The 144,179-nt window shown below is 42.3% G+C and overlaps 1 protein-coding gene across 7 annotated transcripts; it reads left to right on the top strand.

Moving 5' to 3' along the window:
- The first annotated feature begins 33,948 nt into the window (after positions 1-33,948).
- Positions 33,949-138,411, top strand: CXXC5 (CXXC finger protein 5). Of its 7 annotated transcripts, XM_020790531.3 has the most exons (6): positions 33,949-35,037; positions 90,523-90,618; positions 111,749-111,867; positions 118,004-118,973; positions 119,757-119,792; positions 137,444-138,411. In XM_020790531.3, exons 4-5 carry the CDS (start codon positions 118,194-118,196, stop codon positions 119,766-119,768), a joined length of 792 nt encoding a protein of 263 aa, XP_020646190.1. In that variant the 5' UTR covers positions 33,949-35,037; positions 90,523-90,618; positions 111,749-111,867; positions 118,004-118,193; the 3' UTR covers positions 119,769-119,792; positions 137,444-138,411. The 7 variants fall into 7 exon arrangements, with proteins under 7 accessions (XP_020646190.1, XP_020646185.1, XP_020646183.1 ...); XM_020790526.3 differs by lacking the exon at positions 119,757-119,792 and having other exon boundaries at positions 33,953-34,534; XM_020790524.3 differs by lacking the exon at positions 119,757-119,792 and having other exon boundaries at positions 33,953-35,037.
- The last annotated feature ends 5,768 nt before the right edge of the window (positions 138,412-144,179 follow it).

Genomic DNA, 144,179 nt, shown 5'->3' with positions numbered 1-144,179 from the left:
TGAGAACAGGACAAAAACTGTGGCCAGGAGAGAGAGGATTAAAAAAAACCATCACAAAGGTCAAAGGCACTCTGACCCATAACAGCAAAGCAGAAGGAACATGCCCTTTCCAGCTCCTGTTACGTTTGCAGTCTGAGTGCTAGGAAACTGAAATCTAAAGGCAACCAAAGCATCAGACGTACCTGCTGGCTTCCTGGAAAAGTGCACCAGTCATACAATGGGGGTTTATGTTGAGATTGGTGAGTTTCTCCAGAAGTCTTGGGAATTAAAACATAACACCTAAATCCAAGTATCTGCCCTGGAGTGGGATGTGGTCTGGGCCTGTTTTTTGTCTACTGCAGGAGGCAAAACCACAGTGCTGCACAGCCTTTTTCCCCCTTCCCCCACAATAAAAAAAACAAGCTGCAGTTCTGACGTGTATCTGTGTGTGTGTGTGTGTGTTTCACCTTTCCCCTGCTGACAGGTTTTTTTTTTTTTGGTTTTTTAAATCCTCCTCCTTCTCATTCCACCCCCCCCCCCAGCTTTTTCCTTGCTGGAAGAGTAAATATGCACCTGTAACCTTGTGAAAGGAAATGAACTGGGGAGAATGTGCAGAATGCTGAGCAAAAACACTGCCGGTTGGGAAAAGATTGAGCCCCCCCCCTTCTCTACCCCTCTAAATCACGGCCTCCCAAAGCCATTTTTCATTGTGAATAAATAAATCCTGATTTGCCACCTGCCCTTTGGAGGACAGAACAAACGGTAGCTTTTGTACCTGTTCGCCCCCAGTTGGAGCAGCTTGCCAGAGGCAGAAGTGAGTTGTTTGTTTGTTTTTACTAAAAGGAGTTAATCCAGATAACTTTAGACCTGCTTATTTTCGCTCTACCCTTTTCTTTTTAAAGGTAGATTAATGATATGCGGAGAAGATGCTGAATGGTGGTTTCGGCATCTGGAGAAATGCTTTGGCAAAGGTTGGATTTCACCGCCTGCGCTTTGAAAATGATTTTTGCATCTGCTTGTCGCCAGCCTTGTGACACTTGGCCAAACCAATACGAGGGTCCTTTTTTTTTTATCTCCCTTTTATCCTTTGCAATCAGTAAGTGAAAACAACTCGGGCAGCCCAGCCCTGGCGGCAAAGCATCCTGCAAGCAACCGTTGAATTAAGGAGCAATCAGGCACGGATTATAACAGAGCCCCACTAATAAAGAAAGCGGAGGGCTTCCGGTCCTGACACAACAGCCAACGCGCAAGTGTCAATCAACAGGCCTCGCCGGCGCCCGACAGCGCGTCCCTAGCGAGACTGCAGCAGCCGCGCCTCGAAATTTAATGCGCCGCTCCTTCGGCGCCCCCCCCCCGTCCAACCTCGCCTCTTCTGCGACGCCGACGCCCCGCAGACGCAACCCGCCCTGGGTGCCAAGACGTGGACCCGGAGGAGGAGCGTGTGCGAATCGTGTTTCCTTTGAAGGACGGGGCAAGCGCTGGCGTGCAGGCAGACATGAAAACGCTCCCCTCCCCCCCCAATCCCCACGCCTCACGACTGTCCCAAGACACGCATCACGAAGGAGGCCGCGCAGGCTATTACTTTCTCTCTCTCTCCCGCACACAGAACCACAAACCTTGCCCGAGTCCTTGCGCGAAACCAAGCAGAGGGGTAGCGAAGACTCGCATGGGGCCACTCAGACGTGAAAACAGGCGATCTTGCAGGACTCGTCCGTCACCCGACTCCCTCCCTCCCCCCCTCGCTCGAGGTGAAACCTGATATTTAGCGACACAGTTCAAGCTGACCTTTCCTGTCCGCAGGCTCTTAACTACAAATCTTGACCTGCCACATCCAGCCGGGACAGTTTCTGGAGTTTTTCCATTCATAGCTCGCCCTGCCTCCGCTCTGCGATGAAGAGCCCCGCAGGGCTCGAAAGCTCACCTCTTATTTTATTTTAAAGCGCCTATAAAACATGGCTCTTCCCCCACTTTACTCAGCTGTAAACTCCGCTGAGTTTCAACTGGACCTGCTCCCTACTCAGCATATTTCGGAATATAGTATAAATTGTGGGTCCTGAAGAGAGGCGACAACGCCGTGGTCCTACTACTGCACATGGGTTTACTCCGAATCGGAAGTTCAGCTTCCTCTCAGAGTCGTGGGTACAGCCCGGCAGACCCACTGCTTCGTGACTCCCGAGTCCCCATATCCGGGCCCTCCTACGGAATCCTGGCTCCCCCCCCCCCGGCCGCGCTGGCGCCTTCGGTGAAAAGAAGCGGGGCGAACATGCCTCCGGGGAAAGAGTCGCCCAGTCCCTCCCCCTCTCGCCGCCTTGCAGGCCGTCCATGTGGTGCAAAGAGAGCCGCTTTTCTCTCTCCCCCTCACCCCCCCACTTCCCAAGAAAGTCCTTTTCGAAGCCCTCACACTTCCTCTCGAGGAGACCCCCTTGGGCTCCGGCTCTGAGGGAGCGGCGCTGGCCCTGGGACCACCGCGGCCACCTGCCCCCCCCCTCGCTTGTGGCGCGTCCGCCTGGCCGCTTTAATGAGCGAGCCGGAGCCTCCCAGCCGTCTTCCTGCTTTCCTTGCCGGTGACCTCGTTCTGCAACGGAGGGAGTTCCGCGCCGCTGACCCCCCCCCCCTCGCCCCAGGCTTCGCCAGAACTGGGAGCGACCGCAGCCAGCCAGCCAGTCTAACTCCCCCCCCCCCCCTCACACCTTCTGGCGGGCTGCAAGTTCTTTGCACACAGTTTTGTTTTCGCTGCTATGTATAGCCAGACGGTTTCGCCCGTTCACAAGCGGGTTCCCAGAACCGGTCTTGTGAGAACCGTCTGACCCGCAACTCTCGAGCTACCTGTGAACGCACTAATTCCGAGAAACACATACATGCAAACCGAACGGAGAAATTCCATCCCCGTCAGCTAGGATGGAATTTTTTTCTTTCTCTTTTTTGGGTATGTGTGTGTGTGTGTGCAGGGAGAACAAGCACCGTGCACGTGTGAACAGTGTCACGGGATTGCGAAATCCACTTTGATGTCCGAGTATTTGTCGCCTTTCGAGTCTCCGTCGGAAGAAACGCAAACTAAGAAAACGGGGCTCCTCCACGGCCCCTTCTTCTCTCCCCAAAACTTTACGTCGTTACCAGCAGCGTTGGAGGGAAGGTGAAATGCTATTTCCAAGAAGCCAAAGAGCAGAAGAGGGAAGGATATGGGAAAAGACTGAAATAGTAGATTAGATTAAAATCTTTGTGTGTGCGTGAGCGTGTGTGTGTGTGTGTGTGACTGCGTGCTGGTGTTGCTGTGTTATTTTCCCAGCCCTGAGCCTCGTCTGAGCAGCTCGATCGATTCTCATTGATTGTCCCTGACGAGCTGCTCCACTTTCCAGCCAATGTCAGCCTGTCTGCATTCGGGAAAGAGAGAAATTAAGGAAAATCTCTGCCGCCCTGGCGGTGTCATTTCCACACACTTCAGCTGGCAGGCTGCCAGGTGCTAAGCTGCCGCCAAGAGCTGGGCCGAACTCTCTGGAGTCCGGGATCAGGATTCATGCGGCGGCGGGGGGGGGGAGAAAACGGAGGGAGGGAGGACAATAAAAAACCTCCGAGAAAAAGCAGAACAGCTACCAGGGCGTGAAGCAAGACAGGGCACCCGCTGTTGATGGCAGAGACTCACATCCCACTTATGGTGCTGCGGGGGGGGGGGGGAAGGGTGCTATTCCTTTGGTTTCATAATGCCTGAAAACCTGTTTGATGGAGGGACGAATGTGGGACGGAAGAAATGTGTGTGAAAGGAAGTGAAAGGAAACACCTCAAACTACTCCCAACTCTCCCTTTTAAAAAAGGCCTTGCTTTCAGACAACCGTACAGAATTTGAGTACGGGTGAAAATGATTTCTGAAAATGTTTTGTTCTGGCTGAAAAACACATATCCTTGAGCACATTCAGACCATTTCATGTTTCTTTCATGAGCAAAGTGGTCGAGAGGGTGGTGGCTGATCAGCTCCAGGCTTACTTGGATGAAACAGATGCCCTGGATCCGTTCCAGTTGGGCTTCAGGCCACGCCACGGTACAGAGACGGCGTTGGTCGCCCTGTACGATGACCTGTTGAGGGAGGCCAATGGGGAAAATGTCTCTGTTGGTCCTCCTCGACATCTCAGCAGCCTTCCATACCGTCGACCACAGTATCCTCCTGGGGAGGCTCTCCGAGTTGGGAATTGGTGGCTCGGTTCTTGCCTGGCTCCGTTCCTTCTTGGGGGACCGTCCCCAGAGAGTGCAGCTTGGGGAGAGTGTCTCGGCCCGTGGAGTCTCAATTGTGGGGTTCCACAGGGGTCAATCATCTCCTCAATGCTGTTCAACATCTATATGAGGCCGCTGGGAGGGGTCATTCAAGGATGTGGGGCTTCGTGTCATCAATATGCCGATGACACCCAGCTCTACATCTCCTTTTCACCTACTGCAGGTGATGCCATCCTGTCCTTTCAGCGCTGCCTGGGGACCGTACTGGGATGGATGCAGGAGAATGGGCTGAGGCTGAACCAGGACAAGACAGAGGTTCTGAGGGTGGGTGCCCCCGTGGTAGGTGGCTTGGGTGGCTCTCTCACATTTGGGGGGACCACCTTGGCCGTGAAGAGTGGGGTCCGCAGCTTGGGCATACATCTGGACTCGACGCTCACCATGGAAACGCAGGTGGCGTCGGTAGTCCGTACTGTCTCTTTCCATCTCTGGCGGATAGCCCGGCTGCGACCGTACCTTGACTCGGGGGCGCTCACCACCTTGGTGCATGTGCTCGTAATCTCAAGATTAGACCACTGTAACGCGCTTTACGTGGGGCTGCCTTTGAAGCTGATGTGGAAACTTCAGGTGGTGCAGAATGCTGCGGCCAGACTCCTTACCAGAGTGAGAAAATACCAACACATTTCTCCAATGCTGGCCGCATTGCCTTGGCTGCCCATTCGTTTCCGTGTCGACTTCAAAGTTTTAATGCTTACTTATAAGGCCCTAAACCGTTTAGGACCTCAATACTTGGCGGAATGCCTGCTCCCACCTAGGTCTACCCGGATCATCCGCGCGAGTCAGGAGGTGAGGCTGAGGAGCCTAATGCCGAGAGAGGCCCAGAAGGAGAAGACACGAAACCGGGCCTTCTCGGCGGTGGCTCCTTGCCTCTGGAACAACCTCCCTCCGGAGATTTGTGCCGCCCCTACGCAGGGTGTCTTTAAAACCCAATTAAAAACATGCCTATACATCCAGGCCTTCCCTCCAGCCAATTCTTGAATTCTTTTTCTAATTTTCCTTATATTATTTTTCTTTATTTTATTGTGATTGTGATTGTTATTCGATGATTATGCACATTTTTGTATTTTTATTGTATTTTATTGCTTTATTTTGTATTGGAAGCTGCCTGGAGTGGTCTGGTAGTCCAGATAGGCGGGGTACAAATCAAATCAATCAATCAATCAATCAATCAATCAATCAATCAATCATTTATTATTATTATTATTATTATTATTATTATTATTATTATTATTATTATTATTATTATTATTATTATTATTATTATTATTATTATTATTATTATTATTATTATTATTAATAATAATAATAATAATAATAATAATAATAATAATAATAATAATAATAATAATAATAATAATAATAATAATAATAATAATAATAATAATAATAATAATAATAGAGCCCCATTTGTGTTTCTTGAATAGATATGGAAAGGAGATAAGAGAGCCATTATGGTGCAATGGATAAAGTGTTGGACTCAGACTTGGGAGAATTGTGTTCGAATTCCTGATCATCTATGGAAACGGGGGTGGTGGAGCAAGTGCACTGTTAACACTGGTCCTTAAATATTTCTCTTACTTTGAAAGCCCCCTTAGGATCACCTTGCCAGAAGGAACCTGAGTGCATATAAGACACTGCATGATGGTCCCAGTTAGACCAGTGGTGAGAGAGTCAGGGTAGAGAAAAAGAAGGACATCTTCAAGTGACTGCCATGAGATGTAGTGATGGACCTCAAGTGGGATGGCTTTAAAAGGTCATTGGACAGATTCAAGGAACATGGGGCTATCAAAGTTATGAAGGTTATATCCACCCTCACACACCCCCACCTCATGATTACATTATTTTCCAATTCCTTGGGAATGCCTGTAGTTTCCCACAGGTATCTGTCAGTGTCCCTTCTCTGAAGGCCTGCGCTCTGATCCTTACAATGGTTCCCACAATGATAGTGGATTCTCTGGTTAATGGAGCCTGTGAGAATGACCTCTTCACAAATGAGAGTCTTTATCATCTTTCTTTCCTTCCTCCTCCTCTTGCCTCTCCTCCCTCCATACCATGGGAGATTGGAGGTCATGGCAATTCCGTGGCGCAACACCAAACCTCATTCTCTCAAGATTTTTCAGCCTAGAAGTTCTCCTTCCTGTACTTATTTCCTCATTTATTTTACTTTGAATGATAAACTGTGACAATCTGTATTGTTTGTTTCTCATTATGTCACAGACTAGCTCTCTACATTTTATGTGTTTTATAATTCTTCACTTTCGAGGATTGGTCTGATCTGGAAAGGTCTGATCTAGTGATACAGGCCTTCATTACATCTTGGCTGGAATGCTGTAACACACTCTATGTGCGGCTGCCTCTGGAAAGTGTCTGGAAGTGTCAGGGAGTTCAAAATGCCTAAAGCCAGACTGGTAACTGAAGCAGGTCGCAGGGACAGATAACCCCTCTCTTGGAGCAACTCCTTCAAAGTGCTGGATTTAGCCTATAAAGCCCTAAACAGCTTGGGTCTAAGCTATCTCAAGGACCACTTCTCCCTGTATGAGCCTACTAGGGCAGTGGTCCCCAACCTTGGGCCTCCAGATGTTCTTGGACTTCAACTCCCAGAAATCTTGGCCAGCAGAGGTAGTGGTGAAGGCTTCTGGGAATTGTAGTCCAAGAACACCTGGAGGCCCAAGGTTGGTGACCACTGTACTGGGGTATTAAGATCATCAGGAGAGGCCTTTCCTTTCTTCACAACACTTTCACAGGTGTGTTTGGTGGGGATATGGAGAGGCCTTTCTCTGGAACTCCCTCCCACTGGAGGCCCCATCTCTACTGTCTTTCCACACGCTTGCTTGCCTTTGTCTTCAGGTAAGCACTCCCTTGAATGTGTATTTGGTGTTCGTGGCGCTCACCCATGTGGCCCCTGTTTTATTTTGTCCTCACAAAGGCTCACGCTCCTTCCTCCTCCTCACGCTGCCACCAGATGTTATTTCTTTAACATCAAATAAGTACTGGACACTTATGCTGCCAAACACAATCAGTTTATTGAACAGGGTGGGGTAAATATTCAATTGGGAATTGCAGTATAAATTACGGGAAGTGAATCACATATATTAAACAAGGTTTGGTTCATTCAAATCACTCTTTTAACTCTCCCTATCTATCTCTGACCCTCCTGGTCCAATTTCCAAGCCTCCAGCTCTCTAACCCTTTTCCAGCACTCCTCTATCCTTCTTCCCTACCCCTCAAACTCTTCTGGCCCCGCCTTCCGATCTCTCTATTGGCTCTCCCATCAAGGTTCCACAGTGACGGACAGGTGACGTCTGGGCTATGTGCTGCAGTGTTGTTTTGGGTTACTGTCTTTTAGTGTAGTATCTTTTGAATCTTTATAGTATTTGTATACTTACTGTTTTTAGCTTCTAATATTGTATTTGAATAATATATGCTGCCTTTGGTCCTTTTTAAGGAGAAAAGTGGGGTAAACATATTTTAAATAAATAATTACAAATATTTATTAATTGAAATATATACTTGTGGGCCAGCCTTTCAGTCCAAGAAAATTGTAGCATTGTAGAGACACACATGCCCAATCAAGGTTTCTTGCCAGTATTTGTGCCTTTTTTGTTGTTTGCTCTCGGGGAAAATTCCATTTCCATCCACAGAGAAATGAAAATGGCAAGGCCAGGTCATAGGTTTAATGGTACAGGCAGATCAGAAGGGGTTCTAGCAAGGCAGCAGCTGTCCAAGAACTTTTATTTTTATTTTCTCCTTTCTTCATTTTGCCAGGAGAATGTTTTCATCAGCTTCTTCTTAAGGTGGCCACATAGAAGTGAGTGTATATGGACCTTAAATGAGCAATAGATCCGATTCTCTTTCACTCCATCTTGAAATGGCAATGCAGGTGGATGGCTCTTTTCTATATGTTCTGTCCCCCACCCCCACCCCTTTGCCCTTTCTCATTTCACTGGCAGCAGGCTGCGTGAGTTATCTGGAAAAAAAATATACTTTTTCAGCAAAAGCCCATGTGAGTGCTTAGATCTGCACAATTGTTTCAGAGCCAAAACAATCCTAGGGAAAAATGGATCAGTAACAATGGTCAGAGAGGTTGCACTGGTCCCCACCCAAAAATTTTATTTTGATCCAAAGAGTGAATTTTAATAATAAGTAGTTATTTGGGTGGAGTGTGATTCCCCACCCCCCTGCGTCTCATAGAAACCTTGAGTTAAATTATGGAGTGGGTCGTATTAAAAACAACCACATCTAGAATGGTAATTGCACAAGTGGTTTTCTTCTTTCGATAGTACATCCTTTGTGTGACCTATTTCTTAAGCCATGTGTGACTGGTTGCAGGACAGACACCCCACCAAAATGAGGAAAACACATCTCCAATTACCATTTTGCACAGGATTTTTTCCCAGCCTTTCCACCTACATTTCGCTAATAGTTTTATTGTATACCAGCTGAAGAAATGGGAAAGAGATGGCAGTTTTGACTAGATTTGACCCCCTCCAAAGGATCCAGGCTTATGGTAATAATTCATTGGTTATTATTATGATACTGTACATTGTTCTAGAATGGATGAATTATGATCAAGATCAGTATTGGCAGAATAAGAAAACAAGCAGCTGACTTTTTGCACATTTGGTGATTCTTGCAATTAAGCAGTATTCTGCTTAGTTATTGTCTTTAAAAAAATCACAGTCTTGTCTGGGTTCTTTTTATGACAGGAAAAACATCTAGTTGCTCATAAATAGTACATGCTAGAAACAGAAACATTCTAGACTAAAGAGCAATGGTTGTAGAAAACTTGGTGACTGCAGTAATCAAGTTTGCGGAATCAAAACGGGATTCTTACGGTTTAACAGAAGGTAGAAAATATAAACAATGTTTAAAAACATCATGGATAGCCTGTATTATATTGTGAACTAATGGCCACAATTTAGTTATAAACACGAACACTATTAGGTTTATTTGTAATCCCAAAGAATATAAAAAGAGTTCTGTTGAATCAGACTAGAAATATGAAGTTTTTGAGTAAATGTAGGGAAATTAGGATAATATTGCTTTTCAGAAGACATTTTTTCCTCCAGTTTTGTGGAACACTGGAAAAAGCTGCCTATGAAATATATTCTTTTTGGAACAGGCCAAACACTTTTTAACATACAAGTTTTATTCATTCAAAATGTGCAATATCGAGATTTACCATATTTTTCCATGTATAAGACTATACTTTTGTCTAAAATCTTTAGACTAAAAATTGATGGTCGTCTTATACACGGAAGTAAGCTCAGGAGAGAACAAAAACAAGTGGAGGGGAAAGCAGGGATCAAAGTGATCCTGCAGTGCTTTGATCCCTTTCCCCCTGCACTTGCTAGGCCCCATTTAGATTTCTTAATTTTGAATTATAAAAGGGGGCGTCTTATACATGGGGGCATCTTATACACGGAAAAATACGGTATATGTAGAACTGGTTGTAATAACTTCAGAAATGGAGACCTTCTATGCATACTATAGACTAGCTACCGTGTTCCCCAAAAATAAGACAGGGTCATATATTAATTTTTGCTCCAAAAATGCAGTAGGGGGATTTTTTTTATGTACAACAATCTACATTTATTCAAATACAGCCATGTCATCTTCTTCTGGTTGCTGCACAATGGTGGAGGGCGGAGTTTCACTTAACTAGGGCTTATTTTTGGGGTAGGGCTTATATTACGAGCATCCTGAAAAATCATACTAGGGCTTATTTTCAGGTTAGGTCTTATTTTTGGGAAACAGGGTAACTTCTTGGATTTCTGATCTGTTTGACTAAAACCCATATCATTCCTAGCCATCATGACCAACTGTGCTGAATGATGTACTTGCTCAAGTAAGAATGGACTTGATGAAAAAGTAAGCATTGCATATATTGTGTGTGTGTTTTGTGTCCTCAAGTTGGAAATCATTTATAGAGAACCTAGTAGGGCTTTCAAGGTAAGTAAGATATTTTAAGGAGTGGTTTTACCAGTTCTTCTCCAACTAATCAATTTCCATGGCTGAGTGGGGATTTGAACCCTGTTCTCCAGAGTCCTAATTCATCACTCTGCCCACTACATGACACTGGGAATCACAGTTCCCACTAGCCCCTACCATTGACTTTGCTAGCAGGGGTTGATGGGTGCTGCAGTCCAACAACATCTGGAGGGCTCAAAAGACCAAGAAAGACCACAGAGATAGAGGGCCAAAGAGACAACTGTGTGTGTTCTGTGATGTCAAGTCAGAACTGACTTATAGCAACCCTAATAGGGCTTTCAAGGTAAGTGAGACATTTAAGGAGTGGTATTACCAGTTCCACTCTCCAGTCAGTTCCCATGGTCAAGTGGGGATTCGAACCTAGAGTCCTAGTCTGTCACTCTATTTGCTACGGCACACTGGAAATCCCCCAATAATATGTGAAAAACTGGAGTGCACCTGGTCCAGATGAGCTGCAGGGATTTTGGTTAAAGAATTTAACAAGTGTCTATCAACGTATAGCACTGCAATTTAATCGCTTCCTTCAAAATTTTACCATAGGTAACAGCTACAACAAAGAAAATGTTAAGATATGATGAATGCTTGAAACTATATAGAGAAAGCACATAATTTCAAAATAGCAATTACAGTATTTTTCTCTTAATCCCTAGGAGAAAATGCAGAGCTAAAGAAATAAGGCTCATGTAAAGGTGATGCACTAAAATTTTGGAAAGAAATTTGAGAAAGCCCAACTGGACATAACAAAAATGCTTCATGGATTAAAGACATTTCTAAAGAAACTTAAGGAAAACATATGGATGATTTTGTAATAACAACTGAAATGATTAAGAGGCAAGTAAAGGCTGTGAAAAACTGGAATGCACCTGGTCTAGATGTGCTGCACGGATTTTGGTTAAAGCATTTAACAATCTCCACCAACATATAGCAGTGCATTTTAATCACTTACTCCAAAATTCTACAACTGAAGATTGGGTGACAATAGATCTCACATTTCTGAAAGTAAAAATCATGAAAAAAATCATAAATGAACCCCGTAATTATCGTCCAATTACATGCCTTCCAACAATATTCAAGCTCCTCACAGGAGTACTTGCAAGATTAATATATAGTTATTTAATTGAAAACTCTCTATACCAAACTGAACAGAAAAGGAACTTTAGAAAGTCAAGAAGCACAAAAGAGCAGCTACTTGTTCATAAAATGATAATAAAGAATGCAAAAATGACAAAACACAAATCTTAGCATGACCTGAATAGTCTATAAAAAAGCACTTGTCTCATTGCCACACAGCTGGATTAAAACATGGCCAAATTTTTTTTGGATTAGTAAAAATATTTATAAGTTTCTCAGGAAAAACATGGAAAAACGGAAAACTGTTTTACTGGCCTAAGGTGAAGTAAGTGAGGAAGTTAATGTCCAAAGAGGAAAATTTCACGGTGACTCTTTGTCACCACTGCTGTTTAACATCTCACTAATTCCCATGCCAGTAATCTTAAATAAAACTGGCGTGGGCTACCATCTTTCAGAACAAGCAGGAAAAATCAATCATCTGTTATACATGGATGAGCTAAAAATATATGCAAAAAGTTCCACTGAAATAGAATAACTGCTGAACACAATGCAAATATTTAGTGAAGATATTGAAATGAAATTTGGAATTGTCAAATGTGCAGCTCTGTCTATACAGTGTGGGAAGATCCAAAATCTAGATGGAATAGAGTTAAAAATGGCAATATTATAAAATCATAATCAAGTGATGAAAATTATAAATACCTTGGAATACTAGAAGCAGATCACATCTTGCACACAAAAGTTAAAGAACTGACAGGAAGGGAATACATCAAAAGACTGCAGAAAATCTTAAAATCAAAATTGAATGGTGGAAATAGAGTCCAAGTCATAAACACATAGGCTGTTCCAGTAATTAGATACCCAGCCGGAATAATAGATTGGACTCAAAATGAACTAGAAGAATTGGATCGAACAACATGGAAGCTAATGAACATGTATCACACACTATATCCAAAAAGCTATGTGGACAGATTACATTTACCATGAAAAATCAGAGGCCATGGATTACTGCAAATACAGCAGATAGTAGAGGAGGGAAAAAGAAGTATAAATGCTTATATCAGTACAAGCAGAGAAAAATTACTGAAAGCAGTGAAAATGGAGAATCTTTTGAAAACAACAGAAACAAAGGCTCAATGTAAGAATCAACAATTTGAAAATAAATTAGCTGGAAAAATAAACGACTACATGGACAACCCCTGAGAAATATTGATGGGAAGCATGATCATAATTCAATATGGGCATGGCTAAAACTGGGGACAATTAAGAAAGATAATGTTGGCTTGATTTTTGCCGCACAAGAACAAGCACCTCAAACCAATGTGATGAAAGGTAAGATCCAAGGAGTCAGTGCTAACAGCAAATGTCAACTCTGCCAAGAAAACATGAAACTCTGTCACACCTCATCTTCAGATGTCCAAAGATTGTACAAACAGATTACAAAGTTAGGCATGATAGAGTGGCAAAGTGAGTGCACTTGTCACTATGCAAAAAATATAACTTGCCAGCTTCCAAAAACCCATGGAAACATCAGGTAGAGTCAGAAAATGAGGAAGCCAAGATCTTGTGGGATTTCTGGATCCAAACAGATAGACACCTTGAATGTAACACACCAGACCTAGTAGTAATAGAATGAAGTCTGGATCATTGACATTGCAATTCCAGGGGATGCCAGAATTGAAAATAAAGAATTTATAAAACTAACAAAGTACAGAGACCTGCCAATTGAGACATCTTGCCTCTAGAAGAAACACAATTCAGTGGTCCCCATAGTCACTGGGACTTTGGGAACAGTATCAGGAAACTTCACACAGTACTATAAGCAGTTGCAGATCTCAGAAATCACACCATCAGAGCTACAAAAAACGGCAAGATTAGGAACAGCATACATACTGTGCCGATATTTAGCAGATATTTAGGTTTTTTGTTAAAACGTGTATCTGCTATATAACACCAGTCACTGATTTTATAATTTTGACTGTGCCTGGTGTTTTTTAATGATGATGATGATGATGATGATGATGATGATGATGATGATGATGATGATAATAATAATAATAATAATAATAATAATAATAATAATAATAATAATAATAATAATAATAATAATAATAATAATAATAATAATAATGATGTTTTCCCTCATGTGTATTCGGCATTTCCTGAAATGTTACATTTCATGATCACAAGAAGGTTCAGCCAGAGTTCTGCCCAACATGTATAGTCACACACTTAGTTATGCGTTTTCCTCTGTTTTAAATCTCCTGCCAATACATTTCATTGAATGAGCTGTAATGAAGGGAGAGAGTCTTATCTATCCACCTTCTACACATAATACATAATAATATGCATGTCTGTCATGCCATTTCCCCTTCCAAATTAAAATAACCATAAATGCATTAGCCTTTTCTTATAGGAAATGTGTGTACTTTGCAGCTTTAGAATACTATTTGAGACAGGATCAGCAAACAGAGCACAGCTTTTCAAATGCAGCTGTGTTATAGATTTATATAAAGGCATCATAATTCTGGCAATTTTGTTTTCAACCTGTTCTTTAAGAATCCCAAACACAGAATTTGCCTTCTTCTTCTTCTTCTTCTTCTTCTTCTTCTTCTTCTTCTTCTTCTTCTTCTTCTTCTTCTTCTTCTTCTTCTTCTTCTTCTTCTTCTTCTTCTTCTTCTTCTTCTTCTTTTCTACTGCTGCCACACATTGAAATGTTACTTTCATTGAGTTATTCACCATGTCCTTGAGATTTCTTTCTGGGTTAGTCACTACTTTTCCAGATTCCATCAGTTTATATGTGAAAATGGATTATTTCCCCCAGTGTGCATAGTCTTGCAGTCACTTGTTCGCCTTTTTGTTCCTTGTTTGTTTAGTTCAGTGAGATTGTTTTGAAACTTCTTCCAATGCCCCCTTTTTTTTTTTTTTGCTGCCCATTTGGGATTTTGCAGTAATTTATCTTAAACAGATTATTTTCTACACATTCTGTTTCCCCATGATATAAAGTAATAAATATAGAGTGAACTCATGCATGCATACAAGAGTTTTTATTACACCAGGCAAACCATACACAAGTTAGACACATGGGCTGAGTGAGGCTGGTTTAGGCTGCAGCCACAAAACTGGATTTAAGAGCTTGCATCTGCTGCTGGTCTGTTTGGGCTTCTGCAGATGAAAGTTGTTGGGCAGAAGATGGACATCTGAATTGCAGATGGTATCAGGTCATAATAGGCAGAATTGTTACTACCAACACATTTCTGAATAGTTAGCTCAGTTGTTTAGGTATCTGGCTGCAGGGTCAGAGGTTGGGAGTTCAATTTTCCACTGTGCCTTCTTTGAGGAGAACCAGTCTTTGTGGCTCTGAGCAAGCTGCCCAGTCCCAAGGCGCCCCCAGAAGAAGGGAATGGTAAATCACTTCTGAGTACTCTCTACCTAGAACCCTGAAAAAGTGTTGCCGTAAGTCAGAATTGACTTGATGGAACACAATGATGATGTTCTTGTATCTCAAGTGCATTTTCCATTCTAGGTGGTTCCTGCTTTCTGAATCTGTAGGGTGTTCTGGCATCCTGCTGCCCCCAGACTGTGCAGCAAAGGCAGCAGGCAGCAGATAGCTTCATGGTGTTGCTCCCCTTTTGCTACGGGTGCGTGTGTTATAGAACCATCATCAGCCTGACATTTTGCTTTGACCAACTTCTCTCACATAAGATGGCCTTAAGAGCTTGGACTGGCAGACATGATTGCATCTCTTGTAAACATATGTATTGGTGTTGTGGGTGAGAGACTGAGTCCACTGTGCTGGTTTTTACAACATGCACATTTATTCTGCAGAGGTAGGCTATGTCACTACTCCAACCCGGAGCCTTTTCATTTAAGAAAAGGCTGACCTTCCATTTGGGCTCCTGTTATGAGAGTGCATTTTTCAGCTGTACAGGAAGCCTCCATAGGGACTATGTGTGAGACCTGACAAATCTGAGCTATAGTGAGCATGCTCCTTATTGCAGGGATTTCGCACCTTTACAAAGTTGGTATTAGGAATCCTGCCTCACTGTTACACATTAGAAAGGGCTGGTAGGGAAGGACTCTTGGTTACTAATTCTTATGATATTAATAGTGTTGGTTACTGTGACAATTTGAATGGCTTTGCCTGAAGTCAGCTCACAATTTGCTCTTGATGGTTTTAAAAACCAGTTTTGACTTCTTTTTGCTGTGGAAATGCAGTGAACAAACACCACACTCCCCGGCAGGACAGGTGCCTTGCCTGCAGAAGTTCCTAGCAAGCAGGTTCAATTCCTGGCATCCTCAGTTAAAAGGACTGTGAAAGATTGATGCTCAAGGTCCCAGAGAGCCACTGCCAGTCAGTTCGGACTGAAGTTAGCTTGGTGGGCAAATACTTGATATTTCTCTGTGCTTCTGATCCTGGAATAGTGGGCAGGATCCTGAGTAATGTGGCCACCACTTGAGCACCCTTTCTTTGCTTGTTTGTAGCCCATGAAAGGGACTGGTTTAGCTTTGCTAATCTGGCTCATTGCACTTGACCAGATGCAAGGCCACAGGTAAAATTGTATCTAGCTCTGGCAGGCCTTTTCAGAAAAGAGGATCTCGGCCAAAAGGCCATCCAGGCGGAGAGATCATGACTCAAAGGGAAAAGCTGACAAGCACCCAAACAAGAGATGGAGCAGATGTCCAGTGTCTGCTTTACTGTAATGATTAGGAAAAGCTAAGCTGAGCTAAGCTGATTGTATAGTGCCTGGATCAGCAAGACTGTTCCCTCTGCAGGGGGATCACCCACTAAAATGAAGGGAGTCTCCACACACTTTATGATGTCATGCTTCTGTCATTCTTTGCTATTGTTTTTGCTCCTCAGTGGGGAATATTCTCATTTCTCCTCCCAGGTTTGCAAGCAGTATAATAATAGCCTCAAGCTATTATTATACTATAGTGGTGAGTGAGTGAGTGAGAGAGAGAGAGAGAGAGAGAGACTTGGCTGTAACTATGAATTGCCTCACATCAATTGTTCCCTAGGCTCTTCCCCCTTTTTTCGATTTTGGACCCCAAGCAGGAGAAAAGCAGTTGAGAAGTATGGACAAGCAAGTAGATCAGCATCTCCTTCTGTTCTTCCCTTCTCCACATGGAATGTTTGTGGCCCCTCCTTTATGAGTTCAGGGTCTCCTCAGCTCTAAAGTGCAACCAGAGTCCATCACACTTTTTAGAGTACCTTTTGAAGTGAAAAGAGATTATTGTGTGTCTATCAGTATGAGCCTGCCCATCATTCAAGATTTCCAGTTGAAGGCCCTGTTACATGCCCCTCCCAGCGAGAGAGGCCAGGCTTGTGGGTGCATGAGACAAGGACATTTATGTGGCAGTACTATAACTGGATTATGTTGTGCTTTGTTTTGAGGGTCCTGATGGGCAGAAAAGTAGTATTGGAAGAAACAGCACTGAGCCCACGGCTTCTCTGCATCAATAGCAGCCGAGGATCTGGTCATTTCAGGTCTAGTATATTTCAAGCCCATCCTCTCTGATCAGCTCTTTTTCTATTTACCTGTACTTCCATCTTCTTTCATCAGATCCTCTTCCATTTAATTCCAATCAACTCATCTTCCCCCACTTTTGTTTGGTTTCTTAATTTTTAAAATTGCAAATCTGCAATGACAAGCTCTCTTTTATTTTGTCTCTTATGGAATGTCCAGTTTTCTGAACTGCTGTGAGTGAGATGAACAAGAGCAACCAAATTATTATTGCTTTAGCAGTCCCTTGAACGTGGAGGTAGGGGAATTCTCCTGGACCAAGATATTTTTCCATTCCATCAGTTTCAAAGAAGTAGATGTGTCTCAGCATGTTGGCAAATTTAAAAAAAAAAAAAGGGGGGGGAAGGGAGAACGAAAAAAGAGGAGGAACAGGAAAAACAAGGACACCATATTGTGGCATTTTGAAGACTAACAGGTTTACGCGAAGGCTTTCACGGCTGGGATCTAATGGTTGATTGGAAGAACAACCTTCAGAACACGGCCAAATAACCCGAAAAACCCACAACAACCACTAACAAGTTTGTTTCAGTGTGAGCTTTTATGGGTCAAAATCCACAGAAGCAGATTAATCCACAAAAACTCATACTGAAACACATTTACTAGTCTTTAAATTACTACAGCATTTCCCCCCTTGTTTTTTCTCATGCCCCCTCTCTCCTCTTTTTTCCATCCTAGAACTACCTAGAGTGGCAGGAGTTCTCTCTCTCTCTCTCTCTCTCTCTCTCTCTCTCTCTCTCTCTCTCTCTCTCTCTCTCTCTCACACACACACACACACACACACACACACACACACACACACACACACACACACACACACACACACACACACACACACACACACACACACACACACAGAGCAGTTGTATTTTAATTGGTGTGTGTGTGTTAGTAAGTGGCTGGATAGAGAAGAGATCTTGTAGGCCAAACAATTTTGAGTCACACAGAAGTAAAAATGAGACCTTCCTACAACTTAGTTTAAGAAACCACATGGTTAATATATGTTCCCGCCCCTTTGAATGCTTCTTTGCAGCAGGGCATAAAGTATTCTGTGACTTTGCTCCTGAATTCAAGGCATCCGTCCACAGTGCTACAAATTCATTTTATTTCTTTGTTTCTAACTACCCTCTGAGTAACAAGAGTAGTTTTGGATATATTTGAAGATCACAAACCTCTCTACTTCAGGCCACAGAAACAAAATTGACTTGTGTGATGGATGGCTCTCAGATAATGGGGGGCAGACAGTTTTCTGTGCTGGCAAGATTAGATCTATCAGGCATTCCAATAACATTGATCACAAGCACAGCTGATTCAGCTTCTTGCGATTTGGATGTGTGTGATAGTTACTGTTGGGCCCAACCAGGCGCACTGTTTCACAGGAGATGTGTTGTTGGAAGCTAGTTAAGTGTCACTATCTTTGAAATGCAGGAAGCTTATAGACTGAGACCTTTATCTGGGATTTTGTGGTCAATGACCATGAGCAAACTCCCTGTCCTCTAGAGTCTAAACAAAATGTACCCTATATGTGTCCAACACTCCACCACAATCTAAACTCTATTTAGTTCTTCGTCATTGTAGTGTTCTCCTTTTATTAGATCTATGGTTCTTGTTGTATTATGTAGTGGTTTATGAATATTCATATTGCTGAGAGGCGGAGTCAAGAGATATGCTATAAGAGAGTCAGAGGGAGATTAAGTGAGGTTGAGTTAGTTAGGAAAATGTAAGAGTCAGGCAGGAGAGAAAAGCCAGACAGAGTAATAGAGTGTGTAGTTTGGGAAATTTAGGTGTGATTAGCTACTGAAGATATTAATGAATCTCTGTAATCAATAAACCAAAGTTTTATTTAAAAGAACCTGAAGTATGGACCTGCATCTTTCTGAAGTAAATGGTGATTTAGAGATCACCTGGTGGCAGCAAGTGTAAAAGAAGAGAGTGTTTGCCTTCGTGTGCCCTGAGGCCTGAGGCTTGATGGTCAAAGAAGGGGCACGAGGACGGACGCCACAGTCATTTTCTCCATATAAGTGGTGATGAATCTGAAATTCTTGCTTCCATGTAGGCTCTGCATTTGACCAGATTATCTAGAGCTTTTGCCTGTAGGGCCTGCACATAAACAGGAATCTCTCCTCTTCAGATTCATTGCTGAATCCATCCACTTCTAAAAGTTCCCCAGTCCTGTGCTTGAGTGAGAAACTATGGTCCTGTTCATTCATTACAGGATGTCAGTGTTGCCAACACAGTTGCAGAGGGGTGTCTAACTCCACTCTCTTCACTGCTGCTTTCTTTTCACTGCTGCGAAGGGATGGAGGCTTTAAATGGTTGCACTGATTTTTAAATTTTCAATCCATATTATGACTAGTAATTTAAGAGAGGTGTTTTTAAAGGTATTTTAAAAAAATATTACATTGTAGCCAGTCAGGCTGTGTGCACGAGAAATTAAACCAATCCTTTAAAATCTAAGGTATTTTTATTACTTGAATATGTTGTCCGATCTATGTTTTAGATGCTGGACTCTCCCTATGAATCCGACCGAAATTCCTCAGATCTCCAGGGGAAAAAAAAATCAGAAGCCTGTGTTGGTCACAGCTGGCACTAATCCCAGAATGAAACCAAGTAACCACAGAAAATCATATCAAAATTCATCTGACTGTGAAAGTGTAAGTCTTTTCACTTTTGCAATAATTCCAGACAACTTGAGCTTGTCTGTTTCTCTCAGTTTTATTTCTCTACATTGCTTGTATGTTCTGTATGCACACAATTATTCTAATATTGTTGCAAAATCCAAAAACCTTACAGCTGTGAAGGAAACTATAGGCACACATCTTTAAAATAAATCCTTGCAACTTATGAAAAGAATGCAAGTGTGAAAATGTAAGTTAGAGACCAATACTTAAATCATACTTAAGTCATACTTGTATATAAAATACAGGAGACTCCCTAAAGACTTTTTAAAGATTTAAAAAAAAGCAATGAGAATGGTTTAAATACATTATAAAAATGTGTGAACTTTTAGCCTGAGAATATAGAATACATATCTTAAAATATTATTTTTCTTAAAATTAAAAATCTATGAAAGTAAAACACATTATTTAGCTTTTTAGCATACTTAGATACACACTGAAAAAAATATTAAATGACGTTCTCACCTAGCCAAGCCAGTTAAAAATTTATGAAGGAACTTCCATAGAGATTGTTATTCTTTGCACAAAACAGTGTGGATCTGCAATGATATGCTGAATGCTAGGATGTTGTGTTATTAGTATGTGTCTTGTTTCCAAATATTTATACTCTTACCAATTGTTTTCCTTTCCTTCTGTCCTCTCTTTACTAATTTAGGATTTTCATATTCAAGAATTTCTGCAAGAACAATGGTAATTTAAAATCTTGTAAACTTCTTTTTGTTTTCCTGTATTAGAAATTAAACTCTAACGTCAGAAATCCTAAAACAATTATTGCTTACCTAGATTTTTCCAAACAAAACCTATACTTAATCTAATTACTTTTTCCAAAAGATGGCACTATTGGATTACAAATGTCATTTCAACCCTGCATTACATCATTCACCTCTCTGTTTATGACTATCTCATATCTATTTTTACAAATTTTAACCCCAACATTGAGAAGCAAAACAGTCATTCAGTTGTCATGACTGTTTATGAATACAGTGACCTTGCTGTACAGGAGCTGGGTGATTAACTTTTTCCAAGCCTCAAGTTTAAAAATATTTTAATTTCAGGACAATTTTTCTGCAACACTCATATCTATTTTATTATTATTCTAAATCGCTTTAACATACAAGATTTCAAACATTGGCAATGTCAAGGATTTAAAATACTTTTAAAAATACATTTTACTATGTTTTAGTGGTATTGTTTCTTAACTACATTGTAAGCTGCTTTGGGCTCCAGTCCTTGGAAAAAAGTAGCATATTAAATCAATAAGTCAATCAACCAATTTATCTAGTGTAGCCTATAGTCATGAAATATATATTTTTTCTTTCTATCGTGTAATATTGCTCCTTGATCTAGGATGTAACATTTTTCTGATCTTTATATCTTTTTTTTAGTTTTGCTGTCAAATTGAATGTGTAGCTTAGTTAAACTTTACACCATATATATTTGGCATCCCTATCAATGTTGTTCAAGTTATGTCTGGACTCTTTGGCTTGCTGGTGGACCTTCTGGGACTGTTAACTACCAGGCCTATAACTACATCTATGGAGTTTTGAGCTCTCTGAAGGGGTGGCTGCCTTGGCAAATAATATGGAAATAGCTTGTGTAAGAAAATGTCCTTGGAGAACAGGAACACTGAGGGCAGTAGGTGCGAATTCTCTACTTAGGCTGATTGCAGTTGTGAAAACTTCATATATTCCAACAGCACCATCAAGCGAACTCCTGACTCTGCATCCCTGCCATGTTTTTCCTCTGTGGACCAATATCCTTGAGTTTAGAGTCTGCAGCTTCTACCAATTTAATCTTATTTTTATAATTGTTGATTGGACTGAATTGACTAACTCTTTAGTTGTGGAAGGGAAATTTCATGAAGAGGCTAGAAATACAGGTTGAAGGAGAATCCAATAACAGGGAAACACATGTCCACAAATTCTGTCACAGGAATGTTTTAATATGGTATCACTTCTATTAAAATGAGGGTCAAACTTTGAGATGTGAGGGAGCTTAGAAACGTGAATGAATCCTGCTCCTTCCCTGGCCCTGCCCACTCTGATCCTCTCTGCTAGAAGAGATGCACAGTGGGGTTATTGTGGTGCACTCTGGGTAATTTGATCCCAGAGTCTCTAAACACTGGTATATCTCCAAGATCTGCCAGCTGAGTTGCAGATCTTTGAGATTTCCAGTCCAGCCTTCGGCATGTTGAGTCAGAAGCCCTACTCTTATTCAGTGACATTTGCCCACCGGTAGGTATACATCGAATGGTAATCTGTGCTTCTCCTGGAGCTGCAGCAAGCCACTTCACTGGTTCATCAGGCGGAGAGGTAGTTTAAATCTTGCTTGACTGTTTCTTATCCTGCATTTTTCTCCATGCATTATCTCTCATGCACATGCAGAGCTTTTAAAGAAAGGTTTCATGGATCTTAAGTCACTTGCAGCAAAAACAGTATCTGATGAAATGGCATGCAGTCCATGATGCCAAGCAAAACTTGTTAGTACAGTATTTAAGCTGCTGCAAGAAGTGCTCTTTCCCTCCCTCCGTCTCCCTCTTTTTTAACCTGGAAAGGCTACAGTTTCACAGATCAGCTGCTTGTGGAAGGTAGAAGGCAATTAGATCTGGCCACCCCACAAACAGCCAAACAAACTTTTTCATTAGGACTTAACTGCTTTATTCTAAATTAGCAAATAAAACATTATATAATTTTGGAGGAGGATGGGAGGTAGGGTTTTAAAACAGACACCTTTTTTTTTTACTGTTGATTTTCTTATAAATAACTGGCGGAGACATAAAAGTAAGGCATTGGTTCATATCATTCATGCCATTTGTTTATCCTGAGAAGAGTGGCTAGGATGAATTGGCACACAGTGAAGGCAAACTCAGCATGGGGCTGAATGTGCTCGTGTGGGAGTTCTGTGACTTTTTCATGCACTTGAATAGGTCTTCAGGGGATTTCCAAGCTGCAACAGCAGTTAGGATGGAATGTGACCTCCTGCTTGCAGAATTTAAACTGACTGGGAACAGCTGATAAGTGGAATTAGGGGAGGGCGGTGCATAGTTTAGTGTTTTGCATTCAGAGGGTGTCAGATCAGTTCTTAGGCATTTCTATCTAAAAGGATATCGAGTAGCTAATGTGGGGGGGGGGGAATCACCTTTTTCCTCCCTTAGACCTTGGGCAGCCTCTTTGCTAGTTAGAGTAGACAATGCTGAGTGCATTGCACCCAGATTCTGCTATACAGTGATTATACTTTAGTAAAGTAGGTAGAAACGCACATTTCAGCTACTGGACATTGACTAATTGGGATTTTATTTTATGCTTTCTCAGTTTGATGGAAGGATATACAAATCTGAGCCTATTCCAGGAAACATAATTTGGACTGTGTTTGCACCAGTTTCCAGATGTAGAGGTGATGCAGAATTGCTTTATTCATAATTCATGCCTCCATTTTGAGGCTGAAATGTAGACAAGCCTCATGCACAAACATTACTACTTACTTGGGTGTATTATGTATATGCTATCTATCTACCCCCATCCATCCATCCATCCATCCATTTTCAGAAATTAAATATGTCATTCATTGTGTACATGTTTTGACAGAGAGAAGTGGCATGTTCAGATTCTTCTAGAAACTAGATTCTCTAGTATCAGATCTATAGATTGTGTGCAAGTACACAGTTTAAATATCTCAGTGAATGTGTGAGCATCTAACACCCAAACATCTTTATATATACTATTTGTTCTTTCATTTGGAGAATTCTGGACATTTGTTACCGTCTGCTTCTATGCATGTGCATTCAGGAATCCCGCTTCCCTCCTTAAGGAGACGTTTGTCTAAGATTGCAACTTTATCTTTAGGGCTGTGGCCTTCCACAGTATCCCTCTATCCATGTAACCAGAGAGAGCCAAAGAGAAATCTTTGCCTTGTCTCTAAGATGGGCTACTGTGGCAACTGTAAAGGTGCTGGAATGCAGCACCCCTCAGCCCTGGCCAGCATACATGCTTGGGAGCTGCTAGGCACATACAGTAGTGCTGTACACAAGGTGTGTCCCCTGCTTGGCCACAGAGTTTTTGTTCTGCAGCTGGAATGTATTCAAAACCCCCTTGAGTTGCAAGCCAGTATGTTTTATTCTTTATATTAACCAGTATTAGCATGAATTATCATTCGAGAAATAGATACATTTCAGATGGGAAAGGGTTTGAAATCAGTGAATTAATTTCTCTCTCTTTTTCTTTATATAAATCATTAATCAATTTAATCATGAATTAAATTGCCTTTATTTACATCAGTTTACCTTTTCCCCAACTATTGAAAATGTTTATAGCAGTATTACCAATATTAACAGAAAAAAGCTTGGAGATGGAGCAACCAGTGATGATAAGGGTAGACTATGAAGAAGAAGAACCCTTCATGGATTGCTACCTTGTCATGGCGAGGGGGCTTGAGTAACTCAGAAAAGCTATGGGCTATGCTGTGCAGGGCCACCCAAGACGGACAGGTCATAGTGGAGAGTTCTGACTAAACACAATCCACCTGGGGTAGGAACCGGCAATTCCACTCCAGTATCTTTGCCAAGAATGCCCCATGATCAGAAACAAAAGGCTAAAAGATATGATGCTGGAAGATGGAACCCTCAGGTCAAAAGGCGTCCAACATGCTACTGAGGAAGAGCGGAGGACAAGTACAAGTAGCTCCAGAGCTGATGAAGTGGATGGGCCAAAGCTGAAAGGATGCTCAGCTGTGGACGTGCCTGGAAGTGAAAGGAAAGTCCGATGCTGGAAAGAAAAATACTGCATAGGAACCTGGAATGTAAGATCTATGAACCTTGGGAAGCTGGAGGTGGTCAAACAGGAGATGGCAAGAATAAACATCGACATTCTGGGCATCAGTGAACTAAAATGGATGGGAATGGGTGATTTCAACTCAGATGATTATCATGTCTACTATTGTGGGCAAGAATCCCGTAGAAGGAATGGAGTAGCCCTCATAGTCAACAAAAGAGTGGGAAAAGCCGTAATGGGATATAATCTCAAAAATGATAGAATGATGTCAATACGTATCCAAGGCAGACCTTTCTACATCACAATAATCCAAGTTTATGCACCAACCTCCATTGCTGAGGAGACTGAAATTGAACAATTTTATGAAGATTTACAACACCTTCTAGAACTGACACCGAAGAAGGATGTTCTTCTCATTCTGGGGGACTGGAATGCTAAGGTAGGGAGTCAAGAGATAAAAGGAACAACAGGGAAGTTTGGCCTTGGAGTTCAAAACGAAGCAGGGCAAAGGCTAATAGAGTTTTGTCAAGAGAACAAGCTGGTCATCACAAACACCCTTTTCCAACAACACAAGAGGCGACTCTACACATGGAAATCACCAGATGGGCAATATCGAAATCAGATTGACTATATTCTCTGCAGCCAAAGATGGAGAAGCTCTATACAGTCAGCAAAAACAAGAGATGGAGCTGATTGTGGCTCTGATCATCAGCTTCTCATAGCAAAATTCAAGCTTAAACTGAAGAGAGTAGGAAAAACCACTGGGCCACTCAGGTATAATCCAAACCAAATCCCTTACGAATACACAGTAGAAGTGAAGAACAGATTTAAGGAACTAGATTTGGTGGACAGAGTTCCTGAAGAACTTTGGATAGAGGCTCGTAACATTGTACAGGAGGCAGCAACAAAAACCATCCCAAAGAAAAGGAAATGCAAGAAAGCAAAGTGGCTGTCCAGCGAGGCCTTACAAATAGAAGAGAAGAGAAGGGAAACAAAATGCAAGGGAGATAGGGAAAGTTACAGAAAATTGAATGCAGACTTCCAAAGAATAGCAAGGAGAGACAAGAGGGCCTTCTTAAATGAACAATGCAAAGAAATAGAGGAAAATAACAGAAAAGGAAAAAACCAGAGATCTGTTCAGGAAAATTGGAGATATTAGAGGAAAATTTTGTGCAAAGATGGACATGATAAAAGACAAAAATGAAAGGGACCTCACAGAAGCAGAAGACATCAAGAAGAAGTGGCAAGAATACACAGAGGAATTATATCAGAAAGTTTTGGATATCCCGGACAACCCAGACAATATAGTTGCTGACCTAGAGCCAGACATCCTGGAGAGTGAGGTCAAGTGGGCCTTAGAAAGCCTGGCTAACAACAAGGCCAGTGGAGGTGATGGCATTCCAGTTGAACTATTTAAAATCTTAAAGGATGATGCTGTTAAGGTGCTACATTCAATATGCCAACAAGTTTGGAAAACTCAACAGTGGCCAGAGGACTGGAAAAGATCAGTCTACATCCCAATACCAAAGAAGGGCAGTGCCAAAGAATGCTCCAACTACCGGACAATTGCACTCATCTCACACGCCAGCAAGGTTATGCTCAAAATCCTCCAAGGTAGGCTTCAGCAGTATGTGGACCGAGAACTCCCAGAAGTACAAGCGGGATTCCGAAGGGTCAGAGGAACTCAAGACCAAATTGCCAACATGCGCTGGATTATGGAGAAAGCCAGAGAGTTCCAGAAAAACATCTACTTCTGCTTCATTGACTATGCAAAAGCCTTTGACTGTGTGGACCACAGCAAACTATGGCATGTCCTAAAAGAAATGGGCATGCCTGACCACCTTATCCATCTCCTGAGAAACCTATATGTGGGACAGGAAGCAACAGTTAGAACTGGATATGGAACAACGGATTGGTTCAAAATTGGGAAAAGAGTACGAGAAGGTTGTATACTGTCACCCTGCTTATTTAACTTATATGCAGAATACATCATGCGGAAGGCTGGACTGGAGGAATCCCAAACTGGAATTAAGATTGCAGGAAGAAATATCAACAACCTCCGATATGCAGATGATACCACTCTGATGGCGGAAAGTGAGGAGGAACTAAAGAACCTTGTAATGAGGGTGAAAGAAGAGAGTGCAAAATATGGTCTGAAACTCAACATCAAAAAAACTAAGATCATGGCCACTGGTCCCATCACCTCCTGGGAAATAGAAGGGGAAGATATGGAGGCAGTCACAGATTTTACTTTCTTGGGCTCCATGATCACTGCAGATGGAGACAGCAGCCCCGAAATTAAAAGACGCCTGCTTCTTCGGAGGAAAGCAATGACAAACCTTGACAGCATCTTAAAAAGCAGAGACATCACCTTGCCAACAAAAGTCCGAATAGTCAAAGCTATGGTTTTTCCTGTAGTGTTGTAGGGAAGTGAGAGCTGGACCATAAAGAAAGCTGACTGCCGAAGAATTGATGCCTTTGAATTGTGGTGCTGGAGGAGACTCTTGAGAGTTCCCTGGACTGCAAAGAGAACAAACCTATCAATTCTAAAGGAAATCAACCCCGAGTGCTCATTGGAAGGACAGATCCTGAATCTGAGGCTCCAGTACTTTGGCCATCTCATGAGAAGAGAAGACTCCTTGGAAAAGACTTTGATGTTGGGAAAGTGTGAAGGCAAGAGGAGAAGGGGACGACCGAGGATGAGATGGTTGGACAGTGTCATCGAAGCAACCAACATGAATTTGACACAACTCCGGGAGGCGGTGGAGGATAGGAGGGCCTGGCGTGCTCTGGTCCATGGGGTCACGAAGAGTCGGACACGACTAAATGACTGAACAAACAAAAAATGAAGAAGAAAGAAGTTTAAGGAAACTGTAGCAACAGTTCATTACTGTATAAATTAACAAAGTAGCGGAAGTCTAATATTACTGCAGAACTCCATCGATCTGCAAAGTATATAACAGAATCTCTGTGGCTTTTGTAGACCCATTCAGCAGAAATGCAGCAACAGAAGAAGTATTTAGCTCTTTCCCTCTCACTTTGTCTCTGCTCCAAATTATTTCCCAGTTATTTGCCTCTGCAGTGTTTGAAATGCATATTTATCTGTTATTTTTGGAACTGTAGAAGAAAGAAAGGTGATTTTGTAGGGCGACTCTGAGAAGAGAAGCAGCAGAAAGGGAAAATATTAGGCACCTGCTCCTCTTACTCCTTCTACTTCTCTACTCCAGGTTTTCCTGATGCACAGGTGCATGTGATATGTAGTTTCCCCCACTTTCTAACCATTAATGACTAGGGAGGTAAGGTGTGGTACAATGAAGACTGTTATGTTCATAATATTTTATTGATGGTTTGGACCTTGGAAAGTGTGGATACAGAAGGCAGATACTTTCAAAATATCACTTTTTAATAATTTGCTTTCACGTAAAGAACAGGAAAAGAACATTAATAGAAAATATGTTTATCTGATGAGTTAAACAATTTAACTATGAATGTATATGCAATAGAAGCAGTTTTTTAAAAATGCTGAGAAGTAGATGAACAAAGCCACTACAGAAAAAATACTATACAGTTGAAAACCACAATCAGGATGAGGCACAAGACCACAAATGTACTCTCAGTTTACTCCATTGTAACAGTACTGTAATTAGAATCTGGTTCCAATTAGCATAGTTCATTTCCTTCTACCAGTATTACACTTTTGCATGGGACAAATTACACTGAAGTGTCATAAAAAAAACCAATTGCAATAACACTAAGAATAGAATTCTGAAGTAGTATTTTTACTCACTACACAGTTAACAACAAAATTATTTATCCCTGAACACACATAACCATCGGCACAACTTCACTCTCTAAGAAATGGCCATAAGTAGTAGTTAATTTTTAACCCTAGCTGTCTGTCTCCAGTGGGGTGAACTCAAGCTTCAGCAGTACATTCTGGCTAGACTGATTGGGTACACACAAAGGTCAGGCAGCAGCTTCCCCTGAAACCAGCTCTCCTTTCCTGTAAATTGTTGAAAGGGTGGAGGAATACAGGTGTGATCTGGGGCTCCAATAAATTCATCCTTCTTGTAAAACTAGACCACATTTATATGTCGAAGATACTGTGGGTCGAATTTTCAATCATGCACCCATGACAGACAGCCATGTCCGTTCTTCTGCTTGACAACAATGGTACAGACAGCACAGGAAACATCCAGTTTTCATTATTTGACTTACATTTTTGCTGCCCTTTTGACCCAGAAGGACTTTCCATTGCTAGCATACAAACAGGAATATGACTCTGGACTGGTCCCGTTCACTCTGATAACATTGCATTGTTCTAGGGCAGCCAGCCACCCCTTTCCAGGTAGAGCTACTATGCCTGTTTCTGGCCCTTAACTGTCCAAGGGCAACAAGGGAGGAGCCAGATGCTAAGACTGTGAGATACTGAGCATTGGATACTGGAAGGTCAGTCACAAGCATTTGACTCTCTTCCTGTACAAGAGTCTAGCACTGCCTGCTGATAGGTGTCTGAACTAGGGACAATGTGAAATCTCTTGTGTCTCTTCTCCCAAAGTAACTTAGACACTTCATCCACTTAATTGCAAGATATAGCCAGAATAATTCTTCCTCCAAAAGAAAGGAGAATTAAGGTCAACATTCTAAGCTGAATATGCTTTTCACTCCTTGTTGTTTGACAGCAAGCAAAAAAGCAACGTTAACAGTAAAGAGTCCTACCTCCTTTTGCCTCTGCAAAGGGGGAATAGACTCTCTCGCACAACAGCTCCTATCCTTTCCTGTAGCAAAAAGCACACACACACACACACATACACACACACACACACACACGGGTTTCCCCCCCAATTTCACACACACACACACACACACACACACACACACACACACACACACACACACACACACACACACACACACACACACACACACACACACACACACACGGGTTTTCCCCCCCAATTTCATTAAATAAATTAATGAACCTGGATGGAACCATGACCAAAGTACTAAAACACATAGATGAAAATACATACTAAGATGATTCCCCCCCCCCTTACCAAGCCAAAAAGGCACAGGAACTGGGTAGGCTTTTGAGAGAATACTCTCTTTGTCAGGCAAATGTTGGAAAGAAGTAGGATGAGAGAAAGGGAAGGGGAAGGGGGCAAAGGCTGGCACTTAAATCCTTGCAGCCCACATGCCCTTACAGAAAGTAACATCAGAGGGTTGCTGCAGAAAAGAGAGATGGGTTTCATCAGGTGACAAAGGTGTTAGATGTCTTAGTCCAAGTTAGAAACTTTTGGCTCTCCATCTTAGAAGATAAAAGATCTCGCTGTGCACTCCCAGCTCAAAGTCTATGGGATGTGCTAAGTGGTACCTAACACTATTATTACCTGCCCTCTCGTCTGCAGCAATCCTCTGGTCTTGCCCCCTGTAATCAAATGCGGACAACAAGTATTCAAGATTCCATCTCCCTCCCCCCCCCAACACCTTTTCTCCTTTCCTGTCTGTCATCCTTTTACATTTTCCTGATGAAGATAATTTTTCTCTCAAAACTTTGCACAGTTGTTTCCACTTAAGTACACTCTCTGCGCCCATCTGATCAACCTAATAAAGATATCATTTAACTACATCTTTTGGAACTTTCTTTGTGCCGACACAGCTATCTCTGCTTTTATCAATATACCTTAGCGTTTTTGCAGTGAAACAGCGCATTTCAGAGCCATCACAGTGGAAGCTAGAGCAGTAGAAGGTTTCCCCCCCCAAAACTTTATTAAAATCAGTTATCATCAGCCTTAGCCAGAAAAGTAAATGGTGAGAGAAATCAGACTTGTAGTCTAACAACATTTAGGCTGCAAGGTAAAATCCAGCAACCATTTTGCATGACTAGCACTTCAGTGGAATATACAGAAATGGACAGCCTCAGGGTGTGACTATACATTGACAAAAATATGCATTGGTCTGCTGTGAATTTGCACCACATTTCCCAGCTAAATTTGCTTTAGCCAACCAGACAGGAGTCAGCAGAAAAATAGGAGAAAATGAGCAATCACGCATTGTTTGCAGCTTGTTAAAGCGGCTTCTGTTGTATCTGTCCAGATTTGCAGGAGGTACAACTACAGCAGAGGTACTTTAACAAGGTGTGAACAAGTGCTGACCGCCAATTTCAATTCCTCCCTGTTTTTAGCGTCCTATGTGCTCTAGCACAACTTTGCTGTAACATTGGCACTAGGCCAGGAAGGAAGGAAGGAAAAAAGGAAGGAGGGAAATTAAGCAAAGATCTGACGTTTCCCTGACTAGATCATCAGAATACCTTGTAATCTGACACTTTGCAAGTGCCCCTTTGCTTCCTCCCCCCCCACACAACCACCAGTACCCTTGCACAAACTTTTCTACATTGGCACAAACAGTCACACAAAATGAACTGATGGGAAAACAGGCACTTTCAAAAAACCTAGAGGCACCAGTCACACACTGGGGGGGAAACCACAGGCCAATTCTTTCTGACTTGTACAATACGTAGTTAGTGGGAAAGAATACAAATCTGACCCTCCCAATCCCAAAGCATGTCCTGTATTATTTTGTCAGTGGAATTGCTCCCTTAGCTGATTAAAATTTTGTTTAGGCAGAATCCTAGATTTCAGAGCAGTGGTCCTTGCAGAAAATGTGGTCCCTTGTAGAGCATTCTGGTCACATGGTCTGCATCGTTCGATAGAATAGAAGGAAAAGGAGGGCACTCTTCATATTAATAGGTATGATTTGAGCCTAAAGGAAGCCAGCCTCCTTGGGGTGGTTTTGACTAATAGGGAACAACACTCCATCTTTGATGTACATTGTCAAGCTAGACCATCGGAAATGTCTTTTAACATGTATTTCCACCCTATTATTGAGTTCTCCTTTTCACAATAAGAGTTAATCAGTTCAGTCCAATCACTCATTATAAAAATAAGATTAAATTGGTAGAAGCCACAGAATCTAAACCCAGGGATATTGGTCCACAGAGGAATATATCAATTTTTCACAGACCAGTACAAAATACACACCTACTGTCCTCAATGCTCTTTCCTTTACTGTTCCTTTTATCCCAGGATGGCTACATATTCTTAGACATTTTTGGTATTATTTTTGCTGTCTCTCAATCTAATGTTGACTTTCCATGGGTCAACTGAGTCTTGCCACTGTTACCTATTTGCTACGTGTATCATTTGTAGGGACTATGAAAGGCTTCATCTCCAACAATGGGTCCCCTTTATTATCCAATACAGAAGACATTCTATTTCATCCATAAGAGACAATGGTGTGACAGAGAGAGGCTCATATAAGCTGGGAAGAATTTAACCATTTGCTTTTTTACTGAAGTCAATAACTTCTGGCACCAGCAATTATTGACTAGTCACAAGTTTGCTTAAAGGATACCACATGACCTTTTGACCTAAAATGTCTGAAATGTAGCATTGCAAACATTAAAAAAAATGTAGTGGAAGATAGTAGAACTCTATTTGGCTGACAAAAGAAAGAACATCGCATTTCCTTTAAATGGTAAGTATATACATGAATAGGCCTATCAATATAGTTGGCTTGGGACTGGGAGATATCTCCCTGAAATTCTAGGTGGGGAGATTCTCCTCTGCTCCATCCATGAACTGGCTCTCATATCAGTGGTCATTAGGGGTTTCTTAGTACTGCTAAATGGAGATTCCATGTCTAGGAGCAGTATACCTTGTATATCAAATATTACGGAAAAACAGCAAGGGCTGCTACTTTTCATGCAGGAAGTGAGACACACCTTCACTCATAGGAACATGAGCCTTTTTGATCCACCTGTAAGAGAAAAGAGTTCTCATCATGTTCAGAACTTGGGATGAAACCCTTTATAGATCATTACCATTTAAGACAGCTAAACGGGTCTTTGTGGCAGGGACATCCAGGAGAATCCAATTAGGCAAACACGTTTGTAATAAATAATGATGTATCATCAAGCCAATTCAGACTTATGGAGACCTTTGTCAGGGTTTTCTTAGTACTGTAGTATATTTTAAAATACAGTATATTGCATCATGGGGCTTGTGTGTGTGTGTGTGTGTGTGTGTGTGTGTGTGTGTGTGTGTGTGTGTGTGTGTGTGTGTGTGTGTGTGTTTTACCTTGGCCATTTTAAATATTGAGAAAAACATTTAAAATAATTAGAGACAGATTTATCTTTTTAAAAAGACTATTTGAGAAAAAGAGTACCCAAATGTGACATAACAAAAGTTAGAGCGAAACCAACAAAGATAGAGGCATTTCATGATAAAGTTATCCATCATACACTGTGATAAACAAATAAAGTAGAATGATCATTGTCCTATACAGTACTGGATAGTACAGTACCGAACTATATGTAAGCCCACTCACTCAGCACAGCCTTTCTGTTGAACAGCATATTTTAATGACACATAACAAATATTTATATTGTATCAGAAGCTGGCATTTGAAACCCGTGATAGAACCTGCACCTTCATGTGCATTACTATACCACTGAATGGGATCTAGTCAAAATCATCCTTCTGGTAGTGCAAGAGATGAAAATATAAAAAGCTTCACTTCTGTTGGTGAGTCTCATAGGACCATATAGTAATTTGTGCCTGACACCGAGAGGTTCAGCAGTGTCCTCTCAGCATTGGTGTGCCTCCCCCCCCATCCAAACATCCCCACAGGCGGTCTTGCCAAACCCATGCACCAAATCTCTCATTCAACAGATGTGGGTGTGCGTGCGTGTGTGCCTCAGTAGGGCTCTGCTTTCTCTCCTCCCTGTTTCTCTTTCTTGGGTGGGAGAGGGGATTTCACAGCCCACCCGCACTGTGGTGCTCGGCCTGTCCCAGGTTTGTGGGAGGAGCCCTGCTGTTTACAGCTTCCCCTCTACCCAGACATGAGAGGAAAGAGGGTGCGGCTGTTTTGAAGTGTTGGGAAGGAGAAAAGGGAGGTTTCTTTCCAGGAGCATAAATGAGTTCAGGCCTTGGAGGGGGGAGGTTAGCCTAGATACAGGGGGCGGCTGGCCAAGCAGACTTCAGTAGAAGATGCCGTGTGAACATAGCAGTAGTAGAGCCAGGGGAATAGTTTGATGTTTCTACTGCCTTGGGCTGCTGGATAGGCTCAGGCCTCTTAGGTTTTGTCCTCTCACTCTTTCAGCTACATTTAGCAGCCAGCATCGTTCTGAAAATCTTGAACGTCCAAATTAATGTGATTATTAAAAATAATAAAAATAAAAATGATAATGATATTATTATTATTATTATTATTATTATTATTATTATTATTATTATTATTATTATTATTATTATTATTATTATTATTATTATTATTATAACACTACCCAGCGCCCATCGGTTAAATGCCATGTTAAAGGGACACCATTTGTATTCAAGAGTTGATTTCTTTGTAACATTGATCAGAAACTTGATGTCCACAATTCTGAAGTTCCATTATGATGAAGGCTCCTTTACATCTCAAGATAGCAACAGCCTTTCAAACTCCCCCCCCCCCGCCCCCGCCTATCTCTATGTCTTGGCTTTCATGTTTGAAGCGAAGCCCCCCCCCCCCCTTCCACGAAGGCGGTACAGTATTGGCAACTGTTACTGAAGTACAGAGAAACTCTGGGATGTTTTGGGTTGCAGTGTCTCCTGCAACTAACGGCATTTCAAAGTTTGGCATCCTCGTGTGTATGTGTGTTTAAAGGGGAAGGACTATGACTGACAACGTTGCCACGGAATTTTCTGTGCCGCGCAAGCCGGGGAGGGGTCGGAGACAACCCCCCCCCGCCGCCCGAAAGAGTCAACGAGTAAATGGCAGAAAGGAAAGCTAGTAAGAAGGTGCAAAGAGCGAATGGCACAATACGAGCGCCTGTTCGCGTTAATCAGAGTCGTGACGGGGGAGAGAAAAAGCTCTCCGCTCTCCTTTGAAGACTAGCGGGCCAGTCAAAGCAGCTCCTGCGAAATTCGTCTCGGTTGCTGGCTTTGGGGGAAGCAAGGCGGAAGCTCGCGATGGGAGCGCCGGAGACAAGGGCAAAAAGAGCGCGAGCAGCGGCGAGCGAGGAGCAGCAGCAGCAGCAGGAGGAGGAGGAGGAGAAAGTGGGCAGCTCAAAGGGTGCCGGCGCCAAAAGTCCGGTCCAGGTTTTGCCTGCAGCCCCGGGCATCAGCAATAGCGGCGGCGGCGGCGGCGGCGGCAGGAGCCAGAGGCAGCCCTTTGCAATGTGGTCCGCCTGTCTCGGTCCTTGCAGCGCGAGGATGTAGAGGTGGGTTTGCCGAGAAGAAATCGCTGGCGTGGGAGAGGGAGAGAGAGAGCGAGCAAAGGAAGAGAAAAAGAGGAAGCGCTGCTTCCGCCCGCTGCCGCTAGCTTGACCAACTTGTCTCCAACCCCAACCCCCCCCCCCCCGACTTGGCTATCGCGATCTCTCCCTTCTCTGCCCGCGACCCCTTTGGTTCGGGGTTTGAGGCGGCCACCCCGGATGCGCTCGGCGGGGAGGCGGCTGCCCCCGGGATCCCTTTCTTCACAGGGATACCTTTGGGGCAGGTGTTAAGACCAACAACAGCAGGCGGCGGCAGCAGCAGCGGCATCACCATTACGGTGTGCGCTCCGGATTTGGATCTTTAATCCGGCTGGCGACAGCGCGCGCGTAACACGCACACACGGACTGCCCGGAGTGGCGGCGGCGGCGGCGGCGGCAGCAGCAGCTCCCATTTCTCTCCCTTGTTCGCTGCGGCTGCTCCTCTCTGGCTGGGGATCGGTCTGCCTCCGGTAGGTGCGAACGTCTGGGAAAAAAAAAAGGCCTCCTCGGTTGCCTACATATGCAGATACGGGTCGAGTGGGGGGGGGGGAGCTAAAGGAAAGTCTTGCGGAAAAGTTTGCGGCGGTGAAATAATTTCCTTTTCCTTCGGGGGGCTGTCGAGAGAGTGGCGCAGGTCCGCTGGCTCCCCTCCACCTTCTCCCTCGCCTTCCCTTCGTCCGCCCGTCCCTCCCTGCCTTCCTTCCGGGGAGGTGGTGCTGCTGCAGCGGCCGCCGCCGCCGCCACGCCGGTCTCAGATCAGTGGCTCTAGACAAAAAGCGAGGGGGGATATTCGGCGTGTGTGTGTGTGTGTGTGTGTGTGTGCCGCGTGCGGCTCTCGGCAGCGCCGGCGGCAAAAGAGCAGCTTCGCGGCGAGGTCCCCGGAAGAAGGTGGGCTCTGCCGCCCGCCCGCCCCCCCCTCGCACGAAGTCCCCTCAAAAACCAACCCCGGGGCAGAGACCTGCGCGCTTTGGACGACGAGGCAGGAAGAGGAGCGGCCGGAGGTGGGCGCCGAGCCCCGGGGGAAGGTTTGGGCCGTTGGGGGCTTCCTGGCTATTTGTGGCGTGGGGAGGGGGCGCGTGGGGAAGGGGGTTCGCGCTTGCTTGGCGGCTGCCGAGCAAAGTTTTGTTGGGAAGGTTCGTCCCCCCCCTCCCCTCCTCGCTTAGGACGCCAGACGCGAGTTTCCAGGGCGCAAGATTTATTGAGGGGGGTCTCCTCCTGTCCCTCCTCCCTCGCCGGCCACTGCATTGAAGGTTCAGAGCCCCCCCTCTCGCCTCCCCCGCCCCCTGGGCCGGCTAATCGGTGGTTCGTTTCCCAGGTTACAGCCGCGGTGTCTGCAGCCAGCCAGCCAGCCAGGCGTTGGAGGAGGCTGCTGGGTCTAGCTGACCCTCCACGTCGTGCCTGCGCTGCTTGTGTTGGGCAGGCGGCGGATTAGAGCGGCGCCCGGCCCGAGGGAAGCACCACTGCAGGGGCTGTCAGCTGCCGCCTCGGCCTTTCCCTGCGAGGGGCCGCCGGACAGTGGGCGAGCCCGGCTGGCGTTTCCTTGCTTGCCTGCCTGCCTGCCTCCTGCGGCGCCTGAAGCAGGGTGGGGGAGGCGGCGGCGGCGGCAGGGATTGCTTGCCGCCTCTCCTGCTGATGACCTTACCTAAAAATATGCAGGCGGAGGGAGGGAGGGAGAGAGGGAGGGAGGGAAGAAACTTGTTAGAATCCGTTTGCCTCCCCCTTTCCTATTTGGAGAGGTTTCCTTTTCAAGCATAGGTCGAAAAACTACTTCAGGAATTGGAATATTAATATTCATCATAATAAAAGTTGGCTGCCCTCGTTTCTCACTTTGTGCTTTCAGACTGCTTTGCAAACAGACAGCACGCGTTACTTCAGTTTTATGAGAGGCTGGGTGCTTGTTTCCAGCTAGTGGCGGCGGTGGCGGTACTTTTTTCTTTCTGGCCTTTGGTACCTAGACTTTTGGGGACTCGGTGGAGGCCATTCCTCTGCATGCTTGCACTTTGTGCCTGGGAGGGAGCCATGCGGGATTCGCCTTTCTGGGAAAGTTGTGGTCTTGTCCCCCTCCCCCAACCCTCTACCCCCCTTTCAGCTGCCAGAGGAAGAGAAGCTAAGTTGCTGGTCCCTTCCGTGCTCAGTCCCCCTCATGCACCAGTCCTCCCCCACCCCTTGGGCACTGTGCCCCTCTGTCAGAGGGCTCCCAAAATGGCACTGGGTGTGTCCATGGGACAAGAGAGTTCACCCACTTCATACCCGAGGACCTCTTGGTGCTGAAAAAATGGGAAACCAGTGAGGTTAGATACCCCAATGGCGTATTTGTTGACCTTTGCTGCCCTTCAGTTGAGCTGCGGCTTCCCTTCAGGGCCTTCTGCCAGTTTCACCATCAGGATGCCTTGTCCTCTTTCCCATTTTGTCTTCCGTTCAACATGAGGTGTTTTGATCTTGGCTGCTGTTCTGCTGCCTGTTTTGGCCAATGAGAAATTACAAGTTGGTACAGTACTGAAGATACGTTAGGCAGGAAGGCCTGGAATTCGAACACAGTTGTGTCCGCCTGCTCTTTTCTTCTTCCTTCATGCCTTTTGATGGTCTCTGTGTTGGAGATCCTGAGCTATGGGAGCATGTCAAGCAAAGTCAGAAGCCATCAAGAAAAATGTGTTTTGCAAATGGCAAGTGTTTGTAATATTTGGGCAAGTGCTTTTGGGTAGCTTTCAATTGGCTTCGTGAGAGGGGAAGATGGGATGGGCGAGGGATGACTTGAATGCTTGAGTGGAAGAGGGTAGCGTGCAGAGCATCTCCACATACCATGTACACAGCCACAGATACAAACCCTGTGGCGATCCCTGTTAGTGTGGACTAAACCGACTGGTGTCAGAGACGGACAGGGTTTGTATTTCACCACAGATATCCTCATGTACAACATTTTACTGTATTATGTCCTGTAATTGGCTTTGTTCATTCATGTATGGGAAAGGAAAAATGACAGTATTGGAGGGGTCCTGAATATTTACTTCCTCTTTGGTGATTTCAGCCTCTAAGAATATGGCCTTCTCACTTCATTTGCAAAGCCATTCATTCACTCAGGAGTGGGCAGCAGAAGCCAGCCAGATGTCCTTGAATACAATTCCCATCTATTCTTACTCAAGGTAGCCGGTGATGAGATCTGCTGAGAGTCACCCACAAACAACTGGAGGGATACAGTTGCCCACCCATGCTCTTGAGGTCTGGTAAAAAATGTGCCAACAGAATTCTGTGGCAGTTCCCAAAATTTTGTCATACTTGCTATCTATGACCTCAAGGAATAATTCTCTCTTCAATAGTTTTTTTTTTGGGGGGGGGTAGATGGGAGTCATAATTGGTTTCAGAAAGTGTGATTGCAATGTTGGAAGTGAGGGGCCAAGAAGGGCAGCCATGGGCCAAAAGTAAAAGCTTCAGGGACTGACTGTCCTATAGGTTGATAGTTCTACACTCATGTGATATGTAGATATGGATGTATCTTTGACCCTAATTAGTATAATGGTTTATTTAGCTCTCAAGGCTGGAAGTTGAGATTCCTCTTCTGCATTTTTTTTGTTTATTTTGTTTTTAATGCACTTTTTATTTGCTCAGGTAATCAGTTCTTTAAAGTGTGGTTCTCACTTGGGATCATAATGACAACCAAAGCTGTACGCACCTTCTCTGTTCAATGTTCTGCTTGCTTACACCACTCCTCAGGTCTGCTTGGCAATCATGGTAGAATTTTTGGGAATCAGATACAATTGTGGGAGAAACAAATGATGAGATCCAGAATACTTGGGAATGAAGGTACAGTACATTGGAACAAGTTACAGCAGTTTCTCTGTTGTTGGCCAGACTCAGCTTTGCAAAAAAACTTTGTCCAGTAGTACAGGATCTGAATTGATCTGTGCACCTTTTGTGATCAGATTTCTTTAAGATATTGCTGTTTACTCCTGTAGTTGGGAGTATGTTTGGAGTTATCAGCTAAAGCAGATTCATTGGCATAGGATGAGTTCTCCGTTTTATTTACAGTAAAACTCAAGGCCTTCACCTTTAAATGAAGAACAGTAGCAGAATCATTTGTCAGCCTGGAAATACCTAAGTTTGCCAGCTGAAAATGCCCAAGAGAAAGGAAACTTTGGAGATGTGATGGCTTCTGCAGTAGCTTACTGTATTCAGCAGTTCTGAAATGAAACTTCCAGTGCTTCAATACAAAAATAGATTTGCATTGCCTGCAGAACTGTTTTTGTATTGCAGGTAGGTAAGGGAGTATGTTTGGGTCTTTGAGATACTGATTTCTTACATTCCTAAAGTTCACAGATTGATAGTTTTGTGGGAAACACAGTGTGCATGCCAATTCACCCTGATGTAGATGCTGCTGGTCCGATTTCTTATAGCCATGCTGGGCACTATGAAGTGGCCCCACAGACTTATGTCCCACAGTAAATAGGTACTTCAGTTTTTGGATGAACTTTTGCTTAAAAGGAACAGTGCTTAAGTGGTAATTCAAGAAGCTGCCAACTGTGTAGTGCAGCAAAAAGTGCCCCAGTTTTATACTGTTTTAAAAGTACAAAATATATACACGTGACTTCAGGTATGGAAGATAACACTGTGAATTGATTAAGATTTTCCCCTTAACATAGTTATGCCATGAGGTAGTGTGTGCACATACATGTAAGTGTGTAAGAGAACACCTTTTCAACTTAAACAGAATTGCAGTCCTTGTTGCACTGCAAATATGTGAGGATAGCAAATAATTGCATCCATCTGTTTATTTCTGTTTGAACACCTTTTTCATCCAAAGATGGAAATGCAGTTCCTAGATGGCTTGGTAGCAAAAACATGGCTATGAAAGGGCCAAACTTAAAGCCTCCCACGGCAGGAAAATTGGAACTGAAAGTGCAGTTCCTGCTGTTATTTTATTTAGTGCTCCGAGGAATTTCCATGTGTAGTGAGTGACACTTGGGTATTGAATATCTGCTTTGAAAAGTCAAGATCTGTGAAATAAGGAAGTCAGTTGTAAGAGGTCCTTCTGCTTCCATTTGAGTGTGGAATAAATAACCTTCCTTCAGAGTCACAGGAAGCCTCCCATTAACCTTGTTCTTTGTCTCTCAGAGGCAGCATTTGGATGATCAAAGCTCAGCTGAAAAAAGGCAAGATATGAACAAGCCGCCTGCACCTGCATGCAGGCACTTTGCTCCTCCCTTTGTCCAGAAAGGAAAACAGGCTAGGAAGTTAGACGTCAGATGTGTCTTTCTTCCATGTCCGCACTAGGCAATAGTGATTAAGGGCCTCCAAAGAAGTCAGGATCACAGTTTGGTCATGTTAGCTGAGGGATTTGGGGAGTTATGAGTCCAATGTAGTAATTTTTTAAAATGCCGGTCCGCATACTAGGCAAACTTTGGACAATGCTTTCTTACGCTAGGTTCCTTAGAAGGTGTTACTTTCTTGGTTCGGACATGATGAGAATTGATTGTCTGAAAGTAGCCAGCCAGTGAGCATTTCTCTTAGAGGAAACAGTTCTACATAAAAACAAAAATACTATTTTCTGTAAGAACAGTATACACACCGTGTATGTTGTACGTAAACCAGTGGCCCAGGTGCTGTCTTCCATATGTCTGGAGATGTGCATTGTAATCCATGAAGGCTGTCACTGAAATAAATTATTTGGTGTTCATATTGTGACAATACTTTTGTTTTTGCTGAAGCACACTAACAGGGCGACTCTCTTGAGAGTTGCAACAAAAATATGAGAATTTTGCAATCTCTCTTAAGCTGTACTTTGGTGAGTGCATAGAGGTCATTATTGAACAAGAAGTACATATTTTTAGAAGGCAGCAGGTGTTCTCTCTGGCAATGGAAGAATGTGGGCAAAATCTGATGGGAAATTGAATAAGATTTCAAGGCAAACCGAAAGCTTCTTTGTTACGTCCATTGGCCACAGTTGTCTTGAAGTGTAGGATTTGTGATAGTTATGGTCATAGTAGAAACGTGTTGTATCTTTCTCTACCCAAGTGTTTAAACACCAAGTGAGTTAGCCATAATATTTTCTTTACCATATGCCAGTGGTGCCCAGCCTTGGGTCCCCAGAAGCCTTCATCACTAGCTGTGTTGGCCAGGATTTCTGGGAATTGTAGTCCAGTAACATCTGGGGACCCAAGGTTAGAAACCACTACCACATGCAGTGGAACATTGGAGCAGCTGTAGCCGAAATCCTGTTGCTTAGTATAAGCCAAATTTTAACATTTGGTCTGTTCCTCCCCAGTAAACGCACTGTCTCTGGCATGATTCTTAGGACTGCACACACACACTGACTTGGTGCATGCTTATGTGTGTCCCAAGAATTGTGGCAGGACCATTTTATTTAGCAGGAAGGAATAGACTGAAAGTTGTGATTTGACTCATGCTAGGCAACTGGATTTTGGCCTAGATGTCCTGTGAGAGAATTGTACTGTTTAATTGTGGGATCCAAGAAGATAATCTTCTGAGCCTTTAGGCAACTGGATAGATTTGACTCAAGAATCTATGATATAGGAAGCAAATTGGCAGGAAAGCTTGCCTTAAATCTTTTTGTCAGGAAAGACTAATGTTGAACTGCACTCTATTTGTATTTCGGTTTCTAGGCAATATGTTTCTTCTCTGTGTTTAAGCTGGCACAGAACATTATGAGAAAATGACAGTTCAAAGTACTGTATGAATGAAATCAATGTAGTAAATGGGAAGCATGATTTAAATGTTAGCTACTAGTTCTGTGAATGAAAACAGCGCTTTGAATGAATGAACTTCTCTGCAAGTGTTGTTGATGTGCTGTATAAGGCAAAATTCAAGCATTTTAGTGTGGACTGGTCAAATGGTAATTTTTTGTTTGTATGGAGGTAATTGGTGTGTTATATTGCAGACAGTGTGGAACAAATATATGTACAGGTGCTCTTTCCATTGAAAGGTGTTTTTTTAAAAAGATTTGCATTGTTTGAGTGCAGTTCAGTGTTATGTCTAAATCCTAAACTCTAGTCCATCTTAGGTGTGGCTTTTTCGAACAAATCAGCTGTCTGAGATTAACTATACTTTGAGTTCAGAAGACATTACAAGCTGTGATTAATAAGAGCAGAGGCAAAATCTTCTAATCCCCTTTTGTGGCTGTGCTGCTGAATGGAGAGTGATGGATGAGAACCCAAGATTTACTGCCAACCGTTCTTGTGATGACAATCATAGCTTCTGATTGTCCCCTTGTCTTGTAAAATGTTCCATAGGTACATTGGAAGCTGCCTCAAACCGGGTCCATCTCGCTTACTGATGTCTAGTTTGTGTGGACAACATATGGCCTTCCAAATACTGTGGAACTTTCCCAGGCCTGCTCCCCTTTTCATTGGAGATGTTGTGCTTTGACCATGTTGTGGTGTATTGATTGCCATTCAGCTACAGCTTATCCTTTTCATATGAACCAGCATTGCTAGGGCAGAGGCAGTACCTTATTCAGAGCTCTGCCTTTGGTTAGAAGCTATTGTGTATTATCTCCTCCCAAGATGGCTAGACAAATATTCTGGAGTGTTCTTCACCAGGGGTTTTGGTTTCACCAGGATCACCATGTTTATACAGATTTTTTTTATTTATTTAAGTGCATCTGATTATATACGGATCTCCTGCAGCTGAAATCTAATTCTTTTTTTCACCCTCTGCTCCTCCAGCTCTGCATAGCTCTGGCTGTGGCACCAGCTGCGTTTCTGACCTTGGGCTTCCCTGCCAGTCCCCGCTCCCCTTTTGTATGCACACATCAGTAGTCATTGGTGTATGTTTGTGAGTATGGGTGCACAGCTGTCTGTCTGCATATGCTGTGTTATATATTTTTTTAAAAAAAGATCAGGCCTCAGTTCAGAGAGGAATACACGCATGCATGCAGGCACATACACAGAGCAGCAAAAGAAAAATAGGGACAAATCCAGATAAAACAGAATCTGAAGAACTGCGACAGAGGAGGAGGAGCAATGCTGTGGTGCTGGATGTGGACTTACTATTTCTGAGGCCATGGTGATAAAGTAGTCACTGAGCAGGATGAGGTTTGTTGATCCAGGTGCAGTTGGGGCCCGCATATGGTCACATAGAATTTGGCCAGAAGAAACTGCAGTCTCCTGATGAAGACTAAAGCCCCAGGACTGATTCAGCTGCAGTGCCAACTTGGCAGCCAGTCCTATGAAATTTAGAGGCTGAGGAGGCATTGGGAGATGCTGCTTTCCAAAAATCTGCTTGTGCAGTCTTGGCAACAGATATGGCCGCTCTGGGTATGACGAGGGGCAACAGCAGAAAATGCTAAAGGCCTGTGTGGTGTGTGGGGTTTTTTTTTTGGTCGCACATTCTGAATTGGAATAAATTCTCTGGAATATGCTTTGAGAGGACTGAAAGAGTTTGTTTTGTTCCCGACAGAATGATACTTCTATGGATTCTACAGGTTGGCAGCAGTCTACAGTATATGGTAGATTTTTCTCTGGCACAGAAGAAGATTATGTGTGGGCATCATTTAGCATTGGTTGTTTGTGTTTTTTGACATAAATATTTATTTTAAAGAAAATAATCTTAACATTCCAAATAAATACAAATTTCCAACAGATTTAGTAGGACTCAGTGAAACCCTAGAAACATCAATCTGAAATTCTGTTTGGCTCCAGATGTTAGAGAAAATCCAATGAAAACCTTAAAAGGCCAATTAAAAAGCCACAGTTAAGATTTAATTTGCTTCTTTCTACAGATAATTTTCCAGTGATACAGTTAAGTAAAGTAACACCACAGTGTGTTGTAATCTGAAAAGTCAGTCTCCTAAACCAGAGTCCCCCAACCTTTTTACTAGTGCAGACCGGCGGAGTCTCTGAGGGAGGTGGGGTGGCCCTTTGCGCTTGCCCTCTCTGATGCATGTGCATGGTGGTTGGCCTATGGCACGTGCACATTCCCTCACCACTTTGCGCATGCGCAGGAGCGCCTGCCCACTCATGGCAGCGGTGGAAGCCTGGGAGTCTTTTTAATTTTTATTTTACCTGTCTCTTGCCCACCCCCTAGCCCTGTCGCTGCTGTTGGGAGGAGAGCTGCCAGAGCACCCGGCCCTTGCTCTCCCTCCCGGCTCTTCTCCACCACCCCCAGCAGCTGTTGCTGCCGGGAGGAGAGCAGCCAGACCAGCCGGCTCTTGCCCTGCCTCCCGGCTCTCCCCCACCTCTGCCGCTGCTGCCGGCGGGCAGCAAAGGCAGACCTCCCGCCCCCCACGCACTCCCCTCCCCACAGCTGCTTTGCGCACGTGAGGGCTTGCATGAAGGGGTGAGGGAGCGCTCACACTGATGCTGACACACGTGCGCACAAAAGCAGCTGTGGGGAGGGGAGTGTGTGCGGGAGGGAGGTCTGTCTTCGCGGCCCAGTCGGGCTCAAGCCACGGACCGGCAATGGGCCACGGACCAGGGATTGATGACCTCTGTCCTAAACAGTCTCCTAAACAGTGATATGACTCTTTGTTATGTTTGCAGAGTGACAATTGGTCAGAGGGGGACCAGCATCTTTTCAGAGCCTGGGAAGGGTTGAATTGGTGTAGGAAATGGTACAGGATAGCCGAAGATTTGTTAAGTCTCTGGATTTGTTCTTGTAGAAATATTTGTAGTGCAGGTTGCAATATTTCAGTAATTATTCAGTTATTGTTAGAATAATGAGTCCCACGTTTGTATGGCAGTATGTTCAAGTGTATAACCATCTTGCAGTGTTTGCATGGAGACAGTTAAGGAGTCAGACCCAAGAAGCATGCCTGTTTCTGAGGTTATAAAGGCCAGTTGTCATGTAAGCTGCTACGTTAGAGAAAGCAGTTCTAGAGTTAAAATCACTTGCTGAAGAAGATGGAGGGAAAAGTAGTTTAGCTTCTCTTGTGTGCTTCAAGTCAACTGTCCTGCCTATTTCTTTTATTTTCTGCTCTGCAAGATGTTTTTCTTGTTTTGGATCTATAGAGTAGTCGTTATTAGACTTGAATTCAGATGAGTTCAGTACTGTTTATAGCATACAGGTGGATACTATATTAACCAACACTTTGTTGTTTAATTATTTCTTTAGTCCATAGAAAGTTTGGACAAAAAATCTAGCTGATTTACTGTTTCAGTTCATAGGAAATCTGAAGGTTTAAAATGTGCAGAACATTACTTTGAAGCTCTCCCCCTAATTAAAGTAGAATGAGATAGATGTGCAGACAGCGTCATCTTTAGGAATGTAAATATGAATGTAAGTTTTATTTTTAAAAATGGTATGACAGACTTTGGCCTTGGGCAGACAGCACAGTCCCAGGTTGCCCCCAGAAGAAGGCGATGGTAAATGATTTCAGACTACTCTCTACCTAGAAAACTCTGAAAAGGGTCACCATCAGTCAGAATTGACTTGATGGCACACTATTATTATTATGGGTTTAAACAAAAATCCATTGTAATCCTGTGCAGAAAAGTTAATTCATATGATGTGGACATTCTCAGTGATTTCTAAGTGCTAAAGTTAGATCTGAACAAGACTTAATATGACTACAAGTACTTCACATAATACAAGGGATATATTGCATTTGGTGAATGTATTTGCGTATCCGAGTTGACAGTCAGATTAATTCCACAAATGATTGCCATCACTTACATTAACTGAGTGTTGGCTCTCTCTTTTGTGTACATCCTGAAAGTAGGGAAGCTGACTGTATTTGAATAAAATCCACATGGGATTGTCAGCATTCACATCTGGATATGAAGTGTAGACATCCACTTTAACATTTAGCGTTGGGAACAGTTTTCTGAAACATTGCAGGACGGTGAAAGCTTTGATTCCAACGTCTTCCTGTTTACTGCTCAACTGAGATTGTAGAAAGACATATGCAACTAAACTGGAAATTCACAAAACCTCAAAAGAGAGAGAGAAAGAGAGAGAGAGCAGAGGCTGCTTTGGAATTAGCAGCAATCAGCTGCAAAATGGGATGAGGGGAAGTTTCTGTCAATATAATCAGCATATGTTCAGACAATTAGGCATGTCCCTTGTTACTTTGCTTCAGAACACCTCTAGGAGGCCAAAAAAAGCAAACAACCTATGATATGATAGGAGTTTCTTTGGGTTGGTTCCTCCTCTCCGCCCCCACCCCCATTTGCTATTAGGTTTCAGACAATGCCAGTAAAGCATGAAGCAGTGTGAGATCCCAGGCTTATATAAAACATAAGACATAGACAGCATCCATTAATTAAGAAATCTGTCCTCCTCCCATTCTTGCTCATGTAATGGGAGATTCTGGAGTCCATAGCTCAGGGGTCCTTTATGATTTGAGCAGTGGTTCTAGCCAGAAGTGCCACAAAAACTGTGACTCCCTTCAGATTATGTACATATATTTGCTTAGAATCAAAGGTCATCACAAAAATGTGAGCTATGGCTTACCCTTTGTTTCTGACACCAAGGCAGGAGCTGAGTACACAGCACAGTTCTCTAGAGCAGTGGTTTCAACGCGAGGGTCACCAGATGCTCTTGGACTAAAACTCCCAGAAGCCTTTACTACTAACTGTGCTGGCCTGGATTTCTGGGAGTTGTAGTCCAAGAACGTCTGGGGACCATGGTTGGGAACCAATGTTCTAGAGCATCACAGGTGATTTCGAGGGTACCTTTCCAGCTCTTGGACTCCAGATCTAGCTGCCCTTTGTGTATAAGTTGGCCAGCTGGCTAGGACTGCCTAGGGATGGCAGATCTGCATGACATTTAGCATTTTAATTAACTGTCAAGTTTTCATATTAGTCTCTTTCATTGCCAGATGTGCCACATCTGTAAGGCAAACTTGTTAAGAACCCAAGCCTTCTTCTCAATGCCAGAGCTTTAGAGATTGGCAGGGGTCACCCCAAAATTCACCTGCTAATCTTGAACTCCAGACTTCAGACTTGGGAGTATGTCTGGGTGTGATGGGCTGGTGTGCTTCTGTGGTTCTCTGAGCCCCTGGACTACTAGTAAACTTATGCTGCCTGTTTGATCTCCAAATTTCTCCTTGGTAGGATGTGGAGATACAGCAAAAGCTCATTAGCTAGGTTCTTGGTACCCCAAATATTTGGTTTGTTATATGCTGTAAAGTCAGAACCGACTTACAGTGACCCTAACAGGGCTTTTAAGCCAAGTAAAACATTTAAATAGTGTTTTTGCCAGTTCTAGTCCCCCCAGTGAGCTTTCATGGTTGAGTGGGGATTGTAACACTGACTTCCTGTGTCTTAGTCCATCTACTACAACCCAGTGGCTATCAAAATGTTAGCTTGACTAACAAAAATTATAGCTGAAGGTCGTAGGGTAGACCTAGGTGCTTGGCATAAAATTGGGGATTCCCAGATCCTCATGTGCACTCTACGTGTGTGTGTGTGTGCATGCATGCATGGGGTGTGTGTGCCATGCAGAAATAACTCTTCTTAACATCCCCCTATTACTTTATCCTATGAAAAGCTCTTCTGCTGGCTGTATTTTCAGTAGCCTACTCTTGAGATCCAGTGTCCCAGTCAAGTGAGGAAAGACAGTTTTGGTGGGTGTGGGGTGGGGTGCTGAGAAAAAATAGTGGCAGGAAGAAAATTAAGCACTCATTTCCTTCTGGGTGTCTTCTTTGCAAATGTTGTCTCAGGGAATTGTTTGTCCTTCGCATCAAATCTAGTTCAGATCTGATTTTGAAAATACATTTTATGGGAAAATATTTATTTGCCTTTTTTGTTGTTGTTATGCATGCTTCCCAAAGTGAAACTGCACATTTTTTACAGAATTGTTTAAAAATGCTCGTGCTCCTTGAAGCAACACATTAAAGCTCCTTTTTATACTGTATTGGAAAAAACCCCGAACTTTCCCAACCGGTTTTTAAAATTTGAGTCTGCAGAGAAAATCCTCAAACCTTATAATGTCTGCTTGCATGATCTCTTGCCCATGTGCTGTTGAATCCTTATCATTTTTATCATTATTTGAAAAAAATATATCAATTGTTATCCCTTACCCAGGACAATGCAAAACAAAACAAACCTGCAGAGTTGCTGGAAAGTGAATTCCTGCAAGAATACCATTGTTGGATAACTTTGCAGCACAGCATTCAAATTTTGGTTAAAGTCTTTACAGTACTTTCCTGTTGTCTAGTGCACAGCTTTGGTGTTATCTTAAATACAGGGCAATCCCTGTGCCAAGCAGGGCTGTCAGGAGAGCCGTAGGTCCTTTCAAGAGGACCCATCGCTTTCTTGACAGGCCTCCGTGGCACAAGGATTGCCCTGTATTTTTGCTTTGCTGCCTTTAGCCTTTAGCATGGATTCCCTCCAGCATTTCTCCTATGATTTCTGTTCAAATGCCTTCTGTACTGAGCAGAGTCTGAATTTCCTGTCAGCAGTAGGTTTCCACGCTTTGTCTGGCTGCCACTTCATCACATGCTTTAATCGCCACATCCAGGCTTACAGGGAGTAAGCTGGAGCCAGCCTCCTCCTACCTCCCAATCCCCAGAGTAAACGCCAACTACCTCCTCTGGTATGGTCAGTTGATCTGCTGCTTTGTTCTTTCACAGCTGTGCTGACCAGCACCAGTCTTCTCCTCCTCTTTGTCCTTTGAAATTTGCCAGCTTGTTTTTGCAAACCTTGGATCCACAGGCAGCTCCAGGATTGCAGGTGCATAAACATGTACAAAGGCAGCAATTCCTCCCTGGAAGTGCACTCATCACTTTATGGTCGGTGCCCTATTTCTCTCCAGAACGGATTTCAGGGGGAAATGAGTTGGCAGTAGAACTTGGCTGTGCCCTCTGCTGATTGGCTGAGAGCTCTGATGCTACAATCACCCACTACTCTGGAGCAGACTTAATTAAAAATTTTTAAATAAATATATTTTTATATAAAAATAAGACCCCGGAGGGAAAAAAACAGTTTAATTGTATAAATTGTTTAAAAAGAATAAAATCAGTCTGGCTGAAGCATGGAGGAGAGGAGAGACTAAGGACAGTCAATAGTGGAAGTTTTGTTTTGTTTGCACCATTCTGAAAGGTTAAAAGAAAAAAAAAATGTGGTGAATGTTGTTCTGATGTACATTTTTACACACCTTAAGTACATTAATAGTTAAACTTTCAGCTCATAGCTTAAACTCACCAGACCAGGAAAAGCCTCCATTAGTTACTCATGCTCCGTTGCTCAACTAGAATATAATGCTGAAGGTTTTTCCCCCCTGCCTCTGCTTCAACTTCAGAGGTGTTTCGGGGGACTTAATTCTTGAAAAGTGGTTCAGAAAGCTGGGTGCTCCTGGCAATCCTGTCTTTAAATCTTTCTGTACATTTTTCTCTCCCTTTAAAATACACTCCTCCTTTTCACAGGCAGGTAATAAACATTTTCCTCAGCTGAATTAGATTTTTTTTTCCTCACAGCTTTTAGGCATCTTGGCAATGTATTGCGTGTGTCTATACATAAATGCTGTTTTAGCATAGTGTTGCAACACTTGTGTACTTACAGCAATTTTACACTCGTGTGCAGAGGAGGACATTCACAAATACAGATGATAGGAAAGGAGTGTGGGAAGGTTGTTTGTGCATAGAGCATTAAGACCATGCTGGCTGGGTTGATGGGAAAGCATCAAACTAGGGAGGCTGCTCTATTATTATTATAATTATTCAAAAATACCAGACACAGTCAATCAAAATTACAAAAACATTGACTGGTATTATATATCAGATACAAGTTTTAAGTAAAAACCCACGTATCTGTTCAATGTATTTGTGAAGGCTTTCACGGCCGGGATCTAATGGTTGTTGTGGGTTTTTCGGGCTCTTTGGCCGTGTTCAGAAGGTTGTTCTTCCTAACGTTTTGCCAGTCTCTGTGGCCGGCATCTTCAGAGGACAGCACAGACCTGCAACTGCTTATCTATGTGAAATTTCTTGATACTGTTCCAAAGCCCTGATCTCTACAGGGAACACTGAAGTGTGTTTCATCCACAAGTGAGATGTTTCAATTGCCAGATCTCTGTATTTTGTTAGTTTTTCCAATTCTTTATTTTCAGCTCTGGCATCCCCTGGAATTGCAATGTCAGTAATCCAGATGTTTCTTCATTTGATAACTACTACGTCTGGCGTGTTTTTGTACAAGGTGTCTGTTAGTTTGGATCCGGAAATTCCACAAGATATTGACTTTGTCATTTTCTGACACCTTCAGTACCTGATGTTCCCATGGGTTTTTGGAAGCTGACAAGTTATATTTTTTGTATAATGACTGGTTTTGCCACTGTCTCATGTCTAATGTTGTAATCTGTGCAATCTTTGGACATTCACAGGTGAGGTGTGACATAGTTTCATCTTTTTTCTTGGCAGAGTCAACATTTGCAGTTAGCACTAATTCCTTGGATCTTAGCTTTCATCACATAGGTTTGAAGTGCTTGTTCTTATGCAGCAAAAATTAAGCCAACATTATCTTTCTTAATTGTCCCCAGTTTTCGCCATAACCATGTTGAATTATGATCATGCTTCCCATCAATATTTCTCAGGTGTTGTCCATGTAGTGGTTTATTTTTCCAGCTGTTTATTTTATTTTCAAATGGTTGTTTCTTATATTGAACCTTTGTTTCTGTTGTTTTCAAAAGATTCTCCATTTTCACTGCTTTCAGTAATTTTTCTCTACTTGTACTTATACAGTCATTTAGGCTTCTTCCCCCCTCTTCTGCTGCTTGCTGTATTTGCAGTAATCCACAGCCTCCCGGGGTTTTTTTTTGGTAAATATAATCTGTCCACATCACTTTTTGGATGTAGTGCGTGATGCATATTCATTGGTTACTGGGTTTATCAATCCAATTCTTGTAATTCATTTTGATATCTGATTACTGGAACTGCCCATGTGTTTATGGGTTTGAATGTAATTCCACCATTCAATTTTGTTTTAAAGATTTTCCACAGTCTTTTGATGTATTCCCTTCCTGTCAGTTCTTTAACTTTTGTGTGCAAGATGTTATCTGCTTCTAGTATTCCAGCTGCACATTTGTCAATTCCAAATTTCATTTGAATATCTTCACTAAATATTCACACTGTGTTCAGCAGTGATTCGATCTCTGTGGAACTTTTTATCCATGTATAAGAGATGATTGATTTTTCCTACTTGTTCTGAAATATGGTAGTTCAATCCAGTTTTATTTAGGATTACTGGCATGGGAATTAGTGAATGTTAAACAACAGTGGTGACAATGAATCCCCTTGAAATATTCCTCTTTTGATGCTAACTTCCCCAATTTCTTCACCATGGGCCATTAAGACAGTTTTCCATTTTCCCATGTTTTTCTTGAGGAACGTCTCAATATTTTTATTAATCGAAAAAATATTTAGGCAGGTGTCAATCCAGCTGTGTGGCAGTGAGTTATGTGCCTTTTTATAGTCTATCTAAGCCATGTTAAGATTTGTTTCTTGTCTTTTTGCATTCTTTTGTATCATTTTATCAATAAGTAGCTGATCTTTCATGTCTCTTGACTTTCCTTTCTGCTCAGTTGGATATAGAGAGTATTCATTTAAATAATTATATATTGATCTTGCAAGTACTCCCGTGAGGAGCTTAAACGTTGTTGGAAGGCATGTAATTGGTCAATAATTACTGGGTTCTTTTTGATTATTTTTTATTATCAGATATGTACGGCCTATTGTCATCCAATCTTCAGTTGTAGAGTTTTGGAGTAAATGATTAAATTGCACTGCTATATGTTGATGGAGATTGTTAAATGTTTTAACCAAAATCCATGCAGTTTATTTGCACCAGGTACACTCCAATTTTTCACAGCCTTTACTTGTTTCTTAACCATTTCAGTTGTTATGTCATCCATATGTTTTCCTTGAGTTTCTATAGAAATGTCTTTAATCCATGTGGAGTTTTTGTTATGTCTGGTGGGACTTTCCCAGATTTCTTTCCAAAATTTTAGCGCATCACCTTTACATGGGTCTAATTTCTTTTGCTTTGCATTTTCTCCTAGGAATTTATAGAATAATAAATGGTGATTTCAGAACTGCATGTTTTCTATGTATTGTTTCAAGCGTTCATCATATCTTTCAATTTTATTTGCTGTAGCTGTTACCCGTTGTTCTAATTCTTCCATAATTTCCACAGTTGTTTTCCTTTTTAGGTTGTATGTTTTGCATAGACTGCCTTTTACTTTTTATTTTTAAGTTTGGAATCTTTCAAGCATTTAAGTTGGTGAAGTTTGCATTAAATTTGTTTATTTTTTTCTTTCCAGCTGAATTTTCCATTTTGGAGTGCCAGGACTTTTCTGTTTTTTTTTTCCAGCTTGTAATGAATTTCCTTGGTTATTATGGTAGCTGTTACACACACACACACACACACACACACACACACACACACACACACAAACACACACACACACAAAATGGTGCCTCGCTTAACGGGTGCCCCATTTAACGACGAATCCGCATAGCGATGATTTTTTTGCAATTGCAAAAGCGATCGCATTGTGATGTTTTTAATGGGAAAATATCGCTTTGTGATGATCGGTAAGCTGTTTCGCTTACCGATTTTCACATAGCGATGGTTTTCCAACAGCTGATCGGCAGTTCCAAAATGGCCACCGGGTAAATAAAATGGCCACCCGCTGTGTTTTTGCACGGATTCCTTGCTTACCGGGCAGTAAAAATGGTGGCCGTATGGAGGATTTTCGCATTAAGGTGAGTTTTTTGCCCATAGGAACGCATTAAATGGGTTTTAATGCATTCCTATGGGCTATTTTATTTCGCATAGCGGCGGATCCGTATAGCAATGATTTTTGCTGCATGGATTGTTGCTATACAGGGCACCACTCTCTCTCTCTCTCTCTCTGTGTGTATGAGAATGAGAGCTGATGTATTTCCTTTAGCAGGGAAATTGGTTGGGAGTGTTCTGATTATTATATTTGCATCTGTCAGTAGATCTTTTATTGGTTTACTTTATAATTGGTGCAGAAAGGGGAAACTTTGTCTTTCTGTGTTTTGGCTAATACGGGCTACTATTTTTTCTCTCAGTGATGTCTGCCATTCTATTAACTTGTAATTTCTGGGTTGTTCCATAAGCCAGCAGTCTCTAACCTTTTTGGACCATGGACTGGCTGGCAGGAGCAAGGTCCATGCGCGGGGGGGGCAGGGGATCTCCCCCCACATGCATGTGCGGTGGGCGTGTCACACTCATGTGGGCGGTGTCACGCTCGCGTGAGCGTAACACACCCACTGCAGGCACAGCATGCCCCCTGCGCAAGCATGACACGCCCACTGTGGTCACAGCACACCTCCCACACAAGCATGACACGCGCCCCCACACGAGAGTGACATGCCCCCCACGCATGCGTGCAGGGCGCGGAGATCTGAATCAGCAGCCCAGTTCTGGCGAGCCCACGGACCAGCACCAGGCACGGACCGGGGGTTGACGACCCCTGCTATACGCTGTACCTCTATTGATATATTTTCTTTCGCTATTGCATCTATCTCTACCATCCATTTCTCTTCCATATTATGGTCATTGTTCTGTGTTGATTTTTCTTTTGCCACCTTTTCTCTTCCTTGCAATTCCAGTTCTGAAAACACTTTGCTCCAGATGATAAACCTTCTCTGGTCCATTAATCGTTGTTCAGTTACGTCACTATTTGAGTGTTTCCTTTTCCAAGTTTCCATCGTTCTTTTTTTTGAAATCCACAGGTTATATAGCATTTCATAATCTCTTGATTTTTGGCAGGAGACTCAAGTTTTGCATTTACAGTGGTGCCTTGCTTAACGAGCGCACCGTATAATGATGAATTTGCATAGTGATCCCTTTTTTGGGATCACTAATGCGAAGGCATCCCAACTGTCGCAATGGGCAAAACTCGCATTGCGACGCCCGCGGATCAGCTGTTCGGCGGTTTCAAAATGGCCGCCGGACGCCCAAAATGGCCACGCGCAGCGTTTTCGTGCCCTGTCCTCGCTTACCGAGGGCACGAAAATGGCTGCGGATGGGGAAAACTTTGCTTAACGGTGAGTACAGAAGCCATTGGAACGCATTAAATTAAGTTTAATGCGTTCCAATGGCATTTTCCATCCCGTTTAGCGATGTTTTCTTATAGCGACGGTTAATCTGGAACGGATTAACCTCGCTATGCGGGGCACCACTGTACATCGTTCAAGTGGTAGCCTGTCCTGATTCCTCAACAGGGTCTGCCGAGCCCTGTAGCTCATTTGTCACCAGATGTTCAGGAGCTATAGCATCTGACATGGCCCTTGTTGACCTGGATGGTAACCAATGTGATATGGATTTCTGTTTATTTCCTCTCATCATAATTGATGGTTGATGGGTTTCAATTGTATTTTGGGAAGGTAAAAAGCCATTTCAGGACTAGTGCGAGATGAGGGAGTTAAACCCTTGCTTAGGGTTCTCAGTCACTTCCTTCCAAGGTTCCAAGCAAGATAAGTGGAACATTAGTCTTTTAGCCCTGGAGCATTTCTTGCTATTGTTTTGGGAGGGAGGGGAATTCATAGTCAATTTGTTACCTCCTTGGAATTCGTTGACGGCTCCAATCTGGGGTTGGTGGTGGTGGTCTTTTTTCTGATCGTGGATATGCTTTTCTTGGTTTTGTTATTAGGGCATTTGAACATATGATCAGAGTGAATAAAAAAATCAATGATTTAAAATATTTTATTGATTTGAGTTACGATTGAATCTATTTTTAAAAATGTAAATTGTCAAAATGATTTTTTATTTAAATCATTATTAAAATTATGATTTAAATCAATTTCAAATTAAATCTACCCTGCATAAGATCATCTCAAAACAGAAGATAGACTTTTGGATTCTTGGGGAGCTTTCTGTTTATGCAGAAAAACATTAGATTGTCAGTTAGAAAAGAGGGAAGATAAGTCCCTGCCATGACTGAAGATGATTCAGCTTATTCTATTTCCTTATAGAAGATGTGGAATCTAGATGACAGTTGCATGTCAGTTAGAAAACTGAACATGGATGTGGAGAGCGTGTTAGCAAGACCATTAAACAGCCAACATTATACTGCCATTGTACAAAACGTTGGTAAGACTGCACCTGGAGTATTGTGTACAGTTCTGGTCACCGCACCTCAAAAAAGCCATTGTGGAACTGGAAAAGGTGCAGAAGGGAGCGACTAAAATGATGACTGGGCTGGGGCACCTTCCTTATGAGGAAAGCCTGCAGCATTTGGGGCTCTTTAGTCTAGAGAAAAGGCACCTGAGGGGGGACCTGACTGAGATGTATAAAATTATGCAGGGGATGGATAAAGTGGATAGAGGGAAGCTCTTTTCCCTCTCATGCAATACCAGAACCAGGGGACATCCAGTCCAATTGAGTGCTGGGAGAGTGAGAACAGACAGAAGAAAATATTTCTTTACCCAGCGTGTTGTTAGTCTTTGGAACTCCTTGCCGCAGAATGTGGTGATGGCATCTGGCCTACGGGATTGGACAGATTTCTGGAGGAAAAGTCTGTCGCAGGTTCCAAGCCATGATGGGGATGTATACTGTCTAGGCTTAAAAGGAAGGTACCTCCAAATGCCAGATGGAGAGGAGGGGTATCAGGAGACAGGTCTCTAGTTGTCTCGTGTGCTCCCAGAGGCATCTGATAGGGCCACTGTGAGATACAGGGAACTGGACTAGATGGGCCCTTGGCCTGATCCAGCCGGGCTCTTCTTGTGTTCTTATGTAATGCCTTACAAACTATAACCTGGGCTTGAGATTTAAGGTTACAGGATTTTTCTTGTAAAGCATCATGAAAGCTAATCCCACTTCCAGTTCAGGATGTTGTAAACTTTAAAGAGGTGTGATTTATCCCTAACATTCAATAGCCCTACACAGATGTATTGTGGGCTGCATTTTGTATCTGTTGACCTATGCCCTGAGATCATAACCCTTCTAGTGCCAGGCGAAGGCCTTTTGATTCATGAACACCCTTGCAATTTAACTACCATCATTTTAGAACTGCAGAGTTGGAAGGGACCCTATGTATCATCAAGTCCAGCCCATCTAGGAGGCCTATTGGGGAATTGAACTCCCAACCTCTGACACTGCAGCCAGATGCCTAAACCACTGAGCTATCTAGCAGTCCTGTTAAATTTGTTTATTCCTACTGTGTTTTAGCGGATCTGTGCTATGCTCTGAAATGTTTAGGTTGTAAAATGTCCTTGAGCTTTAAAAAATTCTATGTTTTTATACCAACTGTTGTAACACCCCTTTGGAGAATTGTGCTTTTCTTATTACATAGCATTATATGTTGGGTAAATTCCTGTTGTGTAACCTTTTTCTAGTGCAACCCAGATTGGGCACTGGAAACATTTAATTTAAGATGATCAAATGTTCCTGCCTCTCTCTGTTTAGATTCTGAAGCTCCCTAGGGCTCCCTTTTGCCCTGCAAAAGCCATTGGGACTTAGGGAGGGAGAGTTTTTAATGGTAAATAATAATAATCATCATCTTCACGAGATTGCTGAGGCTGGAATCAGGACCACTAGTGGTGATCTGGTGGCAATTTTGGACTGCTAAAGGCTCCCCCCACCCCGAAGCTCCCAGAAGGAACCTCGAAACTGAAAAGGAGAGTGACAGCTTGAATTACTTGAAATTAAATACTTCCCAACATCTGATCCCAGTTACATCAAACAAAGTTATACGTGATACTGATTTGTACGCTACTTTGAGATACTACTAGATATGGAAAGTATTATAGAAATTGATTAGATAGTGATAATAATTATTATAGGCTTATACCTTGCTGAGATGACACTTGCTAAATAAGGTAAGAAACTGAATAACTAATGTTTCCATTCTTTATTCCTCCTGCATTTCTGTGAATTCTATTTTTTAAAAGACATGTGGTGCTTAGTACAGTACTTACAAAAGACTATCAGTGTACATGGTGTTGTATATCTTTTGATAGGGAAGATCAATCCTGTCTCAGTGGTCCTTTGCATCTTTAAATGATGGAGTACAAAACACAAGGCAGTTAGTTACACTAAGTGGGGTGGGACCCCAGTCTTTCCAGGGTAAGCTAAAATTGGCCTGATTCTTTCCCCTTTTTCACTCATTCTCACTTCAAGCACTGGATGGATGATATGGAGGCAGGGAAAGAATGATTGTAGGCATTAATATGTACACTAAACCTGGTTACAGCTGAGAGAGGGGATACTGGGTGAGCAAACAAAATACTGTGCTGCTGGGGGGAACCCTAGTTTTTATGTTATTGTGTTATGATGGGAATGCAGGAAGGATTTTCTGCATCTCTGACACTTCATCTGTTCAAATTGACATTTAAGTCTTCAACAAAAAAAGGGGGTTAAGAAGCCTTTGAAAGTTTTTAGACTCAGTTTCTGACATGCAATTTACACATCAACAGTGAGTTCACCACTTCCTGGTGCTTTAAAACAAAGGTTTTCAAGAATACCTCTTTATTTTGGAGGTGAAGCTCGATTCAGAATCACAACAGGTGCTTTTTGTAAGTGAGAATTGTCTCCATACCCAACAGTTGCTGGAAATGGGTCCTTTTCTCTTATGCATGAGGACATTTGTTATGGAGATAACAAGAATTTTGAGGCCTGATGCTGTGGCATTTATGGAAATGTTTGGTATAATAGCTATGGACAGAAGTAGTTAGCTAGCTATTAGGTTTTTAGAGAAAACAAAACAGAGAGCTTGATCTAGTGTACCATCATCAGTTGGGTTACCCTTTGAGACCAATGGTCATTTAATCAAGTTCTGCTGTAAAATTTCAGGGATTAGAATAATTGCATGCCTGGGTAATCTCTTACAAGGTATAAATATACTGAGAAATTATGTGTTTTGCAAGTGGACATGTCTGAACTTCCGTCTTGCTGTTTCAGAGGTGGAAATGACATACAGGATCCTTCATATGACTCATAGCTTCATTCCTACTCAGAAGTGTTGCTGAGTAGATTCAGAATATGTTTTCTAAAAATTGTAAGCCAGGAAGTACTCTTGAATGCATCTGCCTGTGCGATCTGATTCCAGGCATATGGCAGACTAAGAATTTTAAAATGAAAAAGCAATTAAAAATCACAAGAGAACGTTATATAATATTCTCATTTGAAGCAGAAATATAAATATGTGACAGTTTTAAAGCATAAACATTTTACTGACTAACATAATACGGTATACAGTAACAATGGCTGTAGGTATGAAAGTGTGAGCTGGAACATTGACTTGGTACAGTACAGTACTTTGTGACTGCGCCTAACTTCTGTATTGAAATTTATGTTTCACATTGGAATATTTTGCAACCTTTTCCCACTTGCTTTGGTTTATAAATAATTATTCTGTGTATTGAATAGCAGTTTGCAGTTCCCTTTCAGTTATTCTTTGTGGGGGAAGTACTAGAAAAGATATACTGTATATACAGCCATTTCTGCAGGATTCATTTTGTTTTCAAATTGTTCTTTATCTTCCTCTGTGCCATTCTTTCATGATCTGATGCAAAGAGGTGCATGGAGTTTCCAGCTATGTTAACCAAGGAAGTTACCCATATTTGGTTAGCTTCAGCAGGTACATGAATTCTAAAATTCTTGTGGTTTGTAGGATATTGGGTTGGTAATCTGTGAGAAAAGAATTGGTCAGTGGACTGGTGACATCTTGGTCAATTTTTTTTTTCATATTTCTATCCTATAACTTCATGTAAGTCCTTTTAAGCACAGTAGGACTCACCTTTCTGAGCTGATACATAGGATGATGTTGTGTAAATGTTAATTTCTACGTTATTGTTTCAACATTTTTTAATTATTGAACAACAGATTTTACTTTAATATTCAACAGGATCAATGCATACGCTAATTACAGTAACACATTGCTTAAATATTATTGTGAGAAAATTGAAAATGAATGAAAATTGATTTCAAAACAGTGATGATGAATCATAACAGTTGATAGTGTTACATAAGATTCCTAACTTATTAATTGTAACTTATTGTTCGCTTTTATTAGGGAGTACCGGGTTTACACTCTAATTACAAAATTTAAAGAGCCAAAGCAAAGCAAAACAAAACAAAACAAGAGGGGATTAAAATCCCTCCCCCTTTTAAAGAATCAAATTTTAAAAGTCTTTGTGAGAATGATTAATTCCACAAATAGCATTAGCATCAGGTTCAACATGGAAGGAGTGTGCTATGATTCTGAAATAGACAAAGATGAGTGGTCTTGACCAGCAGCCTTTGCTGTTAACTGTTCCATGCACTGCTGAGCCCAAGTACCTACACTTAAAGCAGATAGCCAGCAAGTGGAGCCTTTCTGCTTGGCAACGTTGGACCTGCAGCTGTCAAGGGCAAGAAGACAAGGCATTTTCAGTCTTGCAACTACTAGTTAATGATATAATAATAAAAGGGGAAAAAATGAAGTTGTTACCTGCATGGTGGCCTTCCTGGATTAAATAGAATATTTTATGATATTTAACTGCCTTCAAATAATAGATGGCCTGTTGACAATATCTGATCTATCAATTGATGGGTGTGCCAACATGAACCAGTATTTTCAGTAGCCAACAGCATATATGTCTACACTAGGATAGGGTTGTGAGAATTACAGGTCTAGTCACTAGTCTTTATTTTACACAGTTCAAAGCCCGTAACTGCCTTCACCAGTCTAGCATCCTTTTCCAAGGGTGGACTTTGATCACTGCTGTCTTATTGCCAGAAGTATGAATGGGACTGAAGGAAAGTGTGTAAGAACCACATATAAAGAACTGACTTGTTTATTCATTTTAAGTGTATCCTGTTGTCTTCAAGGGCAGTGGCAGAATTTGATGTTTCATTCCGGTGAAGCACTCACTAGCCATGTGTGCTGAGCTATATGCAAATGACTTGATACAGGTGATAAATACATTTAAATGGAACAGGGAACATCTGTAAAGCTTGTTTGGAAAAACACACTTTGTTTCCAGTCCATTTAACATATATTTTCAGCCCCGAGCCTCCAGAATGTGAATGGAATTAGATAACTATCAGTGCATGCCAGGCCTATGCTTAAAATGTTGATTTCCCTGGGTTTTCTTACCATTTTCTGTGATGGCTAGAATCCTGTTACTTAATGTACGCTGACATAAATGCAGTGGCATAAGTCACAATGGCAAATTTCTGCTAGTTAAGGAGCTGATGAATATGATCTTTGTTGTACACTCAGTCAAGCGTGATGAGGAATCATAAACATCAGCTGCTTGACAAATAGCAGTTCATTGCTGCAGTTTATACCATCGCCCTTACGCTGATATATGTAAGTAATAGGATTCTTACTGATGATTAAAGAAAACCCTTGCCATACATCTGCTGCTTCAATGCTTAATCTTTACCATATATATAAATTAAATGTACCCTTTAAAAACTATTATTACAGTACTAATTTTGAGGAACATGATGGTCTTCAGATGTTGTAGGAATCAGATTCTGATCAGCTCCTCTCAAAACTTGGCCTTGAGTGAGTTCTAGATATTTTTTGATCCCATGAGAATTCCAGTCTTTTGAGGGTTATGAGTAGTTAGGATTGTGTGTAGGATTAATACTAGATTGGGTTGTATATACATGTCTTGCATTTCCTGATCCCACAGAGATTTCATTCCACTTTGGGCCCCATCTTGATGGGGCCAATCTAATGACAATCAAATTATTTCTATTCTCAGAGTCACGGCCGCCTCCAAAATGATATGCAACATTTTTTTCTCACAATATCTTACAGTGGTTGGGACAAAAAAGTGGCCTTTAAAAAAATGCAAAATTCTTGGGATGATTTTTGCTTCAATTTTTTTTAGTCTATTAAAATATGTACATACTACCTATTTGAGACTCGGATATATTGTTTACAACTCTTTGGGTGACAATATCATCAAATGTTATTGTACATCAATTTTGTATGGAGTCTACAATGAAATATGACTGTAGGTGGGCTCTAATGTCCCATCGTTAGTGTAAGAGCTAAAAGGCAACTATAACAACATGGTTCCTTGCTTCCCAGTGAGATCCCACTGCTGGATAGCACCGTGGCTTAGGTATCTGGTTCCTGAGTTGGAGCCTCAAAGTTTGATTGCCCATGAATACTTCCTTAAGAGGGCCTGGACTCGATGATCTGTAGGTTCTCTGTGGTTCTAAGATTATTGTTTAAGACCCTGCTGGGTTGATAAGGAAATGTTGTGAACACATGGTCATCTCCCCTAAATAACGAGAGAAATAACTTGGTTTTCTTTGCTGCTGAGAATTAGTTCATTATTCAGCCTTATGGACAGTTCTGTATAATTTGAAAAGTTTGCAGATGTTTCAGTTGATAGGAAGGGCAGCAGTAATCTCATTCTCCAGTTTAGTAACCAGTTCACAAGATTTTACTGTAAGGGATGAATTGTGGGAATGGGTTGAATTGCATAAAAACATTTGCAATTGAAATAAAAATGCTTGCAAAATAAGAAATTGTTTATCAGGACTTACGTGGTACTCTGTGTTGTCTCTCTGATTTTCTCCATTATGTCTTTTTTCTTTCTGTTTTTGGCTATGTTTCAGTTGCCATTGTAACTCTTAGGCATAACTTGAGATACAGTCTTTATGTACTTCACTTTGATAGCTCAGTGTGACTGATTTTCATAACAGTTTACATATAAAATCATTCCTACTTTTACTGACTAGGCTGCCATAGTTTGCATGGGTCCAGTTGATTTTACTTTGATTCTACCTTGTGTAGTTATAATGATTCATTTTTTACTTGGAGAGCCTGAATATGTTTCTATTGTGTATGTTTTTGATCATTCCTCTTCCAGGCCTATAACACTGCTGGAGGAGGGGCGGGGCGAACTAGCCACATAGGTAGAAGTAAGGGAATTGTGTTGATAACGGGGTTCCACTGTGCCTAAAAGAGGTAGTGAGACTTCTATTGTTCAATAAAACCTCCCAGAACCCACAGTATTGCATAGTTTCAGTCCAGACTTCAGCATTCCACTCTCTTGTCAGTTTCGGCCGCAAAGTCTCTGGCCGCAAAGTTTTACTTCGACTTGCGGCCGGAGAATCGACCTACGTACCAGAAGAGGGAGGCGGGAAAAGTGCCCAATTCAAATTGGGTGCTTTCCCCGCCTCCCCCTTCCAGTCCGCAGGCCGCGGATCTGCCTCCGGATGCCTTCCAGGGCTTCTCCGCCACCATGGGAGGCATCTCAGAGGTCCTCCCCTCACGGCCGATAGTGCCTCGGAAGCACTATCGGCGGTGGGGGGACCTCCTAGATGCCTCCTATGGTGGCGGAGGAGCCCTGGAAGGCATCCCAAGGTCCCCCGCTGCCGCCGCTGCTGGGAGCCGCGCTGCATCGAGCGATCCCAGCCATGCTCGTACTCCCAGGAGCCCGAGCATGGCCTAGATCGCCCAGCACGGGTTAGGTCCTAGCAACAGCGGTGGCAGCATCTTTCATCATGCGAGTAGCTAATTACCAGGCTGCTATGGGTGCCTACCATAGGCAGCTCTGGAATAAGGTCCTCCCAATTTTACAGGCTGCTCTGGAGGACTCTAGGGCTGGAGCTCTCAATATCCATCTAGGAACCTCCACCCTTGCAAAACAACAGATAGCTGCTCGCCATACTGCAGACACCGCCTCCAAAGCTATGGCTACTGTGGTTTCACTTAGGCATTCACTTAGGCATTCATTCGGCTGGCATCACAGATGACACCAGGTCTCGCATTGAAGACCTCCCCTTTGATGGAGCCGGTCTATTCAATGAAAAAATTGATGAGGTAATGGACAACCTCCACAAGATCAGGAAGACTGCTAAATCCTACTCTACCCAACAGCCCTATCAATATCAACCTTCATTTTTTCAACAACTGTATCACCAGCAACAGTACCGTCCATATAGGCCTCAAACTTCAGACAGGCCTTTTGTGGGACCTTCCACTTCCACATCCTCCACCTTCCAACCCCAGCCCCAGGCTCAACGTCGCCAACCCTTTTGCCGCCCTCAAAAAAAGTGCAAACAATATCTTTTACTCCCTTCAGCCTGAGGTCAGCCTTCATACTTCTTTTCACCCCCATCTTCGTCCTTTCTTCTGCTGTTGGGTCTCACATCACAAAAGACCAGTGGGTACTGTCCATCATCCATCACGGCTATCTTCTCGAATTCATGGAGCTTCCACCCATTGGGCATGTCAAGCACACTCCATACTCACCTGCTCTTCAGGACGAAATCACACTTCTCCAGAAGCAAGCTATCCTCAGAGTTCCTGACCAGGATCTTCACAGTGGTTTCTATTCCTGATACTTCACAGTTTGAAAGCGAGACGGAGGACTCTGTCCCATCCTTGATCTCAGACATCTCAACGCATACATCCAGCCCAAACTTTTCAGGATGGTCACTCTCAACACTGTCATCCTCAATACTGTCTCCTCTCCCAGGGAGACTGGTTCGTGGTAATAGACCTTCAGGATGCATATTTTGACATTTCCATCCACCCACTTCACCACTACTTCCGTTTCTGCTTCAGGCGCACTGCCTACCAGTTCTGTTCTCTTCCCTTCGGCCTCTCCACTGCTCTGTGGACCTTCACAATATGCCTTGCATCAGTTGCAGCACATCTCCGCCTACATGGCATAACCATTTTTCCTTATATCGATGATTGGCTAATTGTATAGAACTGTTGTCAAAGCGCTCAAAAAGACACTCATTTCACTCTTTCCATTCTAGAAGACATTGGGCTCAAGGTCAACTTCTTCAAGTCTCGACTAGAACCCTCTCAAACCGTGAACTATATTGGGGCTCGCCTCGATTCATCTATGGCCAGGGCCTTTCTTCCTCACAAGACGATAGTCAAATTGTAATATGCAATAAAACTCTTTTGTCCCCTTGCATTATTCTCAGCACATCGGGCTCAACACTTAGTCTGCCTTATGGCCTCAACCACATCAGTTATCCAGCATGCCAGGCTTAAAAATAAGATCTCTCCAAGCCTGGTATCTTTCTCTATTTGACCCCATTATTGACCCCCCCCTTCCAAACCATTGACAGTTTCTTCAGAATTAGCTCACCAACTTACCTGGTGGACCTTTCTCCCACATCTTACAGTTGGCCGTTCATTCACTCCGCTCCAGCTCATGATCCAAGTCACCACTGATGTCAGCCTCACTGGATGGGGCGCTCACTGTAAAGATCCCAAAATCCATGCCCTGTGGTCAAAAAGAGAACAACGTTTACACATCAACCATTTCAAACAACTTGCCATCATCAAGGCCTTTCGTGGCTTCCATCCTCTTATAGTAAATCAGGTCGTTCATTTGGCCATGGACAAATAACCGCACTATACTATCTGAACAAGCAGAGAGGCACTCACTCTCTTTTTCTCCTATACCTAGCAATCCACCTCTGGGAGTGGTGTTACATCCACCTCATCTTTCCTGTTGCAGTCCACATTACCACTCAGGACAACATAATAGCGGACTACGTCAGTTGCCTCAATGCTTGAATCCACGAATGGGTCTTGGACGACATAGTTTTTCCCCAACTCTGCCAATGCTGGGACATTTCTACTCTAGATGTCTTTGCCACACAAGACAACACCAAACGTGCACAATACTGTTCCAGACAAGGAAAAGTCGTAAACTCTCTAAGAGATGCCTTCATGGTCAAGTGGGAATCCCGTCTTCTATACCTCCTCCCCCGATTCCTATCATCCAGAGGACAACAATCAGGCTCCGGCAATTTCTCTCCAATGTCATCCTCATAGCCCCATGGTGAGTGCGTCAACCTTGGTTCACCCACCTGAGAGCAATGTTTAGTGATCTCCTTCACCTCACTCGCCTTCCACAGCTACTAACTCAGGACAACGGCAGGCTCTACCACCTGGACTTGGAGTCCCCCAATCTCACCGCGTGGAGGATTCATCCTTCATAGCAGCTGTTCTAGACAAGGTCAGAAAGCCTTCGACTCCGCTTCTGTATAAATGGAGGATTTTTTCTATCTTCGCTGCTTCCAAGGGACTTTCTACAGCACCTGTCTCTCTTGAGACTCTCCTTACCTTCCTCCTCCACTTCTTTCGTCTTGGTCTTTCACATTTCACCTTAAAGGTGTACATTTCCGCTGTCATAGTGCATCAGCCACTGAACTCTGATTCTGCTTGACTTTTCTCTCATCCTACTTTGAAGAAATTTCTCAAAGGCCTCCAAAATATTCGTCCTCCTCAACAACCACCACTGCCACAATGGTCTCTCCAGGCGGTCCTCAATGCGCTCACTCATTTTCCCTTCGAACCACTAGCCAGTATCAATTTCAAACTTCTTTCCCTCAAGACTCTGTTTTTTGTTGCCATCACTTCTGCCAGACAGGCTAGTAAGTTAGCAGCTGTCAGAGCTGATGCAGTTTCATCGTAACAAGGTTACCCTGTATCCAGACATCTCTTTCCTACCTAAGGTTGTGTCAGAATTCCACCTCAACCAGCCTCTTATCCTCCCTTCCCTTTTTTCCATCTCCAACGTCATATCTAGAGCGCATGCTCCATACTCTAGATGTCAGACACTCCCTCGCCTTTTGTGTTTCCAGGACAAAATCTTTCAGGAAGTCTCCTCGTCTGTTCATCTGTTATCATGGTCCTTGTAAAGGTTCTCCAGCTTCGGCACAAACTCTGTCTAGGTGGATAGTTCAGGCAATTGCCTTGTCCTATGAACTAGCGGGAAAGCCACCCCCAGAAATTGTTAAGGGCCCACTCCACGAGGGCTGCTTCTACCTCTACCGCCTTTCTTCGCGGTATTGATGTTTCTGACATCTGTCGAGCGGCTACCTGGTCTACACCCTCAACATTTGTCACTCACTATCGGCTGGACATTAGAACCAAAAATGAAGCTGGCTTCAGCAGAGGTGTTTTTGCCTCCTTTTTAACGTGGCGTCCCACCAACCGGCAAGTGAGCTTGCTAGTCATCCATTTGTGTGCATTCATAGAGAGCACGAAGAAGTAAGAGAGGTTACTTACCTGTAACCATGGTTCTTCGAGTGGTCCTCTGTGAATCCACATGTCCTGCCCATCCTCCCCTCTGTCCGTCACATTGTCATTTCTATCTACCTTTCTGATAGTGGTGGACTTTTTGGGAACTGCGGGGACTTCAGGTGGGCGAGGCATGCACTCCATGGGGGAACGTCCCACTAATCACATGTCTTTAAGCTCTAGATAGAAAGTTCTGAGAGGTCCTGTGCAGGTGTAGAATAACCCATTTGTGTGGATTCACAGAGGACCACTCGAAGAACCATGGTTACATGTAAGTAACCTCTCTATTTGGACAGGCTTTTAGCAGCTAAGTTCCTGCTAAGGATAAGGTTTTTAAATTATTGCACTGATTTCCTTTTAAATTTAAACTGTTATCATTTTAATGTAGGTATTTTTAAATATTTCCAACCTAACTGTGGTTTAGTATTACAACTGTCAAGATTATGTTTCAGTATTTGATAATTTATTGTGCCTTTAATGATACTTTTAACATGATAATGATGCTATTTTGTAATCATTTATATGGAAATACTTACATAGAAACAAAAAAATATTTACACATATTCATTATTTAGGGATTTGTTTCTTCTTTGTGAGTCTGAACAGTGAGGTAAAGGATTGTGTAGTTTGACCTTTCTGTGCTTAGAATGCTTAACGTAATATTTGAAAGTTTGAGAGACCTATTCTAGGTTTCTTTAATCAAGGGAATTAACCCCACACAAGCAGCCCATAATAACTTATTTTTACTGAACGTTAGCTGACAGACATGGGGGGGGACAGACACAAGGGAGGAAGGAATAGAATTAGGAATTCAGGCGTGCATGCACACGTTCTCTCTCACACTTGCTCTCTCTTTCACACACACAAACAAACGCGCGCGCGGGCACACACACACACACACACACAGAGAGAGAGAGAGAGAGAGAGAGAGAGAGAGACGGAGAGTCTTATAATTCTGGATAATTTAATTCCTAGTTCACAGCTAGAAGTATAAAATAACACACACACCCCAGTGATCGGGGAGCAGTTTCCATAGACCCTGATGAAAAACTGAAGCATATATTGTGGCTAGGATTAGGAACAAATTATGTCTGCTTCTATTTCAGCCAGTCAAAAAGTAGCAATGAAGAGAAAGAAGTCCCACTTTGGCTTAGTTCTTACTTACCTTTCACTTACAGTGAAAACCTTTTTTAAAAATAACCCTTCCAGTGCAGATTGTAAAGCAAATACCATTCAGTGTCTCCAGATGGAAAGCTGTGAAAGGCTGTAGCTGAAACAGTGACTTACAACAACCCTGTAATGTACACTGAATATTGCAGGTCAGATCCTGACTGGCTGATACCAGGCCTTCTGTGTCACTGCACTGGGTGGGATGTTTCCTCTTCATTTGTTACCTTACACGTCACTTAGTAAGATACAGGATGTGAGGTTATCCTATTTCATCCTCATCAACTATCCTATGTGTGATATTCATTGTGTCAAGTATTTAAACTTAATGTATTTGTGAAGGCTTTCCCGGCTGGGATCTAATGGTTGTTTTGGGTTTTTCGGGCTATTTGGCCGTGTTTTGAAGGTTGTTCTTCCTCACGTTTCACCAGTCTCTGTGGCCAGCATCTTCAGAGGACCTCTGAAGATGCCGGCTACAGAGTGCTGTCGTCCACAGAGACTGGCGAAACGTTAGGAAGAACAACCTTCAAAACATGGCCAAAGAGCCCGAAAAACCCACAACAACTATTTAAACTTAGTTTAAATTATTAGCCGGACCTCTTTCCACTACATCAAGGTAGTCCAGGGAGCATCCTGGGTAAGTATGGGTTTCAGTCCAGGTTTTAACAGTCTACATTTAACACTCTTTCCACACCAGCACTAATTTTCCTGTTTCCCATGCTGATTAATCATGTTAGAGATTTTGTTTTCATGACCTAGTATTGTGGAAAACTTGGAGTATGTGTTTTGACAGATGCAGATGTATATACATGGAACAGTTTGTGAGCAATGGCAATAAATAGGAAGGCAATTCCAGTAGATTAATTTGAGTCAGAGCTCAGACTCTGAACCTGTTCCTAAATACCATGAGGACATTACAAACACCACTGTGATGGTGATTCACTTGCTATGATAACTTCAAAATAAATCAGTAAATTACATTCTGCACACTGGATCCAAATTTAAGATTCTGTAGTATAACCTCTTTTGGAAACAGTTAAATATTTTAAAAAATGGAATGGAAATTTCACAGATTTCTAAGCGTAGATGTATACTGTTAGAGATAAAGGTAAAGGTTCCCCTTGACAATTTGTCCTGTTGTGTCCGACTTTAGGGGGCGGTGCTCATCTCCGTTTCCAACCCATAAAGCCAGCGTTTGTCCGAAGACAATCTTCCGTGGTCACATGGCCAGCGGGACTAGACACGGATCGCCGTTACCTTCCCACCGAGGTGGTCCCTATTTATCTACTCGCATTTTGCATTTTTACATGCTTTCGAACCGCTAGGTCGGCAGGAGCTGGGACAAGCAACGGGAGCTCACTCTGTCATGTGGATTCGATCTTACGACTGCAGGTCTTCTGACCTTGCAGCACAGAGGTTTAACCCACAGCGCCACCACATCCCCTATAGTGTTAGAATATAATCCTAAATGTCACCAAAAATATTTGCTCTGAGAGACTTGTCTGCTGACCCCTTTTGGAAGTGTATCTTCAATAAAAGCAGAGCTTGCCAAGTATTCAAAGAAACTGGTTGTCTGCAGACCAATCATGGACATACTAGTGTACCATGACTACACTGGTGTTCTCCAGACATATTCTACTAATAAATATAGCTCAGATGTCTCATGTTTATCTAGTTAAAAATGGAGGTGAAAGTCCCCCATTTTGTAGTTTCACCAGCATAGTGGTGTGGGAGAGAGTTGTATTGTATCTCCCTCTCCTGTCCCCTAATATGGAGTTTTCTGGCTGTACTGTCTCAGAAGAGGGCATTTCAGTCCTCTCCTCACTCATGTCCTCCATTTATTTCCTTCCTTCCTTCCTTCCTTCCTTCCTTCCTTCCTTCCTTCCTTCCTTCCTTCCTTCCTTCCTTCCTTCCTTCCTTCCTTCCTTCCTTCCTTCCTTGTCTGTCCTGTCTGTCTGTCTGTCTGTCTGTCTTGCTATAGACGAGAATTTAACATTCCTAGGTTTCATTGTTCTGCAAATGTTAGTTTTTACAGAAGTGTTTCTTCTGCATTGTTGCTACGTTTGTCTAATTGATTGTTTGAGAAACCAACTTTCTCACAGTGCCCTGTTTGGTGTTAACAGTCAATTTCACTGTGACTGCAAAATTCAGCTTTAAGCCAACACAAAATGTGTCCCCATTTCCTCCGTAGATCAGCAAAGAAAGATTACTTTAGGGATGGGAAGAATACTCTTTTTAAAGTGGTTTGCACCATTTTAATTTTTAGAGCTGCCTAAGGGTTCCTTAATGGCAAAAGTGTGGGATATTAAATGGTTGCTAAATATATACAGTGGTGCCTTGACTTACAAACTTAATCTGTTCTGGAATGGTGTTCGTAAGTCAAAACATTAATACGTCAAATCAGCATTTTCCTATGCACTCCCCCCCCCCCCTGGAGCCGCTTTCCTTCAGGAGGAGCAGGTGGGAAACCATGCAGGTGGGTGACACCAACCAACTAAAGAGAGAGAGAGAAATGGTGATGGGAGAGAGCGGGAGTGCGCATGCCTCGGGAGGCGGGGGGATGGAATTCGAAAGCCGCCCACACCACTTTTATGTGTACAGAACAGTTTGGCTGCATGGAACGGGGGGTGGGTTGCGATCTGGTGACCTATGGCTCACATGCCGGCAGAAAGGGCTCCGTGTGCCAGCTGTGGCACGTGTGCCATAGATTCGCCATCACTGACTTGGGTTAAGAAAAGGACAAGAAAGGAGGGAGACAGAGAGAGAGAAGACAATGAGGGAGGGAGAGAGTTTGAAGTCTAAAACATGCCAAACCCACAAATTTTAAACCCACACATTTTACACCAACATATTTTAAACCAAGCCAGCACAGACCCTTGCAAAAAGTTTTCTGATTTGCAAGGGAAGCATGCAGGAACCATTGCAAAAGCACACAAAACATACGGAGCACATCAGAAGTGCAAAGAGAATGAAGCAAGAAAGGAAGGGAAGCATGCAGGAATCATTGCAAAAGCACAGAAAACAAATTGAGCAGATCGGAAATGCAAAGAGAATGAAGCAAGAAAGCAAGGGAGGCATGCAAGACACATCAGAAATGGGAAAAAACACTCCAAAAAGCAACCAACTCCCCATCGGAAATGGGGGGAAACAACCCCCCCAAGACCCATCAAAGCACAGAAACATAACCCCCCCATACCCATAGGAACGTTTAATACATTCCTATGGGCTGAAAACTTACCTTAAAGCGAAATTCCTCCATAGCGGTGGCCATTTTGGAACCGCCGATCAGCTGTTTAAAAAAGTTTGCCATGATCGCTTCCCCGCGATCATCACAAAGCGAATTTTAGCCATAGAGGACATCACTAAGCGATCGCTCCAGCAATGGCCAAAAGTCCATCGCAAAGCGATTTCATCGCTCAACGGAGTGATCGCTAAGCGAGGCACCACTGTATATGTTTTACAGATTTACAACATTCTGTGTTAGCCAAAGGGAGACATACCAGCTCCTTTATTATATTAGCTGGACCACTGGTTCTTAACCTTTGTTACTCAGATGTTTTTGGACTGCAACTCCCAGAAGCCTTCACCATCAGCTCTGCTGGCTGGGATTTCTGGGAGTTGCAGTTCAAAAACACCTGAGTAACAAAGGTTAAGAACTGCTGAGCTAGACCATCCTTTCAGAATTCATTAGGTCCAGATGTGATGGTGATAAGAGTTAATTCCAGTTCTTTCAACAGTATTTTAGTGGAACTCTATTCCCAACTGGAAGTTAAAATACAATTTGTGACAGTGGCCCAAATCTTTCTAAAGAGAAAGATCACTCTGCTCCGTGAGCTTTCTAAAGCCGTTAAACCCCCCCCCCCCCCCAAATCCTCAGCAGTTGTTGAACAGGCCAGCTGAGGAGAACAAAAATGGTGGACACATACAGGAAGACAAAACCCATTAGTCAATTTCATCATGTGACTGATTCCATGGCATAATTGTCAGCTGGTGGCCAGCTGTGGGTTTTAATCAGCTTGTGTTCACTTTCTGCTGTGCTGTCACCAGTTTGAGTGACTGTTCAACTGTGTGTGCCAGGCAGCAGAAGTGCAGGCTGGATTGTGACATTCACCCTAGCTTTTTGAAAAACAAGTGATCAAACGCCAAAACAGGATTTTCTGCCTGCCCATTGATGGTTGCGTGTCTGCTTTGGCAGCATGGCCACCAATTGACGGAGGCCGATACGAAAAACACAGCTGCTACAAGCTAGGAAATGGTTCCTGTCAGGTAGTGGTGCAAACTCCCACAGGCATGATCAGTTCTGTGTATCAAGCTTCACAAAACAAGGAAAATTGAGCCCTAAGATCTGCAGGTATTTTCAAAAGGAAATATAGCTCCCACAATCAACATTGTGTTGACTTGAATATCTAATAATGTACATGGTTTGTGTCCCAAATGGAATGTGTAGTTTGAGGTAGCTTGCTTGCCCATATAGGTGGGGAAAAGAATCTTTTAAGCTTGCATAGTCCTTCCAAGAGTACTGGATCAGTTTTAATTTGTTGGCTTAAAGTGGTATGTTTCCTTTCCTCATTTCTCAAGCCTTGTTTCCCTTCTTAGTGACTTTGCCACAAGTGAAAGCTAAAGGGGCATTCAGCTGAAGCTACATTCCGCCAAATTTATTTTGAATTATTTAGAGACATGTTCTCACCTCCATGATCATATGATCTCTACAGAATATAGTTAGATGGGAATGACAAGACTTTCTTTAGACACAGGATCCTGCTGTTGTGTTACTCCTCTCTCTGTTCCTTTTTAAAAACCTTTGACCTAGTTAGTGCAACTTCTGTGAAGGACTGCAGCTGCTGGCTCTGAGTATCAGTTTTGGTTGCACTCTGGTTTACTTTCTTCAGCTATAATCTGATAACCAGATGTATGCACAGCATTCCAAACATAGGATCCCAGTTTGGCTCCTCAGGAAGTTTCTCTCTCTATTGCTATTTATATTTGTATGTGTGTATATTAGAGATGGGGGTTATTTGTATTCATATACGAATATGAATATCCCTGCTCAGCACTCGCACGTCTGGTGTCCGCGGCAGCCTCGCTCATCTTTCCATTCACTCCTGGAGTGCCACTCTTCCCACTTGGCTGGCCACTCCCTACATCTGACGGAGTGGGATATAATCTGACGAAACACAGCCAAATACCACAAGCATGAATATTAGTTTTAAAGGAGTGGGAAGATTCTTGCTTGCTTTTGTTGCAACCGATTATACAGTTTAATTCTTCACTAAACCAGGAGTAGGGGGATAAAAATAGCCACTCCTCTCATTAGGTTGTCAAGTGACAGGGGGCTGAAATCCTGTTGCTTTGCATAGCAAGACACAACTAGAGTTAAGCCCATTACATCAGTGGCACTTATGAGGAAGCTGACTCATCAAATCCACACAGCCAGTATCTTCCAAACAAGTACTTTAGTTGTTTCCTTACTTCTTAATCACTTACACAAGTATGTGTGGGCATGTGGACTGGGAAAACAATGTTATGGACAACTGACTTTATATTTACCCAAAGGCTGCTTTTAAACTTTTCTGGTGCCACATCCTTGAACAAACTGCAGAGCGAAAGTGGAGTTGTGTCTGAGTTTTCTGATTAGCCAGGATCAAGGTTCCCTCTATGCCGCGCACCTCTGCCTCCCTGTGCGCAGCTCATTTCCTCCTCTGGTTTTGTTAGGTTCCAGTTGCTATGGAACCCTTCCTTTTGTGTGTGGGTGTAGTCGTGCATGCACGTAGGGGCAAAGTCACACCAGCAAGAAGCGGAGCCCCCCACCCACCCCACCCAGCAGGACTGAAAATTAGAGGGTACGTTGGCCAGGAGGATGACATAATGTGGACTCACATTTCTCAGATGAAACGAATGTGAATGTCATATTTGGGCCTAATATTGAGATAGAGACATTCAGCAATGAGAAGAGTTTCTGGCTCTTATTGGCTTCAAAGGTGGAAAATCCTCATGAGCATAATATCTTACATCCTCAGCTCTTCCTTTCATGCAAGGATCGCCTTTCTTTCTCTACCAATGTGCCCCCACCCCTACCCATGCACCATACATTAGAATTCTGAGTGAGAAAGTCTGTTGTTCTTTTTCATGGTCTCTGTGAATGCACACTATAGGGTTTAATCTGAGCTTGTGCAGAGGTTTCTGGAATATTCAAGAGCTTTAACACATATTCACCAGGACTGCTCCCCTAGTACACGTGCTCCAGCCATCATGGCGATTGCCTCAGTTCCTTTTTGCCGTCGCTGTTTCATCTCATGACAAACTCTCCATTCGCCAGCCTGTCTCTACCCAGCACCGCTTGCCTTTCAGCTCACCTTCCATCATGGGCATCTATCACCACAGTCTCCTGGGTCCTCACTATCATTGCCACTGGCTACGCAATAGAATGTGCACTTGCACCGGCACCAAGGATCATTCTAGCCACACCATCAGAAGTTTTGGAGCAAGAGATACAATCCCTCCTGCTGAAGCACACCATATCACCCATCAACCTTGAAGAAGACGACCCTGGGTTCCTCTCCTGTTATTTTACTGTCCCAAAATGCGATGGAGGTTTGACGCCCTATTCTCTACCTTCGGGACCTCAACTACTTCATCATCCAAAAATATTTTTGCATGGTGATGTTAGAATGAATCTTACCAATTTTTCAGGAAAAAGACTGGTTTGCTGTAATTGACCTAAGCAATGCATATTTTCATATCACCATCCGCAAAGATCACCGCAAATTCCTCAGTTTCTCACTAGGACACACACTGCATACGAATGCAAAGCCCTCCCATTCAGGCTCTCTACTGCTCCACGAGTGTTTACCAAATGCCCAAATGACCCAAATAGCAGCTTACCTTTGCACTCAAGGAATCTCCATCTTCCCTTACATCGATGATCGTTTACTGGTATCCCCTTCACGTTCTCAAGCTCTAAGAGATATACATGTGACCCTCTCTCTTCTTGTGGATCTGGGCCCGAAGGTCAACAAGGACACATCTATTTTAACTCCGGCGTGAAGAGTTACCTACATAGGTGCCGTTCTGGACTCTCAAAAAGCAAGAGTTTTGTTGCCTCGAGAATGAGCAACAAAACTCCATGCTCTTATCAGTCTCTTCCTACCTTATGCACTGGTCACTGCACATCAGGCTCAATGTCTTTTTGGCCTCATCACTTCCACCACATCAGTCATACAACACACCAGATTAAAGATGCACTCCTTGCAGGCGTGGTAACTCTCACTCTTCGATCCAATGTCAGACCCACCTTCCAAGCTCCTACAAGTTACATCCAACCTGTCAGCCCAACTCCTCTGGTGGGACACTCCAGCCAACGTTTTCATCAGCAGACCATTCATGCCCCTACAGCTATCAATCCAAATCACCACAGATGCCAGCACCGCCGGATGGGGGGCACATTGCAACAGCCTACGCCTTCACACTATTTGGTCTCCAACTGAGAGAGACCTTCATATCAACAATCTTGAACCACTAACCATTTTCAACCTCTCATCAGCGGCACAGCTGTAAAAGTAATACTACAGCACTATTTTATGTAAACAAACAGGGAGGCACTCATTCTCTTCCCTTGCTGTACCTTACTGTCCAACTATGGGAGTGGTGCCTAGAACACCACATCTTTCCTGTAGCAGTTCACATTGCTACACATGACAATCATGTAGCAGATTTCCTCATCAGGACTCGGACTCAAAGCATAAGTGGACCCTTGACCAGGACGTCTTCCTCCATCTTTATGCACTCTGGGGACAGCCACGTATAAATGTCTTTGCCACATCCCAAAACTCAAAAGTGCCCCCTCTACTGTTCTAGAGCAGGCATAGGCCCGGGTTCTCTCGGGATGCACTTATGATTCACTGGATCACACATCTCATCTACCTTTTCCCACCTATACCTCTCCTTCTCAGGACAATAGTCAAACTCCATAATAACTGTTCAAACGTGATTCTCATTGCTCCGTCTGGCCCAGACAGCCCTGGTTCACCATGCTCTGCTCCATCTCCATGGACTTCATATGCCTGCCCCCCATCCCTCACCTTCTTACTCAACACCAAGGAAGAACTTACTATCCCGACCTCAACCTCGTAGTGTGGAGGAATCACCCTTGGTAACTGCCATTTTTGCTAATGCCCAAAAGCCTTCTACAGCTCAGCTTTACTCTTATAAGTGGGCCGCTTTCCAGAAATTTGCAACTCAACGCAACTTCCCAACCAAACCGACAACTCTCCAAGCAGTCCTTGCATTCCTTTCTTATCTCTTCCAACAACAGCTTTCCCTTTCTACCCTCAAAGTCAACATTTCCACAATAGTCGGGCACCAACTGCAAGACTCAGAGGCAGCCCTACTCTTTCACCATCCTACCATGAAACAGTTCCTCAAGGGAGTCTCCAATATATGACCTCCTAAGACCTTTCCCCCTCCAGAGTGTTCTCTGCATACCGTCCTTCTAACTTGTCAGACTTCCTCCATTTGAACTACTTGCTACTGTGCCTGAGTGCTTACTTTCCTTTAAGATTATTTTTTTGTAGCTTTTACTTCAGCTTGTAGAGCCTCAGAACTTGCTGGCCTTTGGTTAGACCCACTGTTCCTCCAATTCCACCCTGATAAAGTTACATTTTATCCAGATGTTTCCTTTCTCCCAAAGTTCGTCTCGGACTTCCACCTCAAACAACCTATTATTTTACCTACCTTTTTTCCGTCACTCACAACTGACATTGAATACTCCTTCCATATGTTGGACCTCAGGCAAGCCCCCGTGTTCTGTGTCTGCAAACATCTTCTTTCTGCAAGTTGAAAAGGCTCTTTGCCACACCACACTTATCTCGCAGAGGCTCTCACATTTCATCTCAGACTATCTCTCACTGGATTGTCACTATTGTAAAGCTGGCATAACAACTCACCAAAAAGCCTCTGCCTTTAGGCATTAAAGCTCACTCCACAAGAGCTCTTCCTACCTCCATAGCCTTTCTCTGAGGAGTACCTCTCCCTTACATCTGTAAGGCTGCTACCTGTGCAACCCCATCCACGTTTGCCACTCACTACCGCCTGGATGTCAGGGCTGAGATGGACGCAGCATTTGGCAGGGCTGTACTTTCTTCTGTTCTTCCATGATGTCCCTCCTCTGGTAAGTCAGCTTGTTAATCACCCTATAGTGTGCATTCACAGAGACCACGAAGATGAAAGAGACGTTAATTACATGTAACTCTGGTTCTTCAAGTGGTCATTTGTGAATTCGCACTTCCTGCCCATCCTCCCCTCTCTCCGTCACGTCTGTCTCACCTTTGATGCAGTGGCGGGCTGTTCTTAGGAACTGAGGCAATCGCCAGGATGGGCGGATCACGTGTACTAGGGGGTGGTCCTAGCAAGAGTGTGTTAAAGCTCTAGGATATTCCGGAAACTTCTGCACAAGCACAGATTAAACCCTATAGTATGAATTCACAGATGACCACTCGAAGAACCAGAGTTACTGGAAAGTAAACTCTCCTTTCCATGTGCCTTGCTTGTGCGTCTGGTGCTCTGTCTTCTCTACCTCTGTGCTGAGCAAGACCACCCACTGGCTCAGGCTTCTTGCTGAGCTGCTCAGAAGTGGTCCACTCTCAAGCCTCCAGTTGTGCACTTGCTTCCACTTTATCTCAAAATGCACACTGACACCTATTGACACCATAGGATCATGGTGGTGTCTCTCATTTTTTATTCAAAGGAAATTAGTGGCTGAGATTTTCTTTTCATTCACAGTGCATTAGCAGAATCATACAGATGTTTATTTGGGAATATTTTCTTCTGTATTCACTGGGGCTTATTTCTGAGCAAGCATGTGTAAGACTGCTGCCTTCTGGATTTTGCAAATTGTCTTATGTGGTGCCTTATTATAATATTTCTGTGATGTCTGCAGTTCCCAGTGAAGACAGTCTCACATGGTCCTGCAAAATTCTTTTTCGGTTTCTTTAGAAGTATGTAGTCTTCTTAGAATTAATTAGTCCAGTTATCACTTCTGTGCAAGTTCTCCTGTACAGACCACGGAGGTTCTTTGTGGGAAGGATTTACTGTACTGTACACAGATTGTTCCATATGCTTGTTAGAAATTGAATGATATGGTCAATAATTAGAATGCAGAACACTGGTTTTTAAAGCTAATTGTATGGAGGCATACCATTCAGGCTCCTTTGTTGTTTATAAGCACCAGATTTTCTCAGCCAGTACTTTCAAGATGGACATTAGTTGAAAGAATTCTTCCCTAGCTGCTATACATTGCAGAACTTGACTCTGTTCATTGGTTCTGTTTGTCTTCTTTCCATTCTATGAAGTTTTTACTGCAGCCACTTACACTCCTGAAGCAGCAAGCCACTCTTCATTTTAAAGTGTCTGAAAATGTGCACCAACAAGCAGCTTACATATTCAGCACAGAGTGAAACTCCTAAGGTCTTTAACAGTTTCCCTTGTGTTTTCACCCCAGTCTGAGAGACAACTTTGCGAGTTACACTAGGGACAATAATACAGCGTAAGAAGCATCTCTGGTGTACATTAAAAGACCAAGATGACTGCATCTCATCGTATTTAAATGAGCTGCTGTGCTGGTGATTCCTAAAATTTGATTGAAGGCCCTCTTTACTGCCAGTCTTTCTGAGCTCCTTTTGGTATGCTGGCTGCACCTAACACTGACTTTAGCCAATCTGCCTGGTCAGCTCATATGTCTCCTTTGTAGGCCTACCGAAAGGAAATTATTGCTTCATAAGAGAGGCATCATCATCAGAAGAGTCTGGTTGAGAACTTCTCTGTGAGACACCATTTATGTCAGTTGTTGTTTTAAAGGTTGAACAACATTCTTAATTATGATGGAACTGCAGGCTCTAACAACTTTCTTGAACGTTTTGCGGTCAATAGCAAGATATACTATTTATTGCAGAAGAGTTGGGCGCCTTCACAGCCGGTCATATCCACACAATCCAATCATTTGTTTATAAAAATTTGTACAATGAACAAAGCAGTAAATTCAGTAGTTTTCATTAGGAAAATAGCACATCTCCTTCTTTGTTATCACATCAGCAAAAAAAGCCCTGTCTTGACACCCTAGAAAGATTAAGCTGATAATACCATGACCCCAGTTATTTGTTTGCACAGATATAATTTTGTTAAGGCTTCAGTTACAGCCCACCATATCTTGAAGTTAATTTATTCTGGTGTAGCCCTACCTGCTTCTCAATGTCATCTTCCCTCCAGTGATGGTGTTTTTTCTTCTTTGTTGTCTTTCTATGAGTATTATTAAAAATATTTTTATCTCGCCTTTCTCCTTAGAAAATGACCCAAGGCGGCTTACAGCATTTAAAGACAATATTTAAAAACAAAACAATGGGTATACAAAGGTGGCACGTATCATTTATAAGGCAATATTTAAAGCTAAAAATATTAAGTATAGAAATATAAACAGGAACAATTCCCCACTTTGAAATGGGAGACACAATACTAAAAACACAGAGCAATTATGCATAACAATCTATGTAAAATGATCACATTCAGGGAGCCAGTCATTGAGGGAAAGCTTGCCTGAAGAGAAAGGTCTTCACTTGCTTGCGGAAGGATAACAAATTTTGTCTTCTTCTCCTGTTGCATTATTATATTCGTTCATTTTGCCTGGATTTCCTTCCTCTTGTGGCAGAACTTCCACTGTGTTTGGTGAAATACAGCATGTAAAATGTTCTAGTATCCTATGTAAAATGTCCCACAAAATCTTCTTAAGAGGAGTTATACAAGTATCTGCCTTCTTCTGTCCAATACCATCCTGATTTTAGCTCCCAAGAGAGATAGAAGATAAAAGGTTTTTGAGGATATCAAAACCAGGATATTTGTGGGCCCTCATGCTAAGGAAAGAATCTCATTCGTCAGTCTCAAAGGAGGCAGTTTCATTCAACCCACCCACCCCAGTGAGTCCCTGTGACCCTGAAGCTGGTCCTCCTCCTCCTTCCCCTTCAGCTCTTTGCAGCATTGGGTTTTCCAGCTCTTAGAAGCAGACATGGAGTGTGCGCATGTGAGACCTGTGGGAGAAAGAGAGATCCACCACTTCCAGGATTTCATTATTTACTTGTTTGTTTGTTTGTTTGTTTGTTTAAAATATTTTTACCCCACCTTTCTCTTTGAAAAGGACCCAAGACAGCTTACAACAGTAAAAAACAGTATTTACAGTTGAAACCAATGAGTATACAACAGTGGTTAACATAATTAAAAGACAATATTTAAAACTATGAACAGTGAATAAAAAAGCATCTTGTATCATTAACAGGCAATGTTAAGGCAAAGATCAGTAAGTATACTTTTTTTTTAAAAAAGGTACTCCGAGAAATGTAAAACACAAATAGTACAGTACTAAAAATCCAATCAAAACAGTAATGTATAGCAATCTATCTAAAACACACACAGAGATAGCTAGATACTGAGGGAAGGCTTGCCTGAAGAGAAAGGTCTTTGCCAGCTTGCAGAAGGATAGCAAAGATGCAGCCAGTTTGGCCTCCTCTGACAGGCTGCTTCTGTCAGCATAAAAACCCAATGAGATCTTGACCCAGATCTCCAAATGAAAGAAGGATAGGGTTCCTCGGTGTCAGACTAGCTAGCCAAATATAATTTTATATATTTTCAAGAGACTGTGGGCACCAAGTGTTCTGTAACGCTCTGCATGTACGAGTGTCATGACTGCCAGATCCCTGTAAATTGCTTGGATTGAGCCACAAAACGGTACAAGAGGGCTTCCCATCCCTCCCCAATTTTCTGCACAGTACAGGGCTTTCCTGTTTCCCCTTTGTAGTATACTTTGGTACTGCCTGCAGTGGTTTAAAGCTTTGTCTGCTAAGGCTCAGTAGTTTTCAGGTATTTCACATGGTGACGTGAGGTGGGAGACAACATTTGCTTGAGTCATATAATTTGAGGCCTGGTATGTCTCCATCCTCCCTGCTTGCTTATCTGTGTGGTTTGCCTCGCAGGAATGGGACTGAAGTTCCTGTTGGGTGTTTGTGTCAGGATTTATTGAGGTGAAGAGCACGGAAAGCTTTGGAGCAATGATGTGTTGGAAGAGAGCATGCTGTTAATCAGGCTCTGGTGTTGATGGCAAGGGCACCCTTTTTGTGCCAGTGCTCTTTCACCAGAGTGATCACTTTTCACACAGCTTGTGTGACCTCTTGAGGTCACTAAACTGGGCATCACATTGATGTAGCATTATGTGCACATCCTGTTATGTAAGGTTTTATTTTCCTGTTGGAGGTTTATATAGTGTCAGCTTTGTGCTGTATTGACTGCAGAGTCTGCCCAAATCTTATCACTATGTGGGAGGAGGTAGGAGGCAGATCTCAGTGGGAGAATTTTAGTTTCGACGATCTCATAATGCTCTGCTGGCACCGAGAGGGGATCTGCTCCATTGTCAGCACTCTCTAGTTTTGGCCAGGGCTGATGGGGCTGCACCTCTGTGACATAACCCTAGTGGTACATTACTTAGATTCCCACAATGTCTCGTTAAAGTACACAGGTGTAAAGTACTTAATTAATATCCAGTACAACTGCAGTTGGTGAATATGTATTACGGCATTACACTGGAAACAATTTTTATTGATTAAATGTATGCCATTACATTTCCTTTACACTTCCATTAATTGGGCTTTCACTTCCATTTTTCCTGCATGCTTATAGACCATTACTTCCCTCAAAGCAGTTTGGGTGCTAGCCTGCTGCAGATGGTTCTCAATAGAACTTCCATTTTGAGCTACCTCTTGATGGTCAGGTTGATGAGATATGTATGGAGTGTACAAATGGATTTTTAAAGAAAAGTATAACACATAAGAAGCAAATAAAACAGAATTAGATACATAATATTATTATTTGTTCAAAAGAGGGGAAAAGGAAAAAAAGGGGGGAAAGGGGAAAAAGGAAAGAAGGTACATACGTGGGCAAGCTGTACAGTCCTAGGATGTCCCCAGAAGAAAGGAATGGTAAACCACTTCTGGCTGTCATCTATATCCTGTGTTTGTACGTCGGTAATGTTGTAAGGTCCTCTACCCATTGAATCATAGGATATGGGCATTTATCTTCCCATAGTGTCCTATAAGTCTTTTGGCAATAATAAGGGCACAGAGAGACCGTTTAAGCTGGCCAGTGGTTAATCTCCAAGAAGCAGGAAAGTAATTTAAGAGAACATAGGTATCAGCCAAGATCAAAGAATGGTCCAATACAAAATCAATACAAGTAATAACCTCCCCCTACAATGACCCTGTAATTGGACATAACCATAGCATGTGGTTAAGAGATGTATGTACGGATTGCTGTACAAACTAAAAACTCCAGTACCAAGTTCATTACAGAGCTGTAGCTGCTACTCTGTATTAAGAGCAAAACAAATGCATGGCAATCTGCCATTATAGCATGAAATTTGGGGAAGAATAAATGCTACAGTATACACTTCAGAAATAGATAAGTGAATTATTTTCAAATTTGACATTATAGATTAGGTGGGTTCGTGGATAGTCCAGTGCAATATAAAGGATAAGAAAGTGCTTGTTTTGATGTGTAGCGTTCGAGGAGTGAGCTTTGTCCGTTTTCTCTCTCTCTTCCTACTCTATCTGCTGGTACTGGGTCCTTGTGATCCAGAGGGGGTACCTTGGATTGTAGAAGAGCTTCGGTTGCACAGAATCCATGTGTCTGTTTCAGCAAACAGACAGATTTGTCAGTTAAGTTTATTATCACTCTGAAAACGACCGTTGTATGTCCTACAGCTTTGGTGAAGATGAAATTAATTGCAGCATGGAATACCATATGCAGATTGCCAGATAACACATTTGCTAAGTGCACAGCCTTTGCTACCTGCATTTTCCTGGCATTTTGGGAACTTGCATGAACACAGAGAGACTATAATACAGTGTATTAAACTGAAGCAGTTTTTGCTGTTGCAATAGTCATCACTACGTCATGCTTTAGGAGGGCAGTTCCCAGCTTTCTTGTTGGTGGTGAAGTTGCCTGTTTAACTCATTGTCCTCCGCAAAGCAGCCATGTTCAATGTAATGCCTGGTGGTTCATTTGTGGCCCCCTACCTGCCTATTTATGGTATAGGAGATCTGTTTTGCAGTAATTACTCTAACACATTCTTAAAGATACCAATAATGTGGAAAATAAATGTGTAAAAAGGTTTTCTTTGAAAAAAGGAAACTGACCATAGTGGTTCCAGTAATCAACCGCTTTTTCTGTACAAAGGAAAGTCTTTTATAGTATGTTACAAGTTGAGTCCTCTTGCTGAATCCTTGAGTTCCGACATATTCATGGGGTGGGTGGGTTCTAGCTCCTCCCTGTCACTTTGCTCATTCTTTCATGTATACTTTGCATGTGAGCAGAGATCTTGGACAGTCTGGGTTCCCGCGGGGATGGCCTGAGTACAAGGAGAAAGTCTCCTTTTCAGACTTGGTGTTGAATGCTTGAGAAAAGCGATGACAGAGAAGCAGGGCTGGGAAAATAGATTATGAGATTCATCCATGTCTAATAACACTTGAATTAAGGCTATAATTAGTCCAACATGGAAAGCCATCAGGAAGCAGAAACACGCTCTATTCCTACTTTGCTTTTAAAGGTTCGGTTTTGTGATCTATTCATTAAGATTAGCATCAGTATCTACTGAATTTACATTTACTCATGTTATCCTTGATAGTATGTTTAGTGAAGACAAATTTGTAAATCTACAAATTTGCTTCTATTGTTTTTGCGCTGCTTTGGTCAGTTTCTGAAGTGCCTGAGCCTTTGTATTTCTGATTATGTTAGTCCTATTCCTGTTTTATACAGAATTGCTGTTTGCTCTCAAGGCTTTTGTGCACAGTGGGGGCGGGCACATGTTGTTTATGAAGTCATTGGGAATGGGATCTAGTGCATTAAGAAAAAGATAAGGTAATTCTACCTTAGGCAAAGATTAAATCCAACCAGCTCTGTTTTTCACTTTTAAGTTATGGGGAGGGTTGAAAGGGGGAGATGGCAAGTTTGCACAAAGAGCAAATAAAGTTGTTTGTTATATTTGAGAAGATGGGAACCAGGTAGGAGAAAACTGAGGAGGATGAAAAGAGGGTTGTGATGAAAATGGGGAGGGGGGAGTTAAAGAAATAGGTAGAGATCCATGTGGAAGTTTCAGAGGAAGGAGGAGGGGTAGAGATAAGGGCAGTGGGAGAGGGGATTGTCCTTGTTCTGTTCTTCCTCTTCAGTTTGTTGTGCATTCTCTTTCACATTTACACTCTTTCTTACACACATATACACCTGTGTACTTTCTGTTATATGTTCTTGGGCAGCCATGCATCAGTTCATGCTCACTTCTTTCTCATGCCCCACCTGTCATGCTTCTTGTGATCCCTGTCATCTTCCTCTCTCCCTCCTTATCAATTTGTAGCAGCAGCCATCGCTGTAGTATTATCAATTCTTGAGTCACAACAATTATTTTCCCAAATTTTCATAGGACACAGCACATGGCAGCATATGCAAAATGGACTCTTTAACAGGCCAGTGCTGCAGTCTAAAAGCTCTTGAGACACAGCAGTAGTCTTCTGAGAGTCCTGTCTGGTCATGGTTGGAACAGTCAGGTGGGAGGACCTGAAGAGGAAGGTAGATATTTTGCCCTTGTTATAAAAGGACAACAGCTTCCTCAGAATACATCTGACCGGAGTGGTCATCCAGGCCCAGCTGTGAAGGACAATATCAGGCAGGGTGGATTTGATTTAAACAGAAAAATCAGAGTTCTTAAAATGATTTAAATACACAAATGATTTTTTATATTTAAATCGTGATTTAAATACATTTGATTTTTTAAAAAAATCATTGATTTTTATCCACCTTGGCCGGGTTTGAGAAGGCCTGAGAAAATGACTATTGTGCTCACTTCCTGATAAACCATGTAAGTTCTTCCCCCAGTTGCCCAGAGGTGGCCCTCAGAGACCTAAAGGAAAATACATATGCACAACTCTAAAGCTTGGTAGCTGGATACTGGAGAGTCATTTTGGCTACCTTATCTGTGCAAGGCCAGGCAGTTGCATTCATCTATAGAGAAGTACACACACCCTTTAACCTCTCAGGTAAACTAATGTTGCCATGCCTGTTCCACAGAATGCAGACTAGAAAGCTATCTTTCAATTTCCAAACCATTGCCAGCATATTTTCTGAAAGATGTCCCCTTATCTTTTGATATCAAAAAAAAGAGGATGGCTGGGAGTTGCCAACGATTGTAATTTGAAACCAAGGTCAAAATCATCCATGCTGTGTAAAAATGGACAATGAAGAAAAATTGGAGGTTGGGGGAATAAACTCATTTGAAATGTGATGTTAGAGGTGAGCCTTACAAGTACCACAGACCACCAGAAGAGCAAATAAGTGGGTGCCCAATCAAGTTAAGTCTGATCTTTTAGTGGAGCAGAAATAAGTAAATTGAGGCTATTGTACCTTGCACGTATTGAGAATACAGAATTGGCTAGAAAAGACAAAAGTGGGGTGGGGTAGAAGGAAAAGAGGACCTAACATGAGATTGGTTGACTCAGCAAAGGAATCCACAGCTTTTAGTTTGCAAGACATGAGCAGAACTTACTGGAGAAGTCAGTAATGCTGAGGGAGGCGGAGGCAGTTGGAAAAGGGAGCAACCTAACATGAGATGATGAGTAGGGCCATCTCTAGCTACACAGCAACCTCCCCCACCCAGCAATTTCACAACTTAAACAAGTGGGGTCTCGACTTACGAACGGCTCGACTTACGAACGGCTCGACATACGAACGTTTCGACTTACGAACCGCTCTCATAGGAATATATGGACTCGACTTACGAAGTTAGATTCGAGTTACGAACTCTTTTTTTCCTTTTTTTAAAAGCTAAGTCATCTTAGGTTAAAAGGAAAAAAGAACAAATATCCCCCTCTAGTGGCAGAAGGCGGAATAGCAGCTTCCCATTAGTTTCTATGGACGAAAAGAGCAGATACGGATTAAATGATTTTCAATGCATTCCTATGGGAAATGCAGATTTGACTTAAGAACTTTTCGACCTGAGAACTGCCTTCCAATACGGATTAAGTTTGTAAGTCGAGACCCCACTGTATATGTTCTATAGTCTTTTAAAATATATTTTTTAAAAATAGTTTCAATATCTGTATTTTAAAAATGTTTTAATATTTTTCTTATATCTCCATTTTTACAACCAGACACATAATTCCTTTGCAAACATTATTCTGCTGAGCCTATTTGGCCATGAATGAGTTAGAACCGTAGCTAAGAGTCAGCTAATGGGGCTGTGATTGACAGGGTCAGAAGTTCAGATTGCCCCAGAGATGCAGCTGATCCTTCCTTTGAAAGCCTATGTAAGGAGACTGGTCTCAGAAATCCTGAGAGAATGTTTACTGAAGATACATGGCAAAATATATCCCCCTTTCTGGAGGACTATCACTCAAATCCATTCTTTCAAGCAAAACTGGTTTTTAAAATTATTTTAAAGAAAATCTGTATTTTCAGTCTGTTTCTGTGACCTCCTACGTGTGAATGTATACAATGTTTAGTATAATGCATACAATGTTTAGTATAAACTACTTTTGAATGGGGGAGGGGTTTAGTTTTATATATATATCTATCTGAGAATATATATACACCTGTATATATAAACTCAAAAATCCCTATGCCTAGACTTCCCCTAAGCTGGCACAGACCAAGAGCAGACCGTCTGCTGAAAATGTGACAAATCTGATCTGATGCCCAACTGATAATTTTTGGGGGGGATGCCCCTGTTTTTAGAATTGCCTTATAGAATGTTCATTTGTTGTGCCATCCAAGATCATTGATGCACTTTTGTGTAGCAGTAATACCTGTTTCTGCTTCTATATCCAGCCATTCTCACTAAGGAGACCATTCTTTTTGCAAATGATGGGTTATATTAAAAAGTTTATTAAACACAGATATTTTTAAATTTCTTAAAAATAGTTTAAAATCATTTAAATCAGGTTTTAAGCTTTATATATGTTTGATTAGTTTTTAATGTGGTATTTATAAGGTATTTTAAAACTGTTCATTGTTGTATAGTTTTAGCAGTTGTTGGCCACCTTGAGTTCCCATGGAGGGAAAGGCAGAAAATAAACAAGTAAATAAACAACTAAGGAGATTTGATGCACTGTGATAGGTTTTAACCACACTTCTCTTCTGATAACTTTTAAATGTGTACTAAGCCTAATTTTTGAGAAAGAACCAAGGGGTGGTGGTGGTTGCAATGAGATCTTCAATATGGACCTGTGGATACTTTGTCAGACATTCTCCACGTGTAATGAAGAAATCCATGCATTCCTTGTGGCAGTTTTCCATTTGGAATAGCTTAGGGTAGTGTTTCCCAAGCTTGGGTGCCCAGATGTTCCTGGACTACATCTCCCAGAAATTCTAGCCAGCACAGCTTGTGGTGAAGGCTTCTGGGAGTTTTAGTCCAAGAACATCTGGGGACCCGACATCGGTAACCACTGGCTTTTTTGGGGATTTTTGAGGGCGACAAAAAAAGGACACAGTGCCAAGCTGTGTGTGTGCCCATCCTTGACGAGATCCAGGGAGAGTTTGGAGGAATCAGTGAGCCCTTTTTTGAGCACCTTGCTTAGGAATGGTCTTGGGGGTCATCTGCGTGAAATGAGCATCTGGGCGCTGCTGAGTTACTTGATCCTGATCTGCTAGCTGGTCCTATTCCTGCTGAACCAGAGCCCCACTGGTTCTAAAGCCTGCTATGTCCCCATGTGTGTCTATGCTCAAAGGGACAGAAGCAGTTTTCATTTCCTCCCTCCCCCCCCCGTTACCGTATTTTTTGAAGTTAAAAATATTACCCTAATCTATGTTCAGTCTTTACTACATTATTTTTTTCTCAATTTTGTTAGGGCAATAGCTGTCATAAAAATAAATTGCTGTTTAATCACTATTTAAACACTCATGGAAACAATAATAGCAGAGACCAGTGTAAATACAGTAACGCAAGAGTAACCAAACTGGATCAGTATGAGGGTTGTGTGTCTACCAAATCTCTGTGAAGCTTATAAATAGTATATGGCAGCAATAAGCATTCCCCTTGCTGTTTCCCCCACCCCTGCAAGTGGCATTCACAAGAACAGTATCTGTGAACCTACAAGTTACTCCTTTGTAATTTCCACTGATAGACCAATCTTCCAACTTCAATGCCATCTTTGGTCTCATTGATGTGAGCCATTTTGGGGAACTATTGGTGGAAAAATGGGGTAGAAATATACAGATCATGATAAAGACAGTGATGAATGGATTACGCATTAGGGGCAGAATTGCTTTGTTTTGTCTTTCTTGAAACTGTTTGTGGCCCTGAGTTATAACAGGATGGGAGAAGAAGAAAACATTCTCCCTTTCTCTCAACATTGGGCATAATTTTATAAATACTGGTTATATTTTCTGAACTTAAAATGAAAAATTGTATGCACAGTGTTTCAGGTGCGCCCACATGTTGAGTCCATACCAGTTTGCAGTGCAACTGAATGAACTGTAGTCAAATTTTGCTTGAATGACCTGCTGAATAAATTTACAAAAAGCTGAATATTTATGCAGGTATGCATTCTGAAAAAATAATAATGTTGACACCATTGGTAATACATCAGTTTCTTCACTGAAAGTCTTCTGGCAAATGGAGAAGCCTTAGGTAGTCTCTTCTACACAAGACAATTAACTGGATTTTACTCTTGCCGATTAATCTTTTGTTTGCATTTACAGTATAACCATTCTTTTCAATGGGTTTGTCCTTGTGTTCTATCCAATACTATTTCTCTCTTATCCTCAAAAAATGTGATATTATATCATGAGAATGACATCCCAGACTCCTTTTACTCTGGTCAGCTATTTTGCCAGTCTCCTGTTCATGTGCTTTCAAGAAACCCTTAATCTGTAGGTGTTTGTTTGTTTGTTCAGTCGTTTAGTCCTGTCCGACTCTTCGTGACCCCATGGACCAGAGCACGCCAGGCCCTCCTGTCCTCCACCGCCTCCCGGAGTTGTGTCAAATTCATGTTTGTTGCTTCGATGACACTGTCCAACCATCTCATCCTCGGTTGTCCCCTTCTCCTCTTGCCTTCACACTTTCCCAACATCAAAGTCTTTTCCAAGGAGTCTTCTCATGAGATGGCCAAAGTACTGGAGCCTCAGCTTCAGGATCTGTCTTTCCAATGAGCACTCGGGGTTGATTTCCTTTAGAATTGATAGGTTTGTTCTCTTTGCAGTCCAGGGAACTCTCAAGAGTCTCCTCCAGCACCACAATTCAAAGGCATCAATTCTTCGGCGGTCAGCTTTCTTTACGGTCCAGCTCTCACTTCCATACAACACTACAGGAAAAACCATAGCTTTGACTATTCGGACTTTTGTTGGCAAGGTGATGTCTCTGCTTTTTAAGATGCTGTCAAGGTTTGTCATTGCTTTCCTCCGAAGAAGCAGGCGTCTTTTAATTTCGGGGCTGCTGTCTCCATCTGCAGTGATCATGGAGCCCAAGAAAGTAAAATCTGTCACTGCCTCCATATCTTCCCCTTCTATTTCCCAGGAGGTGATGGGACCAGTGGCCATGATCTTAGTTTTTTTGATGTTGAGTTTCAGACCGTTTTTTGCACTCTTGTCTTTCACCCTCATTACAAAGTTCTTTAGTTCCTCCTCACTTTCCGCCATCAGAGTGGTATCATCTGCATATCGGAGGTTGTTGATATTTCTTCCTGCAATCTTAATTCCAGTTTGGGATTCCTCCAGTCCAGCCTTCCGCATGATGTATTCTGCATATAAGTTAAATAAGCAGGGTGACAGTATACAGCCTTGTCGTACTCCTTTCCCAATTTTGAACCAATCCGTTGTTCCATATCCAGTTCTAACTGTTGCTTCCTGTCCCACATATAGGTTTCTCAGGAGATGGATAAGGTGGTCAGGCACGCCCATTTCTTTTAGGACTTGCCATAGGTGTTAACAAGTGATAATGCCCATCCCCATGTAGTTAAAAGTTTTACCCCCTGATTTCTGCATGGCATAAAGCTCCTGGAGGTACAGCACTAAGCCAGACCAGTTTATTTCTGTTGGATTAATAACTGCGACTTAGTAGAGTGAGTAGTATACCAACCAAATTTCCAGTCTGCCCTGGTTGTCAACAGTACTAAATGTATACATTCAAGCTTGGTATTGTGTTTATTTTCTCTGTGCCAGGTACGTAGGTATGGCCTGCCTGTCAGAGCTGATCACCCTCTGGAACAGTGTAAGGTCAACTTCATGCAGTTTCTCAAGAGCGCAAGTAGAATAAACAATCTTGTTGAGGGGAGGGGAGCAGTTTATCTCTCATGTGAATTCAGTCTATATTCTAACTTGGTTGTATTATAATAGGCTGTGATTAGAGTTGGGGACGAACCACAAATTCCCCCAGTGAACCGACGAACCACAAATCAGTTCATCTGTTTTTGTTTTGGACAGCTTGTGGCTGCTTTAAAAAACTGAGTTAATCTTCCCCCTCTGGCTATAGGGGACAAATGACAATGGGTAAGTATTTATCCCTTCATATTCTTCGGGGTCTCTGGAATTGATGAATACGAAGGGACAAATATTTGATGAATCAGTGATTTTTGATGAATATCACAATTCTCCTTAAAATTCGTCCCATGTCTAGCTGTGACTTTAAAATATGCTTACCTGATTTTCTAAGGCTGTGTGTTGCTGATTTGTTATTTTTAATTGAGAGTAAATGTGAATTCCTTTTTTTGTTCCTTTTTTTGTGTACCACCTCCAACAGTTGCTATGGAAAGGCAGGCTATAAATGTATCAAAGAAACAGATTCTATTAATATTCCAGTTTGGGGCAAATTGCTATTGCAAAATAAGCTGATGCAGTACATGTAGATATTATATTATTTCCCTTGATTGGTTACCTGGGCATACAGTTCTAATTTCCTTAAACCTGTCACTTTAAAGAGGTGTTCCCCCATTCTTAAAACTTCTGTTTTAAATATTATATAGTATGTGTAATGCATGAGATACTTATAAATTGTCAGTAGGTGGTGATGCAGTACTGTTGACATAAGTATATTACTAAACACCAAACAAGGAAGCTTTTATTGAAAGCCGCTTTGTCCATTCAGTATCTGTGGTGGTGTAATTCTACGTCACTAAGTCACTTTTGATTATGATTATCTTAATAAGGTTTTTGAGGTATGTGAGATTTTACCATTGATACCCCTCATGGAGTTTTCATGCCCAAGTGGGGATTTGAACCCAGGCCTCCTGAGCCTTAGTAGCACACTCTGTCCACTACACCACAGTGGCTTTCTTCTCTGTAGGTAGAAAGAAACCATTGCTCTTTCTTGGAGGCTGATGTTCTGTACTGTGTGTCAGAGTGACAGTGAGTTGAGAAATCTTAGCTCAAATTTGCTTGCAGAAATACCAAAGTATATTCTAATTTTACTCTTCCATGCACATTCCCATTTATAGACACAGATGGACTTGAGATCTTGGAGGAAGAAGAGAATGGAATTGAAAAGTTTATCTTTTGTATTTCTCAATCGTTCTGCTTTGTATACTTATATTTGTATGTCTATTCTTTCGTAATTGTATTAAATTATAATAGTATTTCTTTGTAGAAATGCAGAAGTATATTCTGATTTTATTCCCCGACTCACATTTCCAGTTATAATGTTGAACTTGAGTATTTGAGTGGTGTTTTTTCTTTGTTTGATAAGTTCATATCTAAGACATCATTACCTTGAAATTTATATTTTTTTAAAAAGTCACAATTCCAGAATTCTGAAGAATTCAAATGTGTAAATGTCTAAATCTCTGTTTATTCCATTTCAGCTCTCTTTTATGCAAAACATAACTACAAAGGAGAGACAGAAGAGGCCACCTGCACAAGAGGGTCCTCTCTAAGAAAGACTGCCCATCTGGAGAGTGGTAGGCAACATTTTAAGTCATGCCAGTTGTTGACATACATAAGGTTCTTCTTCATGGTCTCTGTGAATGCACACTAGGGTTTCCGGAATATTCTAGAGCTTTATCATGCATTCGTCAGGACTGCACCCTAGTACATGTGGTCCACCCATTCTGGCGATTCCCTCAGTTCCTTTTTGTCTTCACGAGAGGTTTCATCTCTCGTGAAGCTCTCCGTTTGCCACTGCTTTTGATTTCTTCCTATAATACAAATAACAGAGGGGAAAATTGTAAGAGACTTTTCTTTGGATCTCCCCCTTTCCCCTCCCCCCGTGCGATTTATTGCCCCTCTATCACCGTTTAAACAGTGCACCTCAATTTCCAACAAGATCCCCCTCTCAGATGGACACGATCTTTGCCTATTTTGCCTTGGAGAGTCTCACTATCCATCTTTGTGCCAGTTTTGAAAAAAACTTGACTAATCAAGCTCTTAAGCTCAGACTGCAACGTCTTGGATCTCTTCTTTGGGAGCATTCCCTGCGCCTAACACAAACTGTAGAGGCTTCCCAAACTTCTCAGCCCCACAAGGGATCCCCTGATAGGTCCACCGCTTCTCTGACAGCGAAGCTACCAACTTCTAAATCAGAGTCTAAGTCCACTTCTAAATCTAAGTCTTCAACATTGACTACCAAGTCAATACCAGTATCAAACCTTCCTTTGGTACCGGAGCACTCCAAGCCTAAAAAGACCAAGAAATCCACTTTGGATTCCAAGTCCGCTAAAAGATCTACGGCACCCGACAAAACTACTCTGACAATTCCTTTACAGGACCAATGAACTGTCTGTCTTGATTTTCCAGATGATGATTTTATGCCACCACCTTCCGGTCAACTACCATCTCCACTCCTTGCCCAGTCTCCATCTTGGGCTAACACCTCAGTTGAGGTGACAGTTATCTCCCAATCGGCACATTCGAGCCCCAAATCCATGGGTTGCTCAGTCTCTGTGTGTGACTCAGAGTCGATGTCTGCTTTACCTGACCCATCAGCTCCGTGTAAGCAATCCAGAAAGACTCACCATACACCAGAGACTTGGCGATCTGATGCTGATTTTGCACAACCTCCGACTTCTATGGGGTTGTTGGCATCCCATGATTCTTTGGCTCGATATTGTCACCTGAAATGAGTCACGCTCTATGAACCACCAACTTATTGTAAGCCTCCACCCAAGGACTATCGACATCGAGAGTATTGATATTGGCAACCTGATACTGAAATTTACATCAAACATATACGCTCACAGTATGGATATTACTCTCAATCTGACGTATCAGATCAACCATCTCCTCCTTGGTACTGGCCACGGTCCCATGACTACTACCAAACCTCGTCCGAGGATGACACAGTGCCTTTACTTACAGTACCAAAACCGCATAGATCTTCTCGCAAGAGGAATTGGCAGCGGCCCCTCAACTTTGGAACAGCTTGCTGTCAGAGATTTGTCTGGCACCCTGGCTGGGTGTGTTTAAGAGCCAATTAAAGACTTGGCTGTTTAGGCAGGCCTTTTCTCCTACCAATACTTGAATTTTACTTCTTACCTTAGCTTTTTTTTCACATTGCCCATCTTGAACAATACTAATACCATTGACTCAATTTGTTTTAACTGTTTTATGATATGTTTTATTGTAAGCCACCCTGAGTAGACATTGTCTAGAAGGGCGGGATATAAATCAAATAAATTAAGAAAGAGGACCTTGAAGTCAACAAAGAAAAAACTATTCTAATCCCTGCATAGAGAGTCACCTACATAGGTGCAGTTCTTGACTCTCGAAAAACAAGAGTTCTCCTTCCTCAAGAAAGAGCAACAAAACTTCATGCTCTTATCCCACTTTTTCTGCCTTATGCAGTGGTCACTGCACATCAGACCCAACCTCTTCTTGGCCTCATGGCCTCTACTACATCAGTCATTCAGCATGCCAGACTAAAAATTTATTTTATTTTTATTTTATTTGTTTGATTTATATCCCGCCCATCTGGTATATTCTACCATTCCCCACAGGCGTGGTATCTGTCCCTCTTCGATGCAATGTCAGACCCACCTTCCAAACTCCTGCAGGTTACCAGTCTATTCATCAGAAGGCCCTTTGCACCTCTTCAACTGACAATCCAAGTCACTACCGATGCCAGCCCCATTGGATGGGGAGCACATTGCAATGGCTTATGCGTACACGCTACCTAGGTCTCAAACCGAACAAGACCTTCATATCAACAGCCTCGAACTACTAGCCATTTTCATAGCTTTTAGTGCCTTAGAACCTATCATCATTGGCATAGCTATGCAAGTAACCACAGAGCTTTTCTACATAAACAAGCAGGGAGGTACTTACTCTCTTCCATTGCTGTTCCTTACCATTCAACTCTGGGAGTGGTGCCTCAAACATCACATAGTAGTGCTCATCGTCCCTCAAGACAATCACATAGCAGATTCTCCGATCAGGAGTCGGACCCAAATGTATGAGTGGACTCTTGACCAGGCTGTATTTCTTCGCCTTTGCAAACTCTGGGGATAGCCTCGATAGACATATTTGCCACATCCCAAAACTCAAAATGTGCTCTCTATTGCTCCACAGCAGGCAGAGGCCCAGGGTTGCACTGATGATCAATTGGACCGCAAATCTAATCTATCTTTTCCCGCCTATTCCTCCTCCTCCTCAGGACTATAGTTACATTCTGTCAAAGACACTCCAACGCTATTTTCATGACTGCCTGGTGGTCCAGGCAGCCATGTTTCACCATGCTCCGCCCCATCTCCACAGACCACGTTCACCTGCCCCCCATTCCTCCCTCCTCACTCAACATCATGGCAGAACTTACCACCCCGACCTTCACCGTCTCCACCTCACAGCATGGAGGATTCGCCCTTGGTAACTGCCATTTTATGTAACGCCCCAAACCCTGCTACAACACAACTTTATTTTTATAAATGGCTGCTTTCCAGAAACTTGCAACTCAGTGCAACCTCCCAACCAATCCACCAAAGGAACGCAGTCCTTGCATTCCTTTCCTATCTTTTTAATAAGCAGCTTTCCCTGTCCACTCTCAAGGTTTACATTTCCACCATAGTCGCACATCAACCTCGAGACTCAGATGTGGCTCTACTTTTTCGTCACCCTACATTGAAACAGTTCCTCAAGGGTGTCTCCAATATGCAACCACCTGCACCTCCACCTCTGCAATGGTCCATACATACCGTCCTTCAGTGTCTCACGCTTCCTCCATTTGAACCGCTTGCTACCATGTCTGAATGCTTCCTCTCCTTTAAGATTCTTTTTCTAGTAGGCATTACTTCAGCTCGCAGAGCCTCAGAACTGGCTGCCCTTCAGGTAGACCCTCTGTTCCTCCAATTCCACCCTGACTCTTTATCCAGATGTCTCCTTTCTCCCCAAAATTGTATTGGACATCCACCTCAAACAACCTATTGTTTTACCCACCTTCTTTTGGTCACTAACTGACCACAAATGTTCCTTCCATATGTTGGATGTCAGACAAGCACTGACGTTTTATATCTCATAAACTTCCTCCTTCTGCAAGTTAAAATGGCTCTTTGTCATGCCACACCTGCCTCACAGAGGATCTCCCATTTCTTCTCAGACTATCTCTTGCTGGATTGTCACAACTATAAAGTTGGCATACCAATTCGCCAAAAAGCCTCTGCCTATAGGCATTTTTAACCAACTCCTAATTGCTGACTAGTTTCTTGGTCTCTGTCTTGTTCATCTATTTTGTTGATTATGTACATTGCCCAGCACTTTAATGCTAAAGAAATAGCTGCAGTTGAAGGAAATGGAAATAATGATTTGATTTGCACTTGAAGATGAGACATTACAAAGGGAACTTTTTGTCTGACTAAAGACAAGATCTGTAGTTCCATGAGTTGTAGGATTTAGCCTTTAACTAATGCATATGTCAATCCTGGAACGGGTAGGTCGGGCTTGTCAACCTTGGAAGGCAGCCCATCTAGGAGAAGGAAAACTCTGATTTCAAACCTACACTGCCTTGTGGCTATATCCACTGATAGAAAAGGCTTCAGGAGTAAACCTCAGGCAAAATCTGGAGCTGGAGTCCTGGAGGCAGTTTGTGTTGTTCTGGCAAGTCTTGCGACGTCGCTGGAACCAGTTGCCTTTCCATTGGACTATTTCAGCAATGTGGAGAGGGGGGATTTGCTGCTTGGGTAACAGCCTATCCTCCATATTATTTTACCCAGGCTTTGTGCTCTGGAAAGGACACTCATACAGAGCATGTTACCATAGTCTCTTGAGACTGAAGGATGCCTAAGATAGGCATTAAGGCTCACTCCACAAGAGCTCTCGCTACCTCCACAGCCTTTCTGCGGATTACCTCTTCCAGACCTCTGTAAGGCTACTACTTGGGCAACCCCAGTCACGTTTGCCACTCATTACCACCTGGATGTCGGGGCTAAGATGGATGCAGCATTTGGCAGTGCTGTACTGTTCTTCCGTGACATCCCTCCTCTGGTAAGTCAGTCTGTTAATCACCCTATAGTGTGCATTCACAGAGACCACGAAGAAGAAAGAGAGGTTACCCACGACTCTAGTTCTTTGAGTGGTCATCTGTGAATTCACACTTCCTGCCCGTCCTCCCCTCTGTCCATCACATTTGTCTCACCTTTGCTGCAGAGCTGGGCTGTTCTTAGGAAGTGAACCAATTGCCAGGATGGGGGGACCACATGTACTAAGTGGGGCAGTCCTGGCGAACACGCGATAAAGCTCTGGAATATTCTGGAAACTTCTGTGCAAGCGCAGATTAAAGCCTATAGTGTGAATTCACAGATGACCACTCAAAGAACCAGAGTTACAGTTACCTCTTTGTTTCTGTGCATTGAAATGGGGTTGGGTGGAGACTGGATCTATTGAGAATTTTAGAAGTATTATAGTATAAACTGTCCCTTTCTCTAGAAAGCACTGGAATATCTGCCATTACTTTCAACAGGAGGAAACTTTTTGATATCTTGAATTCTCTTTGGCCTAACCTAAGGGACACTTGATCAGACAAATCCCTACCATCTGCCAGAATAGCAATCATGGAACTTAAACAAAACTTCTTGCTCTAGAATCACTAAGTAACCACCAGCTGTTCAAGTTACTCAGTTTGGCTGCTGATGGTGAGTTGGGGGCTTTGCTTGAAAGTACCAGATGGAACTAGGATGTGCGTTCCACATCTAGTTCACATGTTCTGCTGCATCTCAGCTATTCAGTTTCCATGGCTTTTTATTGTTACTCCATCCAGAGTACAAAGGCGAGGATTGAACGTTTTCCTCTCTGCCTTAATCCTAAGGATTTCCTAGCATGTTAGGTATGCTTAGCATGCAAAATGAAAGAAGAACTGGCTGTTTTTGGTAGGAATAGCAGAACGGAGCAGGTTCAAAGTATAGTCTTTAAACAAAAAAAAAATTAACAGGTTTTTGGGGTATTCACAAAGATTCTCATGGATTTATGGATTTCAGGTTTCTTTCTCATAAAAAGCATAATTGAAATGCCTGTAACTATTTCATGTATCATCCAAATCCAACACACAGTTGGCTCAAGTGTATGATTTCTTGACTCATGTTTGGATATTATAGTTGAATAGCTGAATTTACTCTGACAAAGTTAAAAAAGATAGAAAAGATTTTGAACAGATATTTAGGTGTTTTGGTTTTTTAAAAAAAATATTGTTCTAAACTGCAAGGTGGGTCATATGGCTGAAAAGTCAAACTCCTTGGGCCATAATCTGCTGGGATATTTATGGACAGAACTGGAAGAGAGAAAAGATATCAAATGGGAGCATTTGAGTAACAAAAAAACAAACTTTGAGCCTCTTTCCTGTCTTAACAGAAGGGATACTTCTATTGACTAATCCATAATGTATAGTTTCCTGTTAGAAGTTCTGTGATCTCTCTGGAATGAAAAGATTTAAGGATTTGTGGGTGCTTGGAATTTCAGCTAAATATTTATGAGACAAGGTCATCTCCCACTCCTCTTTCTATCCCTGCAGTAGCTGAATATTGTCTCTTTATGCACCTGAGAGTCTGTACAAAAGTGTTGGTAAAACACACTGTAACTGCAGAACAAGGGGAGTATGAGATCTTGAATTTAATAATAATAATTTGTCAAATTGATTCTGTCTTATGCTGACCTGTTCTAGGGTTTTCTAGGCAGAGAAAGACAGAAATTGTTTATCATTCCCCTTTTTCCGGAGGCATACCGGGCTGTGTAATTTGTTCAAGGCTGCATAGGTTGGCTCTTCTCTTGGGGTACAGTGCGAAATTGAGCTCCCAGTCTTTAGCTAAAATCAGCCAGGTACCAGCTGAGGTCTTGAACACATCAGCATTATCCTTAGAAACTTTGCCCTGTCTCTATTTCTTACTTAAAAATATAAAAGTAGAATAATCTGTTGGGGAAAAACAAAACAGGAATAAAAATATTCTAATTTTAGGGCCTCTTAAATCAAGGTTAGTTTTTCTAAACAGATGTAGAGAAGAAATGATGTGGAATATTGCAACATGATGTTTGCTGCAAGGATATACAATTAGAAGGTTGTGACTGGTGGTGAAATGACCACAAAGCTATTCTTTGAATGTTGTAATATACGTTCGTATTCTTACATGCCCTATTTTTATTTTATTTTTATTTTATTTATTTGATTTATACCCCGCCCATCTGGCCTAAAAGGCCACTCTAAACCTACTGCCAGGTTTGATACTCTGGGTCTTGGGATGGAAGGGCTTTTAAAAGTCAAAAATTATTACTGGATCACTGCTGCTGGAATTGGGACTCTCACTGGCAATCCACAATTTTTTTTGCTTCTAAAGGCTCCCTCCCCCTTGCTCTCCCAAAGCTCCCAAAGACTTCTTCAGGGCAAAAGGAAACATTAGGAAGCCTTGAAACTTGAAAAGAGGTATAGAAAGATTTTAGTTGGTGCAAATCAAATGTTTCCAACATCTGATTTGGTTTATGCAAAGCACAAAGTTGTGCCACAGGATTTCAGCCATTATCTTGTACAGTTGCTTGGTCATGCCCTGCAGTATCACTCAGGTTTGTCAGTTGCCATCCTGAGAGATCTTGCGAAAGGAAAGTAAATACATGAGATGCAAACTAAGCAGATGTGCTTCCTCATGCACAGTAAAAGAGTTGCCTAAAGTGTTCTTAGATGAACGTGGGGTGAGAGCCAGGCAAGGATGAGCTAAAGTCTAGACGAGTGTGTGTGTGTTTTGATCTCATAGGGCATGCTGTTGGAGGCAAAACTAAGGGACGGAGAGGTAGAGGGCCGCTGTCAACAGTGATGGAGGAAGCAGAGCAAGGACCCAGAGTGTTTGAAAAGAGAAGGAGAATACAGTGGTGCCTTGCATTACGATGTTAATTCGTTCCAGCAAAATCGCTGTAGAAGGAAAACATTGTAAAGTGATTTTAAAAAGCCCATAGAAACGCATTAAAACCCGATTAATGCGTTCCTATGGGCTTGAAACTCAACGTCCAGTGAAGATCCTCCATAGCGCAGCCATTTTCGCTGCCCGTGCAGCGAGGAATCCGTCCCAGAAAACAGCGGCCGGCCATTTTTTAACCCGGCGGCCATTTTGAAACCGCCGATCGGCTGTGCGAAAATCGTCGTTTTGCGATAATCGTTTAGCGAAGCAGGGAACCGATCATCGCAAAGTGAAAAAAAACCCATAGGAAACATCGTTTTGCGATCGCTTTTGCGATCGCAAAAACTTTGTTGTTATGCAAAAACTTTGTTATGCGATTTTGTCGTAAAACGAAGTGCTCGTTTTGCGAGGCACCACTGTATAAAGATAGTATATGAAATCTGATAACATGATTTCTGAAGTAAACGTGAAATTGTGGGGAAATAAGGTGTCTCTTATAAGGCGTCAGGAATGGCAAAGGGAATAGGCAGGTCCAGTGGCTGTTGAGCTATCTCCTGCTCAGCCAGAATGCAAGTGAGTGGTTACTGAGAAAATATTTAGAAGGTACAAGCCTGTGCTGACAACAGAATTTGCTTGGCTATTGCGTACATGTCAGTTTACTGAACCCTAACACTGGCTATGGCAGCCTTACTTCCATGGCTCCAACCTAACCCATGGGAGCAAAGACTGTGAGGTTCTTCCTTCCCTCTCAGCAGTCTGACCTCAGCACCTAGATGCTGATGCTGCTTCTGATGTGTGTTTGTCATAGTTACCTGGGACACCTCATCTGATGATACGTGATAGTCCTCTGTCTTACCTGTCTTAGTATGGTTATCCTGTTGCCACCCAAATGGACATTGAAAGGGTCATCTGTTAGGTGGATCTGTTTTACAGAGAGAGGCCATTCAAAGCTGAACCAAATGCATCCAAAAGAATCAGACCAGGTTCCCCTGTGTCTGGATAGAGGGGGCAGTGGACTGAAATACCTGAGAGGAAGGACCTTTAGGGCCATTAAATGGATTCTAGAACAAGGGAAAGCTGTTTCTGATAACACGTTTGGGAAGTATAGTGACAGTTGCTTTAGCACCTTACACACAGTTTGAAGCAAGATAATCCTAACTGGCAGCTAATCACCAGCATGCCACTCTGCCTGCAGCATTCAGTATCTTTTGGGCTCTGCTTTCCATTTCCATCTCCCAACAAGCCAAAGTACCTCTGGGACAGTGGAAGGAGCAGGAGTCGTGACATGGGAACAGGTTTCCCTCTTCTTCTCTAAAAGCAGGCCTTCTGAATGGTTGGCCCCTCTGGTGTCACTTGCTGGCCTGGAGAACCGACAGCTCCTCCCCTTGGCTGACCTGCTGCCATAGTTCATTCGGAGGTCCTGTGGGTTGAGCAGGCAATGATGGCAAGCAGTGCCAGTTGGTACCACGTCCTTCTCAGAGTTTCAGTGAAGACCAATTAGCACAGGTTGGGAAATATTTTATTTCCACCTCATACACATGTTTCAACAGAGTATTCTGTCTAAGGATTACGCAATTTTTACAAAGCAGAACACACCGTATTTGTATAAAGATGTATATATTTACAGCTATCTTTAATTCAGCTCAACCACTGGTCCATCTTGGTTGTACATAGTTGTCTTCCTTGATTGCACAAGACATGAATTCTGTCTCTGGTGGAAACTTTCCTTAGAGTTACTTCCTCATGTCATTTAAGTGGAGTTACTGGGATGCGGAATTTTTAGTCTTGACCCTTTGGTCCACTCCCAAGCACCAGCAGCATGTGTTCCACCAGTTAATTTCAGCTCCAGTGTGAGGTTTAAGGCATGTTTATGTTTAACACGTGTTACTACTCTAAAATTTTGTCACAGATGGGAATTTTGCTTGGCATACTGTGGGGAAACCTACAGAAGCATTCAAGGCTAGGGGAGTGGTTGCTTTCATTCTCCTCGACAGAAGGCCTGTTAGGGCCATTTTCTTTTTCTTATGAGTTGCAACACATGCCTGGCTATCTTTGTTATTCCCTCCCTTCTTTTTGTTGTTTTCCTTATTGTTGGCTTTAGATAGTATATTCTTTTGGGAAGGGACGTGTCTGTTTTGGGCTTATGAAACTCTCTTAACCACCACACACTATTACAACCCTCTGAGAATAAACATTGTCAAAATATTGTAACCAGTCATTGTTTCCTAACATGCATCTAAGCCTGTTCAGAGATATACACAACTGGCGCATAATGTTTGGCATATTTTTTTGCCCGCATAGAGGTGCATTATACATTATTATATTATTATATTGCACTTCTTAATTCTCAGCATTGCTGGTGCATAGGTATCAAGCGCATTAGAGGTGCTTTATGCATTATTATTATTTCTGTTATACACGGCCAAGCAACTGTTGGTTGGATTTAGTTCCTTGAATATTGGATGATGAAGAAGATGATTCTTGTTTCTCAGCATTGCTGGTGCTTGGCAGTGAACTGAAGGGTCAACCCTAAAAATTCTGAATCCCCCAAAAATTCCAAGTGAGATGACATATTTGCAAAATCAGGGTTGTTGTTGTTGTTGTTGTTGTTGTTGTTGTTGTTGTTGTTGTTGTTGTTGTTGTTGTTGTTGTTGTTAATTCAGGAACAAATTAGCAGCTATTGGGTGTTGCTACTACTCCTGCAGTAGATCCTGACCTATTTTTATCCTCTAGGGTTAACATGTGATTTACCAGTTTCTCCTTCTGATGGTACTCTGGGACTATGCAGCTTGCCCAAGGCTGCCTAGGTGGCAGGGCAGGAAATTCCATCAGCTGTACATGCTGTGGGTGATCTCACTGGCTCCCCTTCTGGGAGGCACAGGGAGATTTAAACTCTTGACCCCTGGCCTGTATTCACGGAGGCAAAGCAGCACACTTTGCTTTACTAACACTTTATACAGTGAACCCTTGACTTACAGATGGCTCCACTTACAGACTTTTCGAGTTACAGACTTCTCTGGCAGCTACCGTTCCAATACGGATTAATTCCATAAGTCCACTGTACGTAGAACTTGCATAGTGTTTGATACTGGGAAGAGCTATCTTAGATCTCTTCAGTAGACTCTGTTGTAACATCTGTCCTTTGGTATGGACCAGAAAAAGGCATGGAAAAGGACTTCAGTCCTTGCCACCAACTCACAATCTCTGGCTTTTCAAAGTGTACTTATTAATTCCCTGAATTAGGAGGATGAAGGTCCATTTAGCAACGTTTTTGCAGAATGTTTAAAAAAGGGTTCCCATAGGGCCTGTGTCATCACCTGTGGTGATGAGGCCACCGCATTGGCCCATGGGTTCTGAAAAGGTTGCCCATATTGGTACCAGGACATCTTTATTGCCTAATGTTTAATGTATTTATTAAAATAAATAACACAGTGCTTCCAACACTACAATAGCCACTGGCCTTCCTTGCAAATACGCTGTTAGGAGTGTGGCTGAGAGCCATTTAAGGCAGTGGAAAGAAGATAGCTGCGGCTATAGAGTCGCTATTCCACTGGATCCCTTTTCAGTGCAGAGCCTTGAATGGAGGAAAAATTGGTGTCGTCCTTTTTTAGAATTACGAGACAAAGATCTTAATGTAAACTTGTGAGTTCATATTCATTTCTATAACAGTCTCCAGTGTGATCCCCCCGTTTTGAATAAATTATTTGAAGAGGCCATGAAGTTGGCTAGTTCTATTTTAGAATATTGTCTAGTCCTAAAACAATAGCAGCAACTTAATGTATTGTGCCTGTCACCTAAAAATAAGAAAATGAAGGCAGTGTGTTTTAGAATAAGCTCCTTCACCTAATTTCACTGAACGGCAATTCTGAACAGTTTAGAAATCACCTACTCCGTGGAAATGAATCTCTGAACTTTTTTTTTAATAAAAATAAACATGCTCCTTTTTTCCAATTGGAAAGAAATGAAGTCTCTACCACATTTGTTATCCAAACTGGTTTAGCTCTTAAAAAATCTTCCCATGTGTTCATTGGTAATGACAGTGGATAGGATGGGCCAGCAAATCCTTCAGGTTAGGAGAGGTGTGTCTGATCTAAGCACAGTTTGTGGAGTAGAACACTGAAATTGTGATCTTATATTCTAATTTTGTTGCTTTTAAATTGGGATAAGCATAAATAGGTGTGCTATTTGCCTGGAACGATTATGCATACAACAGATAAGAACAACTAGCATACTTTGTCTTTGAAAGCTATGTTTTGGTCCCTTAAAAAGAAGGCAAAAGAATGTGGCATAGATAGAAATGACTTCTTTGAAAACTGCTACATCTGGCATGTGCCATAAACCCATTTTAGTTAGTGGGTTATCAGTCTGATAGACTGTAGCAGCTCTGTCTGCTCCTCCTAATATGATGCATTCGGAGATGGATGATTCCGCTTTTGTATGACTTACAGTGGTGCCCCGCTTGACGATTATTTCGTTATACAATGAAATTGTTTCATGATGATGTTTTTGCGATCGCTATTGCGATCGCAAAACGATGTTTCAAAGGGCTTTTTTTGCTTGATGATAATCGGTTCCCTGCTTTGGGAACCAATTTTTCACTTAATGATGATCAGTAAACAGCTGATCGTTGGGTTTCAAAATGGCCGTCCACTGTGCAAAATGGCTCCCCGCTGTGTTTAGGACGGCTTTTTCGCTTTACAGGCACCGGAAAATTGCTGCCCTATGGAGGATCTTCGCTGGACAATTAGGTATTTCGCCCATTGGAATGCATTAACTGGTTTTTAATGCGTTTCAATGGGTTCCCCCCCTGCTTGACGACGATTTCGCTCTACAGTGATTTTGCTGGAACGGATTATCATCGTCAAGAGGGGCACTACTGTATCTCTGCTTAGAATTTTCCCAAAGATTTTCCATACAATGTGGATGTAAAGCTGATGTATAGAAAAAGCTCAGCTGCCTCCTATTCCCTTCCTATAAATAGCTGAAGAGATGAGTCTTCCTAATAGGGACTTAATAGATTACATATGTTTTATTTTTGAATAAATAGTAATCTCTTTTAAGATTTTGAAAAAAAAACTGATGTACTACCCTGATATAATGGAATGTCATGAACATTTGCACTGGTGGAGGCGGAGCTTCGTCGTGGTGCTGCCAGCAGCCTCCGGGAATAGCTCCCGAGAAAAGCTGGAACCGCCCGGTCTGGGGTCCCTCTAGAAATGGGGGATTGAAGGGGAGACCAGGAGAGGTCTCTCTGAAGCAGTTGGTGAGCCCCAGAAGGAAGAAGAATGAGTGGCAACCTGATTTTTCTTCCTTCTGAAAATTCACGCGAGCACAGATCGGAGACAGGAGCCATCTTCGCAGAATAACTATGAGCAACTCCACCCCACCCCCTGAGGAGCGGAGAACAAGAAATACAGCTGAAAATATACAATAACAAAGTAAGTTGAAGCCTTTGATTTATGAATAACCTCATTAAGATGAAAAAGAAATTAGAGTGAAAATACTTGGCCGAAAGAAGATGAGGAGCGGCGAGTCTTGCTTGCCAGCCTGCTTCTTCAAAATGAAACTGATTCTTAAACAGCAGGCTGGGTCAAGGTCGAATTGAGAGACAGTGAGATGGAAAAATCTTGTGTTTCTGGAAAAAAAATCCCAAAGAAAATACCACTGGACAGGCTTTAAGAGACTGAAATTTTGTGAATGCTGTTTAGTCTGGATCTTTCTCCCTAGATTGTATGGGACTCTGATAACAGAATTTTGCCGGGTTTTCGGAGAAGAAGGAATAAGCTTTTGGAAGTAAGAAAATGGACTGTGAATCTCCAGTGAGATGATGTAATCGGCTAGATTGAGGAGCTAGGAAAACCAGGACTGGAGTTTGATGAATGGGACTTTGATAACAGAATCTTGCTGGGTTTTAGAAGGAGGAATAAACTTTTGGAAGCAAGAAAATAAACTGTGAATCATCAGTGAGACAAACGCAACCAAATAGACTGAGGAGCTAAGAAAACCAGGACTGGAGTTCGACAGATTATAAGGATATCTATTGGAGAGACTGACTTCCTGTGTCTGCTGTTTAGTCTGGACTTTTTCTTGGCTGGACTGTGTGGGACTGATAATACTGCCATGGTTGTAATTTAAATTGTTGGGCTAAAAGTTGATCTATATACTATAATATCTGGGTAAGGAGGGGAGGAAGTACTTATCGGAGGTTTATGATGATGGGTTTGGTTTGTTGATAAAATAGTGGAAACTAAAGAGTATTATTTATACAGACAATACTCATTGGAAAGATGGAAATGGTTGCTGAAAAATTAAAATATCCACTGTTGGGGACTTTGTCAGATAAAGAATGGCAGGTTACCATGGAAATGATAATAATAACAGGATTTCAGCAGGTAAATGAGCATCTCAGCCAGATGGAAGATTTGATGAAAGAGAAATCATCAGATGTTAAACAACAGTTAAATGAAACTGTACTAACTCCAGAACTGTTTTTATTGAATGCGATGTCAGGTAACATAGATGGGATGAAGAGTTACCCAGTGAGCTATTTAGCTACAACAGTCAGAAAATGTGATGTTAAAAATCAGATTACTGTCCTGGATTCATCCTTCTCTTCCAAAAACTGGAAGAAAACAGAGCCACGGGAACAAGAGAAGCATACTGAGAAAATATGGGAAGTGACAAAAATGGATACTTTTTCAGGTGTGCTGAATGTATGTCTAAGACAGAAGGAAATTGAAAGAGGGGGGTGTATTTTACAATTGGTCTTGGTTTCCTGATAGTGTTGGAGTAACTTAGATTTAAACTAAAACATAAATATCAGTTGATAGCTAGAGGGTAATCAAAAAGTTTAAAAAAGTAGAAAGTTGGTTTTTTTTATTGAAAAATGAATAGATTGGATGCTTGTATATTCTGTGTTCTCCTATCCTTAAAATCTTTTCCCCATCCCTTCCATTTCCTTACCGTTTGTATTCCCTACCTATTTCTAGTAGTTTAAAAATAAAATATTAAAAAAAATGAACATTTGCACTGGTGAAGGGAAGCTGAATATAGCAGCAGCCGCCGCCAACCAAGAGGTCTCCAAATATGTTGGATGACAGATCCCATCAACCAGTACAGCCTGTGGTTGTGCATAATGGGTATTGCAATCCAATACATTTTGAAGGTGGCAGAGTGGGGGAAGTTGGCTTAGTTGTACTTGACTGGATTCAAATGAGATTTCTCATTTGTTGTATTGCAGACTTTCCGGTTTATATGGACCTTTCTGGTAAGGTTCAGTGTATCATGTATTTTATGAATAATGTATGTGTATTGTGCATATTTTTAAAATCACACTATTAATAGAATATTATTATTAGAGTATGCCACTTTGGGAATTTCAGATGTAAATGCTCATAAATATTTGTAAACAAATGAAATGGTAAGAGTTGGCAATAGGCTTTCTCCCCAGGTCTTCATGCATAGCAGATTCCTCCACTTTCTTCTTATGTGGCAGCTTCTGTCTGTCTGTGCCACAAGGGTGTGTTATTGAGAATGACGACTTTTGTTTGAAAAGACGTGTCATTTGAGGAGGAATGCCAATTGTGCTGGGCCTAGGCAATGAAATGAGGACAACTGAGGACCAAAATGCAGCAGGTTGGAGTGGAGCCTAGTACTGTGACAGGCAAGGAATTAATGGCATTGGATCTCAGGGTGTAGTCTTATAGGTCTGGGCTGTGTACAGCAGCGAGCATCTTTGTCAGGCTATTGCTGAAGCCCCAAACCAGGCTTTTAAGTTCTCTGTAAAACAGTGATTTAGGAACCACCTCTAAAGTCTCTTTATTGAAAGCTCTTTTATACTGAGTTGGACTATTTTTATAATGAGTCAGACAGCTGACTCAGTGGTACCAAGTGTCATTTAACTTGGTGGTGACTGTCCAGGGTCTCAGGCTGAGTCTTTGCCAAACATCTTATTTTAACTGTTGATGACCAGGATTAAACCCAGAGCCTTCTGTGTGCAAGTGATCTTCTGTGCTCCAGCTGAGTTATTTCTTCTCTAACCAAGGTGGATTTGATTTAAATCATGATTTTTTAAAAAAAGATTATATATAAAATTATCATGGATTTTTCTCCACCTTGCCTCTAACTCTCCTGAAAAGAATTGCAAGCTAGTTAATAGGATCAGGTACCAAGTGACGTGAAAGCTTTCTGTCAGAGGCACTGCAGACAATCCAAGGTGGACCAAATATTCACCTTGTATGAGGTAGCTTCTAGTGGATGTAATTACACATGAAGGAAGAATGAAGGAAACCTGAACAATACTTTTTATGTAACAGAGATTTTGTGCCTTCCTGGTGTTTTCCTTTTTATTTTTTAAATTTAATTTAATTTCATTATACACAGAAGATGCTGGATAGAAATTGCTCCACTGTGAGTCCTCTTCATGTGTGTTACTGGATCTAGGCTTAGGTTTTCAAGAGGGCAACCACTGCATTGTGTTAGTGACAGTTGTGCAGGTGCGGTAGGATGCTGAGCACTTATTCATTCTGAAGAGAAAACACTCTCCCCATAGACTACTTCCTGTGCTACTTATTTTTGTTGGTCTCTTAATCTCACTACTTTCTGTCAGCTCTTCCTGGGTTTCTAAGCCAGTCAGTACAACAGAAGACATTCTGGGTGATTTCTTTTGTATATGGAATAAGCAACCCATGTAGATGAAAATATTCTCCAAACACACCGTGCTGTTAAGTTGGAACAATATATTTGATCAGCTGCAGGAGAGGAGCCCCAGGTTTGAACCCAAGAGAATAGGGGCAAAATGGACCTTTCTTGCTGTTTTGTATTAGCACCTGGGCTGAGGGAAAATGGAGGGAGAGACCTGAGAGGCTCTGTCTTCCTCAGCAATTGGCTAATCTGTAGTATGACGTATCCTGAGGGAAAGCCTTCTTCTGCTTTGACTTCTGAGTCATCAAATTGGAATCTTCACAGACAGAGGTGTGGAGGAAAGAGATTAACATGAGATGGCTCTTCAGCAATCACTTAGGAGAGGAACAGGATCCAAATGTGTAATAGAAAAACCAGATGGGGCAATAGAGACACTAACACCCCTTGAGCACAATTCTGTATCCTACTGTGTGTCCACTTGACAGGTGTTCTATCTATTCCACATCTAGTTAGTTTGCTAATTAGAATATCATGGGGCAATTTGTCAAAAGCTTTGCTGAAGTCAAGATGTATGATGTCTACAGCATTCCCTCTGTCTATCAGAGAGATTACCTGATCAAAAAATGAGATCAGATTAGTCTGGCAGGATTTGTTCTTGACAAATCCATGTTGGCTTCTAGTTATCACTGCATTGTTTTCTAGGTGCTTGCATAGTGACTGCTTTATAATCTGCTCCAGAATTTTCCCTGGGATTGATGTCAGGCTGACTGGTCTGTAGTTCCCTGCTTCCTCCTCTTTGCCGTTTATGAAGGTAGGGGCAACATTAGCCCTCCAGTAGTTTGGTACCTTACCCATTTCCTATGATTTCAAGAAAATAGCATACAGTGGTTCCAAGAGTTCTTCAGCCAGTTCCTTCAATACTATTGGATGCAGTTCATCCAACCCTGGAGATTTGAACTTGTTCAAGGTAATAAGCTATTCCTTGACTATTTGTTTATCAATCTACAGCATCAATACTGTCACCTCCACTTGCACTTCACATTTCTCTGGAGGCTCATCGTCTGTTCTTTGGGAAAAGACTGAGCTAGAATAGGAATGGAACACTTCTGCCTTTTCTTTGTTGTCTGTTATCATTTTTCCATCTCTGTTGAGTAGCTGAGCCACTGTTTCTTTTCTTTGTCTTTTGCTATGCAAATATACCCGAAGAATGCTTTTTTGTTGCTTTTAGTGTCTCTAGCTAACCTCAGCTCATTCTCAGCTTTTGCCTTCCTAATGCCATCCCTGCAGTTCCTTGCTACTTCTCTGTACTCTTCTTTTGTGGCCTGGCCACCTTTCCACTTCCTGTATGTGTCCTTTTCTGTTTTCAGGTCTTTCTGAACTTTTCGTGAAACCACACTGGCTTTTTTTTTTTTTTTGGCTATCTTCCACCTTTTTTCTTGTTGGAATTGTTTGTAATTGTTCAGTTAGAACTTCCTTTTTGAGTAACCTCCACCCTTCTTGGACTCCTTTTCTTGTTAGAATCTCCTCCCATGGGACCTTACTTATCCTTGTCCTGAGTTTATTAAAACTGTCTTTTAAAAAACCCAGCATATATGTGTGGCTACACTCTGCTTTGGTTTCCTTTGAAATCAAGAATTCTAGTAGAACATGGTCACTTTTGCCCAGAGTTCCCCTTACTACCACTTCCTCCACCAAGTCATCTCTGTTGGTCAGAATCAAGGATAGCTAGTCCTCTAGTTTCTTTCTCCACTTTTGTATCAGTTACACAAGACAGGAATCTCTTGGAAGGGCCAAACTTGAAATCTCCCATCACTATTACATTGTGTTCCTTTGAAATCTTTGCAGTTTGTTTTTCAAGATTTTCGTCTGCATCCTCTTCTTGATTTGGTGGTCAGTAATAGACTCCATCTACCAAGTTCCTTCTCTTTTTCACTCCAACTACATTGATGCAGATGCCCTCAGTGGGACAAACGAGATTCCCAGTTCTTGTTTGTTTCCTGTTCTCCTGACATTCGTATATAGACACCAGAGATTGTGTGATTTGTGGCCTGCTTTTCTTTGTACATTTTTATGAATGTTATTATTAATATTAATGTTATTATGTCCTCAACTAGAACTGTTTGGTCTGTTCCTTTTATGTGCGTAAGGCTTCATCTTTTCCTCTGTGCTTTTTTTCTCCCCCCCCCCCCTTCCAATTCAGTTTAAAGCCCTCCCAATTAAGTTCTTCATGCTGTGGCCAAACATATTCTTCCCAGTCCTCACAGGTGCAGGGCATCTCTTGCTTAGCAGTCCATCTTCCAGGAAGCTTAGCCCATGATCCTAAAAACCAGATCCCCCACATCGACATCACTTTCGTAGCCAGTCATTCATCTGGAGTACAGTATTTTCCTTTCCCTTTCTATTTCTTTTCCAAGTACTGGTAGGAAGGATGAGAAAACTATCTAGGCCCCAAAGTCCTTAAGTTTCTTTCCTAGAGATTCAAAGTCTGATATGATTTTTTCAAAGTTGCTCTTGGCTGTGTTGTTTGTTCCCACATGGATGAGAAGGAAGAGATATGCATCTGTGAGTTTTATGAGTGATGTCAGTCATTCTGTCACATCCTTAAATCTGTGCTTTAGGGAACAGCCTACCTGGAGGGTTCATGGATCTTCCCAACATACTTCAGTTTCAGCCCCATGCTGTAGGAAGTCTCCTGTTACAACTACTCTTCTCTTTGTCTTGCCTCTGCTTGGCTGAGTTTCAGTCCCTCTCATACACTCCTGCGAAGCCTCCTCTTTTACTGTGTCTGTTTGCTGTCTGCCAAGACTCCTCATCAAGAACCTGAAAGTGGTTTTGCAGTTCTGCTGGTGAAGACAGTGCTCTCCTTCTTTTGCTCCTAACTGTGACTCTTTTCCATTGGGCTTCCTCCACGGTTTCCTTTCTCCTTGGCATTCTCTTCCTCTGCCTTCCCTTGTTGCTGTTCCACCTCCAGTGCCTCCATTGTCTTCTGCTGCTCAAGACTTCTATCAGTGTATACTTCATCTTCCCTTATAGCCTTAAGTGTGGCTACTTGCTGCTCCATTTCTCTCACCTTCTAACATTGCCACCAGTTTGCACTTGCCAGCACCCTTGTAACTTTTCAAACCTTAGTATGATTAATTAGGCCCATTTAGCCATGTGATTGCCACATTTTACTTATGCAGAGGAAGTTGGAATCCTTTTCTTAAATAAAAAGGAGGATTGGATGTGCTTGAGTCCTTCCATTTCACATGTCATGCATGTGGATAAAATACACAAAGCTGTTCTTAAATGTCTCTTTTGGCATTGTTCTTCCAGACTAGCATAGTAAATGGCCCACAACTTCTGAATACTGATGACAACAAACTAGAAAGTCTGAGGTGTGTGGCTGCCCCATCTTCCAAATCAGTTTTTGAGTTGAGGCAATGTAGAATAGCTGAAGCAGTTCATTTGGGGAATGAGAATGGCTGAAACGCCTCGCAGAGGTGTACCTGGGTCTTGCTGACAAAGGTGCAATACACTACCATGTTATGGGTATGTAAGTGTTGAAATATGGCATCTTGGCATGTTAGCTCTACTGAAACAAGCCACTGACATATAATACAAAGTGGCATTCAGAATACCTACTGTTTGTTTGCTTAATTTTTTACCAAACCATGGCAGAGTGAGTTTGGAGACAAAATATACAAGCAACAAACATTTACAGTGGATGAGTATCAAAACGTTTCAACCTAATAAGAAAGAAGTCCAGTTGCCATGACTCATCTTCCAGATAACCTCACCTGGATGATTGATAATCTTCACAGGTACAGAACTGGGTTTTTTTTTTTTAATGATTGGTTGGTTCTTAATTCAACCTCTCTCACCTAGTCTGTGCATAAGAAATTGCTCCAAAGGAAACCATGTACCAGTGCTTGGTATTATACTGGTAATGGAGTCTCTTTGTAAGGAAGTGCAATGTGCAGTAGAAGTAATGTATAGATTGCTCTTTAATAAGGCAGGTTTCTAGTCACATGTGCCCCCCCCCCCGCATTCTGCCTCTACCTTGCCCCTTCCCACATGCAATCTCTTCTTCATGTATATCGTTTTATTCCACTCACTCTTCCACTGTTCAGCTCTTTTGTCCATTCTGCACCTTCCTTCACATAGATACCTGCCCAGCCTTAAGATGTCAGCAGCTCAAATGGTCTTGCAATTAGGATAACTGACAATATTTGTTCAGTCTACTTTTTTATTCATTTTTCTAAGTTCCTGTGTTGTTTGTTGTTGCTGTTTTTTGCAGCACTCCTGTTTGAGGGGGAAATCTGCATGTTGCCTGCTTTAATTTGGTACCGCATCTATATTTCCATGGCCAGAGTGAATGTCTTGATAGGGCATTCACAGAGAAACCCCTCTGAGTTTGAGATTATGATATTGATTTGAAAGAAAAGAATGCAAAAATAGAGAACAGTAAAAGCATACAATCTTTCTTTTTACTGTATTTACTATTTTGTGTGAAGGATAGATACGGTGACAAACTGGTCAGGAAAAATTGAATTTGTTCTTGAATCTTGAAGTAAAGGTTTAATATGCAAAAATCAGCAAGGAAGGCTTTTCACTGTCTGTTAAACATTCTCATCTTCTAACATACATCTGACTCTACATCAAGCTGTTATTAAAGGGATGGGTACAGAAGCCTCGTGGCACAGTGGTTAAAACGCTGTACTGCAGCTAAAACTGTGCTCACGACCTGGGGTTCAAATCCCAGGTAGCTGGCTCAAGGTTGACTCAGCCTTCCATCCTTCTGAGGTTGGTAAAATGAGTACCCAGCTTGCTGGGGGGGGGGGGGCAATGTGTAGCCTGTATAATGAAATTGTAAACCGCCCGGAGAGTGCTTGTAGCACTATGGGGCGGTATATAAATCCAAAAATAAATAAATAAAATAAGAAGTTGTTCTGAATAGCACTCCTTGACAGGCCCTTGTGAATAATAAAAAAATGGGAACTGTCTCTACTACATTCTACAGATAAGTAGCAAATGTTTCTATGTACACATTTTTAAACTCCATGATTGGAGCCACAGTGGTTATATTCTTCTGTTTTCCGATATGTAGGGAAGGACCCATGATCATGTTGATGGATTTCATATGAAGTACCGTATAGTCTGCTGTCCTCAATAGAAGAACAGGCCATCCATCTGTTTTTTTGTTTTTGTTTGAGCTGAAATCCTAAGGTAGGTTCTTTTAGATTCAATTTGTCAAATGCCTTATGAACTTTAAATACTGTATTTTTCCGTGTATAAGACGCTCCCATGTATAAGACACCCGCCACTTTTCTAACCCAAAATTAAGAAATCTAAGTGGGGCTTAGCAAATCTAGGATAAAAAGGATCAAAGTGCTGCAGGATGCTTTCTCCCTTTGTGCTGAGCCCGCGTGGCTTAGCAAAAGGAGGGGGAAAGAGATCAAAGCAATTCCACAACTGCACAGTCATTTTGATCCCTTTCTCCCTTATTCAACCATGGGATTGCTTTGATACTTCCCCCTCCTTTTGCTAAGCCCCATGGGGCTTAGCAAACAGAGAGGAAATCAGGGATCAAAGCGATCCGCAGCATTTTGATCCCTGCTTTCCTTTTGCTAAGGCTTAGCAAGTGGAGAGGAAAGCAGGGATCAAAGCCCTGCAGGATCACTTTGATCCCTGCTTTCCCCTCCACTTGATTTTTCTACTCAGCTTACTTCTGTGTATAAGATGACCCTCAATTTTCAGTCTAAAGATTTTAGACAATAGTCTTATACATGGAAGAATATGGTAAATTACATGACTAAATCTAGACATGTGTTTAATTGTCTTCCACCTGGCCCCAGAGGTACAATTGGATAATTTGTGGTGTGCATCACTGGTTATTGTGGGGTAAAAGCCCCACAAACCTAGATGTACGTTCACAATCAGTGGGGAAAAGGAGAGGCTGAAACATATTGAAAGAGATAATAGCTTGCAAAAGATTGATCCCATTTGCTTTTTCCTAAAGGACGTGGTGCTGCTGCGGGTTAAACCACAGAAGCCCCTGTGCTGCAAGGTCAGAAGACCTGCAGTCGTACGATTGAATCCACGTGATGGAATGAGTTCCCGTCGCTTGTCCCAGCTCCTGCCAATCTAGCAGTTTGAAAGCATATAAAAATGCAAGTAGATAAATAGGTACCACCATGGTGGGAAGGTAATAGCATTCCATGTCTAGTTGCGCTGGCCACGTGACCACGGAAACTGTCTATGGGCAAAAGCTGGCTCTACGGCTTGGAAACGGGGATGAGCAAAGCCCCTTAGAGTCGGACACGACTGGGCTAAATGTCAAGGAGAACCTTTACCTAAAGGACAAAGATGCACAAATAACAGCAAACACTTTATCTCCCTAGTTCAGCAGCAGCAGAGACAATCTTGAGCCCCAGAAGATACAAAGTGTGCACCCATCATGAATGGTCTAGGGCAGTTAGCCAAGAGCATGGGAGTTGTAGGAATTATTATTCTCCAGATAGAGATTTTTGTCTCTCTCTCTCTCTCTCTCTGTGTGTGTGTGTGTGTGTGTCTTTATCTGTCATCAATAGTAAAGGAACTCTGCATCCTGATTTTCCTTTTCTGTTCCCTTCAACCTCTTTGAATTCTGTCAGTTCTTTCTCCTCACATTTTTCTGTTGTTTTGGTTCAAGATATTTTAAAATCAAATTTACAGTATCTGTTAGAGGTCCAGAAAGGAAAGATACTTTGAAAGCTTGCTGAAGAACTCTGTCACCCTAGTCTGCTTTTGCTGACAGGGCAGAAGGGAATTTCTTAGAAGTTATGTTACATAGATGGAAATGGCTTACATCTGTCTGTGGGATAGCAATGGTGATGGCTAATTTTCCCCCCTTTACTTTTCAGCTCCTTGTAGATGTGGCTCAGAGCATTATCTTCTCTGACCAGTTCTGTGTTTTATCTTACCAGGATGTATATGACCATTCTAAACATGTAATGCTTCTCTAAATGCAGAACACATTTTGATTGTCAAGGAGCTAGTTGTGCACAAATAAGTCCTCTCTCTGAGTGTGTACCTTTTTTTCCAGACAAGAATAATGAAGGATGTTGTTGTTTTGTTTCCAATATGCACCTTTTCTGACACCTAGCTCAGGGAGTGTAGTTGAGCTATCTCCAGCTCTGGAGTGGCTCTGCAGATTGCACATCAAAGGTCTCAAAAGTTACTCAGATGCAAAGGGAATCTCCAAAGAATGGTTTAATGATGCCTGTCTTCTCATTAAGTGAAGTGGTAGAACCAAATGTGGAAGCAAGATTTTGTTGCTGGAATGCTTTTGGGAAGAGTTAGATTTTCTGATCATAGTGCCACAGATTCATGATGTTGAAACCCTGGAATCTGTCAGTGATTCTCTTTTGGTATGTAGTGTAAACTTCAAGCAATTTCTCAGTATTTTGTTGAGGGCCCATAAATCAATTAAATTTTGGATGGTTTACTTGGGAAAATGGAAGGAACCTGTTGCTAGTATGATTTTGTACTGAGATTTGGTGGCACTCAGAAGCGGTGAGGCTTGGCAGCCTAGGGCAAGGTCAAAGGTAAGGTCTTTCCTGTCTCTTATTTTGCAGCTACCAAAAGATAATGATCATCAGAGGCAACATGGCATTGCAAGCCAAGATGGTTACTGCTTATTTGTATTTGCACTACTTTCTTCACAGAGGTCATATGATACATAGCCCTCACTTCTACTTTGCAAGACAGTAACTGAAGACCTGAGCCTGCTCACACCCTTGCTTTGCAAAGTGGTAGACATGGTGGAGTATCTGAAGTGTTGACAGGTGCATGTGGCAGAACATTCATGTTGAGAAGGGATCAAATTCTAGCTCAGTTCTCAAGTTCATTAGATGGTGCTTGAGCTGAGTCTCTCTGGCCAATTTCTTAACCTATCTTATAAGGTTCTTGTATTGAAAAAGGCCATGAAAGGTATGTTGTAACTCACCCTGAGCATTTGGCACCCAGTAAAAGCCAACTCCTGCGTCTTATATGCTGACAATATAGTTGGTTTTTGGCTTAGCTAAACATATAATCAATTGGATCCCAGTTATGGTATATTAGAGTCCTGCGAAACCATAAGGAAGTGCAGACTCCATATATCTAGATGTTCAGTTCCTGTCTTTTTAAAAGAACTGAATGGCTATAGCTCTCAGAAATAACACTGATAACTTGTAAGCATCAGTTTGATTTATGATTGGTTGATGGGGTAAATGAGACGAAAATGCTGCAAAGTGGTGGATTATTCCCCCATGAATTCAGAAGCTGTTTCACCCACAGCTGGGCCAAACTAATGAGTGGTATGAGGATGGAATGAGTGACATGGCTAGAGCAATTACTTAACTTCCAAGCCGCTGCGGTACATCCATGGGACTGCCCTTTCTTTTCCTGAGAAACATCCCAGAATTTCTGGAGGAATTCAACACTTGATGTTTTTAGAATTTAGAAATATTTTGATGAAGGCCAAGGCCTCTTAATTGATTAGGCATTCCTAACATGGGTAAACCTTAGAGCAGGGATCAACAGAATAGCCCTCTGTACCTTTCTCATTTTGGGCATGATGTCTGCTGCTGAGTGCCTTCTGTCCTCATAGAAGTCCTTGATGCTGTTTCGAAGGCTGATTTTTCATCATTTCACATTGATGCAGTTCCGCTGGGAGGCTTTGGGCCACGCATTGTGATGCTCCCTAATTTCCTGTACACTAATAAAGTGCCAGTGCAGGTGGAAGTAAACCTCTGTGGAAAGGGAGAGAGCGCTGCTGTTATCTTGGATTTCCAGTTTTCATCCCTGACAAGCTAGATCAGCCCAGCTGTATTGCTGTTTGCCACTGACTTGATCTCTCTTTTCCAAGAGGTTTGTATGTGCCGGAGGGTTAGGAGAAGGTGTGTTGGGGTGCATATTTCGCATCATGTTGGGTTTTGGAGCTTGCAAATGAGCTTTACAATGAAAAGCTTGGCAGTATGTCATACGAAGCCTTACTTCTAGCTAGGAAAAGCATGGGAAGTGGTTGTTCCATCTCACTGTGATTTGGAACAACAGGCCAGAGCAAAGTCATGTAGCCGAACAAAAGCATCCCCTCTCTATCTCACTGAGAGAGAGGGAGAAGGAAAGAAGCATCTCTCGCTGAGCAAGGGTGTGACTAGAGCAAGTGAGTGCATTTGGATTGGTAGAGCTGCTTGTATTAAAGTTGTATTTCAGCAGAGGTTTTTTTTTTTTTTGTTTCCCTGGTTGCATCAAGTTTATGTGATTTGTAACCATTGAAAGTAGTTGTGACTTCCTAGAACAACCATGCTTAGCTTGGGTGTCCTCCCACCATTACATAGTCAGCACAGCTACAGTTTAATGCACCTGAAAGCCACCAGCTTGGAAGGCCGATCTTGGAGGTATCATGAAAGGTGGAATTAAAGAAGGTCAATCACAGTGCTAAGGTAGCTGACCATTTAAACCTGTTGTGTCTTGAAAGCAGTGCCTGTCTCTGTGTGGCAACTTTGGTTGACTTTTGGGATCATTCAGCAAAATGGTATTTTCAGTGTGGGTTTCGTTGATCCTTTTTACAATCATTTTTCAAGAGTCTGAACAGAGTGTGCCTGCAGCAGTGGCATGGACCATTATTGGGTGACGTGAGATTCACGTGGAGGAGGCGTGAGTAAAAGCCAGCCTGTGTGATCACAGAATGAGGTGCTAAACCACCTCAGAGGTTTACTCAATTCCTTTCTCCCTGCAACCAGTTTTAGGCCCCCCCTCCAGAGTGTCTGCATGAGTGGAATAAAGAGAGGAGGGAGTAGTCATTTGTCCATGGGGCGAATGAAGTATCTGAAATTGACATTTTAAGTTGTACTATCTCAATAACCACTCTGGTTTCAGACATCCGTTCTCCAAGTGGCTAGAGAGATAGTGGAATATTCTGAGACTTTCAGTGCAACTTGACATTTTTAAAATGGACACATGTGCATATTTCCATCAGAAGCACATCTGAGCACTTTGGAGTGTGGGAGCACCTTGGAGTGTGGGACCCTAGTATTATCAAGAAACCCCTGTGAGTGAATCAGAAGGTTGTGCCATCTTCAACTATTGCCCCATTCACTTTTTTAAGATGGGGGGGGGGGTCTCTTAAAGTCTTAGATGTCCTGAGATCTGTTTGAGGGTTGTGGGGTTTGGCTCCCAGATACATCAGAACCGCACATCTGATCCTCATCCAGAAATGAGTAAGGGTTAATGCAAAAACTAGTTGCTGATTTTTATGTCCTCCATTCAGAATTTTGTTTTTTATGGATGTGATGCTGCCATTTGTGAACTGAATCTGTGTTGCTTTTGTTTTAAGATTGAACATGGCTATATGTATGGCTTCCGCATTTTTGGTCCAAAGAGACTTCTAGATCATTAGAGTATGAACTACTCTTTTTTTAAAAATGAAACATACAGTAATCAGAGCAGTACAACAATAGAACCAATTACCTCAGGAAGTGGTGAGTGCTCCAAAGCTGGAGGCATTCAAGAGAAAATTAGACAACCATCTGTCAGGTATACTTCAATCTGGATTCCTGCCTTGAGCACGAGGTTGGATCTGATGGCCTTATAGGCCCCTTCCAACTTCGTTATTCTATGATTCTGTTGTTAATGCTATAAATTCTGGAGTCTTTCTTCTGCAAGATTACACTCTTGTGGATTATGCATTTCTCCTTCTGTTTGCTTTGGACTCCCACCACCCAGCTTCAAGGAAAAAAATGATACTGATTTAGGACAGATACACATCCATTTGTATCCCTTCTGGGGTTTCAGATGTGTGTCTTTCCCAGCTCTACCTGTAGATGCCAGGATTTGAACTTGGGAAGGTCTGGAGGCCAAACATAGCTACAACTTTTCCCTTGTGTCAAATGTAGAAACCAGTTGTCACAGAAATTATTTTAATAAATGAAGAATAATAGTAAAACTAATTATAAACAGCTTAATTCAATAATAGCTAGACTTTTATGAATAAGATTTCCTGTAGTGCTGAGATTTTTAATGATGGACAGGTGAATGTTGGAGGTATGAAAATGCCTCTCAGAACTGGGCTTCCAGAAATTGCCACTTTTTGGGTCATTGGTGTTACTTGTGGACCAACTTTGGTTTAGCTCTGTAGTACATGCACATTACACGAGACTGACGATGTTGGCAAACTGAGAGTGTGGAGGGAAGAGGGAGCAGAGCTGACTTTGCCAAAATGGGGCGGGGGGGGGCTAGGGAGGAATCTGAATCTGAGCCACTACGGATTCTGGTTGCATTTCTAGCCAGCTACTCACGCTTCACTAATTTCTCTCTCCTTTTCTGTTTTAACTTTCAGAGGCCGTATGTTACATAGAAAGCCTGCAGGAGATGTAATGGCCCTGAGATTGCACTGAAGACACACTTCATCCCCTCCACATTATTATTATATATATATTGGGTCATTGGTGTTACTAATTTTGTGGTGGTTGATTATTTTCCACAATTGACCCGGGTCTTGTTTTATCTAATCTCTTTTTTTAAAAAAGATGTCTGATCCTGGCTCTCACCAAGACACTGGTATCAAGCCAGGCCTTTTGGAAAAAAGCAACACCTCAGAGGACTCTCAGCCCTCGATCAATTTAGAGAGGAGAAACAAAAGTGGAATCATAAGTGAACCTTTAAACAAAAGCCTGAAGAAGTCCCGTCCACTCTCCCACTACTCTGCTTTTGGTAGCACCAGCTCCATAAGCGAACATTCAGAGAAAGCTGCCCCCATACCCAATGGCAACGAAGCAACTATGGATAAAAGTAATTCTACCTCAAAGCACAAAAACATCTCTGACATGCTGAGCAAATCAGATCTTTCTCCAGAAGGACAGAACATCCTGCAACAGTTTGCTCAGTCCACGGAGCTGCTGAAAAGAGTCGTCCAGGAGCACATTCCTTTGCCTAATGACCATGGGACGGGCCTCTCGGACATGGAAGCTGTCTCAGCTGCAGAAACAATGAACAGCCCGTCCGATTTTCCTTACCTGGGGGCATTTCCTATCAACCCTGGCCTTTTTATTATGACCCCTGCTGGTGTGTTTCTAGCAGAGAGTGCGCTCCATATGGCTGGCTTAGCAGAGTATCCAATGCAGAACGAATTGGCATCTGCCATCAATTCAGGGAAAAAGAAACGGAAACGATGTGGCATGTGCCCTCCTTGCCGAAGACGGATAAACTGTGAGCAGTGCAGCAGTTGTAGGAACCGTAAAACTGGGCACCAGATTTGCAAATTCCGAAAATGTGAGGAACTTAAAAAGAAGCCTTCTGCTGCACTGGAGGTAATTGGGTTTGGTCAGGCAGCGTAATAGCTCCCCCACAGCTGCTCTGTGTGGAATTACAATTCCAGTTTATGAGGACTGAATGTGGAAGTGTTCAGGGGTTTGTATCTGTTGGCAGTTCTTACCTTTTATATTTCACATGGCCTCAGTCTTTATGCAACATAACACATACAGACAGTTATTATTAGAAATTGGAAGAGAAATTGTCCGAGATTAGCCCGCCATCCCATGTTGCCTAGGGTAGTTCTAAGTCCTTACTTTAACTTTTCATATACAGAAGGTCAGTCTGTGTCTGGACTGCATGGTGTCAGGCTGCATGTAGGGACTCATGTATGTAACCTTCTTCACAGGATAACAATAATAATTACATATCATCAAGCTCCATTCCAACCTGTAGTGACCCTTTACAGAGTTTTTTTTTTAGGTGTAGAGTTCTCAGAAGTGGCTTACCAGTCTCCTTATTCTGAGGGCATTCTGGGGCTGTGCAGCTTGCCCAAGGCCATGCAGGCTGGCTCTTCCCCCAATAGGCACAGTGAGGAACCAGATTCCCAGCCTCTACCTCCACAGCAAGGTACCCAACCCATAGAGCTATCTCTGCATATGCAAAGTAGTATTTCAGTGAGAAAGGTGGTAGCCTAAACTTTTCCCAAATGATGGCAATTTGTTCTTTAATAATTATAATACTGTATACAGTGTTTTGACTGTTCATTTCACACCTGCTATCTTGTAATCCGTACAACAACGCTGTACAGTTATGTTGGTATTATTATTCCCTTATTACAGATGGAAGGCTGAAGGAAGTCTGCTTAAGGCCACTTGGTGAGTTCATGGCAGAGCTAACTTTTGAACCAATGACTTTGTGACTTTTAAGTCAGACTTCTGGGCTGCAATCCTATACCCATTTTCCTAAGAGTAACCCATACTGAACTCAGCAGGGCGCAATCTGAGTAAACATGCATAGGGTTGCACTATTGTCCGTTGTACCACCACCATGGTGATATAATGTGGTGTAGCAGAATATCTGCATATATGTGTTTGTCCCTTTTCAGCTATGAGTGAGCATTAGTCAGAAGTGGTACAATCCAGACAAAGGTTTATTACTTCAGATGCTTTCTGTGGTCTTAATTCTTCTCTCTTAGGCAGTTGAAGAGGAGAAAATCCTCAACAGATGTCAAATTATAATGTTATATATGTTTATTGTAGCCAATTAGGTTTGTTTACTTCAAAAAAACTGTAATACTAATCATCTTTCAGTATTGTTAGCATGATATAAAAGAGAAGAGGGCGTTTTACTGAAAAAAAAGAAAGAAAGAAAGAAAAAGAAAGAAAAAGAAAGAAAGAAAGAAAGAAAGAAAGAAAGAAAGAAAGAAAGAAAGAAAGAAAGAAAGAAAGAACTTGATGAACTCAAGGGTCCTTTCTAGTGATCTCTATTGACCAGTTATGAATGTAGGTTATTTATGATTTGGTATTTTAAGTCACTTTATATTGAGACAAACTAGTGGCCCACCTAATTCAATACTTCTTCCTTTAGCTGCTGCTGGCTCAGTAAGGCAATATTGTTTTCCAGCCCAGTTATCCAAGATCTTTTTAACTGGAGACACAGAAGACTGAAAGACCAGCTGCATGTTAAATACATTTAGGGCACTTGGTGTAGGATAATAACTATGTTTGTGTATTGTAGGGCACTCCATTATAATTCTTAAGACTCAAGGTGCTACTTGAGTTATTTGAAAAGTATTTTCTCATTGATAAATAAGCTTATGGAAAATGAATGTCACTGGCCACGGAATCCCACTTACCATGATGATCTTTTGCAGAAAAGAGAGAGTCCCTGCTAAATTGAGCAGGATGGTTATTGTCTACAAGCCTCCTTTGGAGGGGGATGGCATGTGTCCTCACAGATGTTGACCTGCCTTGAATTTACCTTATAGCTAAAATTAATGAAAGTGCCTGCCCATAACCACTGTTAACCGCTTCCTGCCAATAAGATGTGACTTAGTAAAGATCAGTTAAGTCTGCCTAAGCAAAGAGCATCTCCGTGTCTCCCTTTTAATTTGAAAGAGATTGTTCTAAACTCAATGAAGTAGCATGTGACAAGTGTGTCACTTAAGATCTCAAAGGGAAGAATAGGGGAGTGAATAATCAGATGAACCTGAAATGCCAGCAGAACAAGACAAGGACTACCTGCTGCCAATAAACGGAAATGTTCAGAATGTTTAGCTCCTCCAAGTCAAAATATAGATTTTAGTTTGATTATATATCAGTTTCCCCTCTGAAGGAGGGGTCTGTGTTGATAATTCACACCTCACAGTACAGAAGAATGTAAGAATTATGTGTAGAGAGGCTTTTTTTGGAAAGCAGTTCACTCATTTTCCCTTGCAGGTTCTCAAAATTGCTCTGCAAACTATGTCCTGTCTACCCAAGACACAATTCATTATTTCCAAGTGTTATTTATTTTTAGAGGAGAATGAAGAGAGGAGCCAGAATCCAATTACTGGAAGTCCATTGGCATAAAAATTCAATGGTTAATTGCCAGTAGTTAAGAAGCTGGTGCTTGCATTTGGTGTTGTGCAAAAGTTGTGTGACTCAGTGCACTGTAACCCCAAATGCAAATGCCAGCTTCATAACTAGCGCCAATTCACCAGTGATATTTATGCCAATGGAGCTATGGCAGTGGAATTCTTCAAGTGGATTCTAGCCAGTATTTTGAATATATTCTTAAAGAAAGGCAATATAAAATAGTAAATGTTTGTCGGACCAGTGGAACTGTACATGATAGACAAATGTACCCACCAAAGCTATGATGGCTTCTCCTTGTCAAGAACACAAGCAATGCTTACCGAGTTGATCACTGATGATTAAGAAAAGAGAAGTGGTGGCTGAATGATATGCTTAACCCTTTCCTCCCTTGTGTTTTTCTTCCCTACAATGCCTTGTCTATACCTCCTGCCCATCAAGGGGTTCAAGAGGCATTCTGCAGTTTTCCATCTATGTGGAAATACATCTGTACAGATGTGCCTAGATTAATACAACCCACTCATGAGTTCTTTGCTAATTCCGGAGTTGCAAAGTTACCAAGTTGCAATCCAGAGAAAATACCTGTATCATTAAAAACCCAAATCTGTAGCTGTTGCAGAGATGTGTACTCTTGTGTGTGTCTGACACTTATAAGAGGCAGTAAGTAGGAAAGCAGACCCAAGAAGACAGGGAATAGCTTCTCCAAGCTTGAGCTCCAAACACGTGAGAAGCACATATAACATGTTTCTGCTGGTGTTAATAGCTAAGCTAGATGTTTCTGTTGAATAGGGTAACAGAAGATCTTGCATCTCCTCAGTCATTCCTCCATTCCCAAAGAGATGATAGAGAGGTGTAGCACGTATGGCTGCAACTGTTTGTAGCTTTGTCTTTGAGAGAGGTAGGCTCCTTCTGTGGATCATAACCCTTTTTGCCAGATTCTGAGTGATCACTCTGTCAGTTGGGCAGTTGGCTAATGTTTAAAAGAACTGCTACCTGGAAAATAAGTATATTCTGATTGTATCTAATCTATATTTTGTTGCAGATAAGAGGGCTATGGGAGCTATTTTCTGTCTTTGGTCCTTCTTACAGTATTTTCTGTGAAAGCTTTAGACATCACAATTCCAATTGAGACAACATGGTCTTGCACCAAGATTGGGAAAACCTAGCACCATTATTAGCCACATTCAGACTTTTTCAATTAGCATCAGATTGGAATGGATACTGATGAGGAGGCCGGGATTGCTTTGCATGCTGGATTGATATGCAGGATTGGTATCTTTCAAAAACTGCTGTATTGCTAAATTATATTCGTGTTCTAATTTGCTGAATCATTGGTCTGGAAAAGGGGAGAAGGAAAAGTCCATCACTCCAAAAGAGACCCAAACCGAGTAAACTGATTCTGCAGTGCATAATAGGCTGGAATATATGCTTACCTTCTCTGTTGCATTCTGTGAGCATGTGGGAAATGCAAGTATTTGATTACTCAAAACAGTTAATGGGGAGGGCAGTCTTATAGTACTGCTGTGCTAACAGCTGCTATTTGAGGAATAATTTATGTTTCCAACAGCAAAGGAAAAGCATATCTGTAGCTGTAGAAATTAAAAATAATAAGGACACTCATAATTTTCTGTGTAGCCTGGCTGTCAGTGTTACTATCAGTGCTGCCACAATGGCCATGCAAAGAAAGTGCTAAAGAATAATTCCCAGGGGTTTTCTAGATCCTGCCACCAACCCAGATATTTCTGAATCTGATAAACTGAGGAATGTGACAAACCCAGACCTACTGGGATATGTCACACAGTTACACTAAGCTGCCACCAACCATTCCCTATAAGAAGTCACACAGACCAGGGATGGATTTTTAAACAATAAAAAGAATAAGGTTTATTTAAATACACACAGGGAAAAATAAACAATCAGGTGAATAGGATAAAGTAACGTGGCTTATTCTCACTCATACAAGCATACAGTTTGGTTCACACAGAACCCTTAACTTGAAGCACAGACCCTGAACCTATCAGTTCTGGCTAACCAACAGACACCTGAACCTATCAGGTTGGTACTCTGACACACAGAAGTACCCTGTCTGACACACAGACTCCCACAACAGCTTCTTCTTCCCAGCTGCTGCTTCGTCACAACCCAGTGTCTCTCAGCATCTCTCAGTGTGTGTCTCAGCATCTCACACGCTTCACATATTTATACAGTACAGCCCCTCCTCCTGATGTCCCGCCTTCCACTCCCCATAGGATGGAACTTTCCCTCCAAACCCATGACAGACAGGTAACATCAGTGCTGTATGTAACACCTCCCCTCTTTATAAGTTGTTTTGTAGGGGGAAAGCTAACGTGCTTTTCACCAAAAAACAACCTGTATAAAATACACAACAACAATTATACATACCATATTATACTTATACTTACATTCTAAGTTAACCATAGCAATTAAGCATTTAAACATTTACCATATACAATACATCCATTTACCTTTATTCATACAAACCAAATCAAAAACCAGGTACATTTAACTTTTTGTCATCATTATATACACATAGTCCATGTTCTTTCGCCGTCTTCAATCTTCAGGTCTTCTTGATAAGGCGTCAGCAACACAGTTCACTGACCCTCTGACCACCTTCACTTCAAAGTCATAGTCCTGTAGGTTTAAAGCCCACCTCATAAGTTTGCTATTGTGGGTTTTCATTGTCTTTAACCATTGCAATGGTGAATGGTCAGTACACAGAATAAAATGTCTTCCCCAGATGTAAGGCTTGGCCTTCTGGATCGCGTAGACTATGGCCAAACACTCCTTCTCCACGGTTGCCAAATGTCTCTCACCTTTTTGAAGTTTCCTACTCAGGTAGGACACTGGATGTTGGTCACCATTCTCATCCTCCTGGCACAGAACTGCTCCTACCCCGCTGTTAGATGCATCTGTGTAGATGATGAACTCCCGGTCGAAGTCTGGAGCACGCAGGACAGGATAGTTGATTAACGCCTCCTTCAACCTCTGGAACGCCGCCTCACAGTCGCTGGTCCACGGGATGCGGTCATCAGCCTTCTTCCTCGTCAGATCGGTCAGCGGAGCCGCAATCTCGCTAAACCTCGGGATGAACTTTCTGTAGTAGCCCACCAACCCAAGAAATGATTTGACTTTTTTCTTGGTGTTGGGTCTAGGCCAATCACGAACAGCTTCTATTTTGGCCTCCAGGGGTTTTATCACTCCTCCCCCTACCATGTGACCCAAGTATTTTATTTCTGGGCTACCCAGCTGACACTTGCTGGCCTTTACTGTTAGCCCTGCTGCACTTAACCTCTGCAGCACTAACTCCAGGTGTATCAGGTGATCTTCCCAGGTATTACTGAAGATCCCTATGTCGTCAATGTAGGCCACTGTAAAGTCACTGAGCCCTGCCAAGGTCTGGTCCATCAGCCTCTGGAATGTGGCTGGTGCATTTCTGAGACCAAAGCTCAGGACTCGAAACTCATAGAGACCAAAAGGGCTGCAAAAGGCAGTCTTTTCTTGATCCCTGGGATCAATTCTTAATTGCCAATATCCCTTTACCAGGTCCAATGATGAGATGAACCGACAACCCCCTATGGTTTCAATCAGGTTGTCTAGCCTGGGCATTGGGTAGGCATCAGGAGTGGTTACACGGTTTAATTTCCTGTAATCAACACAAAACCTAATGCTCCCATCAGGCTTGTCCACAAGGACTATCGGAGAGGACCAAGGACTAGAAGAGGGGACGATTATGTTCTCCCTCAGCATCTCGTCCAGCTCCTTCCGCACCTTGTCCCTATAGGGTCCCGTTACTCGGTATGGGGATACTGCCTGCGGGGGTGCATCCCCTGTATGGATCCGATGCATCACTCCCTTCACTATCCCCGGCTTGTTGGAAAACACCTGTTGATATTTACTAAGCAGCATTTTTAGTTCTTGCTGCTGGTCTTGGGTGAGTGCAGGACTGATCTTTACCTCCTCTGGGTTGTATTTTACTTCCCCTCTACCCTCCCAGAAGGGTAATTCAGCTTCCTCACTCTCAGCTGCTTTTATAGCAAATAGAACCCTCTGTTCCCCTCGGTAGTAGGGTTTTAGGGCATTCACATGAACCACCCTCCTTGCTTGGTTCTCCTCCTGCTCTATTAGGTAGTTCAGGTCTGACATCTTGGAAATGACCCTATACGGTCCTGCCCATTTGAGCTGCAGTTTGTTCTCTCTGCAGGGCCTAAGCCAAAGCACTTCCTCCCCTGGGTCAAAGTGCCTCTCTCTAGCTTTGTGGTCATACCATGTTTTCTGTCTGACCTTCTGAGCTTGCAGGTTTTCTGCTGCCAGCTCTAGATTTCTCCTTAGGTCATTCATCAAGGTGTCTATGTAAGTCACAACGTCTTGTGGGTCATCCTGGGTGATCTGCTCCCAATTTTGTTTGATCAAATCAAGGGGCCCTTTCACCCCTAAGTGTGCAGCAGACATGTCAGAGTGACCCCTTTGTAAGATCATGGGGCGATACTTTTCAGGTACCACCAGTTGACTTCTGATCCCATCTCCCCCTTTTGAGATATTCCTCAGGGTTTCTCTATATAAAATCCCCTTTTTCTCCAGAAATCTCACTGGGGTTTCAGGTGTTAGCTGGGCGTCAGTCACCTGTTCAAAACACTTTTGGAGAGTGGCGTCTGCCTTTTGCTCCTGTCCAAATCTGCTGTCTGTGGTTAAGGTTTCCACCACAGCTTCTGAACTCCCCTCTGCTTCCGTCTCTGGCTCATCATTACCCCCCTTAACTGTCCCCGTGGTGGCTTGTGAGCGTGTAATCACTAGCACCCGTTTCACATGTTCAGCCAGGTCATTTCCCACGAGCACGGCTGCTGGCAGAGTCGATGAAATCGCTATCCGCCAATCTCCCCTCCAGCCTTGAAAGTTGACAGGTACCTCTGCTACTGGCAGAGAGATTACCTGCCCCTCAATCCCTGCCACCTTCATGCTCTCATTTGGGATTATAAACTCCCTAGGAATAATATCTGGATGGCACAGGGTTACCTGGGAACAAGTGTCCCGCAGCCCCCTATACTGACGGTCAAGTATTCCTACGTCCACCCCGGCTGTCTCAAACAACTGAGAATCTGTTTTCACCAGCAAGCAGCGCTTTACCTCTATAAGAGGACCATTTTCCTCAGCCTGATCAGCATAGGTAGCTGTTCCAGACTGAGTAGCCATGGCAACAGGCTCCCTCAGTGACACTGAGCCTTGCTCTTTCTGGACACAGAACACAGCTTTTGGCTTGGTCCCACTAGACTCCTGAGGCACCATTCCTTTTAGCTGCTTTAATTTCTCACAATCTGAGATTAGATGACCCTTTCCCTGACAGAAATAACATTTTCTGGTGTATTTTGATTCTCTCTCATCTTGTTTTGGTTTTCCCTCCAAAATCTGAGGTCTTAGTTTCATGTCTGAGGGCTTCCCTTCACCATGGGCCCCTCCCCCTTGCTGGCTTTTCCCTGGTCCCTGAGAGTACTTGCTGTAGGTTTCTTTGGGTTTACCTACAGATTTCCCCTCACCCAAGGGCTTTCTTATTTGGGCAATAAAATCTGCGACCTCTGCGGCTTCTGCCACAGACCTCGGTTTCCTTTCCCTCACCTGGAATTTCAATTCCCCATGCAGGACTGAATAGAACTGTTCCAGGGCTATCAAATCTTTAAGCTGTTGAAAGTTCTCTGTTCCCTCCTGCGATAGCCATTTCTCAAGCAGCCTCACCAATTGGGCCCCCACTTGGGTAAAAGTCTGTTCTGGTTTTTTTGTGAGGGACCTGAATCTTTGTCTCAGCTGCTCTGCATTTATCCCATGTCTGGCAAACACCAGTTTCTTAAACTCTGCAAAATCTTTCATCAGTTCCTCAGGCATCTCGGCATAAACCTCAGCCAGGCTACCACTGATTAAAGATCGCATGATGGTCATCTTCTCAGTTTCCCTCACTGAGAAGTCCACAAACGCTCTTTCCACTAAGGAAAAGAACACCTCAGGACAATCTCCCTTGTGGTACACAGGGAATTTCTTCAGGTCAGCCTTAGACAATTGGCCTCCCTCAGAATCCCTATTGTTATTATTGTTCTGGTTCATCATTTCCAATTTTCTTAATTCAAACGCCATCCTTTCTTTTTCCAGAGCAATTTTCTCTCTCTCCATTCTTTCTTCCCTCTCCATTCTCTCTCTCTCTCTCTCTCTAATTCAAACGCCATTTTCTCTCTCTCTAATCTTTCCTCCATTTCCCTCACCCTCAGTTCATGCTGTTGGGCTAGGAGTATTTTTCTAAGTTCTGGGTTCTGCTCTCCTGTGCTGTCACCTTGCACTGAGCCAAATTCATCCTCAGAACCTTGGTCAATCTGGGGGTCTTTCACTTCACTCATGTCTGCTACTTGGCTTCGAGTCAAGGGCATAATCCCCCCTCAGAACAGGCTGCTTTAAAAGTCAAGCCTCAAAATAAAACGACCACTTTTTTCCTTCTTGCCTCAGAACCAGCTCTCCCTAGAGATTGCTGCTGTTCTTCAGCACTAAACTTGCAACAGTATCGAGTCAGAGCCTACCCCCCTCTGCTGGGCCTCTCAGCTGGCAAGCTAGATCGCTGTTGCTACGCAGTTTTGCCTCAGCTTTTTCCCGCCAAAACTAGGCTGCCTCAGAGCACCTTAATCTAAGTCTCCCCAGTTGGCACGTTCTTCTACTAGCGCACCTCCCCGTGAGGTACACCTAGAAGATTACCTACGCGCCTCAGACTGTCCCTGACTAGACCCCCCTTGCTCTGGGCACACTTGCCAAGGCTTTGCTGGACCACTGGACAACTGGACCAGTCGTATCCCACACGCTGGACACCAATCAATGTGACAAACCCAGACCTACTGGGATATGTCACACAGTTACACTAAGCTGCCACCAACCATTCCCTATAAGAAGTCACACAGACCAGGGATGGATTTTTAAACAATAAAAAGAATAAGGTTTATTTAAATACACACAGGGAAAAATAAACAATCAGGTGAATAGGATAAAGTAACGTGGCTTATTCTCACTCATACAAGCATACAGTTTGGTTCACACAGAACCCTTAACTTGAAGCACAGACCCTGAACCTATCAGTTCTGGCTAACCAACAGACACCTGAACCTATCAGGTTGGTACTCTGACACACAGAAGTACCCTGTCTGACACACAGACTCCCACAACAGCTTCTTCTTCCCAGCTGCTGCTTCGTCACAACCCAGTGTCTCTCAGCATCTCTCAGTGTGTGTCTCAGCATCTCACACGCTTCACATATTTATACAGTACAGCCCCTCCTCCTGATGTCCCGCCTTCCACTCCCCATAGGATGGAACTTTCCCTCCAAACCCATGACAGACAGGTAACATCAGTGCTGTATGTAACAAGGAGGTTGTCTCCTAGCTTTGAAGTAACTGTCTGCCCACTGAGCTGATGGCTACAGCAAGAGGATGGGGATTTTCCATATTTCAGAGTGGATTTGGGGTGAGGCCGCATATCCCGATGCTTTTAAGGGTACCACTTCTTTGAATTGCAATGCAATTTATCCACCAGCCAGTTTGCTGTACTGGGAATTCTAACTGCATCCCTGTTCTTTATCCAAGTTCTGTACATTTTATTTATGCTAGAAGAAAAAGAAAGATGGACACCTTAAAGGAGGAATTCTAAAAACAGCTTCTAAGCCCTTATGGCAGCTGCAGCTGCTTCCTGCTTCTCCTAAGCTTCCTGGCAAGCGTTGCTAAGCAACGGACCTTGAGTTGATCCTTTGGCCTGGTCACTGACTCACTCTGAACCTGCAGGAGCCTGGGAGTGTTGGAAGGGGCCCTAGGACAAATTCAGACCTCTCTTGAATACCATTAAGATCATCTTTTTTGCTCAGGGAGGGAGGCAGATGATGACTGCAGGGCTTTGCAGTCCTCCACAGCTAGCTAGTAGAGTGAGCAGACTGTGGGATGAAAAGGCTTTGCATTCCTTTTTCACTTGTAAAGGTGTTGTCACTGCAGGCAAAGATGGGCAGAAAAGATAATTAAAAGTTAGCAAAATGAGATGGTAAAATTGCTAACATAGGCATTGCGAAGACCAAATAGTGCAGGAGTTGAAAATGAGATGGGGATGCCAGTCTGTTCATGGTTAAGAATTGGCATGGTAAGAAAACAAATTTTTTGAATGACCAGAATCTGATGATTCTGGTGAGGAGGTTCATGGCAAAATAAACAGAGGGATGGTTTTCTCTGTTAGTTTCCCTCTCTGCTGGCCCAATAGATTTCTTCAAAATCATCCACAGGTTGAAAAGAAAAACACGTATGAGGAGTGGCCATCAATCATGTGGGATGGAAAAATTTCTAGGGGAAATAATTCTGTTTTGGGATATGTATATAAAATCAGTATAGTAACATACTAGGTGAAATCCAGGTCCTAAGGCTCCCGCAGAATTCCCCTTTATCATGGGAAAGCTGTTTGGGGCCACAGGATGCAGGGGGAAGAGAGTCTTTAATTTCTAAAAATTGCCACCATTGGGATGACTTTACTGGCAGTGGCAATTTTTGGACAATTATTTAATTAATTAATATCCTGCCCATTTAGACCAAAGTCTACTCTGGGCAGCTAATAACAGTGCTGAAATAAAATAAAACAACAGTATTAATCCCATGTCCTCCAATGGCTTTCCCACAACGCAAGGGGTCCCAAGGGAGAAGGGCAATGTCCAACATTTTTTATTTTTTTAAAAAAATGGCAGTGGCTAGTGACATCATCAGACTTATTTGGTGCATGTTGTGGTGTAGAATTTCAGCCAATGAAAGGATAGAATATCAGTCAAAAATGAACAGTTTCAAAATTGTAATTCTCCCCACCCCATAGTTCTTTTTAAGAAAAACTCACAATCTCTAGATTTTCTGGAATTAGCAAATTAAAGAGTTTTAAATCCACTTGCTTCACTGTCCCCATTTAAAATCACATCAATGTTCCTGTGCAGGAGAGGTGGGGTCACCGGTACAAGTGTCCCGCTGAGGGACTTCCTATAGGGGGCTGGTGACATTAAAGGGGCTTGAACCTCCCCTTGCTGTCAGCAACATTACTTCACAACCTTATGTCATGTACTCTACTGTGGCCTCATGGGCTGGGGTGTGTGTTTCCTGTTACACTTATATCTTGCCTTTCCTTTAGTGATTTCAGGGTGGTATATAAGGGTCTCTTTGTTCTCAATTTAGCCTCATAATAACCTTGTGAGGTAAGTAAGTATGAAAAAGTGTGACTGGCCCATGGTCAGCTATGCCATGGGCCAGTCACTTCGCTCGGCCAATGCTGGCCGAGCGAGGATTTGAACCCAGGTCTCCCAGGTTCTAGACCAACACAGTAGCCATTACTCCATTCCAGCTGTTTATCCACTGTTGCTGCACAACAGTAGTTTTGCTTAATATTATGTCTGTGCTGACTCTGCTCTGAGGAGATGTAAGCTAACAAAAATTCTGTATCTAGGAGGAATGCTGAATTACCCTACATATAGGCATTGCATAGATTAAGTACATATATGTTTATTACCCTACTTTGCATAGTTCATTCTGTTTCAGGTGGAAGAACTCAGTAAGGAAAAAGTTGGGTTTTGAAGACAATCCTCATGCTGATTTCTGTATTTGTACACAACTGAAGAATAACCACAGTCTCTCTCTGTATATACAGTATATATGCAAGCAAATTCTCCGGGAGTTGGAATGCTGTAATCTATGAGAAGGGGTGACATTTTCCTGTTTATAAGAAAGTTAAGAGAAATATTGGCAACCTGTTTTTTTAAACACTTTTTTGCTAGCCAAGTTCAGCTTGTATGACAGAAATAGTTATGAATGGTGTGCCAAGTAATAATCAGTTTTTAGCACTCAGATTTATAAAAGTTTTTTTTAGCAGCTACCACTTTTAAGGCAATCTTTTGGAGATTGTTCTGATATTTACATTTCTGATGAAGTGTGCAAATTACACCCCTGTTATTTAATCTTGTCTTTGTACCCCAGGAATCTGATGGCAAATTTTAGTAAGTGGTGGGAGCCATATGGTCCAGGCTATCATATTTGTCTGGAAAGCTTACTTGTTGTTAATAGCTGCCAGCTCTTTTATTTTGTGAATACTTCATGTTCTTAACTATAGCCAGGCCTCACTCTTGTTTTTCCCATTCTTCTTCAACTGTTCTTCTGTCTCTTCAGTGTAATGATTCACAACACAAATGGACTTCCTCTGTTCTTTGTAATTGTGAGATGAAACTGATTCAAAAGTAGTGAAAATCATATCAGCACATAAGTGAATCTGGATCTTGAAATCCCTTGTCAAAGAAAGTTAAAGCATGAGGCTATATGTGAATTCATGGTCTGTTTTGGTACTTTTTTGTACAAAGAAGAATGCATTTTATACATGAATCCCAGATTGTAAAAAGACAGAGGTCTGCCTTAGCCATGCCAATTAAAAAGCTTCCTCTTTTGATTCTAGATTGCTGGGCAGAAAATTGTCCAGAACTCTCTGCACCAATCTTCTTCCAAGCAGCCCAATATTCTATCCTTTTGTGCACTAACAGTGGTGATCCCTGAGTATTTGAGGAACCTATATTAAAATGTATGATTTTAGCGTGCTTCTGGAATTGTGTTTGCTGAGTTAGCATTAGTGCTAGCATCTGGTCAGCAGATATAATGATAGAGGTGTGTTATTTAGCAGTACCAACAAAATTATTTCAGCTTTGGTTGCTTAATGAAGCACAGATGAAAAGTCAGTCTGCCGTAACACAAAGCTATGGTGCAACTACACTTGGAGAAGAGTATACATTTATGGTCACCACATTAAAAAGGGATATTTTAGAGCTGGAAAAAGTGTAAAAAAGAACAACAGAAATTATATAGGGACTGGAACACCTTGTTTTTGCCATATTGGAGCTTTTAAACTTAGAAAAAAGTGAACAAGATGTAATGATAGAGATGGGTAAATGATGTGTGGTTTTGGAAAAGTCTATAGGATAACTCCCTTTGTACTAGAATAATCCAGGATCATCTGTTGAAGCTGAAGGGTTCACATAAAATGAGAAGATCTTTTGGATTTACAGGCTTGTTTTCACTAAGAAGTGACCTGATGACACATAACAACAACAAAAGGAAATATTTGTTCACATAGCATGAAGTTGAACAGTGGAACTGCCAACTTTGACAGCTTTAAAGAGAGCCTGGACTAATTCATGGAGGGTAGGATTGTGAGGAAGATATACTTGCTCCTTTGCCAGAGGCAGTGTATCTCTGTATATCACATTCTTCACTCAATTTTAAGGCTGTTGACATTCCCACAGTATAATAATTTGCTGTGGAGTAAGATAAATGGTATCAGCAGAACCCATTCAAGAGTAAAGGCTTTGATGATTATGGTTCAATCCATATGTTTCTAGAGAAGGAAAAGAGAATATAATCCATGCAGCAAGACACATCTCCTTAAAAGTATGCTAATAGCATTTTATTTCCAGGAACTTGGAATTGTGAATATTCAAGGGTAAGATATAATGATCAATAACCAGCCATTGTTTATCTGTGTTATCTAATTTACCTCATGCTTCCCAGTCATAAAAATAGAAGCTTTGCCTTGCTGGATTAGACCAAAGTCTATCTAAACTGAGATTATATTTTAGCAAAAGTCAACCAGGTACCCCAGGCATCTTGATAAGCAGGACCTGCTGGTTAGTGATACACGGTCTCTGGAGCTTAGAATTTAAGCCACTTTGTCACTGTTAAATATGAAAGCTATCTTCCAGAAAGCATCCATTTTTAAAGTTATCTCTGAAGGATTCTGAGTGTGTCTGTATAGACTTTAGAATTGGTGTTCCCCATATGTTTTGGATTAAGCCCATCTTTTCTGCCATTGACAACACCAACAAGCTAATGGAAGTTGGCATCCAAAACATCTAGAGGGGCCCAGTTTGAGGAAGGCTGCCTTAGAGATTACCCAGTGTTTTTGACTACCAAAATGCAAACCAGTTAAAGTGTTCCTTCTGGCTGTGGGTACAAGGACTACAGTGGGTGGCTCTCTGCTTTTTCTTCTAATCTTGGTAATGTTCTAAGTTTTGCAGCATGGTAGCTTTTAAAAAATGTACTGAATTATAGGGTTGCTTTGATGCAAGCTCATGGATCTCAGGAAGCCAGTCAAATTTTGCATGGGAAATAGCTTTCCTGTGCCAGTAGAACCAGAATAATTGCCCAAGCATTTCTATATTTGACTTAATAGTAGTTAGACACCACAGAAGGAAGGGGAACTAGTTGTGTTACAGCTGGAACAGTGAGAAGATAAAGACAGCAGTGTCAGACTATCTATGCCACATCATTTTAATGTTCTTTTAAGAATGACCCTCCTCCTTTTCAGGTCTCCAGTTCTTAAGGCAAGCACTTGAAGGTTAAAAAGTGATACATTCCTGCCTCCTCTCCCAGAACAGTCACTAATAAATTGCAGTGATAGGTCAGGCTAACCGCAGCAGGTGTAAGGAACCTGTAGGGTCTTGTCAAAGAGTGGTGCTCCCATTGCAAGTGAAGACAAGAGCTTCTCACAGCAGGAATCTCTGCTAAAGAACCTGTGGTTGTAACTGTTCTTCTCTCAGTGGGAAATGAAAATCCTTTTCTGTCTCTAGTGTTCATCAGGAGGCAGATGAAAATGCAGTAGCCACCAGTTTGGGAATTTCAGTAGGAAATGCTGCATAAAATGTTTATGCATGATTCAAAGCTATAATTATCTAATTAATAACATCTTTTTAGAAATGCAACAGAAATGTGAGCTTTGGACAATCAGATCCTGAAGAGATATTTTAAGCCATACATATTATCTTACATCTCTGGTTGTAGCCACAGTTATATCACCAAAGAATTACTGATATGTATACATTAACCGTGGGTATCATAATTATGAAATCTCTGTGCTTTTTAAAATGGATTAGTTATTGTTCTCCTTCTTTGGCAATATATCAGGAGACAGGCAAACATCCTATGTGAGATAGAAGTGTTCACAATTACATATTTACTGCATTCTGGGCATTTATTTTTGGAACAGCAAAACTGCGTTCAGACCAGTGCCATTGCACTTTAAATGTCATTCTCCTGTATTATATTTTTTGAAAGGTACATGAAAAAAAGACCCATCTACAGTCCCATATGTGGAAACCTGTGGACACCACGTAACTGCATGCACAGATGCAATGTGCTGTTTCATGAAACATGTACTCCAGCTGATGTGTCTATAGGTTAGCACAGAGATGTTGTCCCTAGCCCTTTGTTTAAAAGGTCTGTTTACGTCCAATAAGGTACATTGAAACAGGCATACATATGGATTGACACAATAATTTAAGACTAATGCTTACAAGTGAGCTTTATTCACTTTGCCCACTTATCTCAGAAGATTAAATTGTTCTGTCTCGAAGAAGGTAGGGAAACAACAGAAAATATAGTAGCCATCAAAACGAAGATTTTGGGACATGTTTTGTGTGTGATAAAGCTATTACTTGAGCAGCTTTGTGCCACAAATTATTTTACTGCACGTTTGGATGTTAAACTGTATTCCAAGATACATTGTGTTTCTCTGTGTGTTCTCTTCCATCACTGGTCTTTCCTGGACCCTTCACAACACTTTGATGCTTTGCACATATCACTGACTGGAGGATTTGTATGAAACAACAGTATGAAGACTGGACTGGGGATGTGGGGGGTCACTGTCCATTTAAAATCTTAATCTTTTCATCAGTCATGTGTCAAGCAGAGAAATTTTGTAAAGAAGAATATTTCTGTTTAAATCCTGGGAGGCCCATCCAACGTCTCTAAGCACTCACCTTTTAGAAAATACTGCAGAGCTACACAGGTTGATAACAATTTCAGGAGCCTATCCATCCCTCCTAGTAAGGGGGCTTAAAAACAAGCCAATCATTAACAATTCATACATTTTTGTAGGTCAACTTGGCATGGTGAAGGAATGTTATTTTCTCTCAGAAGGTTGTAACTTCAGCTAAAAAGCATATTTACAAAATTTCAGTCTGGCTCTCGTCTCCACACTTGAAAAACAAGGGGCATAAAATAGAGATCCCAGCTTGTATCTCGACAGTATCTCAATAAAAGAGTGTTGTAGTATTCCTGGAAAATACTTATGCAAAAACTTTGTCAAGTTTCTTACGTAAGAGGAAACTATATCCTTGTGGAACAGCAATCAGTAATGCTTCTCCTTCCCATCTCTGTTTGAGATGCACTCTGAACACGGTTGCACATCAACCCATGAAACTGTACCTTGGTCACCACCAACAAAACTGGATGGATGCCCTGAACAATATGGGATGGACAGAGCTTTTTATTCTAGCCAAGCCCATATTCCCATCAAGGAATTTCAGCAATTTGTAGTAATTTATTTTGTTCATTCAATTTTATTTAATTAAGGAAAAAGAAAGGTTACGCATCGCTGCATGATTGAGTAAGCCTTTGAAGATAGAGAGCCCTATTCTACTTCTCTCTCTCAATTTGTTTCTAGACTGTAAAGTTGCAGTGTTTTTCTGCTTCACCTTGTAGTGCTGAAATCATTGGGATAGATTAATGGGGCTATCTCAGAAGTCCCCCACTGTTATAGGGTCAAGGAACTGCATGTTTCTTGACTCTACAACAGTGCAACTGCGACATAATAACCAAGCTCTAGCACAATTGCAGATCTCTCCTTAGGAGATCATCACTCTTCCTGAATTCCTTAGACCAGGGCTTAGTAAATTGGAATGAACTGGTAGGTTGCTACATGATTTGTAATAGATTAGCAAGGGGTTCTGGTTCCTTGTTTGCCAATAGCAATAACTAAAAAGCCTCCCTGTCAAATTAGCTTACTGGAAAGGAACATTTCTGAGTATGTCAGGAGGGGCTTTCTCTCTTTCTTTCTTTCTGTTTTTGTGTGCATCTCTTTGAAAAGAATTGTAAATTTATTTCTGGTACTTTTTAGAAGGGAAGGGGGGAACAATTTAGGCTGAGCAAGTGCTCAAAGGCACCCTTTGGGAAGAATTCTCAGTGACAGATTTGCCTACCTAGGAGCCACAACTGGTTGATGGATTTCAGGTTTCTTGGGGGTGGGGAAAAGAGAAACCAGGAACTGCTGTGGATTGTCTGGTTTGACATCTTCTCTTGGCCTCAGTCATGTCTTCTAAAGCAGTGGTCCCCAACCTTGGGCCTCCAGATGTTCTTGGACTTCAACTCCCAGAGATCCTGGCCATAAGAGGTGGTGGTGAAGGCTTCTGGAAGTTGCAGTCCAAGAACATCTGGAGGCCCAAGGTTGGGGACCACTGTTCTAAAGTATTAAAATTGGCCACTGGTGGAGGATTTATTTTCTGCTCATCTAAAGCAGGGGTGGGCATTTGCAACCCTCATTTACATTGCAACTTCCAGAATCCCTCACTATTTGCATGGGAGTAAGTAAATAAGTTATTAAAATAAAATAGAGGGTCACAGTTGTCCAATTCTGATGCAAAGCAATCCCAAATTTTTCCTCTCTTCTCTTTGAATGGTGGGCAGAGGAGTTCTTGGGGTGGGGTGAGGCTATCTGGTTTAGAGGGTGATTCAGCAAGACAGCTGAGCCTGTTCCCCAAGAGGCTTTCCAGCTCCCTGAGATGAAAGCTGCTGGTAGAGAAGATGTGAATGTTATGAGAAGTTGCCAAGAGATCTTGGAGAGGAGCAGAAAGTGATGCAGTAACTATGTTTGGGAATGGAGGGTGATGTCATTCATGTTATAAATGTGGGAAGGTGCCAACTCAGTATCTGAAAAATAAGGGACCCTGCAGTGGAAAGTCTGGGCATCCTTTGTGTTGTGTTGCGGTGGATAGTCCATAAAAGAGGCAAAGTACTGAACAATGCCCAGGGCTCATTCTCTTCCCTGCTCATCATATGTCCCTGTTCTGTTCTCTTCTGTCTCTGCAGAAAGTGATGCTTCCTACAGGCGCTGCATTCCGATGGTTTCAGTAGGAACAAGAATCCCAAAGCTCTGTCATCCAGTGCAATGTCACTGCTTGCTTGTGTTGTCTCAGGCAAGGCATTTTTTGGCGGAAATGAATGGATGCGCCTATGTCTCCTTTAGAACCAAAAATATTTTCTCGCAGATTTCATTCCTATTTTTTTTAAATAATTTTTTTGGCATTTGTTTAACATCTTTGAGTACTAGTAAAAGAAACATTAACTGCTTTTCAAATAATTTTTAAAAAAAGAATCCATAAAGTACCAAGACGTAATAGAGTATGGACAATCAATCAATTTATTTTCCTGTGTTATGGTGTTGATGTTGTTTATGTGTGGAAGATGCAGTTCTTGTGTAGAGAATGTAAATTTACAGTAACCTTTTAAATCTAGTTACCAATAAGCACTACTGTAATTAGCACAGCTGTTTACTCATTCATTTTTTTTGTTTGATTAATTTCCATCATTAAAGAAAAATAGTGTGGCTAGTTTCTAGAATGCCTCAAACTTCATGTTTATAAATGAGAATATGTTTAAACTAAAGTAGTTTTCCTCTCCCTAACCATACACATAAAATAAGGTTTAATCTGCAAGATGTTTGATATTAAAAAGTGAAAGTGTAACGAAAACTGGCAGGTCTTTAAAGTAAAACAAATTAATAATTATGTTTAGATTTTTTTAAAAAAAGAAAAGAAAACCTGCACACTAGATTAAACCCAGTGCTAATTGCAATGATTCTCTTTTAGAAACCATTTGAAAATGTTACTGGAATTCAGATGTAACCTGTTGCAGAACCTATACTGAGAACATTTATGACAAGACTTTTCTGTTCAAAAGTTGTCTCCTGCTTTCTCACCATCACTAACTGAAAGGCTGTTTGTAATGTTCTAGCAATTCAGGCTGTTTTGTGAATAAAAATGAAAGCATGTTTTGTGTCATGGTTTACATCTCCATTATTCTGTCCATTTTGATTGCACGCACCCCCCCCCATTCTAATTTGCTTGGGTGAGGTTGGGGTGGATGAGGGTACCAAATCAAAAATGGACTCTTAGGTATGCGAACTCCTCCTCCCTCAACGTTCAGTGTTCACCTTGCTTGGCATCAATGCATCTTGAATGAAGAGGTATTTTAGTTTCTTCGGTTATTTTTTCTTTAATACTTAGATGAAAGAAATGTAATCATTTAATAGAGCAAATGGAACAATCATACATCTTTCTCTTGACCACTTTCTGCAAATCTGTCTTGGGCAGAGTCTAGCTTTCTTATCAGTCCCCCACAAAAAGCAAACAAATAAAACATTTGGTAAGCAGAAAGTTTGCTCTACACACGGAACACTCCAGGAGTAGAACTCAACCTAATGCTTATATGGGTAAATTTATAGGAATATCAACTGTCCGAAGCTGCAGGATTAGTTGTGCCTTAACCAGATGGACACAACTTGCTTCAGGAAGAACAGCCTATTGACTTAAACAATGCTTCCAGTTGCAACAGTGGGTAGAAATGAGGGCCCTGCTCAGACTTTATCTGAAAGCTCTATCAATGAGTTTCCCTTTCATTGTGTTGGACTCTGCTGTGGTGAGCCTCTTCTCTGCCTTCCATTGTCTTTCCTAGTGAAAAAAGTTGTATCATTTTTAAGTAAATAGAATACTAATACCCCCAGTTGTTCAGGGGCAGAAGCAGAAATCCCAAACTACGTATTACAACATCTGAGAGCCAGTATAATACTGGGTTTAAAGTTCTCTCTCCTCTATTAGGCTCTTTATCTTTGTGGATGTGATCACTATGTTGGATACTTCTTTTAACAGTCTCATTAACATGCTACAGATGATTGTATTCAAACTTATTTTATCATTAAAAATATTAGGTGAATGCTTAGAAATGGCATATATTCTTTTAAAACTGAAAATGGCATGGGAGCAAATAGCCAGTAAAAGCAAACTTGTTCAAATTTTTTTTTCTTTAGATATAACACAGATCTCTTGAGTTCATAGAAGGCAGTTAAAATATGTCTTGTATGGGGGAAGCTGTTTTCAGGACCATTCAGAAACACATCATGTCTTTGAGCCACACCATCCATCCTGCTTTCGCCTTGTTCTACAATGTAAGTCAGGGAGGAGGAACATGTAGAAGCCCCCAGATGCTGGACCATACTTACGTAAGAACATAAGAAGAACCTTGTTGGATCCGGCCAAGGGCCATCGAGTCCAGCTTCCCACAGTGGCCCCACCAGAGGCCTCTGGGAGCACATGAGACAACTAGAGACCTGTTTCCTGATACCCCTCCTCTGCATCTGGCATTTGGAGGTACCTTCCTTTTAAGCCTGGAGATTATACATCCCCATCATGGCTTGTAACCTGTAATGGACTTTTCCTCCAGGAATCTGTCCATTCCACTTTTAAAGGCATCTAGGCCTGTGGCAAGGAGTTACACAGGCTAACAGCATGCTGGGTAAAGAATTTTTTTTGTCTGTTCTCACTCTCCCAGCACTCAATTGGAGTGGATGCCCCCTGGTTCTGGTATTACGTGAGAGGGAAGAGAGCTTCCCTCTATCCACTTTATCCTGTCATCTTTTACTAGCGGCTGTCCTGGCTGGGGCATCTGGTAACTGCAATCCTGACATCTGGGGAGGGGGCTGTGTGTTCTACCAATGATTTGAGCTAAAAGCAATTACATGACTAATAGTACAGAGTAAGCAAAAAAGAAAAAATACCCAGGCTCCATATGAGGAGGAAAGAGGATTTGCCCCACTCCCACTTTTGATAGACTTTTTGGAATAAACAAGGGAATATACTTAAATCATTGTCCTATGCAAATACTTGGAAAATTCAGAACTGTATAGCTGTGAACCAAGGTTGGAAGGAATATGAGCAGTGTGTAGCAAAGCCCCAGGTGAAACGTTTGTACCACTTACAGAATTCATATCTTGGCACAGAATTGGAAGTACCAGGACATAAGGTTTATTTCTCATTGTAGAGGACACATAAATCTGGCTAAATGCCAGGCTGACTACCATCACTGATTTGAAAGAGTATTCCCTGAACTTTTTCATTTTAATAAGAAATAAACAACAATTGTGTGATTGAAAAAAGAACAGAAGCTACTGCACACATGGTAATTTTTGAATGAAATAAACAAGTATCCCATCAGCCCCTGGTCTGGTTCTTTGGAATAGGCAATATAGTCCCAGAGCTTCCAGACTATGAGTTGGGGGGGGGGGAATGCTTAGCAACACTTAAAATTTGATTAGCTCATCAGCAAACTACTTTTTGTGCAGTATGTAGAGAAGGATGGGGCCATTAAAACCCTCCCAACTTTAAAAATCAATTCAACATAACATCACAAGACCATTAAATACACTTTTAATATGCACTATTCTGGGTGATTTACAGGAAGATAAAACAAACAATACGTATCAAGTTAAAATAAAGCATAGTGACATAACCTCATAATATGCATATTATAACTCACAAGCAAAACATTAGGCATACAGTATCAAAAATCAAGGTAGGTAGCTGGGAAAGGCCTCTCTGAAAAGCAAGTTTTCAGGTGTCTTGAACGTTGGGAGGGAGGAACATCTACTGGAAGTTGGTGCCAGTGCAAAGAAGGCTCTGGTTCTGGTAGATGATTTCCTAGCCTCCCTTGGGATGGCCACCTGGAGTAATATTACCAGGGTGGACTACTGGTGTGGGTAAACAACATAGGGAAAGATGTTCCAACAAGAAATATGGCCCCAAATCATGAAGGGCTTTGTAGGTGATCCTCAAAACCTTGAATCTCATCCAAGAGGCAACAGGTGGACGAGGACTGGGGATGTGGTCAAATTTACTTGTACCAGCCACAGCCCCATGTAGAGGGCATTGCAGTAGTTGATCTGGGAGATGACCAGTGCATGCGCCAATGTCCTGAGGAACTCCTCATCCAGATAGGGGCAGAGGCGGACGATATGCCTGAGCTGATTAAAGGCACTGGAGCAATCTGGGAGTCCCAAGGCAAAGCTGGGTCCAGGATCACGGATGACAGCTTCCAATTTAGAGGTCGTCCCTCCTAGTTTGTCAGAGGAACAAAACTGTGGAGCTGTGCTGATCTTAGACTGGGGGAAAGTAAGAGGAATCCCTCTAGATGAGTAGTCTCCAAGCTTGGGTTCCGAGGTGATATTGGACTGCAGAAATCTCGGCCCACAGAGCTAGCAGTGAAAGCTTCTGAGTGTTTTAGTTTAAAAACATCTGAGGAACCACTGTTCTACATGTTGTTAGATTGCAACTCTTAAGTATTCACCATTGCTAGCTATGCGGCTTGAGCTGGTGGAAGTTGTAGTCCAACAGCATCTGATGAACTGCATATTGCCTTATACTTGATAAATCCATTTACATACAGCTTGGACAGTTACTTTTAAGAAGTAGTGAATCACAGAGAGGTCCCCCAAAATCAACTATTTACCATTATAATTCTGTCATTATCATCTTGAGTGTTAGTTTGATACTGAAAGATCTGTTATCCAAAGTCAGGGGAATGCTGTATTCAGACTGTTAATTATTTTGTATCTAATCTCTCTGTGCTGGAATCTGTAGCGAAAGGTGGCAAATAAAACCATAAAATCTACTTGCATGAAGCATTGCTTTCTAGACAAATTTATGGGAAACTTTTCTGTACCTCACAAGTATGCTGGCAACTTGGTGTTATGCTTGGGCCGCCGTAGGCAACTGCCTTCCAAAATGGATGATTCTTCCAGGAGTAGGAAGTTATTTGAACCTGCTTCATGTTTCCTAAATGCATGAACTTGGGAGGCATTTCTTGTCATGAAGAAGAAGACGATGACGACGATGAAGAAGAAGCAGCGGCAGCAGTACTTTAATATTTTAGTCTGCAGGCCAGCATTGGTACCCAAATATTCCACTCTGTAGAATGGATGGAGTGGGTGAGTAACTGTCTTTGCAAGAAAGCCATGGGAATCCAGCACTCTGTTTCCAGAACTGAATGAGGCTGGAAGTCTGAGGAAGGGCCATGAAGGTGGTGGCTGCCCTTATTTGTCAGCAGATGTGGCAATGTTGTATACGACTTCTAAATATGGAAGCTTGATTCAGTGTATCTTAATATGTACATCCATTGTGGCAACAAATTCCATGAGGTTCCTGCTACTGTCTGAAGTACTTCCTTTTGTCAGCCCTGACAATCCAGTTGTTGCCGTTGTTGCTATTCATTTCTAAGTATCACAATTTTCTGAAGTCCTTTACAGAAATCAGAGCTGAATATGTGATTATTCCTGCAATTCTGAAAAAACAACTAAAATGTTTCTGTGCTCTCTCATTTTACCAGTCATAAATTTATAATCTTCTGTTGTATGTCTCTCCTAAATTGTTTTTTTCTCCTAAATTAAAAAGTCCATATTTTCCCCAAAGGAAATATTCTCCAACATTTCAGTACTTTCCCCATGTCTGTAACATTTTGACATGTAGAACTGGAGCAGTACACTGTGGCTACACCAGTTATTATGCACTTTTATTTCCTCACCCTGAACTAATTCTTCATCTGTTGAGTTCCATCTTTCCACTGTTAACAGCACACTGAACTTATTATCTCAGTATTTTCTTTCTACTGTGACTCCAAGATCTTTTCCCATGGGGTTCAGACAAATTTAGATTTCCACCAACATGTGTGTGATCTGGGGCTTTTCTCTCCCCCCCCCCCAACATGCAACAGTTTACACTTAAATTACATTGAACTTCAGTCTGCTATTTTGTTGCCCATTCGGGTAGTTTAGAAAAAGCCTTTTGGAGATCTTCATACTGTATTTTTCCATGTATAAAATGACACTTTTTGAGTGTCGTTTTATACATGGAAGGAAGCAGTCGGGCGCTTCTTCCTGCCACCACCACTGCCCAATTGCCTCTTCCAGAGCTCACGGCTTGTCCCCTCAGGTGGCCCCGAGGCAGCAGCAGCAGGAGGTGGAGGCGAAGGAGCATTCACACCCGCTTGGGCGCCTCTTGCTGCTGCCTTCCCCGCCCACCTGATTACCTTCTCTTGTGTGACTGCTGGGGGCCACCTCCAGCTCACATCGCCCACCTTGTCCCCTCCGGTGGTGGAGGCAGAGATGGAGGCAAACAAGCATTCGCATGCGCTCGGGCGCCTCTTCCTGCTGCCACCACCAGATCACCTCCTTCCATGATCTCCTTAGGGCAGGGGACAAGGCAGCTGGAGGTGATCGCCAGCAGTCGGCAGTCGCACTGGAGGAGGTGATCCGGCGGGCAGCGGAGACAGCAGCAGCAGGAGACATTGGGGGGGTCGTATACACGATAAAATACGGTATATTCATTTTGTCCACTTTAAACATGGTGGAAAAAGCAAAGCCTAATCTTCAAAGAACAAAATAAAAATAAAATGTCAGGGCATTTCCTGAAGAGAAAGGAAGCTGCCTAACTTGTGTCATTTGTTTGTTTGTTTGTTTATTGATTGATGAGAAATAAGTCATGTAACAGTGAGTTTATTTATTTTGAAAGATAAAGAGTGAAGCTTTAAAAAAAATTAAGAAAGATTTGGAAGCATCAGAAGTGCCTGTGGCATTCTTGCCATGACATTCCACACGGCACTCAGAACTGCGCTAGCAAATGTGAAGAAAAGTTTCATATTTTCCCATGGATATTGGAAACGCTAAGGTTCTCCTGTGACAGAAATACTGTTTCTGGAAAGTTATGTGGGTCCTGCACAA

The sequence above is a fragment of the Pogona vitticeps genome, chromosome 4, assembly GCF_051106095.1.
Source record: "Pogona vitticeps strain Pit_001003342236 chromosome 4, PviZW2.1, whole genome shotgun sequence".
In the NCBI taxonomy this organism is placed as follows: Eukaryota; Metazoa; Chordata; class Lepidosauria; order Squamata; family Agamidae; genus Pogona; species Pogona vitticeps.
This window is presented reverse-complemented; position numbering and strand designations above follow the sequence as displayed.

Excerpts from the sequence above, each read along its gene's own strand:
- CXXC5 (XM_072998404.2), top strand. The coding sequence starts at position 118,194 with ATGTCTGATCCTGGCTCTCACCAAGACACTGGTATCAAGCCAGGCCTT. Across the intron at positions 118,974-137,443 it reads AGCCTTCTGCTGCACTGGAG|AAAGTGATGCTTCCTACAGG; the intron begins GTAATTGGGTTT and ends CTGTCTCTGCAG.